Below are 131274 nucleotides of genomic sequence, written 5' to 3' on the forward strand. Positions count from 1 at the left end.
GTCCAAAAACATGCTTCATATATTATTTAGTGACTATAAATTGTCCTTTAGGTATTAAAGTTAGTGTGTGTGATTGTTTGTCTCTGTTCAGCCTGGATAGGCTCCAGCATCTCTTTGAATGATTAAAGTGGGTTCAGAAAATAGACAGATGTGGACGGACAGACAAAAACACACACTTAACATGTTTTGGGATCTTTAAGCTTTTAAACTGCTCTTCCTTCGTGGTGTACAAGAACATTTGAAACACATCTTGACAGAAAAAGCCCTATAGAACTTTTTTTTTTACCTTCATTAATACCCAAAATGTTGAACAATTCCTACATTTACACACTGATGGTAGCAGAGCTGCCATGCAAGGTGCAAGCCAGACCACCAGGAGAGTGAGGTTTAGTGTCTTCCCAAGGACACTTCAGCACATGGGTGTGCGAGCGGGTGGGAACTAAACCTGCAACTTTCTAATCAGAGGTTGACTGCTCTATCTCCATATGCCCAAACAAACATAATTAAGCTAAGTGGTTTTAACAAAAGTTAGAAAAATTCTATTAATTCACAAGTACGTCAACAGATGTTGGTCTTTTCAGCGACGTGGCAACCAAATTAACCACAGATGCTGATAACTCCTAATGCAGAGTAAATAAGAGTCTTGTCATTCTTCTTATACACAAAGGCTCATTACAATACTTGTTTACCCATTTGTGGGATTTTCTCTATGCGTTCCCTATCCGGCCTGCTATCTGCTTTTCATTGAGCTACACAAATGGGTTTGGTTTTCTTATAAAACATTCAAAACTATTCATTATTAAACTATATTTGAACTTATCTGCAAGAGACATTTCCACAAAGACACAGTCTTTGCATAAGAAAGACAAGGTTAAACATTTAGTTATTTTTCTAGGAAGTTTGCATTTACAACACAGCTGCAATCGCTCAGATGCTGTCTGATCCGAGGAAGCTTGATCCTCCTGCTCCCAAGAGTCTAAAATCACAGGGAGCCTGAAATATTTGAATAAACTTTGATGCTGGTTCACAAAGCAAATGCTGAGATTTTTTTCAAAAGATAGCTAGACTAACACAATTAGACTAAAAAAGTTTTCAGAAATTGCTCAAAATAATAGAGATGTTTTTTGATGATTATGCATACAAGAAAAAGTCTATTTGACCCCTAAATAAACAGAAAGACTGAGACAGAATGGGGTCTTTAAAATACCATAGACTGAAATGAACACACACAGTCATTAGTTACCGCTAATGGGCCATAATTTTATTACGTCACAGTAGTGGATACCACACAGCTTCCTCTCAACGCAGACATGCACGCACACACACAAACACACACCAGCACACAGGCAGCTCTAAGTGCCCCCTTTGGCGAAGGACAATGTTTGTGGAAAGGCCACTTTAAGGGCACTAACTGAAATGTTTAACATACTGGTGAATTTATTGAGGTCAGCAAAAGGCTACGTTTTGTACCACAAAAAGAGGAGGGAGTGTGTTTGGATTGATTTTCATGAATGATTTTATGCCGAGAGCAAATAAAAAATAGAAGAAGAAAAGGAGAAACAAAAGACAATCATGGCACATCAAATCACGCCACAAAAGAAATGCGAGAAGACAAGATAAAAAATGAAGGGCAAGGCCAGAGCAGTGTCACTGAGTGTTAAACTAATAGATATCACAGAAATGTGAAGACAAAGAGCACGGAGGATTCTTGCTGGATAAGCTGTTACGTTGATCTGATCAAAGCCTGCACTCTGTGACATTAACACATTAATTATTGATATTGTCCTGTTTGTGATTTATTATACAACAATAAAACTACAAAATGATGGCTGAACACACTTTTAGGAAAACAAATATGGAGGTCAAGTTAGGCTTAAATGTAGGTGTTCATGTGAAAAAAAAATTGTAATTAAAAAAAGAGAAACAAATTGCTGATGAAACACTGTTCATTGCATGTACAGTGTTGTGTGCTGGCGCAGCCATCCCTACTCGTGAAACCGATGAGGAGGACATGAAAACTGAGCATACCTTCTGCTATGCATTATGTATGAGCACCTTGAAGGCTTCTGCTGAAACCTGTTCAGGTAGCATCAGAGGGAGCAGCCAAGTGGAAATGCTGGGTGGTCACTTGAAAGCCAACTCTCTGTGGTGATCGTTCCACTTGAAAGTGGCCCGACATGGCTTTGTCTGCACAGGTTAAAACACTACAAACCCCTTGGTTTCTGCAGTCACCACAGAGGATGCTTGCTGGAACAGATTAATACCTACAGGCTGCCTCCTGGCTGAACGACTGTAAACCAATATTTGCAATGTAACTTAATCTCTACATTCTGTTTACAATCTAGCACTTCACTTACTAATCACATTATGCACGGTCGCCGTCTTTGTCAGCGGCACTGGAGCCTCGCTGTGCAAGTATAATCTGTGTATCAGCAAGTATGACATAATTCCGAAATCAGACCGTACCACTGCGATGCTCTGTTGTAGTGAGATAGCATCTAATTTCCCATCTCTTGAGTCATCTTGGGAAGACACTGTTTGCTCATTAGGAAAGTCATTTACAGTAAAGCATGAGCGACATGCATACACTAGCATTTAGAGATGCATAAGCCAGTAAATTGATAATTATGATAATTTTCAACAATTCCTTTGAAGTAGTATTTACAAATAAATTATTGATATGATTGCCTGTCACACCAACTCAGTGGATTGCTTAAGTCTCCTCGCTGAACTTTGAACCAGGAGAAGTCACTGGTTTTTCTACTGCAATAACTGATCTTTTTTTTTTAATAAAGAGTAAAAAATGTCCAAAACCGTCTTTAAAACTTTATTTTTAAATTGTTCACCTTTAATTACGGCATTTTTTGCTGGACAAATTTGACCTTTTTTTTGCAATTTATGCAAAAATAGGAAAAGAAAAAGGATCATGCAATTCAATGGCATACGTCAAAGCACATAGATGTATTTGTCTGCAAGTGGATGAATCAGAATGGAGCAGAGCAGGGAGCTTGTGACTTGCCGTAGCATCTTCTTCATCACACCTACAAGCTGTTTCCATCTGCCTTTTTTCGTCTGCTCCTGACTCTCAAAGATTTGAATAAAGAAATACTCAAAAATGGTATTTTGTGCTTAATTTTCTTTACATATGTCCTCCATCATCAGCAAAATGCCACAAATAGATGTTAAAAACATCACAAACATGATTTTCATTGGAGTGGTAGATTACATATTAATCAAGGTGAAGCTCTTGAGAAGTGAGTGTTTTATGCAATAATTTGACCGTGAGACAAACAGAAGGAAAGCAGATCTAGACTGAGCACTTAAAACAAGAACAACAAGGTGACAGTCTAGGAGGAGTTAGACCTGTAGACAATCTCTGATTTAAAGTCTCTCTTTTTCCCTCTCCCCCCTAGCACTGCTATAATTTTCCTGGGTGGAATGATGGATGAGGCAATGTCAGCCCATGTTCATTATAATGCACACCATCTATTCTTCTCAGCCAGACTCTCTGCGCTCTAGGAAATGCCAGAGCAGTATTGGACCCACAAAGAGAGGCGAGACTCCCGTATGATTTTAGGGAGAGAATTTGCTTCTAGGGGTGTGTTAAGTCAGCACGCAGTAATCCATCAATCAGTAATGAAGATACTGAGAGGCTACCAATTGTTCTGAGAAGAAATCTGGGTGTGAGCAGTTTACACCCATAGATGCTCATCATCCTTCACAAAATGTTCATTTGGAATTGATAGTAGTGTTTTTTTTGTTTTTTTTTTGCTTCTATTTCCCTAATATAAGTGTCAGATATGTATGTAAAGAAATTATTTTTTTTCCAAAGAACTTTTCAAAATAAACCTAATTCAATATTAAATTTTAACTGGTAAAAAATGTAATTTAGAAATTTTATTTGAAACATCTGACAGAACCGAACAAAAACCCATCAACTTCCAGATTGAAGCTTATTTAAAAATGAAAACGATGTAAATCGGTTTATTTCACCACATAATCTAATCTAATACAATTATGCTTGATATGTGTACATTTTTGTTATAAAATCACATATTTTCATATAAGGAAAAACAAGAAATGCAGGATTAACAAATTATCTAGTGGTCATTTGGTGAACTCACATGATTCCAGTAACTTTTGTCTTAAAGAGGCTTCAACCCAGAAATCAAAGGCATGATATACACCTGGTTACTTGACCACATTTGTTGCCTAACTCCTATTGGATAGAGCTTAAGTAAATTGTACCAAACACAAGTGTTAATTTTGTTCAACCATTATTGGTATTACTTATGCAAGTTACTTACCCTTAGAATCAGGAAAGTCAGTTAAGTTGTTGTCTAACTAACAAATAAACCAAACCATTAAGATGTAGAACACACAATAACTTGGAGTATTTGCAACATACAACATTTTTCCATGAAAACTGTAAACTGTCAACCCCAGTAAAGGGCTTTTTCCATTTAATTTTGCTCGTTCAGGCACTCTACTCTACAGCTAAATGTCTCTTTTAACATGTCCTGATTTCATAATGTAGTGACACATCCATTGACTGTGAAAAAAACAAGCTACTGCAAATGTAAACATTTTTGTACATTGTATTATTAAAATGGAAAAAACCTTTCCCAACAAATGTGACGGATGGCAGAATTTACTCTAGCACCACTTGTGTTTAACATTAATGTGGCTTTCAAAAGCAAAGTAGTAAGGCTATGTGCACTTGTACATCGCAGATCCTTTCAAGTGTACACTGATAACAGTAGAATAATCCTTCTACTCTTTAGGCTTGGGGGGAGGTGTCCGAGCATTAGCTATTTTCAGAAAGAATGGTAAATATTGATTTGTCAGACCACAGAGCAGTTTTCCACTTTGCCTCAGTCCATCTAAAAATGAGCCCAGACACTCAACAGCACTGCTGGGTTTTGTTGATATGTCTCTGTTCCTATGGAGGTGGAAGCTACTTCTGTTGGAAAGTGTTCTGATGTTGCTTTGGAGAACCACGGATTTGTATGACAGAATCTTGTTGCTTGATGGTGATGACTGCTCAGTATTGGCACGGATTCCTCCCCATAGTAAACCTATTCTTTAAATTCAGAAATTTGTATTACTATTATGCTTTGGTTGTTGTCTTTCACCTTTCTGTATATCCCGTCAGGGGTCGCCACAGCGAATGAGCTTCTACTGAGTCACACAACTGGTTTGGCAGAGATTTATAATTATGCCAGATGCCCTTCCTGACACAATACTATATTTTATCCAGGCTGGGGAGACCCACACTTGGGCCCCCTTGTGCCTACATAGGCAGTTTGCCATATTAAATGATTTCTCAGACTTTAACACAGCAACAAACAGGAACAAGTTCTAGCTTAAAAAATTCTAACTTATATGACTTGTGTAAATCTGTTAAACCTTTATAGAATATATAATTCATAAAAAAATAAAATAAAATGTTTATTTGAAAATATAAAGTATAGATAACATTTATTGTACAATGATGGGAAGTACCAGAAACAAGAATGTAAAAAAAAGATGGATGGTAAGAACAAAATAAAAAAAGGAAATTAGAGGTATAAAAAAAACAAAATTGTATATATATATATATATCCCTCTTTAACAAACACCTGGTGCTTAAAATTGTGCTGCTTTTCATTCTGCAACAATGACACAATGAAAAACTTGAATGTTTCAAACACTGCCAACTTCTGCAGTAAATCAATCCATCAATCAAATGTTTTATTTATATAGCATTTCTCATGCTAACATTGACAGTACAAAATGATTTACATGTCTCTAGGGAGATACATTACAAATGCAGACACTATATGAATAGAACATCAAAATATTAACGTGAAAAAAAACCCCAAAACAGTTATGATCAAACCCAAAAAATAAAAAGCTGTCATTCAGTTTTAATTCACATGAAGTCTTTTTCTGTCTGTTACTTACACATTTATAGTTGAGATTAAAGGGCCTATATCATGCTTTTCTTAAGATTTGACAAGAGTAAACTATATCCGTAAATATGATCATTTATACTACCTTTGGTACACTAAAGAACGTTTTTTTTAATATCGCATATGAGTTGTATTTGCAAGCTCATTTCCCTACCCGGAAGTAAGACGACTCAATCTCTGAGGCAACGGCTTCTGGTCCATGTGGGTGCCGCCCATTTCATTATTCATCCTAGAGCCAGTGGCTGCATCTTGGAATTTTGCAAAACAAAATCTGAACTTTTGCAAAGATAAATGTTATGCATTTGTTTGTATAAAATGAAAGTGTTGGTGATCACCGCTTTGGACGGTGATCACCAACACACTGATCACCGTACAGCGTAGTGCTGATCATAACTGTAACCTATACGTGCAACAATGACTTAAACACAGAGTGGGTTTTTAGTAGACACACAGGCACCGGGCTAGATCAGAAGACCTCTGGTTCGACTCTAGAAATGAAGAAAGAGACTGAAACAGGAATGCATTTGATGGTACCATATATTGGAAAACAAAGAAAAAAATACATCTACACACATAGAATGGCCATACAATAATTATTTACAACAAAAGATGATTCACATCTTTTTATGCTCAAGATAATTCAGTTCATCAAGGCTCAACACAACAGTTCACTCTCAAGACTTCATAGTCAATCGTAACGGCCAAGGTGTCCAACAGAGGGTAATCCGGAGTGTAGGAGGGGAATTGTGTGAGTGGATGTGTGAAAGGGCGAGTGACTGAGTAGTGAGGGAACTGGAGAAGAGAAAAGTGGGTTGCTGCAAGAAGCCCCCTTCCAGCCCGACCAGAGCAGGTGGAATTCACAGATAGAACGGCTGCAGACTAGTTGTCCAGAGTTCAGGCTTTGGTTCTGGGTCCTGGGCTCACCATCCAAAACACCTGACCTAAATAGAAATAATAGGTCCAAGTTCTATGTGCACATAAGGATAATCCATACCTAATATCACTAATAAAGCTAATCGCGTTATAATTAACAGTGTAAACTTCCATATTGTACAATAATGAATAAGCAAAATTGGTTCATGATCAAAATGAGTAATAATATAAAGTTATTCATTAATCAGTTCAACTATCCATTAAAGTACATAATGCTGATACACATTGACATGATCTATCAATTTATCAATAGTTCCAAACATCATGAGGACCATAAAAGTGCATCAAAATGTAAAAACATGACAGTCATGACTGCAAGTTACATTTTCAATAAGTTAGTAACATGGAGCGGTCCGCTTAAAACACAATGCTGATCGCTCCATGCAAAGTAATGGGACAGCTAAACTAAACTAATCTAGGGTTCTATGAATCCTAAACTAAAACTAAGCGCTAGCTCACTCGACCAGTTCTGTGGTCTTTATCTTTACTTCACGCTTGTCTCCGGACAAGTCGGCACCAGGAGTCAGCTCTTATATTCCGACACTAGTTGCGTTAGTTTCAGAAATATTTATTGTGCAATGACGACAGAAATAACTAACGGACCTCCAGAAAAAACACCCGAGAATTCCCCACTCGCTACTTCCGGCAACCTTCCCACAGCTGTCTTTAATGGTTTCTGATTGTACGTGCCAAGTCACATGACCGTGTGACGCACCAACGCACGCAGTGTAGGGACGTCATCACGCAGCAGACGCGAGAGAAAAACTAACTTGTATTTATCCCACCCGGGTCACAATTACGTTTTAAGAAAATTGTAACCAACCTCTTCAAGAAATCAAATCATTTGACACATATGAAAGATGTGAAGTTCTGCTCAGGGGGAAGAAGCTGTTCTAAGTCAACATAGAGTCACCATTAACATTTTCCTCTCCTAAAATAGATTTTTCCTCTATCATATAATATTTATAAACATGTTTTAAGGTTATATTTTGCTGTGTTGGTCAGCAGCTTCACCTCAATGCTAGGAAGACCTGAACTCTGCTGTTTTTGTAACTTTTTTGTGTGGTATTTAACCATTTATGTGTATTTTGTCAGTGTAAAAAGTTTTCCTCCCACAGTTGACAATAATCTATTGTTGGTGCAGTGGTTCCACAATTCCCTCATGACTGAGTTCGTGTTGTTTACTATCTGTGTGACACTTCAGTAGGTGAGTTGTCCAGGATGTACACCGGCTCCAAACTGATGACGAGTCAGAAAGCCAATCCTGCTAACAAGGAAAATAGATAAATAGATGATCTCTCATGAGCTAGTGGAGATATATTGATTCATTATTTTTATAATATCAATAATAAATTATTGCAACACTCCTTTTCTATCCTTTATAACACATGTATCAAACTCAAGGCCCGCCATAACATTTTATGTGGCCCGCGAGAGCATAAAAGTTAAAAAAAAAACCTGGCTAAAAATTGGTGTGTATTTATTCAGAACTAGGGGGAATTGGACTTGAAATATCAGAGTGGGCAACTATAAATTATTCCTAAACACTGTCCATATAACCTAACCTGACAGAATCAAATTTAAAAGGATTTATGCTAGAGTAACAAGAAAACATGTGTTTTCTATGCAACTGTAATTGTCACTTTAAAAAGTTATAATAAATAAATAAATGAGTTTATTTAACATTAAGGAGTAGTTACATATATTTTTCATTACATTTAATTATATGTATAAGTTATATCTGGCCCTTTGAGGACAACCACTATGCTGATGTGGCCCTCAGTGAAAATGAGTTTGACACCCCTGCTTTATAAAATGTAGAAATCCACTTCAATTTGATGACAAATTCAGCAGCCAGGACAGAGCACACTACATCCTGTTTTGGGTCTGCACTGGCTCCCAGTGAACTTTAAGATCAATTTGCTTTGGTTGATGTTCTTGAATGTTATAACAATCTGGGCTTCTTATTTTTATTGAATTGAATTTACTTTATAATGATGTTCCCAGAGCCCTCATATGTTCAGGCGCAGGTCTGCTTAAAAGTTAGGAGTCAGATGAATAATCCAAATCAAAGACGGGTTTTAGTGCTGTACGCTCACAATACAGACAACAGATTGCAGAAGTCTTAAGGTGTGTACATTTTCCTGACTTCTCAGGTGTAATTAGGGGCCCTTCCCATGTCACTTTAAAAAGAAGTTTAGAGAAATTCTCCAGGCTTCATTTCAAACTATTTCAGAACACGAGTTTCAGATTTACAATGATTCTATTCAAATATGTTTTAATGTAAAAAAAAAACGTGGAAGAGATTGAATTATTGTTTTATGTGTTAAATTGGGGTTTCAAGTCATAAAAATTGTTATTATAAATAAAATATATTCTTATATGATAATTAAACATTTAAGTTTGTGCTTCTGTTTGTTGACATTCACACGTTTTTATCCTTTTTAATTTCTTTCCTTAACTATTTTCTTAAATTCTTAACTATATGTACTTCAAATGCATTTTAAAATGGATTTTTAATTTCTTGATTAATGGATGGATTGATTTGTGTGCTTATCTAATTTTTAAAATATGCTATTTTTTTTCGTATTTTAAACTCCAGTGTCCTTGTCAGAATAACTGCATTCCTGTGTCTTTCTTCCTTAAAATTAGGTATTTTGCTTCTTTTTAACTGTTGTGTAGTGATGATTGTGTGTGATTGAGGCTGTTAAACTTTCTGTGTACACACACATTTTTGTCCTTGTCAACCACTTTAAGAAAGTTTATTTAGTTAAAAAAAAAAACAGAGTCCAGCTAATATTCACTCCACGCCAAGAATACCTGCTGGATAAACATTAAGGGTGCATTCAGACTGGATACATTTGGTTTGCTTTAAATTACCTAGAGTTCGTTTTCTCAGATAATCCGGAACAACCTTTTAGTCTGAATCCACTCAAGCAGACCCTGGTCCGGGACAGGAATCCTTCTTGAACGCTTCTTTGGAGGTGCTCTTGTTTCTTCAGTTTCTTCAGTCTGAATGCAATCTCTCCTCGGAGCAGAACAACTGAACCAAAACGGCCACCGTAGCCGGCCCTTTTAATCTTTAGGCAAAATGCTAAATCTGTTGTGTCCATTTGTTTTTGTTCTTTTTCAAATCAAATGAATGCTTACATTTCTATAAATAAATTAATATTGACTTTCAGAGAAAATTCCTAGCTTTCAGGTGGAATCAAATGCATCAATCTTTTTTTTTGTTTACTGGCAACATTACATTTAGATTTTTTTGTTACAACATTTTTCTTTTATTGCTAAACAAACAGTTATGAAAAAAAGGGGAAAACAGATTCCTCCAATAAACAGTTTTTAATAATAAAGTAAATATTGGAAGTCATCTTAAAAAAAAGTAAATCTGAAGTGGAGGCTGTTACATCTTAAGATCAAGTGATTGATGTAATTTGTATTATATATGTATTTAACATCATAACATGAGTATATAAAAAAATAACGCATGCAACAAGATGCCTGTCATTCTGAGAAAAGCTGCAGATGTCCCACCCATACAACAGAGATTTTCTTTAGACGCACAGGATGTCCCCTTCAATTTACAGTAAGGCTTAAAGAGCTTTCATAAAAGGTATTTGATTATGAGGTCTCAAACTGGTGTCCCCTACAACGAACACAAATGAATTGTCGTGTCTCAAGATAAAGGAGACTAAATTAAGGAACTATAAATAATGCACGCTCATTGAAATACACACACATGCTTATCCACTCCAAGCTGAACACGCCTGAGCAAACTGTCTGGAGAAATATGTTATCTTTATTCAGAACAGTAATGCATCTTTTCTCCTCACCCCACATCAGGTCAGTGGGGGCCTGATGAGTGGAAGCGCTCTGTATATTGAAATAGATTTATTCAAACTGATAGCATCTCAGCTCCACACCAAGTGTGTCAAACTGTGCACAAGTCTTTTCAAAGGCCTCTAAGGATGTATTGAACAAAAGGAGGGGGACAAAAGTCTCCAAATGAGCTCTGGATCATTCCTGGAGCAAAGGGATCAATAACCACAAGGCTAAGCCATTGCTCATCCATCTGATTCATATCTTTCACACATCGCTTGCCATACCATTCATTCCCATCTGATGCTTTTTCTCAGCTATAACAAGAATCAGCATCTAAGGTTGACTCTGTGAGCCTGTTTGTAATAGCCACAATCCTTTTATTTATCTGTACAGAGGCATTTTTGAATCTTGACCTTAGAAGGTCTTGAAAAGAAATAAAATCAACCTAGATGAACAAAAAATAGCAGTTTCTTGTTCTTTAGTCACAGGGTGAAAAAAAAAACCAACAGTATGAAACAACACAACCCTCCCATACCTTTTCCATTAGAATTAAGTGAGTAAGTAGGAGCCAGGTGCTGCTAATCAAATGCACATGATAATTATTGATCATCTGTGCCTTTGAGCACTGCGATAAAAGCACTAGTTTTGGCAGTTTGCCCACCAGAGGAATCCAGGTGTGAGAAAGTGGTGCCAAGAAGGGAATACATCAAGAATTAGCTTAGAGAAGCAATTACTGCTGCCCATCAATCCAGGAGCAATTATGGAGCCATTTCATAATAATAAAGACTCCATCATTCTACGCTGACAATTTTTGCAAAGCAGAAAACATCAAAGACAATTGTCATTTTAGTCATAGGTGAGGTTCCCTTAAATGTTCTAATGTTGTTGTTACATTGTGAAAAGACCAAGGTTATTGCTATTATTCACTGAGGAACACGTAGTAAAAGCACAAAAGCACAGCATTTGAGATCAAACACTTATACTGACAAGCATGGTGGTGGGAGGTTACCAATTTGGACTTATTTTGCAGTTATATAACCTAGGCTCTCCAAATAATTGTGAACCTGTTTTGTTATTTGGTGGTCTTCAAAACTTAAGTGATCTTTTGCACAATTCATGGGAGTAGTTGGATTTAAACAAATAAAAAAAGATTTCTCAAAAGTGCATCACATAGGTCAAATGGGAGCTCCAGCTTGTTTGACACTGTGATAAAAAATATTTCATGCAATGACACAATAATCTCAAGTGCAATAATTTATAACAAACTGACAGTGGTGGTATCTCAAATTTTTGATCAAAATGCATCTCTCAGTCTCACAGAACTTTAACTGTTCATAACTCAAAAGGGAAGTAATGCTGCAAAAAATAGAGTGGTTCCATCCATAATGATGGAAGCAAGTGATGAGCTCCTACCCAAAACTAGGAGTTCAATGTATTGTTTTGGCACATGTAATATTTTTTATATTGATTACACTGATTAAATACTAATTAAAAAAAAGTATAAATCAAATGCGATGACTGAAATGCTTACACATGTTTAAATGTCTGCTATTTTTCGAGTAATAAGCATGAAAATGCACACATCTCAAAGCCAGAACCTTTGTGGTTGTTTACAACCAAACTAGATGAAAGCCCAGACAAATTGTTTAAAATACTGCGAATCCTAATAGTACATGCAGTATATTATTTTAGAATGAAAAGCTCTCTTGAATTATTAAAAATGACACAAATATTTGATGCACTGACTTCTGAATGACCCTTTCTGTCTATTATAGAAAAGAGGGGAGAACATTTCTTTGTTCCCCAACTGTAGAAAGATGTTACTAGAGTCTTGGTTATTAAAAATAAAAGTTAAGAGCAAGAATTTCTACTTCTAATGTAGGGGAGCACAAGAATTTCTACTTCTAATGTAGGGGAGCACACAGCAAGACGCATCACAGTGAAATCTTTGTAACAAGTTATAGATAAGCCAGGTTTAATAAAAATGTAAACCTGGTCAGTTGCCTTCATTAATGAACACTTGAATCATGTTATGAGTATATCTGTAGCAGAAGTGTTGTGTGTTTTGTCAAACAAAATAAAGTAAAAAAAAAAAGTTCTGCCGCTGCATAAGAAAAAGGATTTTACTCTTAGACAGACTACCAGACCTCTACCTGAGACCTGGGAGCTTGAGGGTCCTGTGTGGTATTTTGCTGTTCTTAGCACTGCACTTTTCAGGACTGAGATGTCCATATTTTTTCCTGCTGTAGCAACTCTTCCAGTTTGGGGGTTACCATCCTGTGCGCTCTGATCACCAGGGGGACCACTATCATTTCAACTACAAAGCCTTCTCCAGTTTTTCCCTGAGTCCCTGCATGTCTCCAGTTTCCCTTGTGCCTTCTTCCTGATGTTATCAGCATTTGATATTACCTCATCACCACAATGGCTTTCTTCTGTTCTTCATCCATCACCATTATGGTTGGTTGGTTCACCATTACTGTTTTATCACACTGTATCTATAAGCTCCACAGGAGCTTTGCTCTCTCACTCTCTATTACTATTCTCTAATACTACTCTCATTCTGTAATCCTACCCAGAGAGGGTACATGTATGTTGGCAGTCTCCCCACAGGCATGGTCGCCCTGTAAAGATGACTACAAGAGCACATGGTTGAATGCTCAAAGAGGTGAGGAAGAATCCTAGAGTGTCAACTAAAAACTTTAAGAAATCCCTGCTAAAAACCTAACCCCACTTTGCTGCCTCGGGGCCTGGACGAATTGCTGTCTTTGATTGAAAAACGAATTCCAAAGTTTATCCAGACATTTTACAGGAAAACATAAAACCAGCTGTCTGCCAACTAAAGCTCAGTAGAGGATTTGTTGCAACAGAACAAAGACCCAAAGCATAGATATAAGTCAACAACAGAATAGCTTTAGTAGCAAAAAAAGAAGTTTTCTAGAGTGGAGTCCTGATCTCAGGCCTCTTGAGTCTCTGTGACCTGAATAGGTTTTGGACAGAGTGAGGATTTACAATTCCTTCTAACAATTAAGCAGGTCTGGTGTGCAACTACAGGAAATGTTTGTTTGAAGTTATTACTCCCAAAGTAGGATCAACTAGTTATAAACCTGAAGGTTCACTTATTTTTTCCACCCTTCACTGTTATTTTTTTTTTTTTTACATCTTGTGTTCAATGTACACGTGAAAACATGTGCTTATGTGGCATTAGTTTAAGCAATGTTTTTCTATTGTTGTTACAAAGATAAACATTTCAACACATTTTCTGTTTAAGTCATGCATAAATCCAAATAATTCCAAAAGGTTTACATACTTTTTCTTGCTACTGTGCATAGCAAATATACAGCTCAGTTGATAAGGTACAGGACCGTAAGAACAAGGATGTATTAGAATGAGACGACTCAAGTAATCCTACTCAGAGAGGTTACATACATGTGGAGTGAATGGATGCTGCACCCACAGTCAAGACTTACTGCAAAGCAAACACTTGCACAGTGTTCCAACATTCACAATGTCAATGAGAAGTATATATTTTAACGCTCTTAAAGCATATTAAGATATGTATTTGGGTCATTTTCGAATTGGAGGGCATTTTATGTCGCAACCATCACATTATGAAATGTTCTGCATACAAAATACAAAAAAAAACAAAAACAAAAAAAAAACCCTGCAGTTAATAAAAAGGACTTATACTGGAACAAAATCTACAAAAACTACAAGAAAAGAATTCCTACAATTGTTTAAAAAATACCAAATAAGCATTGAGTGCCCCTAAAAAAATGCGATTTTATTCCTTGTCCCACCCCCTCTATGTCCAAATTTAAATCTTCAACAAAACAGTTATCAAAGGAACAAGTGTCCCACAATGTACATGCAACCCTTTACCATAACCTTTTTAACATGGTAGAAGAAGAATTACTTATTTACAAGAGTAAGTTCGTCCTCTTGGTGATCAATAACAGCTAGTTAAACAACTGGCTTGCACTCCTGAGAGATAGCTAAAATAACATTTTCGACCCTGTTACCTGCAAAAACATTTGGAAAATGTTGTAAACAACAAATATATAATTTAATAAAAAAATGTACAATTGATCAGTAAGTTTAGCTATTCAAGCATTTGACAGTTTAATACTTATTGATAGATATGCAGCAGAAGATCAGAAAAGTGAAGGTTTACTTTTCAGGAATTTTGAAGCCCAAATGTCCTCCAATTCTGGAAGGACCCATATATGTATACCTTTATAATAGGCCTTTATGTAATAGTAAATAGTAATGTAATAGTATTAAAAAAAGAATCAATCGTCTTAACAAAATAAGCAGTAACAACACAGGCCTTAATTATTGGTATTTTCCATAAAAAAACAACTTCACATGTTTTTGTTTTTCTTAAAGCTGCATCAAAGAAACCTGAATTGTAAAAGCCAGATTCAGGTCACGTGATGACAAAGTTGGCCAACTGGGAAAAGCGATTCTGAGCTTCAGACCTCCATTACATCACAATGCGCGATGGTTTTGCGGCAGAAAACAAGACGCTTTGGAGCTTCGAGTAAAAACAAGCCCACTCTCTCTCTCTCTCTCTCTCTCTCTCTCTCTCTCTCTCTCTCTCTCTCTCTCTCTCTCTCTCTCTCTCTCTCTCTCTCTCTCACACACACACACACACACATGTGCGCACACGCACGCACGCACAGGGTGACACATTCGGGCTGCGCACGCCCATCTCAGTGTAATAACGCCGCTGCGAGACATAAACAATGAGGAAGGAGCAGTCGCGGTGGAGGAAATCATGCACATGTCTGAGGATTTAAATCAACAATCAATTCATTTCTCTTGAAGAAAGCGGATTCATTGGGGGGAATCGAACGCACGCCACATATTCTTTCCTGTCAATAAATTCGGCGCCAGACGAGGAGGGCCACTTTTTTTGTGTGTGCTGCTTCGAGTGTACATTTTTTTGTAGAAATAGTACTGGATGTTTTTGAGCAAGACTGAGGCTTTTGTGGCCGCGCGAGGACGTTTCGTAATGATAGAAAACTGAAAGGAAGGAAGGATTTTTTTCTCTAACCTCCGTCTACAGTCGCCTGCCGTTTTCCTGCTGTTGGAGTGTTTTACTTTTTTCTTGCCTGAGCGGTTTGACTCATGGTTCTGAGCTCGACTTTGTCCCCCCCCCCCCCTCCCCTCTCTCATTCTACAGCCTGCCCGATCGTTTGATTGAAAAGCAACAGAGGGATTAAAACCTTCGTTCGTGCTCGCAGCGCCTGTTTTGTGTGAGCCTGGCTGGGTTACATTGTGAGAGGAACGGTTGTGGCAAGAAAGAAGGCTATAAATAGCGCATGCAATTCTCGAAAACTATCACAAGTGGTGCATCAGCTTGTTGGAGCAGACGGAATCAGATATCCTGCATGTGATATCTGCGCGTTTATTATTTCTCCGCGCCGTCGATCATGCGCATGCGGTTCGTCTAAAGAACAAAGTTGATGCGTAATTTTGCATTTTTCTGTTCCTGGGCGCAGAAGACGGCACTCGATCTCTGATGGATTATGGTGATTTAATTACGAAACTATCCGCGGACAGACTGCTCTGGAAAGGGTCTGGTCTTTTGTGTGTGGATTGAAGAAATGGAGCTGCTCTCCGTCAGCGATCAGATGTGGAATCGCCCGGACCGGATTGTAATGTTGTGATCCCCGCACATGCTTGGATTTATTGCGTTCAGGCTACAAGAAAGCTCGGGCTTCATTGGATGCATTCTGCACTTCTTTCTGAATACGCCCATTCCTCCACCGACCATCCCGTACAGCCTGTTATCCGGGACCTCCTTGTGAGGGTTTAAGCCTGCTGGTTTCGGCAGACTCACAAGGGGAACCGATTCGTCACCCCCTGCTCGGTGCTAGCAACCGATGTAGGATTTCGACATGCCATGCGCTGACGACCCCAAAGGCGGACGATTATGACTGCATCGGCGAATTGGGTGGCTAACGGGGCAAGCCTTGAGGACTGCCACTCCAACATCTTCTCTCTGGTACGATAAATCCTGTTCATCACACACACACACAGGCAGGCAGGCAGTTGTGATCGACAAAGTCATAAGACCGTGGGAGGCACGCTTCAGTGTGTCTGTGCGCAAAAGTGAACCAAACGCTGATGTTATTTGACAATCATTAACAAAAGATCTCCAGTAAGGCTGTTATGATGGCACACTCCACATACCTAACCAGCAGGAACTCTTCTTATGGTATTATTTTACGCATTTATTGCCAACAATTGGAAAAACGAAGCTGTCTTTCTCAAATATATTTCTATTGAAATATTTCCTAATAATAGTTTTATGTGTGAAAAGAATTCCATGACCTCAGGAACACTGAGGAAACAAACATGTCACACAACAAAGATGGCTTTTGGCAATCAAGCATATCACTTTCATTTAATATATATGTAAAAAATGGGTTGGTTTTTTTTTTTGACTGAGTGCAGTGTCATGCTTTCTTGTGCACAACTCTGGTTTTTGAGGGCGGAGGAGAAAAGAGCAGAGTGTTTTCACAGTTTTCATCCTGTAGTCAGCGAGTTAACTGTCTTACCACAACAGGCAGTCAAGTGGAAAGGCATGCAGTGGACTGGGCTCAGGCTGCTGAGAACCACAACAACATAGGGGTCCTGGGGGCTTTTCAGGTGAGGTGCAGGTTGAGGAGCAATAACAGTCCCTATTACATTAAACAAATCACTGCAAGGGTACACAAAACATGTTACTAAAGGAGGTTTGAACGAATGATCACAAAGAGAGTGAGGAAATATTTCCTTTTTTTACAGCACTGTGTAAAAAGCAGGGAGTGTGTGGGACTTAAAGCTACCCCATTAACTTTTTAAAAGCATCTTGTGTGACTTTCTACGCATTCATGGGGAGATGCATCCCAATATAAGCAGTCTTAAATCTTCTCAGCTTGACACAATAGAAAACAACGATTGCATTTCTGTCACCGTCTCATTCGTGGCTATTCCCTTGTGGGGAAAAAAAAAGCTCTCATTCACTCACTGTGGCTTTATTGGCCATCGTGAACATCCCTTTCAAACTGAGGGTGAACGAAACCATCCATCAGCCGGCTTGTTGAGAATATTTATGACTGGCGAGTGCCTCAGCAGTTACTCACTGGCAGGGTTCCTGCAGGGGAGTCCTGGATGGGACAAAACACTAATGACACACCAAGTGTCCTGGTTAGAGGCTACAGTGACAAATGTAGGGATGGAAAAATGTATCGTTGGGTTTACAGTGAAGGAATGTGCAGGGAAAGGTTAGAGGTGCAAGTTAGGATTCTGCAACACAGCAACAGATTTTTAGCAAAGTTGCAGTTGTTGGGTATATATTTGTAAGTTGTCCATGTGTTGCATTCATCCCTTAACCCTGTTTTCACTTATTAGACTAACAAATGGGTTGCGTGTCCAGATATGGGAAATTCTAAGACTTGAATTACAGGTTTTTACGTTTATCCTGTTTAAAACTTGCAGTTTTAAATTCATCTAGCTGCACAAAGCTACTTTCTAGGGATACCACAATTGTCACTCAAAAACCGAACCACATGTTACACCATTAAACCGATTAGGGAATCCCTACTGTATACCAGTATGTTTACATTGAATGTGTCCAAAAGTTGTGCTAAATTAAAGAAGGTTTTAGCAATTATTGTTTTATTACATTAACCCAGGCTTATTATGAGCCAAGTAGAGGGATTTTCTTCATCGTTTCTTGCTTTCTAGCAAATTAAAAAAAAAGGATTTTTCTGAATTTTTAGGTTTTTGTGTATTTGTAATAGACAAATCATATATCGAACCGAAACTAAACCGTGACCCAAAAATTGAGGTTTTAATTATGGGGGAAAGGGGAATCGTTGCAACTCTACTACTTACCACAAGTAAAAGAGATGGCATGGCTGATTAACATTATTATCCCCTTCTCCAAGTCTGCTCTTGCCTGACTTGTTTGACTCTCTTGTCTTGTTTCAGTCTCCAGAAAGATGTTGCTCAAACTACATGCGGCTTGCACAGGTCACACACACTTAAGCAGGAAGCTCCATTCATTGTTTTGTAGTAACCTGAACGGTTTCCTTCATCATCCTGGAAGCTTTTCGTTAGCAGATGTCATCTTTTTTCTTTTCAAAGGATAACAGCTGTCAAACGGCAGCTAAGCCATGCTGCACAAAGTTTACCCTGCATTGCATGTTGTAGCGCTAAAATGGAAACAATTAGCTTGTCAACACTGCAGCATGGAAAGCAGACTTTTATTAAAGAGTCCTTAAGATAAGATTGTTTTTTTTCTTTTTTCTCACTGTGGCTTTGTTCTTACACAAGCATGTGGTGATCAACTGTTGAGTATTGTAGACTATAGCCGGTTTTACAGCATTCCAGCTTTGAACTGTCTTGTAACAGAAAAAAAGATGCCTTATTAGATAGCAAAAGTGCCCATATTGTGGAACTTTACAGGGGACAGATTACTGTCAAATGCTCTGTGTGGTCAGTGTCAGTTACTTGGTATTGCTACAATCACACAACCCACAAAACAACTGTCTTGCGTGTTGGTGATCAGCCATCTGTGACCAAAAGCAAACTAGACTCTTGTAAGTGGGAGAAAATCACCAAGCTGGTGAGCTGAAGTGGCAGGGAAGGAGGGAAAAGGGTGGAAGAGGAAAGGAGAGGCAGTGAGAGGTTTTTTGAAGGACTGCAGCAGAATCTGTTTTCATTTTAGGAAAGTATTATGACTGATGAGCATTTCCTGACTGCGAGCCTCGACCTATTTGAGACAGGAGCCGACAGTGAAAGGGTGAAACAGAGCGAGGCATAACATTAAAGAGGGAGGAGGTAATGAAATAGATGAGGAGAAGACAGACGTCTTTCTGTGGACTGTGCAGATTCCTTTTAACAAAGAGTCCCAGTTTGTAAAGCAAAGATGAGACATTCAAGGACCTCACAACGTGGGAAGCTATTGTGCGAGTGTGTCTGTTTGTAGTGGGCACATTATAAACCAAGCAGGCTCAGGAGACTCTCTTCAAAGGGCCATCATTTTACACACACAGACATATATATATATATATATATATATATACATATACACACATACATATACACACACACACCCACACACACACACACACACACACACACACACACACACACAAAGATGCATTCATCTGTGCCTTCGTTCAGAACACAAACACACAGTGAGGGAAACACCTTGTTTCCCTCATAAACACACATACCACAGATACAAAGCACACTCCCCCCCCCTCCCATGTCATGCACATACACACCACAGTGTTTAATCACCTATATTTGGACTGTGAATACATCCTGCATCCCAATGATGCGGGCTTGTGCAACCAGAGGTGGGATCCAGAGGCCTTAATTAAAGGACTTCTCCCTGTCCCCTCGACACAGGCCCACAAGTCTAACACTGGTAATTAAGTGTCCTCAAGTAGAGACCTAATGTGATCACCTAAGATGTGCTCATTAGCCAAACTGTATTCCAATGTAGATCTTGCTTGTGTAACGATGATGCTAGTATTTGGTGTGGAGATAAAATGCTGCAAGATGAGGCCGAGGGAGATAGCAGAGTCATGATTTATGGCAGGTGAGTGGCCATGGCTTGTAAGAAGAAGCAGGTAATCAGGAGTGGTGCCTTTTTAATATAGCCTGTTTGCATTTCCTTGTTATTAATGGCAGCGGATAGTGAAAGGATGTTTAGGGATGAGGGGAAAAAATAAGAAGGCAGCAGTTGGGCAGAGTGTGTGCTGTGGTGTGCTGGAACGATGAATCATTTGGACTTAATGCAGAACTGGGAGACATTAGAAATGTTGTTATGTTAGTGTTGACACAGAGTTGGAGAAGCGAAATAGATGCAACATTATTCTTTACACCTTATGCTGAGAAGTGCAAAAACAGTTCACTGCTTAATTTTTAAATGTCTCTTTCATGAATATCTTATTGGGTTAGCATTGAATGGAGACATTACAGGTGATGAGATTTTTATTTACGTAACTTCAGAAGAAAATTGGAAGGTAATTTTGAGTTGAGGTGATGTTTAACTGGACTATTGTGAAGAGTTATCAGTACTTATATAAGCAACAGAGAAAGGTTGGATCTCTCAGCTTCATCAAGTAGGATTTTTAGGGAAGGCAAGTCAAAGTAAGGGGAAATTCTTTGACTTCCTGTATGAAGCTTGCTGGAAAATGAAAAAAAAAAGCACTTGTTACTACACAGGAAAGCCATTCTTCATTCATAGCAGCGTAAAACAGTCAAACTTTACAACAAACTGTAAATATATAAACCGTAATTTTGGTTTGCTTTTATCTATCTACCCCTGTACATATTTATGAAAGCTACTTTCTGGGTGATTTTTATTCATTTAAATATTTTGTTTTTGTATTTGATTTTAAAATTGCATATAGATGGGCATGACACTTGGTCAATAAACTTTGTTCCAACAACTGTTGGACTTGTTATTCACATTTATTCACCAGGATGCAGTAATGAATATCTGATCAAAATGGTGGCCAGAAAATATTGAGGAGAAACTTTGGAGGCTTCAATCACTTCCGGATTGAATCCTGTTTAAAAACAAAAGTGTTAGAAACAGAATTTTGAAAATTGGGTTTCTTTAGAAGGGTGAATCTGAATTAATTCCCTTGCAGCTTCTCCCTATCCGTACATTTAGCCCTCCAAGCGGAGAGTTATGGAAGAATTGTGCCTTCAAATGTTAAAACCACTAGATGACGTAATGAATAGCTGTCGGTCATTTACGTTAGCGCGTAGTTACCAGTGTTCAGAAGATAAATAACAACATTGGTTTAATGACTTTATAAAGTCATGTAAAAGCAAGAAGTCGTTACTAACATTTCAGTGGAAACTTCTGTGCTTCAGGCCACACCCACGTAAAGGAATGCGTTTCTCCTCCGCATCACAAACGTGACATGGATCACCCTACCGGCGGAGGGATATCCTGTCCAAAGTCACTACGGCTCTTCCATAACTAAACAAGTTTGGATACCACTAAAGTGTCAATTACCTCTGCAAATGGAGCAATAGGGTATGAATTCGGAATCAAACTAAGTATTTAAAAGAGCACATAAAATACATTTTAAATCAAAAATGCAAAATATAAGAAAAACTGTAAAATATTTTTTTAAAAATGGTAAGCAACCCTGCAACTGTGTACTGTACAGCAAAAATCTTTATATTATTGAAAGCTTTCTACAGAAGCTATGTAACCGTTTGCTCTTGAAGGAAATGTAGAACAAAAGTTTGTGAGACCCCCAGCTTAAAACTTTGCCACTTGTTGTGGACAAGTTTCAGTATGAGACATAGTGTCATAGATGGAGAGGAAACAAGTTTAAAAAAAAACAACAACAATAAGATTTGCCTGTATATCAAAATGGGCACGGGATTGGAAATAAAAAAATAAAAGTAATACATGCTCACAAAAATGGAATTCTACAGACTGATGAGGGAAGCCAATTTGTTCATTTAATATCAGTGTCAGCAGAGCCTCCCATGAAATCATTCTCATTTATTATATACTTGTGCTCAGGGTGTAGGCCACCTGAGACCTAAAGACAACTGTCTCTGTCCCATGGTGAGAAGGGCCAGGCGGGTGTATTCATCCTCTGTCTGTATGACAGTCTCCTGCTCTCCTACTGACAGTCCACTGCCTAGAATAGTTGCATTTCTGCAACCTTCTAAGTCTCTAATTGGACAGGACGCTGAGAAGCAGTTACAATTCCTCATGGAGAGGAGCAGTAATGATGGTCTCTCAGTCAGAGGAACAGAGGGGCTTCCTCTCCTGTCTGTGTTTGGTGAGGTAAGAGCAGCTTCATGGCCTTTGAAATCATAACATGAAGGGTCCCCTGTAGAAAATGTAAAAAAAAAACAAGTTCATGATTGTTAGTTCCTGCAAAGGCAACCTCTCCTTTAAACCCACCCCATCCAACTTTCAATTTTGCTAAATTCAAATAAAGCAAAATAAAAGCTAAATTGTCTGTATATTCTGTCAAACAAACAATTAAAATAGTATTTTTTTTATCTTCTGGAGACATTTTCTAAAAGGTTAGAGAAAGCATCTGAAGAACAACAGTGTTTTTTCTTTTATTTGCTTGTACATGTATTTTTCTGTGGACTATATTAGGAATGACATTGAAAAAGCAACTGCATCAAGGAGAACATCATTGCACGTTTCCAAGGCAGCATCTCTGTTTTCTGCTGCATGCCCCATGGAGCATCTCCATCTGGCCAGTTTTCACTAAACAGTCCGCCCCCTACGCTCAACCTGTGCTTTTGGCTCTGCTTGCTTGCCGTTCAGACAGCTAGAGCTGGCTTCACCTTGAGTCTATGTGAGGCAGCTCCCACTAATCCGCCCATGTCACTGCTGTGGGAATTCCTTGTCATGGCAGTGCCACACATCCTGACAGTGGCCCACCTGTGTGACCACTCTGCATGTCAAGAGCACAGATACGGAGGCTTGATGCCACGACAAAGTGAGGATTTAAGTGGGTTACAGCGGCCCGAGTGGAGCGTTCACTGGAAACAGGAAGATCGGGATCTTCTCACTTTTTGTTTTCATTGCATGTCTGTTTTGTTGTAAATTCTCTGGAGTGTAGTCATGGATCTTATCTGAGCTGCAGGCCTGTCGGAGACCTGCCAGGGGGGTGAAGAACAGTTCAAAGACGGACTGGGAGGGGAGGGGACGGGATGGCGGGAGGGGAAGAAGAGGGAACCACCTCTGGTCCCAGAGCTGAAAATGGGACAGGATGGGCAGAAGTGTTCAGGAGCATGTTGGCTTGAGTGTGAAATATGTAAGCCCTGCAGTGCCAGCTGTGTTCTATTCTTAGCCCTGCTGGTGTTCTCGCATGTGTGCGGGGCGACACAAGGCTGAGGAGGATTGGGAGGAATGGGCGGTGAAGCCCGCGCCTTCAAGTGCCTGCAATAGCTGGAAAATGAGCCAATTATCTGACTTTTACAGAGATGCATTATGACTGCATCTCTATCACGAAGCTTTATGTTACTTTAAAAAAAAAAAAACTAATTACTCATGGATGGTACAGCATCACAAAAATAATTAATTAGGCATGTCTTTAAATAACTATATGTAAATCTGTGTGGATCTGTTTTACAATTTCCGACATAATAGTGTTATAACTTGATCAAATATTTAGGCTTTTTATACCTTTTTACAAAAAACATTTTTACCAACACAATAGTTTTTCAGGATAACAATTAACAGTTAAAAATTATTAAAATAATAATAATTATTATAATATTTTACAATTTTTAGCTTTTGTAAAAAAGAAATCAAACCTTGATATGTCAAAATATTTCAAATTACTCTTTAAAGACCCATTCCAATCATCTTTTGATCTGTTTTGTAAGTGTTCCCAGTGGTCTTTTAATTATGATAATGCTGTTTTCAGCCAAAAAAAAAAAAAAACTATGTTTTTTTTTCTGACAGTTTCTTCAGAGCTGCAGGATTTCATTAGAAATTTGCTTCTGAGTTGTGGGCAGGACTGCTGGTTCGGAGCAACCCCACTCCCCCTTCTGCTGGAAGCTTGCGGCCTGCCCAACATATTTTCTACATCACAAATAACCCCTTTTTCAAACTGCATTTTTTTCATCTGCTCCTGATTCACAATGATTTCAATAAAGAAATACTCGTAAATATACAGTATGTACTCCATCATGAAAAAAATGCCACAAGAACACGGAAAAAACTCCAAAAACACAATTTTCATCGGAGTGGGTGTTTAAAAAAGTTTTTTGTTAGTCAAAGTAAATAATTTAACCCTGCTGCTAGGATTTGTGCAACAGGAAGTTTACTACTGGAAGTTTTGCAGAGTTAAACAGACAAGACAGGAAAGTTAAAAACAAAAAACAATGCTCCACAGATAATAAGGTGTAGAAAACCTAATGAAACTTTAAGCAAACAAGTTTAAACAAGTATAATTACTCCCCATTTGTTGTCTAATTACAAGATTAAACCACACAGTGTAATAATGTTGGTTTGACACATGTTGCATAATATCTGAAAAGTAGGTAAATCACGGCTAAACAAGCTTTTAAGATGTTTTAAGTTGGAACACGTGGCACATGTTTCATCGATGTGCAGCATCTGCTTTGTTTCTATATTTGACAGGATCAACATCCACAAAGACCAAGAAAGTAAATGAAGAGATAATACATTTTCAGTCTCATGCCTGCAATAAAAATTAAAAAAGAGCATTTAGTCCTTATTATAATTCGCCTTTTTTTGCTTCTTTATGCTAATTAATAATGAATCATATTTAATCAGAATGAAATAATAAAGTAAACACACATTTTTGATTTGACCACCATTTTCAAAGTCCAATAGATGCTGACAAAACACATGTGACTGACTGACTAACTAATCGAAATAATCCAAAAAAAATTAGTTGGCAACTGAAATACAGTAGTTGTTAGTTGTAGCCCTACCTGCATTGCTACACAGGCTTGAGCCCAATTTCTTGCAGCCTGTTGCATTATTTGTCTCAAAATTTGAGCAACCTACACGTTTGAACATTTTGAGGCTGGGTGACTCTGTGCCACCACAGGGGGAGGAGCACAAGGCTTATTGTCTTGAGGAGATCAGGTTGCAGTCTCTCCACCTGACTGCAAGCATTTGACCAGGAGCATTTCTCCGAAGGAGATATTGCCATCCTTGTAGCTGGGCAAATGTTTTCAACAAGCTAGACAGCTTTGCCTTTATCATGGCTGGCTGGAATTCAGCTGCAGTTACAGAACACTTTGAGTTAAAGGATGTCTTTTAGCTCAGAAAAAAAAGCAACAGAGAAACAGAAAGATAAATATTGTCCGAGGGTCTGCCGTAAAGTCTAATTATCATGCCTCCATCTTCCATTGGGAGATTATCTGCGACCAATCAGACGGACACTTGAAGAGAACAAACACATTCTCCTCAGACTGTTGATTCCCAGCCGTTTGGGCTGCATTGATTCTCATTGCTTGGCCAAGCAGCTCTTTCTCTAATTCTGAAACAGGCAGATGCTCATGATTTTTCAGATGCTAATGAAAATTTGTACAGCTCATTTTCAGTTTTGGCTTGCTTCGCTGAATAAATGGACACTGCAGCAGAGGAGAGAGGGACAAAGGATTCCATCACCTTTTTACCTGCCTGAGCCTGGGGCTGTGGGGTTAAAGGAGCAGGCGCACAAAAGATATCCACACAAATACAACAGGGGGGCTTTAGCTGGATTACATTAAATTATGTGGGAGTGCACATGCATTTTATGGTGCTTGTGGTTTTGGATACCACGCCTTCTCAGTTAGCACACAACAGATACAGGACAGAGCACGGATAGGTTGCAAGTCGAGACCTGTTGTAGTGTGACCCACAGCAAAAGTTTTAAGACCCCCCTCCATCCCCTAGCATCCAGATAATAATTGAGTTATTATTTTGCCTCATATTTAATACATCTTATAATCAAACAAGTAAATGTACTTGCTGACTTATGCTGGTGCTGTCATTCTACTTTAAAAAGTATCTCTGTAGAACAATTTAGTTCAGAAAATTACGAACCAAATGAGGTATTTTTCAAGCAGCTTATGCTCCATTTTCCCCGTTTCAAGAACAATCAGGCCAATAACTACTTGTGGCTATTACTGATGCTGCCATGCAGTGCTAACTGTTCAATTACCGCTCTGAAATTTTTATTATTAGCTAAATATGACTTTTTAGAGCTTTGCAGGGACTAATCATCTTAACTCATGCTGCACAAACACACGTGCACTCATACAAGTTCAGCCAGCTTCTCCTCAATAAACATTGTGCCCGACTCATTTGAACTCACTGCTTGATGGAAGCATATTATATCCCTTAAAGTTCCACTCCGATCATCTTCTGATCTATTCTAAAAGCGTTCCCAGTGGTATTTTAATTATGATTATGCCGTTTTATTATGCCTTAAGTCCTAACAGGTTAACAAAAACACACAATTACTGTGAAAACTGTGTAGATTTATTGCTGTACAGTGAAGACCATATAAGTACATGAAATGTTATTTTCTCTGTAACCCAGGAGACGGAAATTTCCAAACTTGAATATGTTTCTGAATTCCTACAGATGTTAAATGTTGCCTAGCAACTGTTTTTTTACCTCTGCCTTGTTATTCTTCTTTGTGTTTCTCAGTATTTTTTTTTTTCATAGTTTGTGTCTTAGACTTTGTGAAGTCACACCACAATAAGAAATAAAAAAAATAAAGAAAATAGCAGGACCTGTTTTATTTATTTATTTTTCGTGTAAATAATTTATTGGAAGCAGGACAACTGGTTGTGCCCTTAACACCACAGAAGCATCCTGATGCAGCACCTTTTTGTGTTGTTTTATTTGCCACTGCACACAGTGTCTTGCCCTTCTTTTGTGGTCGCTTGCTGGTGCTCCTCTTGTCTATTTCTTCTTGTTGTGTCAGGTGAGAAGTTGAGGCGTGATTGGCAGGTCTATCCGTCACTCAGCCCCCGGGACTCTCGCTGCTCTAATTAGGTCGCTTGGCTTGCTCACCTCCCAGGGCTGGATGCTGCGGCAGAACACAGATCAAATGACAGTCTCTTGTTTTGTTGGGACTTGTAAAGGTGGTGGCAGAAGGTGGAGGAGAGGCATCTGTTCAGTGTCTGCCGCGCGTGAGAGCCTCTCTCGCTACACCTGTTTCGGCACTTTTTGTGTCACTTTTGCTCCCTCGCAAGTGTGAAATTGTGCGCCGCTCTTCATTTGTGGCGCTAAATGCCAGAGGGGGAGTTTGACTCCTTGTGGGTTAATTTGATTTCAGAGGGTTAATTGATGATGGGGCAGTTATTGCCTTCTCTGATTTCCACCATTGAGTCCCCTAAACGCTGGCTTCATGGATCTTTGAAATGCTTTGCTTTTTTTCTTATTGTCATATTGCAAACAGTTACATAGTAATTACTAGAAGGAAAAAAAACAAAGGAAAAGCTACTTCTGTTTACATTGCAATCAAATAAAATCAAGCTTTTAAACACTGTATCTGACCACAAAAACAGATACATTTTCCTGCAGGAAACCTTTTTGTGCTTCTTACTAATCTGCCATCAAAAGACGTCCTTTTGTTCTGTAGTTTGGTGTAGATGGGCTTTTTTTCTTTCCCTCCTGTCTCTTTCACAAAAGAATGAACAAAGTGTTATGGCAGTTGAGTGCTTTAATGTGAACTCCCTCTGATATAGCAGAGAGAGCGGCAAACGGTGAGGAGATAAACTCACGACTAGACAATAAGAACAGGAACAGTGCTGGAACAGTAAACAAACGGCTGAGCAGAATAAAATCTAATCTGGTTACTGGTAAAAAACAACAACTCTTAGTTGATATCTGGTATGATTTCCTCAACTTCAAAACAAATAAATTCCAGCTATTGTTGGAAATCCACCTTAAAAGTCACACTTTTCTGTAGGTTTGAGGGAAACAAAGACGACATGTCTTATCTAAAGGCTCAAACAAACCGAATACGCTCCAAATATTGGCAGTCTCCCAAGTCTCTAAACAGATTTTGACGTTTATGAGAAAGTAGTGGCACTCTGACGGAGTCAATGTTTTGCATGTGCCAGAGAAGGTGAAACTGCTGATACAAGCTTGTCTTTCAATAGCTTAAAGTGCCTTCTTTGTCAGACTGTGAGGCTCTTATGCTCTTTGTGAGATATCTAAAGAACCGGCACGTCTCTTAGACAAGCATTCTCATAGGCTTTCTGTGCGCTGTGATACTGCATTAGCCACACACACTTCAATGCAATCTGAAATGATCGCATCAGCTGAAACTCCTGATTTAAAAGGGGCTTTAAGAAAGCTCACGTGATCGTATGTAACCAGAGCAAATCATATTTCGTTTTCATGCATGTTTTTTATTATTATTTTTTCTATGCATTCCAGTTTTTTACATTAGAAAAGATATATTGAAAGAGACTTGAAGCCTCCTGCAGTCAGAAGAGTAAAGGGTGTCTCTCTCTGTTTTCTTTTACAGAAACAGAGATGTATGCCAACATACATTCATACATTCCTTCCAAAAGGTTACAATTCCAGACTTTTGAAAGAGTTCAAAACGATTCATATCAACCTTTTGACTTATGCTGTTTTAGTAACGAAAAGGTTTTAGATAAACAATCTTTGAACTTGGATTCAAGTTGCATTCGCTTTAAGTCTCCTGCCTCCTTTTTTGAGTAATGTCTGCTTGAGATAACGGTTCTGACTTCTATATTTCACCATTAGTACCTCATGCATTGAGGTTGACCTTTGGTTAAGATGTAGATTTTGTTTTTTCAAGGATGAACTTGACTCATCTATAACTCAACACTTTAAGATACAGGCTAAAAATCTTTTTTTGAAACATAGAAAGAAAGAATTAAAGCACTATTTTCTAATTTAAGGGGCTTTAACTCAATACTTTACACAGAATGCAACGTTTAATCCCCGTTTATTTATGTAAATAATGATTTAAACATATAAAAAAAAGCACAAGTCAGTTATAAAAGCCAAAAAGAGAGCATGAAATACTCCTGGGTGCATTCAATAGGCATCCGTGACAGCAAGTGAGTGCCGAAAGATGAGAGGGAGAGTGAAGACGAGATAGATAATAGAGGTGAGGATGGGGTCAAAGCCTCGGTCCGTCTTGGCAATTGAAGGAAAAGCTCTTGTTTTCGTTTCAGCACTCAATCAGAGATTGAACCAGCGAACCAACGGAACACGGGGTCCTGGACGAATGCAGGCTTTATTCATAGTGAAACAAAATCCAGCAGCTTTTCTCTTGATGCCTTCGCCTTTTTACCCTCTTGAAGTTTTTAGTTTTTTTCTTCTTCTCTGCTTTCTTTTCTGGACAGCAATACATTTTCAACTTTTGGACATCGCTAATAAAAAAATATCTTTAGGTTTTTTTATGTTTTATTCAAAGTCCCACTCCAATCATCTTTTGATGTATTGTAAAAGCATTCTGAGTGGTATTTTAATTATGATTACCCATAATCAGTGTGATGTTTTCTATTACATAGTTTCTACAGAGCGGCAGGAGTGCTGAAATTTGCCTCTGAGCTGTGGGTGTGACAGTTGCCACTGAACAACCCCGCGCCCCACTTCCCTTACCCATTGCTGATTGCCCCTTTTTTTTTTCAAATGGCATGTTTCCGTCTGCTTTTGATTCACAATGATTTGAATAAAGAAACTCAGAAATGCAATTTTGAGCATTACTTTCTTTATAAATGTCCTCCGTCATCAGAAATGTTTAAAACACCAAAAACACCATTTTTAATCAGAGTGGGTCTTTGAAGTAGCTTTAAAAGGTTTTTGTTCCCAAATTGTCAAGGTGAAATTGACTTATCATCCAAAGAAAGATTTTTATCATTTAAAATGATTGAATACATAATACATACTTACTCTAATTATTCACCAATGGCTCAGATGACTCTACTAATAGCTTGCACTTCCTTAACAATAATAGATCAACTGAAAGGCTTCTGTTTGTCTAATTCACTGGTGTGATTTCCCACAGAAAATAAATCAGCACATTCAGTTTTAATATCTGTTGATTTCACATTCCTTACAGTTTTCTCTCAGGTGTTGCAGGTGTTATATATTTGTTTGTCGGCACTTTAGTTAAGGATTTTAAAAGTGTCATTGTATCCTCAGTTGTTCTTGTGCCAACCACTGAAATCTAGAAGACAGACCGACAGACAGGCAGGTTGTGAAATGTAAGTGGACATCAGCAGGAATTTATATCTGCCCTTTGATGCTTGTCACTCTTTTCGAGCGCTTCTGGTGTGCAGCATGCAGCTGCTCTGCGTGATGTTGGCATGCATCAGTGTTTGTGTGTGCAGGCATGTGTTGGGATCTGCCTGCGAGCATGTAGCTGCAGTTTCCTGCAACTGTGCCACAGCTAATCCCCTTCACAGGAGTGCAGCAGATAGTGCCTTCCACATGTGAGATAAATGCCCAACACCTGTGTTTGCGCAGCATCTCCCTGCTAATTTAATACACAAATAACGCAAGAAACGACAGACTTTTAAGCCTTATTTGTGCGCTTTATTACTAAACAGATGCTGCTCCTGTCAGTGTCTGGTGGCAGGAGGAAGGGCAAAGTGTTTGTGCGGAGTTTCTTGCGATCAGAGTGAAACATCAACCACAGGCTTTAGTTCAGAAGGCTGCTTCTCTCGGCTTGTTGTTTCTTTGAAAGACGAAAATTTAAAGCAGTTTCCAAGCTGAGCATTTTTCTGTCTTAAACATGTCTGGAGGGGCCTATTTATCATTCCGTTCACGAGAGACAGAGCATGTTTTACTTCATAACACTACTGGAAGCCTTCACTGTGAATATATTTTCTGACATCTTGCTTCTCCTCTTCGTCGCTCCATATTCAGCAGCGGCAGACAGCTGTGGCAAACACTGAAGGAACTTTTGACATTGACTGGGAGTGACGAGGCAGTGCAAGCAGATGTCTTCCTCTTTGCTTTGGGACAAACAGCATCCTTGACCTTGTCACGGCTAATTTTAGGGCTTGGCTTATCACAGCGCCAATGTTTATATCTCCCATTACACACGCTGTCATTACGGGAGGGACATGCTTGTAATTATGGGTGCATTCTGCAGTTTGGATGCTCGTGGGTGTCGTCTGCATACCTCAGTGTGCGCTCACTTTTAAGATGCTGCTTTCCATGCTGTGAAGTCTTGGGAAAAAGGGCAATGTGGATCTGTTGATTAGAACATAAGCTTTGACTGCGTACGCAGATCCACTCCTACATATGTCTTTTTTAAGGTAATCTCTTAAAAATAGCAAGCTAAGAATTTACACAAGCAGCTTTGGCCGTCAAACCTGTGGAACTGCTTTTTTAAAAATCCTTTTAAAGAAAAGACATCCTATATATATATATATATATATATATATATATATATATATATATATATATTTTTTTTTTTTTACCTGTCTCTGTGTTAAAATGGGTCAGTGTTCGCAGTCTCGGATGCCCAACGCGACCCTCACAGCTGGCTAAACACAGCGGAGTGGAGGAGGAGGGCAGTTCAGCGCGCTGACCCCCACCCCCCTCCCTCCCCATCCTCCTCTTCTTTCTCCTCCTCCTTCTGCCAAATCTCTTTCCTGCTCAACAATGCCTTTGTGCACCCGGCTCATCTATGCACAAATGCAAATATAAAGAAACAAATAAACACAATTAGAAAAGTTTCCAAAGCATGAGCATCACAGGGATGTTTTTTTGATTTATCTGATGACTGTTTCTAAAAAAAAAAAAAAAAAAAAGGCTGCAAAAAGCAACATAAATACTTCTTCATCTAAACATCATTTCATGAGACTAAGTGGATACTAGGATGTCTGCTGCTGGGCCGCCGTCCAAACATTGACCCCAGCACTTTTCCCCTCACTCGTTTTCAAGGCTGCTGTTGTATTTCATTCATGCATTTCTTCCAAGGTTGCCTTTAATGTCTTGCTGTCGCTCTTTAGCAGATTTCTCAAATGACGCTCCATTGGAGCAGTGTCGTGTCGAGACGTTTGTGACAGCACAACGGGGAGACATTAAACAATCATAGCCTGCGCTAAACAGGAAGAGGACCAAAATATAGCGCCGTCATTGATTAAATCGGCATTGTCCGACAGGCTCTTTCATGTGAAACACAATATGTAAGTGCCTTGTGAAAGCCATACTTCACACCACAATCTCATAATAGATTAATGCACAGCGGCTGTTTCATTTAAGTTCCTCTGGCTACGACGTGTAAAAAGGATCATTGCAGTTGTTGCACCTTATCAGGTGAACATCTGCTAAACTGCAAGAGTTTCACATTCATTTTAAATTCTAATGTCTGCTGACATCTTACATCGCATATAGGATTCTTCCTTGCAATCTCATAATAATGATTAAGCTCATTTGTTTTCCCACTCAATTACTGTTAGTCAATTTAGTTTCCTGGGGAAAGTCACATTGATGTTGAGAATTTTTACTGATTTAACAGCTACTGAAATATGTATGGAGTGATCAAGCTGCAAGATTATATTTGTGACATTTGCACATTTAACCAGAAAGTGCTTTTCTGTCTTTCAGTCTTAAAGTTTTGCCTGTTAGTCGTTTTCTGCTGCTTCCTGTTCCTTTGGCCTCACTGTTGCCCACTCGCACCGGCACATTTTGTGGTGACAATTGCAAAATGTCCTCAAACCCTCTCTTAAGGCGCCACCGCTGCCCCCAGCCCCTCCCTGAAGTGGGGCCCCCCTTTAGCTGCCATGTCGCAGAGCACCTAAAAGAGGCCCCACTTTGGTGTGTGAAGACCAGCTGTGTCCTGAGACTTAAAGCTGTGTCCAAATCTAGAACGAATAAAAGATTAAATGCTAGCTTTGACTCTTTTATCTAGTTTTTCTGAGAGTTCACTGCTCATTTTAATGGTGAAGCAAGTTTAGCAAGTTTTTCTACAAGTGATCCTGAACAGCATTTGTCTTTGTAGCTAAAAGCTTTTTTTGAATGCAGATTCAGAGGAAACTGTTTGAAACACGCTGGATAAGTTTCCATGTTTTTACAAAAGCTCACTTATTCTTCTTAAAGCATGGACTTTTTTTCTCCCTTTGTGTATGCGTGTGTTTTCTCCTCAGGCTCACTTGGGGAATTTTCTGTTCATTGCAGTAACACAAACACACACACTATACACACAACAGTGATCACCCTGTTCTGCACAGGCTTTACACTTGTCTGACAACATTACAAAATGATTCCTTTTAAGTTGTTTATTGGTTAAAATATTCACTGCCTCCATACATTAACCATAACGCCTCTCTTGCAGGCGGAGTTGACTGGCATTAAATGGCGTTGCTACAGCTTCCGCAGTGGGGGGGAATTCGGTCCTTTGATCTCGGCCCCGGCCCAGGACGACCCGGTCCTGCGCAGCTTCATGCGCTGCGTGCATGCCAACCTGCTGTGCGTGTGGCGACGCAAAATCAAGCCTGACGCCAAGGAGTTGTGGATCTTCTGGTGGGGAGAAGAGCCCAACCTCTCTGATGTCATTCATCATGAGCTGGAAGGTAAGCCAGATTAAGGATTATGTTCGCCTCGCCCCTGGATCTTTCTGAATCTTTGCTTTTTTATCCCATTGATCCTTACCTCTGCCTCCATTGTACTTTTGAACTTTGGTTCTACATACTACATGATTTTAATGGCATTTCTATATTATGATTTAGTAGATCATAACAGAACTATTACATGGCACAGAGCCACAGAGGATTTTCGTGAGGAAAAAATTTCAGAAATATGTATTAAATATAATCTGCACGTGCCAAATGGATTTGAGATTTTGCAGAAATTGTGCATTTATTCTAAAATGCAGTGGTGAACATGCAGTCGAATTCAATATTCAGGCCATTTAGAGGAGTTAAACTCATTGGAGGCATGTAAGTTTCCATCTGGAATATGTTTGTTTTGCATCTCAAGCAATTTGTACGCCTTTTCAGAAGTTATGATGAAGCACAGAGAAATCAAGTCGATTTTTCTTGCTTATATTTAGTGGCTGTGTGCGCTGAAAATTTCACGGGATATCTCACTTGAGAGAGTGCCACTGTCAGCAATATTGTCCCTATTTATAGAGACATTTGCATTATCTCCCTGCGCACGTGTGTGAAGGTCCAACATATTGACTAAGCCTCAGGAAGACAGGGGAGAGGAGGAAACAGGAGAGGGATGTTAATGGGTTTGGTTTTGCAGAACAACAGTCAGGGGGGAAAAAAACAAAGAAAAAAAACAATTGGTTTGAGAGTTTCAGTCTTCAGTCACCTACTTAAGCTGATGTGAAAAGGCCTCTACGGTGCTGCAGTAAGTGTTTGTCAAATGTTCCTAGAGACTTTTGAGCTGCATAGATGTGAATCCTGAAGTTATATTTGCATTAAATTCGAGCGTTTGCCCTTCTTTGTCGCACTCACTGATTTTAGAAAATCCCCACAGGTTCATGAGAGCCATGGCAACAATTAGGCTATTAGATCTAAAATTTTAATCTTTGGAGCCACAAAGCGAGAATGTAATATTTGACCACTTAAAATGCAGCTAAGAGCAGCCAAAAATATTGAACACAACTGTTTTTGCAGTTATGGTCTGATGTGAAGTAAACCAGATCAGATCAATTTGGCTCCATTTTTATGGATATCGATTCCTAGCTGCTTCTTCTCTGTCGCTATTTTCAGACCCGTGTCTTTGTTTGTGTATTTAACAGCTCGGATCATGAAGATGTAATCAGTGAATCAATATTTATCTCTCGGTTTAACACATGCACTGAGAAAAACACACAAAACAAGCAAATCTACTGCTCATTCATGTTTCCTATCAGCTCTTTCAACACGTAAAGCACTAATTCAAATCTCCATGACAGTTTCCTTTTTGAGTGTGTGGCCAATAAATTGAACACCAAAGTATTTGCTTCTATCTGATCAATGAAAGTCAGAAAATGTCAGTATTTAAAGACCCACTCCACTGTCAATCATGTTTTAGTTCTTTTTAACATGTTCTTGTGGCATTTTTCTCTTGATGGCAGAAATGTATGTAGAAAATTAACTTTTAAATTGCATTTTTTGAGTATTTCTTTCTTCAAATTGATGTGAATCAGGAGCACATGCAAAAAGGTAATCATAAAAAGTCTGTAGCAGAGACGTAGGTGCTACATTCAGCAGGCTAAAAGCTCCTTGCTCCACTACCATTCTACTTGCAGATGACTAGATCTATGTATGTCTTTGATTTCCTCGTCTGAGCTGGCATCTGGCTCAAAGCAATACGGCTGGATACCTCCAATATTGCTCACCATTTTAATTGCACTGGTAATGTTAAGTTAGGGTTGTGAGGGGCTTCGCACCAACTGTCCCACCCACAACTCAGAGTCGAATTTTTGATGAAACCATTTAGAAGACAACAGGTTTTTAGATTTTGCCAAAAAAAGGCATAGTTATAATTGAAAACAACAACAACTAGAAACAAATTTTATTTTTGCATGCATTTTTTATTTGAAATACTCAGATTTTCTTTCTCCATCTTTTCTTTGTGGTTTAAATTCAGATTTGCATTCAAAAAATGCCACAATGCCAGCAAATTGCAGACAAGGTTAACTTCAGTCTGATTGATCCTGATTTCCTTTATTCGGATCACCATGTCTGTTGCAAATTTAAATGAAAAAACGAATGGATTTCTTTTATTTAATATCAAAGAAGCACATTTTTAGCAGACTGTTTTAATCCAATCAGCATCAGATTTTATTGTGTTGTATACTTGTTTTGTAAATGTTGATTAACACAAATGAATCAAAGAGGCTGGTGTCATCTATTAATGGCCTCTAATACACAAAGGATTTAAAAATAATAATAATAATGTGGTTTTTGCAACAGCAGATTAGAAAATTAGACTTTTAACCCCGTAAATTGTGTTTGTAGCTAAGGGCCTCAAATGTTACTTCATAGCTCCCATCCTCATTTATGAAGAGCATGTGTTTGCATGGAGGGGCTCTTGAGGAGGATTTCTCTGCAACATAACAGATGGCTGCACACATGTGTGCACAAAGCCAAGCCGCATTGCTGTGCAATGACAAGACTTACTAACTTGTAAAATCTCCAAACTCTCATGTATTCACTGCTGTTTCCTGTGGCGAATAGGTCTGTGATTGACGAGGATTTTGATAGTGCTAATTAGAAAGCTAGTTTTGTAATCAGACGTGACGCAGGCGATACAAAAAAATATACACCTTCGTGTTTATTGCCATGTTAGCATTCTCTGTCCTGCAGTTCCATTTATCTCTGTCTCCCTCGTGGCTTTTTTTTCTCCTCTCACGTGTGATCATTTGTTCTCCCTGGGATTTCTCCATCATTCGTCTCTTTGCTCCTTGCTGTTCTCATCCCTGCTGCAATTGACCTTGCCATTGTTTGCACTATATATTGACTTGATGCATGAGGTGATGCGCATTTTTTTTAAAGGCAAACCACGAGCTGCTGTCTCTGTTGTTCATACAAAGGCAGACATGCACTGCAACATTTTTCTTGGTTTTACAGGCTTTTGGACAGATGGTTTTGAACTGTACTGGCACGTAGAAATTCTCTCCGAAATTTCACCCTCGCAGCTTTAACAGTCAGTTTAAATCCAAATAACTACCCTAGAGATTTGAGGAAAAATATGAACTGATGGGGATTTTGGCCTAGAATTGTTCTGTATTTCATCAGTTAAAGGAAAAACATTTCCAAAATGCTAGACATGCAGCAGCAAAAACAGTTTGCTTTGACAGTATTATCTGTAGTTTTGAAGTCTTTTTGAATCTGCGTGCCATCTTTGCGAAGGTCTCAATTAAACACAAGGGTGCTTTCATCTAAACCAACACAGCCAATTTGAAATGATAGTTCAGCTACTTAAAAGCCTGCATTTATGAGATAGCTCCATGCTCCATTGTGTATTACCCTCAATAAATTACATTTAGGACTCATATAATTTGGAGAAGCTGGCAAGAGTACAAGTTTCCATAGTTTATTGCTTTAAAGCTGTTTGCACAAACAGTCTTCTATTTTTCTAGAAGAAATGCACACAAGACTGGATTAGAAACTAAGATTAGGATTTTTTAGTCTGGGTCCCCCACAATAAATGAGATTCGTGTTTTAAAATGTGTTTTTATAGACATTTGCTCCTGTATGTAAAACAGGGGGAGAGCAGCAAGGCCCGAAATAAACAGCATGCCAAAAGAAGCTGCTGGAAACAAATAATGTACTACATCCAGATTTGACATGAATTGTATTAAAACAGAATTTATGTCTTACATTTTCTTGCTAATCCACATCTTGGAAGCAATTCTCTAAGGGTATTGCATTGGACGTCTTTGTTCTCGCAGAGCTGTCTGTTTAAAAGAACAATTATAGTTATCAGATTGTTGACAAGACAGCTTAATTGTGTTGGTTTGACTCCTGTCACACAGTTTTTGCAGTGCAAAAACCGGCAGATTTAAAATTGTGTCATTGAAGAAAAACCACTATCTTTAGCATTGATCTAATTCACTTCACCTCTGGAGTTGCAAGCATTTATTACGGCTGGTCTTAGTATTTATGAGTTTGAGTGTATATAAAATGATATCATCTTAAAATAAAGTGTTCTGGTCATAATAAAAACTGTTTGGAAATACTGAAGAACCCTGTGACAGCAGACGTGAATATCCAGCCAGAAATAGGTTTTTAAATATTTTTATGTCAAATTTGTGCCAGAAAGTTTCACAAAAGAAAGCTTTGAATATGATTTTGCCAAAGGTTTTAGCAAAGAAAAAATTGCAACAGTCTGTTTTTTTTTGTAGTTCATAAATATAAAGCTGATTTAATGACAAGATGAATAAGAGATCTTTGACTTTGTCTAAAGTTTAATGAAATCATGGGTCATTTTTATATTTTTTTGTATTTTTCAGATATGAAGTGTAAATAAGTTAAATTTAGAGGATTGCAATCGAGGTACAAATGCTTAAAAGGGTGCCTGATTCTGAATGAGGGAGCTTTTAAAAAAAATAAAAATATTATCATTAAAATTTTGATTTAAAATTCCTTATGAGAAAAAAAAAAACACGGGAAAAGTTTGTCATTTTTTGGCAACGTGCCTGCTAAAGAATGTCAAATTATCTTAGCGCACTAGAAAAGGTCACCTTGTTTGTTTTTAAGAAGCTGATGGATTATGATAAACACATACACAGCCCAATGAAATGAGGTGAAAGATGGATCGATACAATTTAACTACTAAACTTCATGAAAATGTATTTTCTTCAGAGAACCATAACAATCTTCTGAGATGTGTGCCAAATTGCTGTTTCGTTGTCTGTGTTCTGCACTGCACTGGTGAGTGGGATTTATGGGATGCTGCATCAATGACTTTTTTATTGTTTTCTGTAAAGAAGAGAAAAAAAACTTCTTTTGGAGTGGCTATGCTGAGAAATTACTTAGAACAAATAGCTGACTTGCTGCTAATAGATGACGAATGATGTGCGTCGATTTCAACAGTGGAGATACTCTGTGCTTCAGAAAGAGCCCTGTAAGTTAAACACATTTGATAAACCAGAAAACAGCTGTCGCTTTGTGAGTAAAGACAGGTTTTGAAACATGCAGTCATAATTAAAGCACTATAATGGTTTTCAGTGGGAATATCTGCCGACTGCCTTCTGCCTGTTGATTTTTTAAAGGTGTTTGTGCTTAGTGCCATAATGATCTGAAAAAAAAAATGGTTTACTGTAAAGAACAAGAAACATGAGGACAAAGTCATTAGTCAGAAGAAGGTGGATTGTCCTCTTTAGGTTGATGATGAATTAGTTTCAGAGGAGAAAGAATAAGTATCCCAGTTTCTTGTTCACGATTTGGAAATAGTGAGTTTTGAAAAAGAGATTAATTTATTTACCAATTAGTTTAAAAAAAGTACAAACTTGTTTGTGTTTGTACTATTATTAAGCTAATTTGTTTTCTTTTAAAGTTCCACCCCAATCATCCTTTTGTCTATTTTTAAAGCGTTCCCAGTGGTCTTTTACTGGTAATTATGATTATGCCGTTTTTAGCTAAAATCTAAAAACCTGTGTCATTTTCTTGGACATAGTTTCTACAGAGCAGCATTAGATCATTGCCCTGGGCTTAATGCTGGATCCAGTCCGGTACCAGAGTCTTTACGTAACTTGAAAACTGCGAAAGCACTCACACGACATCCAGTCTGGGCCGGCCTCTCCGGCGCTTCAAATCTTTTTGGTTGGCTTCAAACTTTCCGGAGCGAGCTGGAACACTTTTCTGTGAAGCTGATGCAAATAAAACGACTTAAACCGGAAATCATGTGAGCGAGTGCAAAGTGCATCTGGTACTTTTTCAAAAGAAAACATATTTTCCGCTGTACTCGCTATGTTTTCACCATGGTGTAAACTTTAAGTCATTTCCGCGTCCCTAGTGTGTGAAGATAAGCCACACAGAAAAATAAGTTTTGTGATTATGATCCAAAATCACGGAGGAATAAGGGTTTGTTTACTAGTACTTCCTATAGAAAATAACGGGTTGTCGCGTGAACCTACCTAGTTTCGGAGTCTCGGGATCTCGGCAGCTTAGCCTGTGGCTGCAGCAGGACTGCATGTAATGCATAACAATGTATTTGTCTGCAAGTGGATGCATCAGAATGGAGCGGAGATTGAGGCTTGCTGATGTTAGTCCTACGTCACCCCTACAAGCTTTTTCAAACTGCTTTTTTTCTCTTCATTTATAACCATTTGAATAAAGAAATACTCAGAAATCCAACTTCAAGTTTAATTTTATTTATTTATTTTCTCCATACTGAGAAAAATTCCACAAGAACATGTTAAAAACACCAAAAACACAATTTTCATGGGAGTGGGTCTTTAAGAGGTTTAGGAATGCCCTAAATTAAGTGGCAGGCTCTCACAAATCATTCGCTCCTCTGCTGCATCAGGAGGAGACTGCTCCCAACGTGAGTGACATTTCCCACTGAGCGGTCCAGTAACTCACTAAGGAGTCTATTTTTCTTGGCTAGATTGCCTCAGTCTGTTGGCCTATGATCCTGCAGCAAAACAAAAAATAGTGAGCGATACTACAAATCTAACTCTAAAATGATTACAGAACACACATTATATGACCTGAATCTGTACAGGGGGGGGGTTCATAAAGCAGAGGAAAGACTCAAGCAACCAGATGATGACTAACCAAAGATTTTTGGGCTTTGTTTAATTATGGCTTTGAGATGATGAGCCAATAGCATTTACAGTTGTGATCCCTGCAGCCTCTTAAGATTGACAGCACGGCAAGATAAAGAATATAAGAAAAGACAGGCAACAAGTGAAGTCTCAAACCAAGAACCACAGATTTAAGTCTACAGAAGAAAAAAGGAGCTGTCACTTACAATTGTTCGTTATTTTAAAACAAAAAAAATGTGTACTAACTAATGTGCTTTCTTTTGTAATAGATATTTAAACGTATTTAAATGTTTTTTTACTAAAGCAGTAGTGGCTTGTAGTCTGAACCATTAGTTTTATCTTGTCTTGTCACTGCAGCATTTTTTACATTTTCTTATTTGGTCTTGTGATGAGCTTTGATTGAGCCTGTATAAAAAGCAGGTGTTACTGGCCAGTAATGTATGCATGCGGCATATTAAAGCATCCGTGTGGAGCTGAGGAGAGTCTGAGTAGAAACGGGACAGTAATTGTGCTGAATGGGCTGAGTCATCAGCGGGTCGCCAGCACAGCCGGAGAGAAAGTGACATATTTTGGACAAGGAGTCATAAATATGAATGCACGTTCGCAAGCACATACGCAGTCTGTCATAAGGATACACACGCATGCAAATGCAAACACAGACGGTGGTTAACGTGATGATGAAGCACACAATCTGGACCATATGAGTATTTCACAGAGGCGTCACCTACACTGGCAGTTTAGTGCAGTGTCACTGCCATGTCAACACAAATCTCAAAAGCCATAAAAATTGTACACACTTCAATTTATAGTATCGGTTAGTAGAAAAAATAAACAGAGGGACGTAATCATTATTTTATAATCAAACAAGAATTGTGACAAGATTATTCAGCATTGTTGGACCTATGAACATTAGATTTTTATAACTATACTTTTATGTAATTATAGACTCAGCAGAAACAAATTGCATTAGTGGCTTTGTTAATTAAAATATGTATAACAGTTAGTTCTGATTAAGTAATTTGATTGAACAAAAGGCATTTCATGAGTGCACTGCTCCACCATATCATTCCAGCTAAACCTCGTTGAAATTTGGCCAATCAGGGGCTCATATTTGGTGGTGATGTGGTTAAAACTCACCCACTCAGTGTTGCTTGTTTATTTGGTAAACCAGACACTGCGACGAGCCTGACAACATTTTTCAAGTAAAGATAAATCCATATCCACCATTGCAACAAGGATGCTAGCAATGAAATGAGCTATTTCAGTTTCCTCCCCAAATCTCGAGATTTTTGCACTGCTTTGAGAAGCTACGTTCACATAGTCCTCGGCAACACATGTTTAAGCGGCCACATGTATGAAAAGCCAGTGTAAAGGCGTCTATGTGGGTTTGGGGCTCCCGTGTTCTTGTGTATCAATGCAAGTTTCTACCACCATTTTCAGGCACTACGTACAAAACGCGTGGCCATTGAACGCACGTTGCAAGTTCAACCAGGTCAAACTTTGACCAATCAGGGACTCGGATTTGGTAGCGACATGTGGATGACGTCTCCTTTAAATCATGGAAGTGACAACCGTTTGAAAGTTTGGCGCTTCAACATTTCGCACCAACTCTCCCTCAAATGTACATGGTGGACATGAGCTAGTAAACGGTAGAAAACGAAAAAGAACTGGAAGGTCTCTGCTTGTCTAGTTTGAACACCATGGAATAAATGTAGGTTCCAGAATACACGTCAAATGCCTAGTGGTTATGTGGCCTTAGATTGATAGTTAGCCTAGTTGTTGGTTGCGATGTCATAGCTCACAAACTGCTTTGAATAGATATGGTTTTATTTAAACAAAGTTAAAAAAGAGGGGGGGAGGGGGGGGGCAAGGATACAATTGTCAAAACCTCCCCCTCTGCTCAGTTGACCTTGAAAAATTCAAATGGAGCCAAAAATTGAAACCAACAGAATAAGGAAAAACAACACAAGGGTTTCATTTAAAAAGCAACCGCAATAGATGGCCACTGCTTGATGAGTTCTAAAGCTAACTTTACAGTGATCTGTCCAAGTTTATACTGCTTGGCGACAACAACTTTTGGTGCATTTTTTGACCTATTTCCCGCATAAAAGTTGATTAACTGTGTAAATCGTAAACCTTTGTCAGTGTTCATTGCAGTGCAACATTTGATTTTCAGCAAGATATCTTGTGCGTCATGAATTTTGTACAAAAAATTCCCACTGATGTAATATTCCCTAAATATTAACCCTTGTGCTATCTTAGATGACCCCACCCTTACTTTGACGTGTTCTCCCTACCATGACAAAGGTGGATAAAGGTGGAAAGATTTCATGTAATCCATGGACACCAGTGAGAATCACAAATCATTGAAGAAAAAAGGTTCAGAGCACTGTCTAGTGGGTCTAGATGACCCAACTCCCAACGTTAAAGTGCCTAGGATAGCACAAGGGTTACAACAAGGATGACTGATAAAACAACTTTTACAATAACTGAACGCCCCGGTAACACTTAAAAGGATTTGACACACCTAAATGGAATGCAGCCATCATTAATGTGATTACTAACACCTTTTCCTGCTTTGACACGTCAACTGAACTGAAGTGAGAACAGACTCACTAGAAAAATATTAAAGCTGTAATGAAGAGAGTTAAGGCAAAGCTTTAGTTCACTGTAATGTCTATGTTGATGGTTGATGGCTGCAAAATAGCAGGAATGAACGCAACATGTAGTTAATATCAAGGTGTTTCTTTCCTTTAAAACGAACGGCGAAAAGATTGTGTCTGAGTCGTGTCCAGTATAAACAAGGCTTCAGTCATAGCTGGCTGCAGTCACCCACGCAGGCAGCAGCCACATCACAGCGACCAAAAACATCCACAGTGAGACCAAATAACAACCCAGTCAGCCTTCAAAGGAAACATGCAAATGGTTGCTTTTCAAACTAAATTTTTTGGAACAAAAAAATAAAATAGACACGTGCATCTCAGGGCAAGTGTTGTTTATAGCTTTTCAAATTTTGTTGATTTACTAAAAGACTTTTGGCATTATAACAAAAAACAAATACATAAATCGCTGTATTAAATAAGTTAAAAACAATTATGGTATCAATTGGGAGTACATTTATTTTTATTTAGCTTCTCTTGCTAAACATTTTTAAATCAGAAGCAATGATTTACATATCTATCACTTTGTAGGGCTTCAAATTATTAAATGCTACACAATATATTTGTTTATTGAAGCTTGACTTGTGCTTTATTTTTGTTTTGAGAAAATATGCATCAGTTGTGTTGCAAATTGTGGTTTTACTTGACAAGAATGTGGCTAAGTTGCAAAAATATTGTTAAAAAATGAAAAGTTGTACTATAAGTACTTTAAAAAATATGTTCAAGCAACATTTAGGAAGAAAAAAAAATCCCAACTCCACTAATATAAAAGCTTGTAGTCTCCTTTAACCTGTGATTCACCAAAATATTTATATAAAGTGGGTCTCTTCCGTTAGAAAAAAAAGAGTCAGCAAATGTTAGATTTTTAATGCTGTTAAAGGGTTGGTCTTTAGCTTACATAACTTACAACTGACTGCCTTCCTTCATCTGACAGCAGGAAAAACGAGATAGAATCTGGTAAAGCTTCATCTCTGCTGAGCTGTCTGTGAGACTGACATCACATCCACCAATGCATTCTGCCAACGTTCTTCATCCTTTCATCCAAATATTTGACCGTGCGAGTCCTTGTGTGGACACATTTGACTTTTGAGACAAGTCTAACACTTTCAGGTCATTGAACAGAAACCTTTATTTAATCTGCAGGTACCGTTATCTGCAGCTGTTTAACCCTTTTCAGTGTGGTGACCTCAGTGTTTCCTGTTACTTGCAGTGGAATGATTTTCACACGGATGTTTTGTAAAAGTCACACGTAGATTTGGATCTATGACATGGTAGAGGAAAAAGACACATTAAAATTGGGGTTGCAACAGAAACCGATTTGGGTTGTTGACTTTAGAATTTTCTTAAAAAACGAGATGTTTCTGTGTTTTTGCAATAGGCTAATTGTTCTAGACTTTTAGCCAGTCACACATCATAGTTAAATATTATGTCTTTAACTGATAGAACTCATGAGTTCTTGCTGAAAAAATATAAATTTTTCTGTTCATTTGTACAGTAACATCTTTACAGAGATGAAGAATTTTTCAGCAGATACCTTGAAGCTGGAACCTTTGAACACTACAGGGGGTGCTCCTTTGTGCCACCAAACAATTTGTGGCCTGGGTGAATCACAGAGCAACAGGAAGTATTAGTGATTTAATCTGTTTGCTTTGAAAAAAATAATCATTCAAAATGAAGCAGCTGAGGTTTTTATTATGTTCCAATCAGATTATTTTTTTGTACTTTAAGTAAAGCTTCAACTAAGGGTTGTTCTGTTTATCTTTTCAAATTGCTTTAAAGCAGTGAAATTCCACAAAAATCATCTTTTTCATGACGTAAATGTTGCACCAACAAAAGGTTTGATACCAAGTACATGTTTGGTTTAAAAGTGAATTGAATTTCAATGAAGGGAATAGGTAAACACAGCTAAAGAACTGAACGTCTGCAAAGCTTTTAACCTTTTATGCTTTGAAATGTCACCTCCATAAAGCTGCTGTCATTCATAGTCACTAGTATAAAGAAATACTTAAATATAAACCATGCACATCCATTATCAGCACAATGGCACACAGAAATGTGACCAATAAATGGATTAGAGCAGTTCTTTTGCAAAAACAACCACAAACTAATGAGCTAGTTGAGCAGAAAGCAAGAGTGTTCACTGGGCATTGCTTCAGTCGCTACGTTTTACAAGGTGACTCCAAAAATATTAGGTGTGTCGGAATCTGACTGTCTTTTGTGCTTGAAAGCTGCACCTGGGAGCTGTGCCCTCCAGAAACTGAGCTGCCAGCCATATTTTATTCTCCTGCAGGCTTGTCTATGCACACAGGTTTTATGAGAAGCTCAACGGTGACTGTTATCATACCTTCAGTGTGATAGTAATTGGTCAAGTATGTGCGTGTTCATGTGTGCGGGCTGCCAGAGGTCGTCAGGTAATTGCCCAGTGAAAAAGGAGTTGCCAAATGCATGTTTGTGCAGCACAGGAGGGAGGGCTAACCTCTGCCTCCATCTGTCCACGTCCGGCTGAGAACTCATAATCTGGCCTGTGGAGACAAACTCTCCTCACCACTTGCCACCTGCTTCAGAAATACAGGTTAGATTCAGGTTATTACTGTGGATCTGCTGGCAAGAAACCTCAGATATTAAAGTGTCAGCCATAATTTCCTGTTTACTTTTGCAGCTTTGCTTTTCCCTGCTGGATTTACATTTTACTCAAAACAGCCTAAAGTTTTTATTTAATAATTTTCTCAGTAATTGATGATTGAAGAAGTATTGTCTCGTGTGTATGCATGTACTGCATGTAATGCATGTAATGCAAACAGTAGATAGGTGTTGATTAGTTTGAAGTGACTGCACCTGGCATACTTGGCAAGACGAAACAGATGCTGTGACATCATAGAAGTTTTTAGTGTCACCAAAAAAAATAAAGAGGGGATCAACTGGCACAAAACAGTTTATTTATTTTATTTTTAATCCTAAATTATTGAAAACAATGATACATATTTGCTGTCCCAGTTGATTCTGTCCTTATTGATGATAAAACAAACATTTTCTTTTTTTCTGGTATTATATTTGTATATACAATTGAATTTTTTTTATGTGCAATTTTTTTCTATTTGTAATATGTTTATTAATCAATAGCGTATACATAATATCTTTATTATTATTTGGTTATTATTATAACATTATTATTAGCTCACATTTTTCTTGGAATAAGAATGAAATTAATTTATTTTTTTTGTAAAATGTCCCTAAAACACAAGGAAGTTTCAGTTTACCATTTATTTTATGCATTTAGCAGATTTGTCTTATGAGTTTTTATCAGCTTGCAAAACACTGAATAACAAATGCTAATTCCAACTGCTCTCAAAGTTCTCAAAATGACATAAAAAAACAATGTAATTAATTTTCATCTAATATTCATTAAAAACGTTGATAACAAAGGATTACAGTCAGACAGATCCTGCTTATGCCACTGTGAAAGAGCATCTGTGTTCACTACACAATGATTACCATGTTTTCTAACGAGAGAGGCCAACTGTTTGATCCGCTGGTGGCACATATGATGCTCGTACCTCGTCAAATGTCTTTTTGGAGAAAAAATTAAGCAACAGTAAATGCAATATGTTTTTATTACATTTTTAAAAACCACAAAACCACCTCCCTGGTGCATCCTGTGGGGCAGCTTTTGCTTGCGGCTTTCTTAAACAGTGGCGGATCAAGTGTTTTGCTGAAGTGCATCTCAGCGTCTGTTATTAAACGACTGGTGACCACTTTGCTTTGCGGATTATCACCGCCAGAATTCAAAAGGGGTGATCCCCAAGTGCTGCCTCTTTTAGCTGTGACTAGACGATCTGTTAAATGATGGTTGAGAAAAACACAGCCCACTCAGGTTCACAACGGTTTGTAGACTTTCATGGCAGAGCAGGTGTAATGATCGTTCCGTCTCCTCCTCCCTTCAGTTGCTTTGTATTCTCTGATTCTTTACTGAACTAGATAATTATAATAATCAAAATGTTACCAGAGAGTGGAAAATGATCTGCTAAAGAGAAGAGTCATCCACGATGCTGCTCTGTGTAAAATCCCTGAATGGTACACATTGTGGAAATGCCATCAATCCCTAAGGAAGCTTGTAGCTGTACAGTAGAAGCTACAGTCGGCAGACCACTAGCTCTCTGTTCTGCTCCATTCTGATACATCCACTTGTAGATGACTAGATCCATGTGTGTCTTTGTTTTCCTCGTCTGAGCTGGTATCTGGCTCAAAACTGTGGGCTGGATATCTCCAATATTTCTCGCCTTTTTTGTTGCACCTGTAATGTTAGGTTGGGTTTGTGAAGGACTGTGAGCTGGCAGGAGAGTGTGCAAATAGATGGATTATGCTTTTACTAAGCGCCAACATTCCCTTCCACAACTCAGAGGCAGATGTCTAACCACTGCTGCTCTGCAGAAACTATGTTTTAGTAACAATTAGTAATGACTAAAAGACCTCTGGGAAGGCTTTTAAAATATATCAAAAGATGAGCAGGGTTAAGGGTTAAGGGTTTGACTTGTCAGAAATAAGTAGAAATGCAGAATACAGCAACAGATCAACAGCAAAGTGTCAACATGAATCAATTAGAGCAAACTAATGGATGCAGAAAGTTAGTAAAGGCTGTCGGTGGAAGTGAGAGATGTCTTTGAGTGTGTTGTGGTTTTAAAAGTACAGTGATAAATGCTGCCAATGTACATAATAGACTAGCTGCAAAGATTTCCCATTCTGTAATATGATACAAGAGAAAGAAGCAGATCTTGTCTCATAATATATCTAGTCTGGATAATATTAAGAAAAGGCTAAAAATTTCTCCATAATTTATAACTATAGCTCCTTTTCTGTGTCAACAAGTTTGACTGGGCATTTATCCTTCCTCTGATGCCCCCCTTTCCCAAGACTCTCTTCATCATACCCCCCCCCCACCCACCCACCCACCCCCGTCTTGCTAGTTCTCCTCCTTTCATCCTTTGTTGTGCTTTTTTCTCCCCCTTCCTCCTTGTTTTTTGGGGGTCGCTCTCTGTAACGTTAGGGTGGTGAATGTCTGCAAGCACTTTCAGTTCCCTGGAAAATAAAAGGTGTGGGTGTACGGTTGCCAATCATGGCCTACCCCTTCTCTTTAATCCTTCAGGGTTTGGCTTATAGGAGCGGCGGAAACACAAACGTGCAGAATGAATAATTAGCCTCCCAAAATTTGCTTGAACCCAAAATTAGGTCACCGTCTAACATATGTCTCAGTTGGGACTGACTTTGTTTTAAGAAGGGGACCTATGGATATTATAGGAACCTCCTTAAGGTATTCTGTTTTACCAAAAGAGACTGGGAGGCTGAGAGAAGACCTATGCATCTAACTACATTTTTCTGGCACAGGCTGTCAAAAAAGTGAGTCGTGTGCAGAGAGCAAAAATGGAATGATATTCCAAAGTTTGGATATTACACGAAAATTCATTACTTTAAAAGTGTTCCCAATGGTCTTTTAACTACAATTATGCTGTTTTTAGCCAAATAAAAAAAAAACGGTCATTTTCTAGGACATAGTTTCTGCAGAGTGACAGCGGTTCATTAAAAATTCGCTTCTGACTTGTGGACGGAACTGTTGCTGTGGAGTAAGCCCTCATTTCCCATCATCCCTATGTTTATACTCTCTCCTACTAGCCCCTAACAAACTTTACCTAATACATCCAGTTCAACAAAAATGGTGAGCAATTTTAGAGTTATCCAGCTGTACATTTTTGAGCCACATGTCAGCTCAGAAGAAGAAAAGGAGAACGTACATAGTCTGCAAATGGATGCATCAGAATGGAGAGGAGCAAGGAGCTTGCGGCCTGCCAATTGTAGCTACTGCTTCACAGCGACAGGCTTTTTCCAACAGCATTTTTTTCATCTGCTCATGATTCACAATGATTTGAAAAAAAGAAATATTCAGAATTTTTTACTCAATTATAATCTTAATTTTCTTGATTTATGTCCTCTATCATGAGAAAAATGTCACACGAACATGTTAAAACACCAAAAACAAGATTTTCATTGGAGTAGTTTTTTAAGGGAGGAGGGAGACAAAAAAGTAGGAAAAAGCAAAGGGAGGGGAAGGACACGGCAGAGATACATGTAATGAGAAAGAGGAAGAAAGGGAGTGTGTGTTTGTATTTGAGGGGAATTCATGCTTCAAAAAGAAGAAAAGAGGTGGTTTGTTATTGAAGGAGGGACGAACATCTGCGATTTCTCTTTAGGCAGTCAGATATGCTGTTGGTGTGGTGTGCTGCACATGTTTCTTTTTCTTGGTTTGTTGAATTTTTGCTGTATTGCCAGCAAAAACAACAAGTCCTGCTAAATTGATCATTTGGCACCTTCTGTTCACATCTCTCATCTCTCATCTGTGTGAAAGGATCAGTCAGCCGGGACTCTTTGGATCTGGACGGACAGTTGCAAGGATGGAAATCGTGCTCCTTTTGAGGAAGAAAAAAGCGTGCAGATTTCTCCTTGACAGACAGGGCAGTTACTTAGAAGGGGAGAGGGGAAAATGAGCTTGGAAACGAGGACTGGGGGGAAAAATTGCCTCAGCCATGTTTGCTTGCCTGCAAATTTGTGGGGCAGGATGAAGAATCTCTGATTTCCCTCCTCTTCTCTTGCTCTCCTCCCCTTGTGGGCTGTCAGGGTGTGGACCGTGACCTCCTGAACCTCTGCCGCGTTTGTGTGTCTACACACATGCACGTGTGTGTGAGAGGAAGAATTGGTGGTAGGGCTGAAGTCTCCCAGCTGCAGGGAGTGAAGGGGTGGGAGTGGACTCCTTTCCCCCTGCAAGCTTTCAGTTTTGAAATAAAAGTCACAAACCGAAAGAATGAGAGCTTTGTGTGTCATTTGTGTGTGTGTTTGTGGGGGAAAAAAAGAACCTAAATGAGGAATAGAGAGGATCTGGGTTTTTTGTGAGATACCAGTATCAACAGTTGTTATATATAGCCTTTTTGTGCAAGTTTAAACCACATTTGATTGCTTTTGTTAGAAAGTTGAGGTTATTTTTTTCAAGTATCAATGAAATATCCAGCAAGGACAGAATTATGACTACAAGTTCACTTCTCTCTTTTATAGCAGCTAACTTTACATGCTTGAAACTTCTTTTTAAGTTCACTGGATTTATTGATAAGTAGGTGTAATTTTTTTATTTCTACAATTCACCAATGAAAGAATGATGTAATGTGGGATGGAAAAAGCATAAAGGAGGCTGGAAATGTGCTACTAAAAGTGATCCGATTATGTGTTGTTCCAGGATTCGTGTTCTCTTTACATTTGATTTGTAGGATAAAGCGTCTGTCTACATCTTCATCATCGGTATTACATATGTGAAATACATAACAATAAAATCAATGTCAGATACAGGGTCAATATTTATGAAAATACCCAGTACTAATTTGTCATACCTTCTTTGCTAATTGTACAAAAGCCAAACCATGTTCAGGCTGCAGACTTAAATGTTTCTGAAAAGTCTCATAATTTTAAAGTAGAACCCTTATTTTCAATTAACTGTTTAGTCGTTCTCATTGAAAAAGTTTTTAAAATTAAGTCTTTACAAATTTTGCAACTCATGATTGGATAAAGCCATCAAACTATAAATGATGTGACTCCATTACTGCGTGTAAACTGATGTGGTGCAACAGGAGATGATCATTTAGTTCGAACCTATGTTGTTTTTTTTTTAAACAAAAGGATTGGTTTAGGGGTCCAGAAATATACCTGCTCTTAAGCCAGGGGCGGAGTAGGGCAGTCGACCTCTGATTGGAAGATTCCAGGTCCAGTTCCCGCCTTGCCTGCCCATATGTCGAAGTGTCCTTGGGTAAGACACTGAACCCCACCTTGCCGTTGGTGGAAGGTTGGCGCCAGTGTTCAGCAGGGGAGCTGCCATCAGAGTGTGAATGTGTGTGTGAATGGGACTATTACTGTTAAGCGCTTTGGGCCTTCGAGGAAGATAGAAAAGCGCTATAAAAGTATACACCATTTACCATTTGCCATCATTTTGACTTAATTATCTTGCAGTAAATATAAAAAATATACATATTATTATATATATCAACTTTTTTGTGAGAATGGAGAGGCCAAATGGATTTTTTTCCTTGGCATTTTTAAAGGTAGCACAAAAAAGTAGATTTTAAAGAAACAGACTCTTTTTCTCCAGGAGGAACTTCTGCTGTTTGTTGGAACAAATGAAAGACATTCAAAATATCATTAAGGTAAAATAAAAGGCTCACAGTACACATAATATATTGCACTTTTAAATGTCTCATGCAACCTCCAATTTTACTAAAAGAAACACTATTAAAAGGAGATAAATTGCTTGCGGCAATATACCATTTTGCTCTTTTACACAAATATAAAGCAAATAGGGGACATTACCCCCTGATTATCTGAAATAGTAGAACACATTTACAGTATGTTTAACTTGTCTGATTGCTACATGCCGTGGTGGCACACATATTAACCAGCTGCTGCTTTGGGGTGAATACAAATTGGCAATTTAACCTGTTGTACTTAACACAGTTGGTTGATAACTATCAACTGAACTAACTAACTACAAGGGAGCATGATGGGTAGTGATGCAATGATGTCTGAGGAGATATATTTTCTGTGTTGACTATTTAAGTATTGATCTAAGCCTTACCAAAGAGAACTTGATTAAAATGAGTCCTCTAAATGCAGAAGGGCCCCCGGGGCCAGGCAGGGACTAACAGAGACACCACAGGTGCTGCCATTAATGAACTGCCACTGGGTCCGCCTTGGAGGAGAGTAAAGATATTGGTCTCTCCATATCTTTGAGAGAGGGGCTCTGCTGACACTGGCTCCGTCTCCCTCACTTCTCCCTATAGTGGCGGTTAGGAAGCCCTGTGGAGTCCTGCTAAGCCTCTCAATAGCTGCCATGCCTCCCACCTCGAGGCCCATTCACTTCTAATGAGGTGCTCAAGTGTCTTTGGCTTAATGTGAGGGTCAACACACAGGAATGGTTCTGTTTTACGCTGGTAGCTTTTTCACTCTATAAAAAAAACACTTAAGAGATTAATGATAACCTGCTCTTTTAGTTTAATTCGAGAGTAATGTAGTATCATAGGTGTGAGTGTGAGAGTGAATGGATGTGTGATTGAGGATATTCCACCCTGCGACAGACTGGCGACCAGTCCAGGTTATCCCTTGCCTACGCCCAAGTGGCCGGGATAGGCTCCGGCAACCCCGTGACCCCGAAAGGGAATAAACGGTCAAGAAGATGAATGAATGAATGAATGTAGTATCATATGCAAAAATTACAGTGCATGCATATGTATTCCCTGTACACAACACATATTCATTGCTATAAAATTTAAGGAAGTGAAATTATTCTTGATGTTAATTAAGATCGTCAAGGACAAGCGTCTCAACCATAGGTTCCCTAAGTAAATATACATCAAACGGGTCATCGCATAACACAAACTAAACATTAGGATTTTCAGGGGGCTCTAAACTGTCGTTTTCAGATAAAGAACAGCTAGTGAAGTTTCAGTTCTTTAGAACTTCTCACTTCACAAACCCCCACAGAGTTTTGTGCTGTCTCTCAGAAGTGACTTTCAGTGTCATCCAGGAATACTAAGATATTTTGGAGGGTCTTTCCTCATCTCCTTTCCTCCTCTCCTGCAAAAGCAAGAGGAAATATTATTAATTAAATAACTATTACTAGTTATTTAAGATCTTTAAAGTTGAAACACTGATGTACTCAGTCAGATTTGTTTGTTGGATCAGTGTTCCTTATATCTGTGGGTTTGTGGGATTTAATCATTCTTTTTTAGTTGGAAGTTAACATTCCAATTTTTTGCAGCACTATTGAAGCCGGTCACACAAATAGCAACTTGTTATAGCAAAAATAGCAACCGTGTTGAGATATGACTTTTTTTTTTCACCAATGTGTGTATTTGTTGTATGTCTGATCTTGTTCGGGTTGTACTGGAACAAATTTCGTATGTCAGTGTAAAAGCTGTATATTACAATAAAAGGATTCTGATTCTGATTCTGATGTGAAAATAAGTTGTTCTCACTTTCTTTTGAGAGTGAAATACAGTTTCCCCCTGTGAATTCAGATTCAAATGAAATACAGCATCTGACAGTGACTGTATCAGCCATTGATAAATACATTTCAACTGTGTTAAAGGTTTAGTTAGGTGACATGTTTGAAAGGATTTCAGTGTTGAATTGCTCTTTTCAAAAGTGACTGTTTGTTGTATGTCATGTGTAAATCCCAGATGACAATTCATGGGCAAAATTGTCACTTTTGCTGCTGAGGTTTAGAAGAGAATTTGATGCTTACGTTGGATTCATTAAAATTCAGCTTTTCTTTTAAGTTCTGCTGCCAAAGAAACGGTCGTTTATAGAACACAGCGACAAATGTGTTTTTATGGTGGTTTGTGCAAAACTGTTCAGACACCACCGCTCATTTATTTACTTTCCTGTGACCCCTGGGAAAGCACTTAGCATTCAGCATCTATCCATCCGCAGCATCCCAGACATCAAAAGATGTGTGTGTCGAGTTGCTTTGTGAGCATGAGCACGTGTGGGTTTCAAGCAACTAGGGGCTGTCAAATTACGTAAGGATGTCGGATAATTCTTTTGGTTTTTGTGTGCACAGTTGGTTCCTCTGTTTTTCTGTGTTTTGTGATTGGCAGGGTCGGCAAGAGGCCAGTACATGCACTCTTAGCAACACATAAACACAATGTTTTTTATTTCCTCCAGCCTCAGAAAAAAGCAATTTTGAATTTCCTGCTATCCCTGTAAATGCATTTTTCTCTTACATCATCTTTTCTTTTTGCTTTCCACAAGGAAGCATTTTCTTAATTGCCTCTTTGTTTGATATCCATCTTTAACCGATGCACCAAAATATGTTGAAACATTTTGTAGCAGGTTTTCATACTGGCATAATAGCTAATGATCCTAAATGATACTAAATTATTATGCAGTCTAAATGTTTAAGTTGCACATGTCTGCTGATTGGGAAACACAGGAATCACACTCAATATCTGACCCAATTAGAGTAACAAATTAATGACATTTCATTGACAGAAAAAGAAAAATAAAATTAATAATTGCTGAGACAGTAGTGTAACAAGTAGAAAAAATTATGCTAACTACATGCTGGCATCCAAAAATTGTTTTGGTAAATAAAAAATGACAGTTTTTTTTAAAGGAACAGATAAGGAATTAGATCTTATGTGTTTTCCAAAAGTTGGGTGAATTTTCTGCCCTTTTAAAAGTAAACAATTTTTTTTCTTTTGGCCTCAACTTTTGGGTCACTGTGACATTTTGCCAAAAAGGTACTTTTTGGGAATCACATACGGTGGAACAGGTGCAAAGCTAATATGCATTGCATGTGTGCACTTTCATCATCTATACATGTTTTTTTATCAGTTTTTTTTTTTTTTTTTGCATACTTGTCTCTGCCTTTCTAGCGTTATCTCTTGTAAGGCATTATCAACAGGGCAAATCAGTTTTTTCTATTACTGATTTGCATGTTGTGTGTCATTGCGTGCACAGTTCCTGCAGGAGTTAGTATATATTTACAAATGACATGAACTGGGAATGAAACACACGACAATAGTTATTAGTAACAATAACACGAATTTAAATATGTATAGTAAAGGAAATGCCAGAAGTATAAATTGCATTCTTCTCTAAGCTGACTCTTTGCATGTTAAGAGTGTGTCTATAAATGTCTGTTGAGTAAACCGACCACAGACACATTGATTTCAAGATAGGAGCCATCAGAAAGTTCCCGTTTTTGCTTCATTCACTTTTCCAAGGCAAATAACCCCCAGTGGCGAAACACAACAGAGAGCAGTGGATGTGGAGCAGAGAAGAAACAAGGGGAAAAGTTGTGAAAGGGATCAGTGAGAGCTGCTGTGTTGACATTGGCTGGATCTCTGCCAGCCATTCGTTCTTACCCTCCACTTTGACCTCAGCTGAGGAGAGGGGGTGCTTTTCTGGCTGCAACTTGACTCCACCACTTCAAGCTGCGTCATTTTTTTAGGAGTAAGAAATACTAAAATTAATAGAACAAACAAACAAAAAATCTCAAACAATTTTAGTCTCTTTTGAGTTTTTGCGTATATGAGAACATTTATGGCACAACATGCAAAACCTGGTCCATTTCCTTGCCTCCTTGCCTGACTCACCCCCACAAGTATGCAAGCAGCTTTGGCTCAGTCACCTAATTGATTCCAGATTTCCCCTTCATCTGTACACTCTTTCTGAGACTCTAGTTTCTCCTCCTCACTGTCACCGCTGCCCTTCATTCCCTTCATTCCCTTCATCACTGGGAGCCTTCTGGATCTTGGAGAGAATCATTAACTTACATTAACAAGCGCAATATAATTCAAAAAATATATTAAGGTATGAAGTACAAAGAAGTCATCCACCAGAAGTTGTTAATTTGACCTTTTACAGACAGAACTAGAAGAGATGGAGATTGTGCCAACAGTTTAGAGGTTGTAAAAATTTGCAATCTGTTAAATTCAAAAGTCCACAGTGTTTCGTCTTAACTACCCTATGAAGTCTGCAGTGCCAGTGGTGTGTTTAGCGACATGGTTTCCACTCTGCTGAGTAAATGTGTGGCTTGCTGTCACAAGGAGGAAGCCGACCGAGAAGGTAATTTGCCCTTCTCTTTATTCTGATGTAAAATCATGTACTGGCTCAAACATGATGTCTAAGTAAATGCACTTACATTTGTGTGGCTATTTGAAGCATCCTGGCTGAAAAACGATATCTAAGGTAACAGACGAGGATGTAAAGCTGCAGCAAAAATACAAATCAGTATTTGATTTATGTTGTTCCTCAAGCTCTAGGGGCAATAAGTATGTCCCCTATAACTATTTCAGCAACAATTTTTTTTACCTATTTTTCTGTTTATGTGTTCACACACCTAAAGGGTCTTTGTCAGTTTAGCCTGCTTGAGTTTGAAAACAGAAAAATCCTGAATGACAGAAATAGTTCTCCGCTACTGTTCCTGCAAATCCAGACACACACAGGCCTTTTTCTTTCATTTGTTCCTTCAGGTCTGAACTGCTGGAGCCAGAAGTGGGCAAAAGCAAAGCGTGAGAACTCAAAACTCACTGCAGTTATGCAACACTCCTTCACTGTATCAGATTAGTCTTAAAGGAAACAAAAATGTCGATTGTAAAAAAGTGACAACCATGTTATCCTTTTCTTGTGCAAACACTAATAGGCAATTTCTAAATTAGAGATCATGTTTGACAAAAAAGATGGGTTAGAACATTCAATTTTTGGGTCTTTTATTTTTTAAAGTGTCTTGGTGAACTGATATAATATTAAGAAAGGTAAAACATTTAATAAAGTTTATAGGATAGTAAAGAAATGTGGACAACAAAGGCATATAACAAAAATCAGTGTGAACATAAACAGTGTTATAATCAAAAATGTTATTCAACTACAAGGGAACATTTTATTTCTTTGACATATAAGATAATCGACGATGTCATCTATTTTACAATTACTGTGTATTTATAACTGGTTTCTTCCATGTTAAATATGGAGACTCTGTCTCAATCTGAGCTGCAGGCTGACATAAAAACTGAAATAGTTTGCTTGGTAGCATTGCACATGCTGCTTGTATTTCAAAATGCTTTTCTCTCTTTCTGAGCATTGGTTGATTATTTGCCTATTCCTTCCTTGCTTTATCTGGCGGAAAAACTACACAGTTAAACAAACAAAGTGTTGTCAATTCTCTATGGCAAAAGCTGAGTTGTTTCCAAGCCATGCAAATAATTATGCAGAAATGCAACAAGGTCAGATTATAAGGGGCTTTATGCCAGCTCAACACAACATCCAGGTCTTACTGCTCATTTGCTGCACGTCTCTAGTGCCCAGTTACATCCCCTCTTGACCTACAGCTAATTTAGGGAGGAAAGACACCAGGTAAAATCTCTTTGTCCAGCACAATAATGCACAAACTGTGGCTTGACATCTGGACTAAAAAACGGACTATATTGGAGAGCTGCTTAAGCAGCTTTCCAAGCAAGATTAAAAGATTATTAGTTTATTAGTAATTTAAGAAAGGAGAATAAGATCTCTTTATATTTTAAACATTAGATATGTTCTTAACTAAGATTCTTTTTTTAAGAAAACTTTTATCTTTAGTGGTAAAAAAAAAAAAAAGATTTACCAAGAAATCGATTTATTTTCTAGAATGAAAGTTTTACTCCAAGTTAAATTTCTAGAGTTAAAACCACAGACTTATACCAACAGCAGCAACTGTTATTTTACGTCACCTATAGGGTTCCAAAGAGAAAAAATTGATTTAATGTTGGACTTTTGATCATGTGTTTAAATTGGAAAATGCACAAAATAAAAAGGGTAAATTGAACATTTTTAAGATTTCATATACATCCTACAACTAATTTATAATTGAAAATAAAAGAAGTTTTAAATAATTTAAAAAAAATGGAACAAGCAGTTTTACTTTATATGGTAGGTTTGAAAGCAATTTTGAAAACGTAACCAAAGTTAGATAAACTTCTGGGCTTTTGCAAAATATTCCATCTAGCTATTTTCCACTGCTTATTTCAAGTGGGATGGGGGGAAACATTCAGAGTAGATAATTCCCTTTCTAAAGAACACTTCTTCCAATTTTCCTGGGGGGACCTCAAGTTGCTCCCAGGCCAGCCAAGAGACATAGTCCCTCCAGTACATCTTGGGCCTTCCTCAGAGCCTCCTCCCAATGGGACAGTCCCAGAATGGTAGCCTAAGGAGGCGACCAGGTAAATCTTTTTTTTGTTGAAAGATTTGATCAAATACTAAGACAAGAACAACAGAACATATATGCATACATTCACACCCTACCAGGAAAGATACACCAGCTCAGATAGGGCAGGTCATTACTTCTGTTGCAGTAGGGATTGCATGAAATCTCATACGCATCTTAACCCCTACAATAAGGACGACAAAGCTGATGGCGTGCACTCAGCAACAACACAACTGGACATCACAGCTGCCCGAGTTATTGATCCAAGTCAAATGAACAAATGAGACTGAGGGAGAGAGGGGAGGAAGGAAACGAGCTGATCGAGGTCATCTTGTGCGAGATAGAGTGTTGTCACAGCTCAACTCCTGCCTTCTCTCCCTTGAAAATCAATACTATCCTTTTTTTTTTCACATATAGTGCTGAAATGGTGAACGGTCTGTCCCTCTAGTGGTCTGACATCAACACAGTCTAGAGAAGTGAAAGAATGAAGCACAGATAGAAAGACAGAGAGGTGGAAAAGGTAGGGAAATGAAGGAAAAGAGAGAAAGAGAGGCGACCCAGTTCCATCACTGCTTGTTTGTGTTTGGAGTGGAGTGGAAGTTAAAAGCATGGTGGCACAAGCAGCAGAGTGGGAGGGGGGGCTTGTGTAAAGGAAACATGCGTGTGTGAGAGTGTGACCTCACTGTAAACACCATGCAAAGTTGGGTGTGCAAGGTCATTTTGGAAGTTGGAACCTATTTTTTTTTCCGTATTTCACAACAAATTTGTCACATTTTTGACACATTTTCATTTATTGTTTTGTAGTTTATTTACTGTTGTTGGTTTAGAAAACTTGAAAGTAATCAGAAGTCAAATTGACAGTATTTTCTTAAGAGTTTCTTACTGTTTCCCATTTAAGTACAAGTGCAGTAAAACTAAGAAAACACAACAACTGAAGTTTCATGCTTGTGGTTATCAGCGCGGCGTGTAGGAGCATGTGGCTACTTCCTTTTCTTTTCTACAGTCAGTAGTTTCCTGTCATTTTTTAAAATTCTTTTGAGAAAGTTTTTGAGTCACATGCTTTTGGGGATTCCCATAGTTCTCCACACATTGAGTTCACATCTGCTGTAGAACACGTGAAAATGATGCAGGCCTGCTGTTGTTTAACTATTAAGTGTGAAAGAGAGGTTAATCGTTTCCAGTTTATTTATTTTTTATTATTTCAGCCTTGTTCCACTTTCTTGTTGGGTGGGATGATAAGATTGATGCTATAAAGCCATCTTGCACTTTTAGCAGCCGTAGACATGCAGCAATGTTTATGGCATGTTTTTGTCTTTTAATTAACTGGCAACGCAAAAAAAAAAAGAAATCATGGTAACTGGATGACTGTTGGTGAAATGTCAGTTTCATGGTGTGTCTCACACCCCTTTGGGATATTACTACTCTAAAATATCAGATAAATGTTTTATTTCACACTCTATTTTCGTGGATGCCTGACCTTGATTTCTTGTTACAGCGATGTGTCACACCTTGTGTTGATATGGTGCAGTGAGCTGGCTCTTTGACAAATCCACTACAGTGTAAACATGAGCTTCTGATGAGGATTGCATGTTTTCGGCCTCTAAAGAAATGCCCCAGTCGCTGTTCTAGACCGCTGACCCTCAAAAGTCAAAAGTAGAAGAACCAAAAAGACCAAAACGTTTCTATAAGTCAGCGCTGGATAGTTATAGTTTGTTAGTCTTAATGTTGGCAATGTGAAGCTACCTTCACACCTGCTTATAAGCAGCCACTTTCAATGAAAATTCTGTAAAGAAACTGATATATACATATTGGATTCATGTGTAGCAATGCAAGTTTCTATGACCATTTTCGGGCTCAACATACAAAATGCCTTGAATGCGCATTGAAAATTAAACCAGGTTAAACTTTGATCAATCAGGGACTCGGATTTGATAATGACGTATGGACGACGTCTCCTTTATATCACGGAATTGCCAACCATTTGAGAGCTATGAAAGACAAAGCCTGGAGCAAGATTTGTGGGATTGACGTTTCGCACCAAACCTCATCCAACTGGTGGTGGACAAGCAGTGGTAAACTGCATTTTAAAAAAAACAAGGCCCCTTTCTTCCCTGTACAGTGTGAACACACATTCAAGAACCCTCATTTAGCAGGTTCTTGAACGCGCGTCACATGCCTGGTGTGTCCCTAGTTTTAGGAGTCAGTCTCATAGTTTTGGAGTCAGCATCAGCAGCTGATCAGATCTGGCTATGACAGATATCACTGTGGATGGCTTTTTAAATTCTGGGAAAGTTTTTAAAAGAAAAAAGTTTTAGAAACGAGAAAAAGGAAGATATTTAGGCAGTGAGAGCTAATGAGAAGGATTTTTCTGGAGACTTGGCGTTCTGCTCATGGTGCCTGCTGTATCTCTCTCCGCTGTCGAAGAGCTGGCTAGAGCGAGCTTCCTGTCTGAGCCCTGAAGCAGGAGTAAATGAGGGGTGGGCGGGAGGAGGGAAGGGGTGAGGGTGGGGTGGCGGAGGGGTGTTGGAAGAAATAGAACAGAAGACGGAGGAGAAGGAGGAGGGTGAAGGGCGGGAGGGACCAGTGCTGAAATTGAATCCCAGGGCGCCATGTTCTCACAGCCAGCGTTTCCATGGTTACAGGGTAATTCTGGCGAGTAAGGAAATTTCATTCACTCTGGTATTAAGAATAAGAAGAGGGAAAAAATAAATAATGGAGGGAAATATCAACAAAACAAGTGGAAAAAATACATAAATGACTCCAGAAAAAAAAAGAACAAAAAAAGGAAAGTGTTGAAGATAAAAGAGGAAGAAAGAGGAAACATCTACAGGGTTTATGCCACCCATCCCCCAGGCGAATTGCCTCTGTCTGTCTGCCATTCTTTTTTTTTTTTTTCCTTCTCATGTGTATTTCTGTGATGCTGGGTTTGTTTGCCACCACCCTATAAGCAAACACTACTCCCACCCACAATCCTCTACTTCTTCCAGTAGCCCTGCAGGTATATGGCAGAGAACAAAGAGAAACACTGCTAACTGGCCATTTTCTATGCATTTGTCAGTGTGTATCTCCTCACTGGGAAGAAAGCTCTGGGAGTTTGTGCCAGTGCAGTTTCAGGGAGGGGTTCAAGAAATCAGGAAACAGCAGGATTGTTCACGACATATTTGGCACATTTGCGAAACGGCTGACAATATCTCTGGAGCCTGGGAAAAGTGGATTTCAACACATTTGTCTGTAATTTCAAGGAAAATAAACAGTGTTGACCTAAAACTGCTTGTGCATGTGAAAACCTGAGCGCACAGCCATGTGTGTCAGCCTGTAAAGATAGAGGCACACTCTCACTCTCCAGCTAACAAGGACTGACAACTGCATGGGGTTTGACAGGGTTGTTGCTGGAGCCAATGTGACATCTGTACAGCCAAGCAACCTCTACACACACATTTCTGTGCACGAGCATCATCTTGATTTTTGAAATGATGTGTTATCATCAGCCCATGAGGGAATTGTCTGTCTGCCATCCACAGACACATGCAGCTGACAATCTATCAAGGTTATGTGTTCATATATTCCATTATTACAGAACATTTATTTAAAACTATAACCTCTTTTTTTTTCTTGTTTGCCCTTTTAGTGGCTGAAGAGGGGCTTTGGGAGTGTGGACTATCCTACGAGTGCAGGACCCTCCTGTTCAAGGCGATACACAACCTGCTTGAAAGGTAAACCTCTTTCCAAAAGCTTCCTGAACAAGAAAGAAACACTCAATATATATGTTTTGGAGATTTAAAGATTTGTCATCTAAAGTAAGTTATCCTCAAAGTTTCAAAACCAGAACTTAGATATAAAGGAACATATTTCCTGAAGCAACAGTTTATATATTTCTTAAAATACTTTGGTCAAAAGGTAACAGGTATGGGCAACTTTAAACTAAAAGATGCAAGTTAAAATAATTTCTTGCAAAAATTACGTGGAAAGGTGCTTCAGAATTATGAAGTATAGAATAAATAATGTTTCAAATGAAGCATTATGTTGTTAAAATTAGTATATTGGGCATAGAACAGGCTCTTATTACTCTTTTACCAACTAAACTTGAAAAATATAAAATCAAGCCGTCAAAAGAGTTTTTTTTTAGGAACAGTTAACCCTTTAATGTAATGTAATGAAAGAAATTCTTGCAAATAAAACAGAAGAATATAATAAAAATAGCTAAAAGTGAAACTGATTTCCACCTTTGGCTTTCTTTTATACATTTCAACCTTAATGAAAATATAATCTGAGATCAGAATCACTTGCTAAGCTTTACTTTCTGAGTCGAAGCCATCTGTTAAATGAAGCAGCACATATTTCCTCTCTATTAAGTTAGGCATCAGTAATCATCAGAGGGGGCAGGCTGAATTAACCTTCCTATTACCTTGAAGCTGGCTCCTTTTATAGCGCACTGTTTCAACACTAGAGAGATTGCTTTCACTTCCTCTTTCATATCATACAGATAAAAGTGATCCCTGGCTCGAGTCAGGATCATGATACAAACAAAGTATTGTACATTTTTCACAATGTCAGCAATGCAAGCTTGTAAAGGTGTGATAATAGATTTTAAAACTGTTTTGGATAAAAAAAAATTCTCCTTTTGTAATTATTGAGTTGTATGTCAGACAACGTGTGTAATGGAAAATAAAGAATAAAAAACTACAGATATTTAGTCAAAAAGTTAAGGTAAAATTATAAAAAAGCAAAAAAAAAAAATTCACAAGAAGTAGTTTAATAAACAAACACTATGGAAATGAAAGTTATTATTGATATTCCTATTGTCAATGATTTTTTAATCAAAGTATTTAAAAGCATACAATTAACAGATTTTAGTAAAAAGTATGGATTTACTGTGTTTTGAGTGTTTTTTTTTTGTGCATTTGAGTAATAACATTTGTTCAAAAGAAAGCACAGGTGGAAAAGAACACAAACTTATCAGTTATTTTGTAGGTGAAGTCCCACTGTCACAAAACGGGGAGACAGCTGGTTCCAATTGCAGCAGGTTTATTTGGTCAGCTAAAGGGTCAGGCAGGCAGGGGTCAATGAGGAGTATGGGAGCATCAGAGAAGGAACAGGAGTAGTCAGGATCCAGGTGAGATTTGGGGAAGGCGGCAGGCAAACAGAGTCAGAGACAAAACACGGTCAGGAAATCAGAAGATCTGGTCCGAATATTACACTCGGTAATGGAGGCAGAGTGGCACCAACAATTCTTTGCACTGAGTGAGGCTCAGTGTAGTGCTTAAGTGTACTGTGAGTGATTGCAAATGAAAGTCAGGTGTGTGGCATCCAGAAACTGCGCCTGGGTTGCTGGGAGATGAAGTGCACTCGAAACTCTGGAGACGGTTTCCTCCTATGACCAGGGGCGGAGACAGAGCTCTGACTCCCACAAACTTATTAAAGAAATTCAAAATCATTTGCTTGAAGCACATTTATTTTGAAAAGACTTTACATAATAGAAGGAGTTAACAGCTTTTCCTCCTCACCTATTTGTGTAGTATTTTAAGCCAATCACAACAGAGCCTATTGAGTAGAGTGAAGGGTTTGTAACCAGCTTGTAACCATATTAATAATAACTATATACATTTGAGTATTTAGTTTTTAAGATGAATAATATATTTTTAACATGCCATTCATCAAAAATGTTTTTAAGATTGTGATTATTTTGTTGTTCTCCTTCATGCTACAGGTGTTTGATGGATAAAGGCTTTGTAAGGATTGGGAAATGGTTCTTCAAGCCACATGACCTAGAAGAAAAGTCTTTGGGCAACAGGTAAGATATGTTCTCCTTTTTTTTTGTTATGATGCGACTTCCCCAGCACCATTACCTCATTTTGTTATATACAGTACAGCAGCATATATGGCCATGAGTTCAAACACTGAGACAATGTCTGGTTTTCATGGAACTTGGCATATGTTCTGACGTTGCCACGGTGGCTTGATGGTATTGGACTGTTAAAAGTCAGAGCAGTGAATGACATCCAGAGAAGGTGAGAGCATAGCAGAGTTCATACAGCTCTCTGTCTCTGGATATGGGTCTGTTAAATGTGTGTGTCGTGGGGGTGTGTATGTGTCACGCTGTGTAACTGTGTTGTCAGCGTGGCAGACACGCAGAGACAGGCAGAAAAGGAGTAAAAAAAAAAAAGAGGGGTGGGTGTTGTGATCGTTCAACTTGTTGCTTCAGCGATGATAGTTTTCTCTCACAGCTCAGTCTGCCCACTTCAGCTTTTTATCTGCTGGTGATGAGGCAACATTCTTCACATCTGTAATATAGCGCAGTTCAAAAGTAGGCTCTGAGGAAATCACTTAGCTCTTAAATGTCGTTCTTTAAAATATCTTGCGTGTCTTTAAAGCCAATGACGGAAAGAAAAAAAAAAGAGATTTATAGGGAAATGTTTTGGCTGATTGCTTTGTCATCGAAATGTGGTGCAAATTCAATGTTGTACAGGAAACTCACTAGAAAGTTGCTGACAGAAGTGCTGGTTGTTTTGTAGCAAACCGAAGTTTCGCTGAGAGCAGGTGGAAGTCCCACTGTAACGCACACAGTGTGTGTTAGCTACTTGCACTGATAATATCTGAGGAATATGGTGAAGAGTGCAGACGTGATTGTGACATCGTTGTATTTGAAAGCACCTTCATAGGGAAATATGCTGCAGGCTGAGGTGATGACATCAACAGAAAAAGGACACGAAAGGAAATAATGAGTCATTCATGATTAAGAAGTGTTAAAAAAAGCAAAGCAAAACTTTGTATTGTAATTTATTTATTTTAGTAAAAGCTCATATTTGTTAGCCTTAGAAACTATGATGCAATGGTTCAACCTGTGTTTTGCTTTTTAAATAATTATTTTAAAGTAATTAGGATCTTTGTCTTAGTTGTCAAATATTTAGAAGAATCCGTATTTAGAAATGAATAAGTAATCTTAATCCTCTAAAGAAATATATCATTACATCCTTGATGAATGTTGGATACAATCATGTTTACATTAAGCTCCCTGTAAACACAAAAAACTGTAATGGCCCTGAAGTTCAAATCACACCAACAAATCACTCAAGGCAAAAACATATTAAAGATCACAACAATAATTAAAAAAGCAAAACAAAAAACAAAAAAAACAAAATAAGAAACCGGAAATGGTAGGTGCTATGGGAAATCACTGATTGGATGATGACGATTTTCACCTATTTAACCGAAGTTATTTGGGATGGCAAAATCTTCTGATAAAAGATGTTTCTTTAAGCATCTGGTCACAGCCACTGCAAAAGTTTGGTGATTGCTCAATCAATATAGTACGTACCTTTTCCAGTTAAATATCTTTTTTTTAATTGTTTTTTTTATGTTTTGTTTTCTGGAAATGTTCTTTGATTTTTAAAATGTAATAAAAAAAATATTTAGCAATTTTATTGCCATTGTGATCTTTAATATGTTTTTGGTTTAGTGATATATCGATGTAATTTTGACTTCAGGACCACCGTACAAAACTATATATATATATATATTACCGACGAGACTCAAGTCGTATATTGAAAACAGAGAGTAAGCCAGAATCTCCATACAAACAAAAAGATGAAGTTTGGGAAGTTCTGAGGTGCAAACACGCCAAGCTGTGAGTGTCTATATCTGCACAGATTCTCCTTTGAAAGTTACACTCAGTGTGCAACTGTGTGCCAGAGAGACTTCTATACATGTTAATTCCCCTTCATTTCAAAAGCTCCTCTAGAATATGTTGTACGCCCCCTGCTGGGTCAAGCTAGTCTGGTTCTTTCTTTGAATTATTGAATATCCCAGAGGCGAATAGTAAGAGGGAGATGGATAGACACAGAGAGATGTTCTGGAATACTGACGTACAAATAATGCAAATTTTTGAGGCCTTTGTGCCTGTTATCCATTGCTTATATCTGGACAGCATTACATCAGTGATGCACAGTAGTTTAAATGTTTAGACACCTGTGCGGCATCTTCCAGCATGTACGTAAATGGTTCTGAATGCCTCCTTCCACCTTTTCACACATGCATTCCTTTTTTCTCGCCTTTATATTGTTAGAAGAACCCTTGCAAATAGCTGTCCATCAGTATTTTAAAAGCAGTGAACACTCAGGACCCACTCTGAACGCCTTCTTTGTCTTTTGTTTGCTTTAACTGCATCCCCAACAGGGGGCGCTTTAGTGCTAACATCTCTGCCACAATTTTATGCCAACTCCTTGCCTTGGCACTGCTGTCTTTGTTTTTATCTTGTATGTGTCCCTGGGGAGCAGCAGGGATTGGTACATCCAGGAGATGAATCCCTAACTACCCCCCCTTTCTGCCCACCCGTCTTTTTAGCCCAGCCCTCCTGCTCTCTTTGTGTCTGAATGGCAGGAAAGCACTCTGGGTTGGTAACGCATTGCATCAGACGCTGAGGGGAATGAAAGCGAGAGTTACAGGGATACACAGCGAGACGAGGAGAGACGGCTTCAGAGAGAGGAAGAGCAGGGAGGAGGCTCAGTATGGGTGGTGGTGTGGAGGGGATCAGGGAAGGCGGGGGGTCATAAATTAATCATTACTATAGACAGCTGAATGGATGTATTAGAGTCTGTCGCTCTCATTAGTTCAGTCAATTCTTTGCATGCCAAGTGGAGTGCACAGTATGTGTTTTTTTATATAGCTGCTTTCATTTCACTAATGGCCATAAAGTCATGCATAAATAATATTCACAGTTTAGTCCCACAGACCTGTTCTGTTTTATAGAAACAAAAACAAACCATGTTTAAGGAATTCTTATAAAAAAAAAAAAATCTGAAAATTCCTTACCGAACAAACCAGACTGAACAAGTTTCCAGATTCTTCCCCCTCTTCTTCTCTCCTCTCATATTGTCTCTATGTCAACTGACAATAAGACATTAACTATCTCCTAGGCAACAGACTGAGACTTATGGTGTTGGGGCACAATGCCATGGCAGGTCAGAGAGGAAAAGTGCATGCATGTTTCAAGCGTACTATATCAGAAGTTAATACAACTTTGTGGTCAAAGGGTTAAAGTCCTACTCCAATCATCTATTTCTCTATTTAATGCGTTCCCAGTGTTTTTTTTAAATTATAATTATGCAGTTTTTGTTCGAATTAAAAATAAAGAAACTGTTTTCTAGTACATGGTTTTTGCAGGAGAGCAATAGTTCAAATTTGCCTCTGAGTTGTGGGTGAGACTGTTGCCACGGAGTAAGCCCCACCCCCCTTACCATCATCCGTTCGTTTACGTGCTCTCCGGCTATCTTATAGCCCATCACACCCCCCCCCCCCCCTGTGCTTTAGAAATTCTTTGTTTTTTTTGGAGGTTTTTCTTACAGGTATTCCTTAATCATTGGTAATCCATAAGGTCTTTGAATGTTTCATTTTACTTCTGTATAACTGAATTGGACAGTTTTTTTTTCATATAATAGTTTAATTTTTTTTAAATTCATCATATAATTTATCCACATCTTTTTCTTTGTAGATAAAATCCCAGTCATACTCCATTAAATCATTTTTGGATGCATTCAAAGTCTCAGTTATAATCCTCCTAGATTGTAGCTTGTAATCATTATTAAAATTTTTATATTTGATTTCATAGGTTGGAAAGATAGGTAAATGATCACTGATATCTTTAATAACAACCCACTCACAATATAATTATCAACGACATTGTTAAATAGATTCTCTATTAATGTTGCACTGCTCACAGTAATTCTTGTGGGTCTGTTAATCAAAGAATGTAGGCCGTTACTGTACATGATGTTAATGAATTCCTCAGATGGTTTATGTTTATTTAAATTCAGTAAGTCTATGTTAAAGTCTCTCCACTGGAACATAGATTTGTGACTAATATTAGTAAAGTTTTCTTCTATCCAGGTATTACAAGTATTCATGTCAGACTCAGGTGCTCCATATAAGCAATCTACTGTAATATTTTTCTTTTTTTCCATTATAATGTCAATAGCAAGGCAGTCAAACACATTGCTTACAACAACTGATACATTTTGTACCACCTTATAATTCAAATGTGTGTCAACTTATAGAGCAACACCACCTCCATTTTTAACTCCCTATGACCTCGTATGTCAAAGTCCACTCCCCTGTCATTGTTAAACCCTGTTTCTGAGAATGCAATTGAGCTAAAGCTTTGTGAAAACTGTTTCAAGAAGACCTTGATTTTATAGAAATTGGCATACAGACTTCTATTAAAATGGATTATGGAGAACTTATTATTATTGTTTGCAATATTAAATTGATCGTCTGTATAGTACTGGCAGTTATGATTATCATTATGGGAAAAAAAACACTTTCAGGATCAATTCTACATCTTTCAGATCTTCATCAATGTTTCGATAAGCTGGAAGTTGTAGTTCATCATAATGTGCAAACTTGTCTAACAGATAGTTGCATTCAACTTTTCTAAGGGAAGTATTTTATACCATGATGGAAAGTCCATATCTCACTCATAGTTGTATAGTTCAAGGTTTTGGTGTGCTGATACGAGGGTAGATTATCAATATGTCATGCCTTAGATCTCTCTGCCTTGGTGCTTTAAATTTTGGAATAAGTTTGTTCCTTTTTCGTCTTACTAAGTCTGTGTAGTCTTCATTTATACAGTATAAATCTTAGTATCGTTAAGGTACTTGGTATGTTGCACGATTGAGTCTCTGTCTTTATATCTTAGAAACTTCACTACGATGGATTATGGTCTTCCTCCTTCAGGTTTTTCAGATTTGTTTGCTCTTTCAATTTCTATATTCTGTTGTAAGTGCATTTTTCCCCTGAAAAGTTCCTTTACTTTTTCTTCTGTCGCGGACCAGGATTCCTGTTGTGATTCCTCGATTCCATCTATCACAAGATTATTTCTTCTGGATTGACCCTCCAAGTAACCCATCTCGTCAGTGTCAGCTAGCAGACTGTCACACATTTTATAAAAATCCGACTGAAGTGTACTGCATCGGCTAGTTTAACAGTTTTGTTTTTAATTTCATCCTCATCTTTCTGAGTATACTCCAAGCTTGTTTTTATTTCCTGCATTTCTCCTGTTAACATGTCTAATCTGGCATTTGTTAGTCCATTATCACTTTGACAAAACCTTTGAAGCTGTTTTGTTGTTGATGTAACAATGCAGTGAATAGTTAATTTTGTTGGAGAGTATGGACACATACTCTTCCTCCATCTTCGCTTCTGCCTTTGACCCTTTGGGTGGCATTGTGTTTGTATCTGGTGGTAAAGTCTGAGCCTGGTGGTTGATTTTGAAGCTTAGGCCTGGTTTCCGCTGGTGAAACCTGGGCTTGGTGGCTGTGGCAGTGGCAATTTCTCCTCAGGACTTGATTCAATTGAAACCAATAAAATCCAAAATGTTTACATCTACGTAAATATTTACCTGGTAGATGTGATTAAGGTCTTAAGAAAGAAAGGTGTAAGTTCCTAAGTATAGCATAATTACAGGCCAGGAGACATCTGACTTGCTTTCAGTGGAAAATATTACCCAGTGTATCAAAGTGTTGAATGAACAGCCAAATTAGAGGTGTAAGTGTATTAGCCGGTTGTCTGAACGGTGGAGTAGTGATTGGCAGAATAAAACTAGACCTCATAACTCCACTTTAGCAGTCACTTATCAATTTGGCTTTTGTGCTAAAGGTTTATACAGCAGCTCATTGACTGACTACACATTCTGTGAGCCATAAAATTGGAAATGCACCTCGGGGGACTAATAAGTGTTGTCAGACCAAGACACAGGAGAATGCATCTCCACATGTTTTCTGAACCGCAAAGAATGTCCAGACTCAACAAATACACAAACTACTTATCTTAAGTTAGGTTATCAGCAAAGATTAATCCAGTGTTAGTTAAAACATTTTAGTGTATGGAGCTTTTCCAATGCAAGTTTAGCATAGTTGTCAAAGTGTCAAACAAATTTTAGAAGTCCCAAAGTACAGAAATAACAGTAGTTGTTTTTTGGTGCAACCATTGATTGTGTAAGAAAACTAGACCGAGTGAGTGTGAAATTACCCAAAGAAAATGGCTCCAACATAATTACGTTTACACTGGACTGTCGCTTCCCGATACTAGCACATGTTCTCACACTTGGAAGAGGCTAGGTAAAAAATGTCATAGCGTTGCAAATCTCACAAAACTCGCAGCAGGCTTTTTCTTTCACAGCTCTATTCCAATAGCTGACTTACTTGGAGTTATATAATTCCAGCCGGGAAAAACCGCATTTATTAACTTCTCCATGATCCATTTTCACATGGGATTGTACTTCCGTGAATTAAAAATGAACGCCATCCATACCATCCATACGTCACTACCAAATCCGAGTCTCTCATTGGTCAAAGTTCAACTGGTTGACTTTCAACGCACGTTCAATGGATATGCATTCTGTACGTAGAGCCTGAAAATTGACTTAAAAACGTGCATAGCAACCCACGACTATGAGAGTTTTCATCGATTTTTCATTGAAAGCGGTCGCTTGAATATGCTTTTTTGAACCCAATGTGAACACAGCATGAGTCATCGCTTCTATAGCAACCACTCTTACCAATCAAGTGTGAGCTTGTTGGAAGGAAGTCCACACCCCTTCCACTTGAAAGTGAGCTCAACAGGAAATGACAAACATTTAAACGTGCCACATGGAGGCCATCAAGCAACACATACTTATATCGAGGCATCTGATTGGCCAGTTTATAACTTGAATAACTTCTAATAATTTCCAAAAAAAAAGAGATTTGCAAGAACAAGTTAAAAAAGGTATACAGTCAGTGAGTGCAATTGGTTTACAAGAGGTTTACAGGGGAGAAAGAGGAGATAGCAAAAAAATTATACAGTGAAAGCTTGGACAATTCATTTGAACTTTTTAACACAGAATTAATGAGAGAAATATTAGATGTAAAAAGTTCCAAAGTTTTAAGCCCCCAAGTCTTAAATTTCCTAACTACGCCCCTAAGGGCAATTAGGCTGATAGTAACAAAGCCATTTAATCTTTAGCTGTAATTACCAGACGGATGAAAGTTTGAGACAATAGCTCAACAACTCTTGGAAAGCTTGCATCATATTCATTTGCACTTTCTCCGTTGAAAACATGCTCTATAATTGTAAGAATAAAGGGAGAATTAAGGTGATGCGCTCGCTCCTCCAGATTTCTCCTGTTACCTGATGAGAAACCACTGCAAGTCCGTGAGAGCCATAGAGAAAGGGGAGAGAAAAACACACGGATCAATAGGCGGGGTGGTGATACATCAAGGAGCAACCTGCGATCGGATCTTCTTCCTGATTTTTTAATTAGGCAAACAGATATGAGGTAAGCGCTGCAGCTTTCATCGATGTGCTTGAGGAGGTTAACAATGTTGGCAACATTTTAGTGGGGATTGGCTCGATTTAAAAGTTCAGTTATTCTTTCTGCAAAACTTTATTGACTCTAATCTAAATTTCAATAGACTTTTTTCATTGTTTTGTTTTTCCATGCAGTTTTTGTCCTTAAGCTTTTTATTGTGAAGCCAATGTTAGAGCTCAAACATTGTGATTGCAACACGGCTTAAAGCCACCCACTAGGGGCCACTGAATAATACATCAAACTTAGAGCTTCCGCATTATGTTACTTTTAATAGTGTTGTGTACCAAAGATTGTGTACACACAGCCCAAATTGACAGCGCCCGGCATAAGCCTGAGCATCATTATGCGTGTTCGGTAGATATTTGTTTATACGGACTAAACTCAACACTTGTGTTAGGAATTTTGGAGGATGTGTGTACATGATGCTCACAAGAGCTTACAAAAGGGTAAACATCCTCCACGATGGTGTGCATGCACCAGAAGAGTGTCTGCTCGTGTGCGATTGTGTGGGAAGGAAGGAGCTCGCATCGGTGCCGCTCTGGTGGCAAACAGAACATTTAAGGTGGAGATTACCAGATAAATCCCCCAGATTTGAGCTAATCTTAAGAAAATGCCTTCATACCAACTTAGCAGCTACAACTGTATTTACAATCTAAACACTCTTATCACTCCAAAGGATTTAGATGCTTTTTATAGTGGAGATAAAACCCTGTGGATCATCCATGTCTGTTGATAATTTTTTTAATATTTTTTTTATATTTTTTCTTAAAGAGAACCCAATAAACAAGTGTGGCTGTCTGTAAAGCATGTCAGACAGGAACCAGCTCCCCTGCTGGCTGTCTGGCTGGTTGTTAGTGCTGTGATGAGGTGAGAAGAGTTGTTACATAAACCCAACGCAGTGGCTTTTTTTTCTTAATGTCACTGACATTTAAACACAACTCCCGTCTGCTCTGCAAGTGCTCAGATGTTGTCATTGTAGGTTAATGTTGTGTCATCTAGGAGCTCCTCTGCACAAGCTCCACGTTAGGCATTTATCCTAGTAAATTTAGACACATCTCTGGACCCCATTTAAGGCCCATCATGTGAGGCCAAAGGAAAATGAAGCACTTCTACAGACAGTCTGTAATGTGTCTGTGTTCTCTGCATTACCTGATTGATTTCACCATAAAATCATGCTCAGTAGCTGACCATTAAAACTCTGATCTCATCGATATGTGTGAAGCAATTGCAGCGTGGCACTGAATTATTCACCTCTTCCTCTCTCTCAGTCTTTCTTTCCTCTTCTACCCCATTTCCCCCCTCGATCCTCACACTCGGTCCTTCTCCCGCTCTTGCATCTCCCTAATTTCCAACGTATCCATCTACTTCTGTTGCTGGCTGTGCTTTCTTCCTCCTCACAGTCGGTTATTTCTCTTTCTCCTGTACTGTCAGCCCTCGGGCACGTCTCAGCCATCACTTCTCTTCATTTATTAATACCTGTACTCGTACAGCCAAGCTCACACAACCACTTCACATCTCTGCTTGCCATCCTCAGACACACGCGTGCTTACATCTGTCGACTGCACAGAAGCCCCAGAGGATGCGAGTAGCCCGATGTATCCACATACTCACACCCGCTTACTGTGCAGGAAAATGCCCTTTGTAAAAGGACAGGAAGCATCAATCTCCTCGGTTGGGTCAGGCTGCAGTGTGATGCTCTTTTGCTCTGCTGTCCTCTGGCTTGCATGTGGTTGCAATTTATGCCACTTAGGGTAAAGCTCTTATTACATTTGGCATGCTTTAGTTATTGGTTTAACTGCGCAATAATAATAATAGCTCATCAGGTGTGATCGTATCCGCAGCTTACAACACAGCCTCAAACAAATATGTTCATGTAAGTATATTTGTGTATATGTGAGTGCATGGGACTTTATTGATAAATAAGTGTATTAAGATTAAATCAAATTAAAAACTGATCGAAATGTTGACTGTGTGCAGAACATACTGTTACCCTTGACTTGCAGCTGTTTCAGTCAGCTTCCTTGTGCAGCTATATATAGGTCTTCATATGGTGGAATGATGCACTGAGGACAAGGTTGGAGGGCAGTGACATTGAAAGCGTTTTGACTCATGTGTTGTGGAGATGCAAACCACAAAGATGGACCGCTGCTGTGTTTATGTTTGTGTGTGTGTGGATTGCGCCTGAAGAGCAGGGAGGCATCCTGTGCCTGAGTGTTGCAGGATTGCATATGCACGCACTTTAGCGGCGCTCTTCTTCCTCCGATTGAAGAGGCCGGCGTTCAAACCACCTGCTGTCAGCTGTGTATGTTTTTTATCCACCACCATCAGGGAAGTTTATGAAGCAGAGAAATTTGCTTCCTTTTTTCCTCTGGGTGCTTTCAACGCCATCTGGAGGCTTTCCTGGTCAACACCAGCGCAGAAAGATGCCGTATGGTTGTGGCCATGAGCATGGAACTGGCCATTTTATTGAATTTGATGATCCATTACAGCTCAAATGGAGGTCCAACTCCCTCAGGGCAAAGGGGATATTGCATAGGCAGCAAGGTAATCACAAAGCGATTACAGTACCTGCTCACTTTATTGTCATTCTGATATATATAAACCAAGGTAGCGAAAAGGTTTATAGATTAAAAATATACATCAGAGAAGCTGTCGAGGTGGTTAATGACATCCAGCCCGCCCACTGCTGTATGGATTGCAATAAAGCTCCAACAATTACTCCTCTGCGATTAAACAAAGAGCATGCACGATGAGCTATGCCCATGCTGTGTAATACCGAGATTGTTGCATATGTAAACATGTAACCACCCCAATCAATCACAAACAAACAAGGATTTATACCTGCAATAAGGAGCATATGCAGAATCTGGTGTGTAAGATCACTCAGCTTAGTAAGGCTTTAGCCGTACAAAAATGATCTCTCAATCGCTGTTAATATGAAATGCTTTTATTTACCATGCAGAGTATTGCCTCATATAATATAGCTAATGTATTGGTGGGAAAGGTATGCATTGCAGATGTGTTTACATTGAAATAAAACTGACAGCATCGCAGCACAAACTCATGTTGACATCATTTTTGTTGGTTATTTGGGGTTCAAAAAGTTGCCCACATGTTTGCATAATCAGCTCAGACCGGCTGGCAGGGTTCTCAGCACCACCACATTTTTGTACTTTCATGTGTGCCTGTGGTTTGGTTGTCTTAATCTCAACTCCCTTTTGTGTCTGCAGCGAGCACCTCTCATGCTGCTTCTCCTTCTTCCTTCACGGGGAGAGCAATGTGTGCACGAGCGTGGAGATTGTCCAGCACCAAGCTGCATACCACATCACAGATCACCACATCCGCCTTGCACAGACCTCTACCACCCCAGTTCAGGGTAATACCACAAACCAGTTGCTTTTCAAGTACTTTGACATTTGAACCTGATGTTTGACTCATAGAAAATATGTTTTCTATTTTTTTTTCTCATAATAATTATAAAGTTTAGTAAAGAGTTGACGTATTTTTTCTGAAGTCCTAGTTTTGTGGGTTTTAGGAGCTGGAACCTTATTTTATGTAAAAATAAACAAACAAACATTTGAAAATAATTAAACAGTGGGCCCCTTAATCTATAAATCTATAAAACAAAATCCGCCTTACAATCTGGTGCACCTTAATACTGACGTCCAATTGCATACAAAAATCTGTCAAAATGTTTGAGTTAAATGAAGTTTCAATTAGTTTACTTTTTTTTACTATACTATACTTTTTACTAGAAATTTTTATTTTTTAATTTTTCTTTAAGCAAAGAGGGGTAAAACTACAACATGTGGCTCCGGAGCCGCAGGTTGCAGACGCCTGATTTGATGCAGGCAGGAAAAAGCTGTCCATTTTAGGGTTTACAAATTAATTAGCACTTTTTTTTTACTAAGTTTGCACACATTCTGATGCAGCATGATGGTTTATATTTATGTCTGTGATAACATTCAGAGTATGAAAAGACTAAAACACATATATATTCAAACAGGTCAATATCAGGTCATGCTCACATACGCATTTTTGTACTAAAAATCTTTTTTTTAAAATAAAAATAGATTATGGCTGCATAGAAATACTTAAATTTTAAATTGTTATAATTTGTCAGTTTGTTTTGTGATGATTACTTTTTACTTTTACTTTGAGTCTTTAAACTATCTTTTTTCATTACAGTTGTGCTGAGTCCATACAGTCTGAGTGGCACTCTGACTGGTCAAGCCTACAAGATGAGTGACCCGGCAGTACGAAAGCTCATAGAAGAGTGGAGCTACTTTTATCCAATGGTTTATCCACAAAAGGAGGGAAGTGGTGAGAAGGAGAAAGGAGAGGCTGGCCAGGCTTGTGATCGCTGCAGTCATGTGGCAGTGGAGGTCATCGTAGGTATGGTCAACAAAATAATAAAACCAATTTTATAGACTGAAGGTACTTTATTCTATTGAATCCACAATTAAGGAATGGAGATTCTTCTTTTACAAACATCAGTGAATATTTACAATATTCCACATTTGGTGTTCTCTGTTAAACTAAATAGTGAAGGAACTGCACCTCACTTATAACCCTGGTGTAGACTCAGACATTTTGAGCTGTGGTTTTACTGAATAGAGAAGCTTTGACTGCAAAGATCCTCTCAATCTTTGTAATACACCTGAGAGTGGAAAAGGGGAAATAGCTGGAAGGCAGGAGAGGAGCAGTCGGGAAGCTGAGGTATGAACTCCAGGGAGTTTCTCTAACAGCCTAATCAGTCTGATCCCACAGCGCCGACTTGACCTGATTACAATTAAAACTCCTCTGGATACCAGTGGTGCTACATGTAAAGAGCAATGATAGTAACAAAGAAAATGTTGAGCTTTTGTTTTTTTACTTATCTAAGTGCCGTGTGATAAAACGGATTGCAAAATTCAAGTGCATCAGCAGAGATCAACATTTTGTCAAAACACAATAAAAACAACTGTTTTTGTTTATTCTTAGGGGGAGTAAGGATGACCTACCCAGCTGCTTTTGTGCTGATTACCCAAGGAGACCTACCAGTGGAGCAGCCTCCTGTTTCTGTGGCCCAGGGCCTCACCAAGGAGCCAAACAACTGCAGTGTGCCGCTGACTCCACCAACATCCCCTGAGCAGCCATGCTCTGGTAAAAAAAAGAAAAAAGAAAACCCAGACATGAACATTAGTCCAAGAAAAAAACAATTTTCTGCTTTAAGCATATTTTTTCAGTTCAGGCAAATGTAACAGAACTATGAATCAAACTTAAGCACATATTTTTCATTACATAAACAATTTTTTTATATAAAAAACAATAATTTTACAGTCAAAATTAAAAGCACCTTAATGCTTATGCTATTCCCAGCTTCATATAAACATAACTGTGAAAGAAGGGCAGTAACCACAGCACGTCATTTGCACTTTACTGTTTGTTGATTTAAAACTTTTTTACAAATTCTTTGAGAAATCCCTCCAAAAAATGTATTTATATGCCTTATGGAGGAAACCGTCTTTTCTGAAAATAGAAACACACGCCTCAAATCTTTCTGTCCCATCACGCCATATTTTCCATTTTTTAGCGGACAGTGGCTTTGTGACCTCCGTCTCCAGTGTCCCCACACCAGACAGCAGCACGGGCATCAACAGCATCAGCCCGAAACATTCTGGGAAGAAGCTTACGTGTCATGTGGTCCATCAGGCCTGGAAGGAGTGCTATCTCAACCAGCCTCAGCATCTGTATGCGAAACATTATTGCCTTGTTTCTGAAGCAATTGCCACTATTAGCCAGTTAAAGCAATTTAGCCCCCCCCCCCCCTCATGGATTTGTTTGTGTTCTGCAGAGCAACTGAGTTAACGCAGAGGAAGGAAGCGCCAAACGGAGTAACAACATGGAATTTTAATGATCTGGGATCTAGAACGCCCTGCAGCTGTTCCAGGTATCTTTAGGTCACAATTAAGCTGTTCTGTAAAATAGTTATAAGATATTGTTTTTTCAATAAGTTTTGAATATCTTACTTTCCCTTTTTTGCAGGTTAAAGCAGCAAAAGTTTAATATGGCCATCACCTCTGCAACAAACACTCAGACTATTAGCAGCTCCACACAGTCCTCTGGTCCGTCGTTGTATCCTCCTTCGCTCCCTAAACACAAGACAAGTGACAAGACAGAAAAAACCGACAAACAATCCAAAAAACCCTCAGTGATCCCTTTTCACCATCGTCTAACTGTCACGCAGGACGGCCCCTTGGAACAGGACTCACCTGGAGGGCCTCAAATGGGTGGCATTGTTGCACTCGATCCACCCATGGAGACCCTGGCCTCTCTGCCAACCTGCAAATATTCCAAACCCATGTCAAATGGCAGGAAACCCCCAGAGTCCCTTCTTCATTCACCAATGTCTCCCCTTCCACCCACGCTGAGTCCGCACCCCCGGATGCAGGATCCAGAGGGTTTAGATGTGCCTCTGGATGCTACCGTGTGTCCAGATGGGGGTTCGGGAGTGGGAGCAATCACCAGCGAGACAGCTGTGTACACGGATCTTCTGAGGCAGCGGGAGAACGGGGTCAGCTGGTGGAGAGGCTTCAGGACTCCCAGAACTGATAAGACAGAATTCAGTCCACCTGAACTTCCCTTAGACAACCTGGAGGAAATGAACTTAGAGGTGGCTGCAGATGCAGTTCCACTCAAAAGGTAGGATATGTAAAAAAAAATAGGTTTTGCGTTACGTGTTATTGGAATCACAGAAAAGTATCCATGAGTAAAAGAAAACCCAGATAGTTGTGAGGATGTGTGTTTTGGTTTTACACATGTTTCTTTGCCTCCTCCAGACTCTATACACAGACCCACAAGAGATTTAAAATCTCTGAAGAGAGAGTGAGGGACCACATTAAAGCACTTGGCTTGTTTGAGCAGCCGGGTGTGGAGGTACTGAGGGAGAATGGTGAAGATCCCTACGACTTCAAGGAAGGAGACATCGAATACACCTTCTCCTCCTCCAAAAGGTTAAAGGGTCCAGGGCGAGAGCCAAGCAAGAAGGCTAAGGTATTATAGTACACACTCAGAGCTTGTTTGTTGGTTTGTTTGTTTGTTAGGGACCATGTACTAAACATTATCACTAGAGAGGGGATCTTTTGTACATGATTTAGCTATAAGATACTTATCATCTGCCGTCCTCCAGCATGGAAGCACAATAGAATATGTTAAAAACAATAAAAATAATTGGTAATAGAACTATTAAAATGTATTTCCTTTAATACATTGCACAAAAAGTAGCTGTTCTGAGATCTGGACCATGATGTTCCGATCATCTGTTCAAAGCAGAGCTGAGCTATTTCTTTAGGGGAGGTGGTGCAATCCGGATTACAATTTATAAAGTTTTGCATTTTTAATGCTTGGTGAGGTTATCAAACGTACACCAACTGCATTTGCTAATAAAAACAGTTTCTCATCCAAGTAAGGAGATAATAAATACAAAATGAGTTCACATCCAGTTTGGACTTCAATTGTTAAGATCATTCAAAATGTTCAGTGATATTTATTTTTTCATTACCATTGCTTGGTTTTGAATTCCAGTTTGTTTTCTTCTTTAATGAGAGAATAAGTGGTTATCTTTTCTTAGATAATAAACTGCACACAGTCCAAATTAAACTCAATCATTGTTCAACTTTGGAGTACATAAAATGTTTTTACAGGTACACTGCAGATAAAAGAATATTATTTAAAAGTTGTCTAAACAATCTCCACTTTAATTCAAAGGGGGAAGAGATCACAAATGATGCATCAGCTGTTCCTGATGGAAAAGATGCTATGTCCATTTTTAACTCTGCTCCAAAATCAGGTAAAGATGTCAGCACCAACACTCCACACTTTACAGTTTTCCCATTAGCCAGAAGGCTGCTGCTTCTCTGCAATGTTTTTTATTTTGTTCCTCTGTTTTTTTTGTCTATTGCAGAGGAATCGGGTCAAGATGATGCTGCTGCAAAAGCCAACCCTTCTCTGACCAGAGAAAAAGATCTGGTGGTCAACATTTCTGATCTGGATAACATATTTGATGAAGACGAAGAAGAGTTGGGCGTAAGACACAATCTTTTATTCCTTACAATTGTAGATTTAACCATCATTGGAAGACCTACTAATAATTCAGTAAAACACATTTATTCTTAGCAGTATCAGGACTTTATATGGGATGTCCTTGCCTTTAGACGGACTCATTTTTCTTTGTAATAATCCGTAGACTGTTTACCCGAATCAGACCAAGCTACTCGTGCCAACAGAAGATCGTCCTGCTGGCAAAGAAGGGAGAGTTAATGTCCCTTATCCATCAAGTGAGTAATAAGTATTTTGTTTTCAAAAGCTCAGTAAATATGCTTTTTTACTATCTACATCAAATTATGTGTAGATCAAAACTTTTTACTTTTACAATCACTTTGAAATATGTTTTTACATTATACCCCATTTTCCTTTGTCATGTCTTTGTGTCTGCCTCATTTTAGCAGTTGCAGATCTCCAGCGGATGTTTCCAACCCCACCTTCGCTAGAACAACACCCGGCTTTCTCTCCCATCACACCGCATCGTGACACCCCAAGTCTGGAGCCCCCAGTACCCAGTGGAGTGGCGGACCACCTACCACCCTTGGCTTCTTTCCAGCTTGCTGAATGTAGGATGGAGATGGAGGAGAGTGTGGCCAGTCCAGGGCAAGATGATATCAAAGTGAGCGGAAATTCATCCGAAGCTGTTTGAGCAATGAGAGACGTGTGCCAAACTGCAGTTAACAGGCATATGTTTTCCTCTCTTTCCAGCCACAGATATGTTCCTCCATGTTTGCTCCTTTATCCTGCCTTCCCAGCCAGAATCTGCCACCGTCAAAGATTCCTGATCAGTGTTATTACCGTCCATCCTGGGCTGTTTTACCTAAAATGGAACATTTCACCACCATCATGCATCCTCGGAATGTTTTCTCCAAGGATGGATACACGTGAGTATTTATAGACACTTGAAACATTTTTTGAGTGTAATTCTTGGTCTGACTCCCTATTTTAATTATCCAGAAACATTCCTAGTGTCAACGCCCTCACTGACCAAGAATATGGCCAGATGAGCGGTACGACTGCCTCTGTGAACACCACCATCCTTCCTTCTCCTGCCATGCCCCAATTTTCCGTGCCCACCCCACGGACTCCCCGTACGCCCAGAGGGATTAACGCTGCAAGCTCAGGGCAGGGCTCAGTGAAGCAGGACGGCACTGAGCTTAGCTCACCAGTTTCTACCCCGTCCACCAGCCTGCCCCTTAGTTCTGTAGAGCCCTTAGGACGGCCTGGGCCCTCTCTGCCTGAGGCCCACAGCCTGTATGTTGTCCTTTTGCTCTCAGACTCTGTCCTTAGCGTATTTAAGGATCGCAACTTTGACAGCTGCTGCATCTGTGCCTGCAATATGAATGTCAAAGGGGCAGATGTGGGGGTGTACATCCCAGATTCCACCTGTGAAGATCAGTACCGCTGTATGTGTGGCTTCAGCGCGATCATCAACAGGCGGCTGGCTCATGGTACGGGCCTTTTCTTGGAAGACGAGCTGGATATATTTGGTCGGACGTCTGAAGTGGGTCAAGCAGCCCAGAGGAGGCTGGCTTTATGTCGTCGGGACCCAATCATGGGGGACTCCAGAGCCAAGCAGCCTCAGGAGGCTACCCCTGCCTCTCCATCAGTCATGATCGTTTTGCAGGAGCAGTGCTCCCATCCCATTTCCTCTCTGGCATCACTTCACCTCCCTCTCAGCTGCTCTTGTCATGGACGCAAGGGGGCACTCCTCCAAAGTTGGATGTCTGAAAAGCAGTGGGCGGATGAGAGTGACGCCTGTGTGGAGTGTTACAATGCTTTGATGCAGGGGCTGCAGTATGTGGACAACCCCACTGGGGGAAAAGTGGATCTAGCTGTTGTCAGAAGTAGTGCCCTTCATTCCTGGCCACACACAAACGGTAAGAAACATTCTTTAACTGCAAAAGTAGAGAATATAGATTTGATCTATTATGACAAAAGTTTTTTATTAGTTCAAATGATTTTATGTTTTTACATGTTCTGTGATTGTTTTGTTTCTTTGGTGTGCAGAACCATTTGTACATTTTTAATGTAACCTTCTCTGTGTATGTATGTGTGTGTGTGTCTGGCTATTTCCAAAGTGGTGGATATGAGCATGTTGTCGTCACAGGATATGGTTCGTATGCTGCTATCTTTGCAGCCTTTCCTGCAGGATGCCATCCAGAAGAAGCGAACAGGTCGGACCTGGGAAAACATCCAGCACGTTCAGGGGCCGCTGACCTGGCAGCAGTTTCACAAGATGGCTGGAAGAGGCTCTTATGGTGAAAATGCTCATGTTTTTCTGTGATAAAATTATAATTGCATGCCACTTGCAATGTAATATAATATTTTAAAAATGATCTCCAGATTAAACATGACAACTTGTATAACCTCAGGTTCAGAGGAGTCTCCGGAGCCCCTGCCCATTCCTACAGTGTTAGTAGGCTATGACCGTGAGCGGGACTTCTTGGCTTTGTCTCCTTTGGCATTACCTTTTTGGGAGAAACTTCTGCTGGAGCCATACGGAGGCCAGCGAGATGTTGCCTACATTGTGCTTTGCCCTAACAGTCCCTCCCTTCTGACTGCTGCACGGTCCTTCTTCCTGGAACTCAGTGCCGTTTACGAGGTAGGATCAGAATTAGAAATGTTATTCAAATGCGTCGAATATAAAGGTTCTATGACAGTAATGGGAGGTATCAGATATTAACGAGGACAAATTCCTTCTTTAGACATGCCGGCTTGGGAAGCACCGTCCTCTGGCGAAGGTGTCCAGAGATGGTCTTCTTCAGGTTGGGGAGGACGTAGAGCCAGAAAAGCTTGAGGACTTGGATGTTGATCGGTGGTTGACCGGACCCTGGGCTGGACAGCAGCACACTGACAACCTCCTCAAACTAAAACTCTATGCTTATACCTGCAAAAAACAACTTGGTAAAAAAAATCCTGATACATTTCTTTTTTGTTTGTTTTTTTGCTTTTATAGATTAAGGACTGATATTTTTCTTCTTTGCTTCAGGTCCCCAGCTGTCAACCCTGACTTTGGACAGCAGCCTTCTGTTGCCTCCCAAAGCCCAGCCTCACATTAACAACTCGTCCCTGGCTCAGTCTGCATCTTCAGGGCAGCCTCAAAGTTGGCCGGCTGATGGAGAGCAGGTTTCAGGTGCTGTGAATGCATCAAATGCTTCCACCCCAACAGGAGCCACAGGCCTGACCGGGGAGGCAACCCAAGCTGCATCCAGCAGCTCTAAAGGGCTCCCTTCTGCCACACCATCAGCCAACAGCACAGCAGAACATCCTGAAATGTAAAACTCAATTCCCCTGAAAATAATTAAATTTGAAATGTCATTTAGGTTAACTTCAAATTTATTTTTTTTCAGCTCCTGTGATCAGTCAAGAATTGGCATTCCTACACTGGCGGACTCAGTAGACAGCCATATTAACCCCCCAGCTGTCGTCATCTACATCGTGGATGCCTTTCTCAGCTCAGCTATGACAAGAAATGATGGAGGAGAAGAAGAAGAAGGTGAAGAGGTGGAGTTGACTAGTATCTGGCTGCTGGGGCTTCTTCGCTGCTACACAGAGATGCTACGGACTCTGCCTGAGAAGATTAGACCAGCAGTGGTCCTTCAGGTAAAAATCCACAAGGATTTAGAGTACACCTGGGAGAATTAAACGATGTTCAGCTGCTCAAATGTGTTTGTATCTGCTCCCCTTTGCTTCAGGTTGTACCCTGTCAGTATCTTCTGCAGCCAGCCAGTGGAGAAAGCCATTTGTACATGCAGCACCTGCGCTCCCTGGCCTTCTCGTGTTATTCTCAGAGCAGACGACTTCTCCGTCAGCAAACACATATTAAGTCCCTCACAGGTTTTGGCCCAGTGTCCTCTGTTGGTTCAGTGCTCAAGAGTCCAGAAGTAAGCTTTTTTTTTTACTTCAAGCACCTCCAGCTCATAAATATTTGCAAACTAAAAAACATATTTGACTAACTTACTTGCTTTTTTTTTATTTAGCACCCCAGCCCATTACAACTTTACTCTCCACCGTTTATTCTTGGCCCAAATCGGCCTAAGCAGCCAGAGCCAGGGGAGGTGTGGGCAGAACTCTCTCCCAAATACAACGTGCTCTTTGTTGGATATTGCCTATCACACGACCAGCGCTGGATACTGGTCTCCTGCACTGATCAGCAGGGGGAGCTTTTGGAGACCTGCATCATAAACATTGATGTTCCCAACAGGTTGGTTTAGCCCCTAGTCCTGACTGTGCGTATCTTATCTGACCTTAACTTATATAATCCGTCTTTATTTATTATATTTTCAGAACAAGGCGTCCAAAAGTATCACCTCGAAAGATGGGACTGCAAAAGCTGTGGGACTGGTGTATTGGTATCATTCAGATGACCTCTCAACCTTGGAGAATCGTTATCGGCCGCCTAGGCAGACTTGGTCACGGGGAGCTGAAAGGTGAGAACGCTTTCAAGAGAAATTTACCTTCTCTTTGTCACTCAGACAATTTTGTTTTATGATTTTCGACAAGTTTGGCATACTCGAGTTTGGCATCTCCATATTAATTAGCAACGTGGAAATGTGGAAATATCAAAGGAAAGTATTTTATGTTCTTTATTCTATCTCAAACAGACTGGAGTTCTCTCCTTGGAGAACATTCGTTGCATTCGATAGGACGTCAGCTGAGGGAAGCTTGCCGAATGTGTGGGATCTCAGCTGCCGACTCCCCATCTATCCTCAGTGCATGTCTGGTAGCCATGGAGCCACAAGGCTCTTTTGTAATCATGCCTGGTATGAAATATATTCCTTTTAATTGAGCTATTTTTTACAATCCCCACATATAACTTTTTTAGGGTAGTAAAATAGCAAAATATTTGCAGATAGTGTATTCCTCAAGGGATTAAATGAAAACAGAATAAGACGTATTTACGTATTCCAGGTGTAAATTCTCTGTGTTTTCTTTTTGTATGTGCAGATGCTGTGACCATGGGCTCTGTGTTTGGACGCAGTACTGCTTTGAATCTGCAGACATCGCAGCTAAACACTCCCCAAGATGCTTCCTGTACCCACATTTTAGTGTTCCCTACTTCTGCCACTACCCAGCTGGCAGCCAGCTCCTACCCAACAGAGGACAATAATGGTAGCAAACACCTCATACAAGATTTTATATCATGATTAAATGAAGAAATTAAACGAAGACCATTTGTGTAATTAGATTTGCAGGAATAGATGGTTTTCTTTTTAATGAAGATGGCTTGACCAATTTCATTTATACCCTGTGTTGTTTTTGTTAAAGTCAGTGTCTGAAGTCTTTTCACTGTCTTTTCTTTCCTCAGACGACATGTTTGACCTCCCCTTCCCTGATGAGCTGGAGAACGACATTGGCCATGACATGATGCTGATCACAGGCAATCTTCACTCTTCCCCCAACCCGTCCCCGGTGCCGTCCCCTGGTTCGCTGGAGATGGGATCACATTTCCAGCACACTAGGGTGAGAGGGGAAAAAAATGAATCATTCAGTGACTTTAGACAAACAAGACAAAATGCAAAACCAGCGAAAAGAAACGACTGAAGAAATGATTTTACAATGGATAAACTAAAAAGTAGTAAACATTGACTGAGGCGAAATCACACAATTATCTTTCTTCGGAGAGCTATTAAATAGACAGATCAATCATTTAAACTCACACAAAAGCAATACAATAAGAGATGCAGAGCCAGCAGTACACAAAATTAAATCATAGAAAGCATGATGAAAAAAGGCAGAGTAAAAGTATACAAAAATTAAAAATGACAATAAAAAATAAATAAAATGACATAAAAAGCACAGAATATGTGAGCTAGAAGGACAGATAAGAAGGCATTGTCAGGGACTTCTTCAAAGTCAGAAGACTGCAATCCTGTACGGTTTTGATGTAGCAGTTTGAAACTCAAGTATCTTATCTGAAGGCTTAAGTGACCCTTTATACTTCCCATCATCAAATGAGAATCAGAACTATAAAGGTTGATAACAGAACTGTTCTGAAGGGCATAGAGTTGAGATGACAGCTTTTGCTCCACCATTTTTCATGGAACACAGATTAACTGCAGCAAAACCAAAAAAAAAGAAAAGTTTGAAAGAAAAACAAAGCAAATACTACATTTGTACAGAATTATTGACTCCTGAGTCAATAAAAAAATAAATTTAATGATTTGTTCTGCAGAAACTTGTAAATGACAGCTTGCCTCCCAATTTTTAAAATATGTTTTTTAAAACTGTGTTCTTCACCTTTGTATTGCATAATGTTGATTAAGGCCAAAATGTACAGAAAAACAAAGGTAACAAACACTACGTTGTTAAGAGCTCAGGTCAGGTGTACATTTTTGTATTTTGTCAAAAGGAAAAGAAACACATTTGGAAAGGTATCCCATGAGGAAATCAATCTGGTTTCCAAGTAATATTGTTTGAAACAATATTACTTGGTTTAAAAAAATTTTAATACATATTTTGATATAAATATGTCTTCTTAAAATTCCTCTCCTATCATCTTTTGATCTATTTAAAAAGCATTCTCAGTGGTCTTTTAATTATTATCATTTAGCCAAAATGAAAAAAAAAAACTGTGTTGTTTTCTAGGACATTTTTTGAGCCAGATGCCAGCTCGGACGAGGAAAATTAAGATGTACATGGATCTAGTCATTCACAAGTGGATGCACCAGAATGGATCAGAGCAAGGAGCTTGTGCCCTGCCAATTGTAGCATCTGCATTACGACTACACACTTTTTCAAGCTGCGTTTTTTTTGATTCACCACAATTTGAATAAAGACATTTTCTTTAAATTTGTCCTCCATCATGAGGAAAATCCTACAAGAACATGTTAAAGAAAAACAAGATTTTTATCAAAGTAATTGTAGTCATTTTTCAATCACTGACCTCTAATGATTTATTGGGATAAGTAAGTTACATTCTTAGCAATTTTTTAAAGTAGGTGTTTTTTCTTATGACTCAGTCAGAACTGCTGTTGACTGGAAAATGCATAAAAATATGGTTGTGGATAAGCGAATCCTTTAAATTCCCTGGATGAAATTAAGGTAATTATCTGCTGTCCGGTGTTTGCAGAGCCAAGGGGAGCGCCTCCTGTCCAGGGACAATCCTCCAGAGGAGCTTAAGCAGCAGCCGCTGGCTCTGGGTTACTATGTCTCCACTGCACAGGCAAATGGAATTCCTCATTGGTTCTGGGCCTCCTGCCCACAAGCTGAAAGCCAGTGCCCACTTTTCCTTAAGGTACTCTAAGATGCTTGTGAAGTGCTTGTGAAGTTTGGAATGAAAATGATTAGTTTCATAATTGATTGCTTCAATTACTAGGTTGATTGAGAAGGCTTGCAAGCATCTTTTCATCTGCAAACTTCATGATTTGACTAATGCCATGTGTTCCTCCACTTCAGGCCTCTCTCCACCACCACATTTCCATAGCGCAGTCAGAAGAGATAGTGTCTGATAAAACTAAAAGGGCTCCTCACCCCTTAGACTCAAAGACCACCTCTGATGTGCTCAGGTAAACCAATTATGTCAAATTACAATCAAAAATCAAAAAGTCATGTTTAATTTCACTAAATTGGGTTACATTTGATCAAATTGATAGAATCTTTTGATGGATGACAGCTGGATATTTTTTTATGGATTTTTTTTCCACACAGGTTTGTGTTGGAGCAGTATAACGCTCTCTCTTGGCTGACATGTACTCCTGCAACCCAAGACCGCCAGTCCTGCCTGCCTGTGCACTTGGCTGTGCTGATCCAGATGTACAATGCCATACTGAACATGCTTTAGCTGTGTGGATCGACTGGAACCTGCCTGTGCCTCTTTCAGCCACCAGAGAGCAGCAGAGCTCTTCTCCTGTTGTCCAGTAGACATTGATGTAATGGTCAAAAACAGGATAATGCTCTACAGAATTTTTCAAAGACTGCAATACGATGAATTCAAATGGGGAAACAGACTTTTTTTTTACATCAGGAGGAACTTGGAGCAGCCTGTACATTTTGAAAGAGTGGAGAAGCATCCATCGATTCCCGACGCAAAATCATCAAGACCGGCTCCTCTAAGCATCTGTGAATGAAATCAATGGAGAAGATACTTTTTTGTGACACCTGTGAAAGGGCGCATCCCTACAAGTCTGCATGACTCCATGTTGCGCAACCAGCAAACTGGCATGAAAACACAAACACAGGAGTTTTTGTATAGAACTGCACTGTAGAGCTTCTTTGAACATTAAGCTGGACGCTGAACCCTTTGTGTCTTTTTAAGAGGGATACATTTGATAATGGCACTTTTTACTGAACTTCCAAAGTGTTGTAGAGAAATGAACACAATGGAAGCTTTTTGACCAGAGATGTGTTGTTTATAATGTAATGCATTCATTTGCAAAGAATTAAGACTTATTTTTAATATTTAAAACCATAAAAGGAGAAACACAGCCTTTATTCCCAACTGACTGGTAAATGTCTTGGGATCTTGGGAAATAAAATTTGTCAATTTATTGCAATTGTAAAAAATGCCATATTTATACAAATTATATCACATCATAGAATTTGATATATATGAATATAAATATATGTAAATGTATATACTTAAATTAGTCTTACCTCTTCCAAGCAGGCACTTATGTGGGGATGGGCACAGTTGTCTTTTTAGAAGTGGGTGCAGTATGAACATTTATCAAAGAGGATTCACTTTTGTTTTGTTTTCTACCCATACCGAACATTTTACATTTTTTATTTAATGACTAACTTAAAATAATGCAGGAAATACAGTATAATGTATATTTATAATGTATTCCTATACTGAAAAAAAACTTGAAAGAGACAATTTAAAACCACGCTGTTTCAAGATGGTTATATATTTAAGAATGACGCTTTATTTCATTGGTTTTCCTAAGTGATGTCAAGAAAAGCATTAGAAAGGCCTGTTTCTTGAACCACCCTCTAACTGCTCTTTGTTAAAGTTCTGGCATGTTTGTACATAAAATTTTGCAATGTCTTTCTTTTTTGTTATTCTTTGGTAGAGCTGTACATTTCACGCTGGTTGGTTTATTTTAAATTATACAATTTTAAGTTTTGCTTTGAATTGTTTGCTTAAGCTTTTTTATGTATGAGAAACATTATAAAGTGCAAACACATTTATTTCCAGCTAAGAGATTCTGTTGTGAAGTAAACACAAATGTACAGACAAGTGCAAAAATTTGTTACATCTTTCATCACTTTGAATATTAAGCAGATCCACTTTAGTGGGAGTGATCTGATACTTTTACACTCTTTTTTTAGTAAATTATTAAAACTCTTTAAAATCATGTGGTGTTCTGTGCTGACATTTAATATTCAGTAGAAGATAGCCTACCTTTAATCTTTTTTCTGGGAATTATTTTTGAAATGACAAGGAAAACTGTTTCTCCAAATCCAGATATTTTTTTACACTAAACAGCCCGTACACTAAAAATTGCTATATCTAGATTATAAAATATTATAGAGCAAGGGTCTGCTACCTGAGGCTCCGGAGCCATGAGGCTCCCTGGTTAAAGGAAAATAAAATTTGTTATTTTAAAAAGTAACTTTAAAGTTAAAAGTGATTTAGTATTAACGTAAAAAATAGGGTAAGAAAACCAACTCAAACTTTATTCAATAAATTCACAAACACTTAAAAAAACAGTACGTATCACTCCATAAGGCTCTTGACTACAGTATCCATGGTAGTTTGGCTTTCTATCGAACTAAAATAGTTTTGACAGATTTCTGAATGCTGTGCACTACAGAAAAATAATTTAAGGTCAGTAAGAAAAATCAGAATGTATACCTAACATGCACTGCATTACGAGACAGATTTTCTTTTTTTTAACAATTTCTAGTATTTTAAGTTTGCCATATAGTACAAAAAATACATCAATGGCCACTGTATTAGCTCTGATTTAATTTTGGTTTGTTAGATTTATACATTTAGGGTAGAGACGCACCACAAACAGTAACTTATTTACTGCATTGAGATGATGCTATGTGAGGCAGGGGTCTTTTATTTTGAAAGGAAGTCATGGCATAGTTCATAATATGAGCTATTTCATATTTCAATAAATATCTATTTTCTCTTTATGTTTTATGTATGCTAAATAAACCACAGTAGTAACAATCACATAAACATAAATCAGTAGTTTATTTTCACAAAGGGTGAAGTAAGACTTTGTGGCTCCTATTGGGTTAAGCTCTCTAAATGTTAAAGGCTGCAGACTCCTGATCTAGATCTACCAGTACATTTACTTTTAATGTAGATTATTTTAATAAATAAATAGAAAATGTTATTAAAATCAACTTTAATAAAACATATACTTTAATCTGGATACATGCATTTTCTTGGGTGGCATCGATAATTTCCTAAATGTTTTTATTCTGAGATTTAAATGTACGTACATAATTTGGTATACCGTACACACTTTAACAGAGGTGTGGTACATTTGCTGTCTGACCATTTAAAAAAAGATGCAATCGAAGCCCACAGCAGGAGATTATTTTTAAGGTAAATCCAATAATGTCATTTTAAAACCTAATGGAAAATATCTGAAAAAATCTTAAAAGATTCCAGTAGACTTGGGTCAGAATAGTATTTAAGATTTCAGCACCCTGTGAAAAAAATAGTTGTTTTTAAGGCTTAGCTTGAGAGTGTGAAGAGTAGGAACATCCAGTAAAACAACCTAAAAAAAAATCTGCCGAGAGGTGTAAATCATAGTTTTTTTTAACAACCATATATTTTAATTTGAGGCTTTGCTGTATCAACAAGCCTGACAGCTTTCTTTGTGAAAATGAAAAACTGTGGCTCCAACTATGTCAAAGTGGGATCAACTTTTGCTGTTGCCTTCATTGGAGCCAATAAAAACAACTCTTGTATACTAAGTAACTGTTCACACTATCAGGACAGTTTTATTTTGAAGGCTACAAATAAACCATCTATCCATTTTCATAGTCCCTTTCAGAGTCAAAGGGCTTCTGGAGCCTATCCCAGCTACTGTTGGGTGAAGGTGGGGTATACTCTGAACAGATTGCCAATCTGTTATAGGGCCACGCACTCACACACTTTCACACTCACACACTTTCACACCCAGGGTCAATTTAGAGACAATTGACCTATTTAGGAAACTCATGCATACATGGGGAGAACATGGAGCCCACAAATATACCAGCAGATGGAAAATTTTCAATAAGGGGGGAAATATCACTTTTCTTTAATTATTAAGGAACAGCGGATGACAGAAGGTGTTTGAGCATGAAATGAGGGGTCTGTCCAGCATGTTTCAGTGAAACCAACAGGGAATGTTTGAAGCAGGACAGGATTTTGAGAAAAGTTTAGACTAAACAATTAAAATAAAGTCGAAAGAGAATCAGTATGATTTAATCCGTAGGTTGGTCAATACTGTGGACAGGATGATGATCTTCAGGTTGTGAAGGACGACATAAAGTGCCTTTTTCTAATGAACGGTAAATGTTTTTCACATTTTTTTTATTGTAAACATGTAATGGTTCGAGAGGATGTCTTCTCAAATGGCTTGGGTTCTTTTATGTGCTGCAGACAGGGAGAATATTGGAGAGAATAAAAGGTGGGTTGTGGCTTTTGGCAGAGTTCGCATTTGACCTTCTAGGGCACATACAATCGTTTAGTGGAAAACTGCGTCACTGGAGCTTCAGGAGAAGCCTAGTGGACTTCCAAACCAGAAAAAAAAAGTACTTCAGTAAGGGATTGGGCAGCTCGAGGACGCCATGAATGACACAGACTGAAGAGTAAAAGCCACTGAAGAGTCAATTGTCGTGGTAGGCCTGTCTAATGGCCATCACAGCTGGAGGAAGTGGACTCTTAATTGACTCCAACGTTTTCCACAGATGGCCTATTAGACCGTGGCCATTCACCTGTTATATGGCTTGCCAAGTGCTCTTTCGCAGCCAAATAGCCTGCAGACTGGACAATTTAAAACAGGGTCTGCCTTGACATAGCATTAGTGTGAACACGGTCGATTGCATTTTATGCCACTCAGGGCAGCAAACAAAACAGCAAGGTTGTTCAAAAAAGCTCTGAAATCTGAATGTGGATAAACTGCATCATCTAGTGTAATATTTAGACAATCCAAGCTGAATAGATTAACTCTGTTCATAATGCAACACGGTAGAGGGGAAGAGCTAAATCCATGGTTTTTATAAACAACCTTGGCAGAGACTTGAGCAGTTCTATTAGAGCGTGGCTTATTTTTATTACATGACTGATTTGAATCATTGTGCATAATCATGAAGGTACATTTTTGTCAATGTAGGCTATAACAGTTGATGGTGTGTCACTAAATTGTGGGGTGATGAGAAATCTCCATCTTATCCTATGAAAAGCCAATGATTTCAGGCACGAATTTAGAACATTTCTGCAGAATCTCTACTTCAACATCAACTATACAATGTATAAAAAAACAAAACAAATAACAACAGGTTTAGAGTTCTGTCTGCTCAAACACAGAAAGACTGAAGGGCAGTGGTCAGACAGGAAGCAAAGCAGACACTTGCCGATTTGTTTTGTGGAGAAATGCAAATCCAGAAGGTCAGGCGTCCACCAATCAGAGTTGCAGAGTGGTCAGACACAAACCATTCATCATTCATGGTGTCGACCTGCAGTGAGCTCGACCTTCAGTGAGATGACAGAAACATGAAACACAAGTTTTATTTCCAGAGATTTTGGTGCACAGTTTTGGTGGTGCACTTTGGGTTGTTTACTGGTTGGTGCTTCCTGCAAGCAACCAGAGAAAATACACTTTATTAAATAAGATTTTGTCAGGAGCCAGCAGTATAAATTTAAACATGACAAAACCAAGGGACCCACAAAGGGTGTCAAAGCAGATGACCTGTCAATAACAAAACTTTATAGGCTAAAGGCAATTAACAGAAGTTAAAACAGTTATGGATAATTATTAACATGAACCTGCCTGACACGGCTCAAAACAAAACATCCCTGAAAAACCAAACTATACTGCAGATTTGAAAGAGAGAAGCCAACAATAAATAGGTTGTGTCCTAATTCCTTCACTCCTTAGTGCACCATGCAGTATGTTTGCTATGGTTGTTTGAATCCATAATTCTAAATCCAGTGCCCTAGAGGATTTGGTGAAAAACCAGTGTGCATGGACAATATAGACCATAATCCATTGCTTTTGAACAATTTTTTATGTGAAAAAAAGGCATTTATTTTTTTTTATAAACCATCCAAGTTTTCATCATCAGAACAGCGTGGATTCATAAATAATCTTCATAAAAAGTTTATATTTCTTAAGTTTAAATCTGTGACGTCATATTTCCATGATAAAAAAAGGGGGAAAAATAAAGTAGTGATCTAGTGTCTGAATTGCTTTAAAAATCCATGGCACTGTATAACCCTGCACGAGTTTTGTAGTTGTTAGGGAGCAAGGAGGAAATTTGGACATAGTAAAAGTCTAAACTGCATATTCATAGGGAAAAGGACTCTTTTCCCTATATTTGTCATGACAGAAATATATTTTAAAATTTGTTTAAAAGGAAAAAAAAACAAAAACTGAATGAAAAAAAATGTGAATGAATAAATGCACAACAGCATTTCATTAAAAGCTTCCATTTCCTCAGTTCGACAGGCAAAACTGCCACCAGCATGACTGCAAGTCTCTTTATTCTTTAAAAACTTCTTTAACTACTTTTTCTCTACAACAGAGGGGATTTTGAATTTTTCTCTGTATTTTTAATGGATTTGAGAACAAAAGAAAAAAGGAAACAAAGGTAACAAAAAGATAGCCCTTACTAGCTTACAAACGTGTATAAAAAGTCCTAATAAATAAAATACCACTTTGCTCCTGAGTAAAGTCAAATTTTTGATATTGCTCTATTTAAGTTGTACTTTTTTTCACAACGAATTAACTATAAATATGAAAATAAATAAATTAACACATTGTTTTTTTAGAAAAAAAAACATGTCCAGGAGTTAAGGATATTTGACATTTGAAGATTTAACTCCAGTAAATCTACCTACCTGGATAATACATGAATGTCAGATCTTTATTCTTTACCAAGAAAACTTGCACAAAAGCTTCTTAATTCTATGGCTAAGATGTGCAGACATCATATATTTATAATATACCGGTATGTGCATTTTTTGTCTTGTTAGAAGAAAATTACTGTAAAAATAAAGAGATAAATATGTTTATTATGTCAAAAGAAAAGGGTTTGACTAAAATGAAACAGTCTAAAACCTCGGACTGAGCGCCACACACACACAACTTTAATAGCATCATCAATTTAATGGTGTATCCATTGAGATGCACACAAATAACCAACCTTTATTCCAACCCACATAATAGGGAATCACAATAAAAACATTCAAAAGCTGGATGTCGCTGCCTCACTCAACCAGAAATAATTTTTAAAATAATTCTCTCAAAGTAGGAAAATGGATGCATTTTAAGCTTTGCCAAAACAGCATGTTATTAAGTTATTTCACAAAATACTCTTAGCATACTTTTTTGCAATTGAAGCGTCCTTGTAAATGTGTATTTTGAAAGATTTGACTAGTTTGTTTGCCAGCACTGACAAAGAGGAGGGGGAATGAAGTGGCAGTGCTGTGTCGCACGTCTCCACTCTGTGACATAACTCTGGCAGAGCGGAGCTGCTTTGACATGCCCACGCTGTCTAAAGTGGAGGCAGCTGTGGGCTGCAGCTTAACACCGCTTTGTAGATTGTTAGAATGCAGCTAAACATCCAAGGGTTAAAGCTGGAGGTAAAGAGAGACCCTTCTTGAATTACTTTCTGTCTGTCATGGGAGCCTTTAGCCAGTGGTCATTGGGGAGGAGGGACTGGTGGTTCTACCAACGTGGTAGGTCCTGCATCAGCATGACCCCTGATATGCCTGCAAGGTCAAGGAGGGTTCAGACTTCACTAGACTTGTGGGTGGTACAGCTCAGCCAGCCTACCATCCAGAAAGGTCGCCAAATAACTCAAATCCCTACAAAGTTATTTTTTGTATGCTAAATATTAGTTAGTAGAACTTCATCAGCTCCTTCTAGAACTACTTTTATGACCTAAAATATGTCAGTTTGTTGCAGTCCTCTGGAAATTGTGTTCATCATCACCACTCATATAATGTTGTTGCTATCCTATTTAAGATCTGGTCTATAAGTTCCTTCTCCTTAAAAAGTGCATACAAATACATATAGGCTAAAGCACATTGAACAAAGCAACACTTTTTAGAACTCTAAAAACTATAAAAATAACAAACCTCTGCAGTTGATTGATTGTGACAACTAACAAAATTTTTGAAGCCGTTTCCATTTATTCTTCAATGTTATGTACCTGTTTCATCTTTTTCAGGTCTCTGGAGAGCTGCAGTCCAGTTTCAATTCAATTCAATTTTATTTATATAGCTCAAATTCACAACAACAGTCATCTCGATGGGCTTTGTATAGGTAATTGTAAAAGTTAAACATAAAATCAAAAGGATCATGAATACCTAGAATTCAATAGGAAAATACTAAATTGAACTAACAAACTGACTACCGGTAAAAAAACGAGGAAACCTCAGGGGTGCCCACATGAAGGAGGAATCCTCCCCCAGGACGGACAGGCGATTAACCAGAACTCATAGAGAACAACTAACTAATCTAACTCTACAACTACATATTTAAAGTCCAGCAGACGAGCTACATCCAGCCGGAGTTGGGGGGACAGTCGGGGGCGCGAGCCGAGCCAGAGACAGGATCCACAGCCAGGTGTAGGAGCAGGAGCAGAGACGAGGTACACGGCCAGGTACAGAGCAGAGACGAGCCAGAGGCAGGATCCAAAGCCAGGTGTAGGAGCAGTAGTAGAGGTGAGCCAGAGATGAGGTACACGGTCAGGGACAGGAGCACGGATGAGCCAACTGGAATCTGGAAGCACTCCCACTCCCCAGGAGGGGAGTGGGAAAGGGGTACATACAGTACATGAATCGCACTGCACCAAACAGAGGCACGGAGAACCAAATGATGAATAATAATCAAGAATAGAGAAGAGAGTGAGGGTAGAAGTAGATGAGAAAAGAGGACAGAACCCCAGTGCACCATAGTTACCCCAGCTTCAACTTCTAGCAGCCTACTAACAACTAATTGTTATTGTTATTAAGTTTAATTTAAACACATTAAGATTAAGTTAAGTAATCTCAGAATACTAGCTAGTCTAGTATAGTCTAGCTCGTACATGAGCTGGGAGTTTATTCCATAAAACAGGGGCTTGTTGGCCAAACGCTCTACCTCCAACTGTACTTTTACTAGGAACCACAAGCAGTCCTGCATTTTGAGAGCAAAGTGTTCTGTTTGGGTGGTAAGGGAATATGAGGTCTTTGATATAGGATGGGGCCATACCATGTTAGGCCTTTTAGGTAAGCAGGAGGATCTTGAACTTGATTCTAGAATCAACTGGGAGCCAGTGAAGTGAAACTAACACAGGAGTGATGTGATCTCTTCTGCTAGTTCCTGCTAACAATCTAGCTGCTGCGTTCTGAACAAGCTGGAGACTTCTTAAGGAACTCTTAGGACACACTGCTAACAAAGAGTCATAGTAATCCAGTCTAAACGCATGGATGAGTTTTTCAGCATCACTCTTAGAAAGTACAGTATATTTCTGATCTTAGCAATATTCCGCAGGTGAAAAAAGGCAGGTCTACACGCCTGAGATGTGTGAGCTTTAAATGACAAATCCTGGTCAAATAAAACCCCAAGGTTTCTAACTGTGGAATTGGGGGCTATACCTATGCCATCCAGGGAGACTATCTGATCAGACAGAGCATCTCTGAGGATTTTAGGACAAAGTATAATGACCTCTGTTTTTTCTGGGTCCAAGAGGAGGTAGTTAATTGTCATCCAGGTCTTGATGTCTCTGATGTAGGCATTCAGTTTCTCTATATTGTCATTCTGGTCAGGTTTCATGGATAACTACAACTGCGTATCGTCGGCATAACAATGAAAATTAATGCTGTGTTTCCTGATTATGTTTCCTAGGGGTAGCATATAAAGCATAAACAATATGGGTCCTAAAACTGAGCCCTGTGGGACTCCGTAGTTAACTCGAGTGCACTGAAACACACAGGAGGTTTGTCATCAGTGTGTGGAAGCACACAGGAAAACTCAACGTTCAGGTTCACATACATGACTAACTGTCACATCTGCATGTTTTGGGTCACCCAGGACCTTACTTCTTGAAAGAAATGGAGTGTTCATTCATGGAGTCTAATTTTTAAAGGACAAATTCTAAATATTTGTGACCAGCTTTGGTCAAATTAACCCAGAGATACAAAACAACCGCTCGCCTTTCAACTATCCTTTTCTGGTCTGCTCATTGCAGATGGATAATCGGAGTGCATTGAGCTTTTTTCTACTATAATTAAACTCAACTCTTAAGGCATGAATGGATCCAGCCATGAATTGATACAGTTTAAGGGCACAAGCTGTATGGCTTGCTGATTTTGGTGTTAAATTAATTTTATCCTAAAGACAAAAACAACAGAATAGGTATAAACTGACCTTTTCTCTTACGGTATATACCGGTAAGTAACAGATTTCATTTCAGTAGCAACATGATGACACAACAACTGTTCTATGGCAATTTTCTAAAAGCAAAAGCAAGCTTTTTACCCCTGAGGCTTGTTTTGAATTTGATAAATCAGGGCTAAGCCCTGCCCAACAGTTTACAGGGTTTACACAAGTACATTTTGTGCACATTTACATTTTGAAACAGGGATGTTTTTTTTAATATGCATAGAAATGCTTCGTTGTTAGTCCTGGGATAGGAAACATCTTCCTTTAAAAAAAAAAAAAAAAACACAAATCTGTCCCGCTTTTTTTGATGGGAGTATCACCACAAAACTGTAACTTAGTGACCAACAGATTGCATTGAAGGGGTTTCGGTTTTCAGACATACGCAAAAAATGTTTTAGGCAAAAAGAAGAGACATGTTAGTAACTTCAAATCTGAGAACAAGAGAAAGACTGAACAACTTAAAATCCCTTCGATATCTGCTATGAAGCACCCTATTATTTTCAGTATCTTCCTCACATATAGAAAAAAATTTGGATGGAAACTGTACTACGGTAATCTTACACTTATTAAAATGATGGTTTAATTCTTAGTCAGATGAGCTTCTTACACTTTACGGACAAAGTAAATTTTCTCTGAGGAAACATATGTAACAAATCTTGAATGTTGCGCATTTTTACCAGTTCTACTGCAGGAAATATGTATTGTCTGGAATCTTTTTCATCTCATATTGTTGGCTTTGCTTGTTACAATGTGTATGCTACATTTTCTAGAAAATATGTTTAATCTTAGTATAATGCTAACTGTTAAACAATCCCTATGTCATATGAACTTTATTAGAAATTATACAAATATACTTAGTAGTGCTTTTGAAATGTATATTTAGTTTCTGTGAGTAGATCTATCTAAATCTTTCCAGCTGTGCGTACAGTTAGACTTTAGGGTTATAGGTTTAGAGTTATCCTTAGATTGAGATAACTCGTTTTTCAAACGCTCTCCTGCAGTAGATCATCACTGGAGAAGTAAATCCTTAATCATCTCTTTGACCTTTTGGAGGAAAAACAGCTCTTGTTGCAACCTAGACACGATGCAGGGAATGACTGATTTTGGGTCTTTGTTAAAGTGACAAAATGTTTCAGAGCAGACCTCTTTTCACCTCTAACCTGGTCATTTGGGGAAAATTGCTTTTGCTTGAAGCCTCCCAGTTGTGCACTTTGGGGATAAAGGTATTACACATTTCAGGCCTAAGGACAACTCCACTTAACACCTAATAACCTGAGTAAATTGAGGGACATAAAAGCTTTGCAGACTCCAAAACAACAATCTTTAATTCCTCTGAGTTAGACACCGAAATGGCTTTGAGAAAATCATTGGTCGCTTCTTTCTAATGTGAATCTTTGCTAAACGTGAATTCTTTTAATGACCGAAAATCTAAAGTTTGCAGTTTTTTCGGATAAAGCAAATACATGTAGATTTTTTTTTAACTGAATTAAATTTGAAACAGCTAGGTAATAGTGACATATCAGGAGTTTCAAATGACAAAAGAAAATACAAAAAAAGAAAATGGAATCCTGGAAATGTTTCATTCATAGAGTGAAATATCAGTAACTCGTTCAAATTAGTTGGCAAAGAGGAAATAAAAAAAAAACAATTGTAAAAAAAACTCACATGGACAGGAGATTTGACATCTAAACATCTAACAACCATTTAATGTCATTTTAGTGTTGTTGCAATTCATTCAACAGTACAGCATTTCTGAACCCAAAGGGGACCAACCTCTAAAGCAAACTGATCTTTAATACAATTCAAAACTCTCTCTTTAAAGTAAAGATAGATGGTGGAATGATAAAACTTCTAATGTTATAACTGAACCTTACATGCTTCTTTTTGTTTTTATTACTAAACTATAGAAAATGTCTGATTGTATTTTAATAAACCACTTTAAAGGGAATTCTTAGCAGGTTCCCATTTACTGACCTTGATTCTAAATCTCAATCGATCCTCTGACATCTGACAAACCCAAAGAATACAGATAGACAGAACTACAGCAATCTCAGTATTTAGTGAGATTATCTGATTGAGGTTTTCCCTTATCCTTCAATCAGACTGTTGTTCTTTTTTTCCAGAATTCTAATCTGCTCTGCAGATGGAACAATACCCAAAGGGTTCTTTTTCTTAATCTGGAGCTGCAGAGATGACAAATCAAAATGCACTTCTGTTAAAATTATGAATGAAATGATTGTTTTTATTGAATTTTACTAAGCAGGAAATAGGTTTTTGCAGGAAATTGTGCATGCAAACCCTATATGTTTGTTTTCTTAATCAACATCTTTTAGCAGCTGGCTTGAAAAAGTTGAAACGCCATCGGGGTTAAGTGTAATACTTTAGCATGGATGACCACTTGACACATTCTCCAAAATCTACATGCTCATAACTTAATTTGAAAACTGATTTTCTCATCCAGGATATTTTAAAGGCCAGCTCCCACTCTACTCATAATTAAAATTATTCTGAGCAAGAAGCACACAAATTAAGCACACTTTATACTTTTTTTCTTTGATACAAAGACTTTTTTGATGACTCTTAAAACCAAAAAGCCATCGGACACTTCAGTCCCCCCCACTCGGCATCCAGATGAGGCCTATCAACGCCTCCGAGATGTAAAACACAGCCTCTTGAGGCTCATTGTTTCATTAATCATTTGACCCAGTTATAAAAAAGAGCCCCTGCTCGGCAGCAATGATTGGTTGATGCATGTTTGAAGCTGTTGTCAAAAAAAAGAAAAGAAAAACAAAACCAGCAACAACAGCACACCTGTGACTGAATAACTATGAATTTCAATGTTTCGTACCCTGATGGAGAACTGCTACTAACACTGGTAATTATGCACTCTGGCTCTGTTGCCTGGCAACTGCAGTGTTTTCTCTAACAACAGCCCTTTTTGATTGTATGTTTTGTACACTTTTTAATGATAATTTGTTAAAATACAACGGGAAAGCAGCTCCTTTTACCTTACTGTTTTCAGAAAGTAGTTTTTCAGAAAGTACATTGCATGATTTTTAATAGGCAACATTTCTTAATTTATTACAGGATACCCAAATACCTAATATTTTGATTAAGGTATTAATGTTTTAAAATGTGTGTGAACAAAAACCTAAATAAATGGGAAAGCTTGCACACAAAAAAAAAAAAAAAAACAAGAATTGTAATCTATCCCTAAGATTATATTTGCAAGCTATGGACAGCACTGTAAACACTTCACTTTTTTGCAGTGCAATGTCTCAAATGCCCACAAGGGAGAGTTCTAAGTCAAGACATGTCATGCATTTGTTTGTAGACAAATCAAGGCTGGTCCAAAACAAGGAATTCATTCCAGAAATGTCCTTGGTTTGAAGAAAAACTATCCCAATCCCCTGGATTACAACAATCCACTGAGGCCATTATAGGGAGAAAGAGCATCCTCTGGCTCTTGGAGGAGAAAAAGAAAACACATTGTGGGACAAACTCAAGAGCAGGGTGAGTCTTTAACAACAAACAGTCATATACGGTGCCATTTAATGTCACATTGAATATTTTTATAAAATATGTAATGCTGGTTTCCTTTAATCCCATGAGATCATGAAAGCACAATAATTGTTCCACATGTTCATTGTTGGATGGGAGTAAAATACAGTCTGCTTTTATCTTTGATTATTGTCAAACTGAAATTGATTGACATGTGTTCTTTTAAAACAAATTTAAAAAAAATTAAAATTCTCATTGTTGTATATTTGTTCCCAAACTAAAAAGATGAAAAAAGTCAAGTGCTGCATAAAATATGAAAGGTTTGCCAGAGGCCTTTACTGTGCAATCTTCTGGAGAGTGGGTTTTTGCTCGGCTACTCAAGTAACGGTGTAGAAATTGCTCCAAATCAAAGCCAGAACTGCAAAGGCCTGCAGTCATTAAACAGACAGCGAGTGAGGAACACATAATAATGATCCATTAGCCTTCATTTCTTGCATATTGTCATGATCTGGCTCTTTTGGTGGGGATAAATCAGCTTACTGTGAGTAAAACACACCCCTCCTATACTGCTTTTTATAGTTGCCTTTTGTTGTTCACATGCATGACTCACAATTGCATGTAAATCAACACTATTATGTGGGGAAATTTGATAAAACATTGTTGGACTGAATGTTGAGCCTTTTTGTCATCTGGTTCAACTGATGTGCCATGAAGGGATGCAGAGCTGCTTCCGTGAGCTCCCAAAAAAAGTGATTATCATAACAACAACAAAAACAACAGATACTGCCTTTTTGAAACAAAGGCTTTGTGTGTCAGAAATGGTAAAGCATGGAGGCAGAGGTGATCCTCACCTGGCTGCTGCAGCGTTTTCTCTCTTTCTCAGTTTGTCTCGTCTTTCGCCTTCTCTGGTTCCAATTTAGCTGGCCTAATCATAAAAGCATCAACGAGCTGCTGTTGCAGAGTAAACCACGAGGTGAAATGCGCTCCTAAAAATTCCATTTTCACTCAAGTGGACCAACACAACAAGGAACATGCAGTCGACGCAGGCAGACTTCTCAGCTGCCAGATCAAATGCATGAGAGGTTCATTATCAGAGACCGACAACAAACAGCTCTGCTTATGTGGGTTTTGTTGCGGTTGACCCAGCCAGCACGCAAGGTGAGCTGCACTTTGACATAATGTGGATCCACTTTGGGTCAACACATACCAGCTTATTCTTTGAAGTTTCATCCTCACGCACAGATTCATTTTGTCCACTTTACAGTGTCTTTAGGAAGAAGGTGGCATTTGAAGGCTTTGAGCTTTTTTCCTCTGTGCTGTTTCACTGGCAGCCCCTCATATAACTGAGTCATCTGTCTTTATTTCCATGCAGCACATGTTTCCCCATGTCAGCAGGCCTCCTGACAAAGCAAGATGGAGAACCCCGTCTTTTTTAAAGTGTTAGTCGTGAGATCCTTCCTTTCCATCCTTTCTTCCTTCTCCAACCTTCTTGGTCTATCGATAATGAAGAAACATATCAATGCTTGGTTCTGCACCTACACCAGAGGAGCATGACGGAACAAAAGGCAGGTGGTTATTGTATTTTTGATGACCAATTAACCCTGATACGTGGACTGGGATGTGGAATCCCACTGAAAGCTCGATAAAAGACCCTAATGGAAAGTGATTAATAGCCGATGGGATAAATGACTGCTGCGATTCTGGTGTTATCACTGATGGTTGAACAGCCTGTGATGTAGAAACACAGTCTTCCTATAGTCTTCACACATTAATAGAACACATTAATTAGATGTGGAAAAACAGCAGTTTTTTATTTTCAAAGAAAAGAAAAAAAGGAAAAAATTTAAACAAATTAACTTTAAAGCATGCTTAGGAAATGTTTCAAGAATGTAATATTGATATGTCTAATGTTCATTTATTTATAATTAAAGATTAATTTCTACTTTTTATTTAACAAAATAAATGTCCTCATAAACTATGAATTGCTAAAAACAACTAACATTTTAGCTATTATTTTGGCTTCGAATCCACATTAACGCCAATAAAAATAACTCATTCATTTACTTATGGGTCATATGATGTTTGTGACCCCTTTAAATGTAAGTAAAAATATTTAAGCTTAAATAAACTGTCTGACGATACACTCTAAAATAGGTAAAAAAAAAAAAAAAAAACCAAGGGGGGTTGTTTTAACCTAACGCTGAGGTTAAAAAGGGGATAGTTTTTTTTCTGCGTTATTTTAATTCAGGAAAAGAAACTACGAAAACACTAATTAAAAAGCAAACAAACAAACGTAAATTTGGTTAAAATTACACTATTATAAAAAAAATCAAGATGAATAACCCAATATATGGGTTTAAGTGTTTTTAAGAGTGTATTTAGAAAATAATAATTTCAAATACCAAAAATTTTGAAGCTTTGCGCACCTTTCAAAGAAACAAAATAAGCCTGTTTTTAAAAAAATAATTTCTTTCATTTTTTTTATTTATTATTTTATTTGCCATCAATAAAAAACAGAAAAAAAGAAAGCCCCTTTGGTTCTTGCGCGATGTTTGAAGCGCTAATTGGGCTTGACATGTTTTCAAACTTCCCCCCCAGGAGCGAGCTGAAGAAAGTGTTTCAAAGAAAAACCTCCTCAGATGGTTCCATGTAATATTTCCTCCTCTTGCGCCGTAAATGGATCAGGGTGGACAAAAATTGCAGGGGTCATTTGAGGAGGAGATTTGAGAAGAAAAGAAAAAAAAACGTTGGGTTTTCTTTGGGAATTCTTTGAACCGAGCGGATGGATGTTATTGTATCAATTTTTCTGGATAATCCCAATTAAGTATTCTTCCCCCCGAAGCACATTTAGTGCTAAAACGCTTTTGACTGTTGGACATCAAAGTGGTCTATTTCAGTTTTGTTAAGCGTCTGATTGCTTGATTCAGACACAGTTAAACTGTTAAAAAGAAGAGAAAAAAGAATAATTAGACATCAACTCACAGCCTTCAGCCTTCTTGAATATATATATATATATATATATATATATATATATATATATATATATATATAATATATATATATATATATATATATATATATATATATATATATAATATATATATATATATATATATATATATATATATATATATATATATATATATATATATATATATATATATATACATACATACATACATACATATATATATATATATATATATATATATATATATATATATATATATATATATATATATATATATATATATTTTATTTTTTTCAAACACATAAGTTAACTGAGCCTCAATTATAAACAAACTGTCTTAAAGTAAATAAATAGAGATGACGTTGGGAATGAAAAGGCACTGAAACTCTTACTACCACTGCATGGCGCTCAGGGACTGCGCGTCTGAAAAGTTTCAGTCACAACAATAACAATAATAATAATTTTAATAATAATAATAATTATTTTTTTTCCTTTAATCTTGTTCTTAACTTAACATTAGGAATTGTGTGTGGCTGAACATTTAAGTATTAAATTTAGGTTAAAAACGACAAAAATTAAATTTTTACCTTTTGGAATTTGTGTGTCAGAAATCAGTCTCTCTCCAGCGGCGTTTATTAAATAGCCCACATTTAAAGTTTCAGAAATTTTAAAGACGTAAAAGCAAGAGCTGCTAACAGTATCACCGAATTAATAAAAATCTGTATTTACAATAAATAATTAGTCACAAAAAGTAGATTTACGCGCATGTTGTGCGCCTTTGCTTTTGGTTGCTGACGCTTGCTGATGCGTGCGCTCCGCTGAGGCTCAGCGCGCACTGTGCGCCGGCTGTTACCTGCAGAAGCTTCAGCCTGCACACAGCCCGACGGTAAACACTCCCAAACACACACACAGACAGACACACACCGACACACAGGCATAGCTGTGCGCGCCATTATAACGCCAAACATCAACGTGCGACTGCATTTTTCTGTACAAGAAACTCTTATCTCAAACTGTCGTGTGTCTCATAGCTTTGTGAAGCCGCTGTCAGCTTCATCCTCACTGTCCGGCAGGTCATGCGATTTAAATGCATCAAGTTTTTTTGCAGCAATCACGCCACTTAAACTCAAATTAAAAGTAGATACATGCATATTTATATTATTTCAAAAACATTCCTCCTAAAGGTATTCATCACAAAACTATTTAGCTGAATTCTGTTTACGGTGCACTTTATTTTAAAAACAAAGTAGTTCCCCTATTGTTCTGTCTTGCAAAAACAAAACCGTCTTGCCAAATCCCACAAATACTAACATGTTTGAAAAAAGTTACGGAGCCTTAAAGTTTAAGCTAAATATATGTACATCAAAGGGTTGTCGGCAAACTGCTTTTTAACTAAAATATCATAATTGGTGTTGCAGACTCTTGTCCAAACATGCTCTGTCTTAGTTGGATGAATCACACACTCCAGTGACTCATGCCTCATCCACCATAGATCTCATGTTTCATTAAACCATTGCAGATGTCATTGGAAAATGTGTGCAAACAGTCCGCAGCAGACCAAGTGACAGTAAGTGTGTGATAAGAAGCTGAGGTGTGCTTGTTAAGTGGGGAGGTGGTCAAGCTTCTGTTTTTGTTTTTTGGGTACATTTTGCAAGTTCAAGAATCAGAAATAAACTTCACATGCTTGTTTGCAGGCACAGCAAGACAAGAAGTGCTGCAGAAAACGAAGAAGCACACATAAAGTCACCTTTATGCGCACCAAGGAAACACAACCATGTGAAAATATGATACAACTAATTTATCTGTCAGCCCTTCGGTTTCTGTGCCCTTATCAGACCCACAAATCATGCAACTCATCCTTGAAGCCTCCACAAAGAACTTCATTTTTTCCCCCTCCTCTGTGCCTTTTCACCAAGCTGCTCCAGGGATCGTGTCAGGGGAAAAGACCCTTAACTCCCCTCCCCTCACAGAGGTGCCTTGTTGGGAGCTGTCCATCATTCAGAGAAAAAGTGTTCCTTGTCCCGCCTGTTCAGCTCATGTCATCACCAGGCGCTCCCCCCTTTTCTCTCTGAGTTTGCACTCCTGAAAAACGTCTGCAAATCTGATTACGCTTATGTTTCACCAGGTTGAGAGCTTTGGCCGATGGCGTTTTGGCATTTGAATTCTGATTTATCTTCTACTGACTCCAACACACAAGTGCTGCAGTTGGCTGCAGCTGAATAAGTTCACTTTTATTAAATGCCAAATGAAATAATAGCAGGATTTTTTTCTCTCTCCACTTTATCGCCTTGTTTAAGCCCCCAAAATGCTTTCCCTCCATGCATGCATTGATTGTTCAGTTATTATGCAAACTAACTCTAGCAAATCTATAAATGCAGTAAAACCCTAAAATCATTAAGAAAAAATAACACAGCATGACTAAAACTTCATGGTTGAGATTAATTTAAGCACCACACTGAAATATTTAAATATGTCATCGGGTTAATACCACATTACACATCTGAGTGCCACACCTCCACTGCTTATCCAGGATCCTCCAAAGGGGACCATGTGGTGTTTTGTGTGGATCTGCAGCAACAGCCAAGGGGAACATTTTGCGAATTGAAAAAAAAGAGAGAAAAAAAGTAATTTACCATTCTTTGTGTGCTTTAATTAACAAAAAAACCCAAAAACAAATGTATGAGTACTCCTTGTTTTTTAATCCTCAGTGATTGGCACAATCATTTATGTTGTGGAACAATGGACCACAACTGTGCCCAGATCTGAATACAGGCCATTATGAGTATATTGCATTTATTTTCTGTAACATCTGCCACTGGAATCTTAAGTGAGATTAATGCTTCTGTGCTCAGTTGATGCTGTCGTTTATGGTCAGGGATAGCCAGTGATCCCTAATGTTCAAGTGACAAAATCCTCCAGCAGCTGCAAGAATTATGATCTCTCTGCACTGACAAGCCAAGAAGGAAAGGTGATGTTGGGCCGGTCGGTGAATCAGTTTACTTTCTTGGTAGATTGCTGTTTTCCTTTTGAAATCCCCACAGCTGACTAAAATAAGCTCTTCTATTGAGTCAGTATCTATAATCTTCCCTAGTTGGCCAAATATGCTGATGTCTGAATACATTTTTTATTTAAAATGTCAAATAAAACACAATACTTCACCGCTGTTCTCAGCCATGTCACTCCTAACAGCCACTTTTGCAAAAACAAGGAAATTGATTTAATCAAAATTAAAAAAATTCATTGCAAAATATTTTTTATTATACAAAAGGAGTTTGAGATTGTAGTTTGTTATTATTGTATCAATTATCAAATGAGCTTAACTGTCTTTTATCTGTGTGCAGACATTAATCCTTTCACTTAAAAAGTATCTAAGATGACCCAAATTTTCTTCATCTTTAACCTGAATGAAAAAAAACCCCACCACCCTGCCCCTTTCTTCACACCTCTTCATCCTTTGCCTCAAGCTCCATTCTACTCTCCAAACAAAGCATCAGCTTTTACGCCACACTGTCTGCCTGCTCTTCCCGTCTCCGAAAACACACGTTGACCCTAGAGATCCTGCATCAGCAGACTCGCTGATCAAAGACACTACTGTTACATTAACATTTAGAGCAAGCGCCTGCCAGCACTGAGCTGTGCATTGTTTAAGTGCATGCATTAACATTTTTTTAACATGTGTGTGTACATTGTGATACCTGGTTTGTTTGTGGATATGTTTATAGTCCATTTATTTCTATATTTCAATACGCAACCCCAACACCACAAGCTGCTCTGTGCTGGACAAGTCATGTGTTTGCATAGTCACAGAAGATGGAAAAAAAGAAAGATCATAGTGGCAGTAAATCAAAATTAAACCTAAACTATTATTTAGTCACTTATATTTTGCTTCAGTGGTTGACACTAACTTGGTTGTGGGTTGTCAGATGAAACAGTCATGTCAATTTTTTGGGTTGCTGGGGCAGCCAAGTGCAACCAAATCATGACACAATCTCATATTGCTTTCTCCACATTCACTACAGTGCAATCACAAATGCGTTCTCTGGATTGAAGGTCCCCTCTTATCATGACCACATTTTAAAATAAAGTGGTTGCACTCTTCATGTCGGTGGATTTGTTTGGCTGAACCCTCTCCAGGGGGATGGAGGTCTACTGTCATACCTCTTTCTTTGATGGCCATCCCATAAACATCCAAGACCAATGAAGCAAAGTTGAGGACAAAACATTGAGCAGGTAGGTTGTTGTAATGAACATTCCTTGTAAATAATCAATTTTCTATTAGATTTCATACTCAACTCAAGAACTTTTAGCCAGCTGGGACCCTCAAAGTGGGACCAAATGTTCTCAAATTAATGAGGACAACAGAAACATTTCCCCCAAAAAATGTCTGGAAATGTTTTTATTGTCCTTATTTGCTTCTTTTTTTTCAATAGGTCAGCAGAAATAAAGTTGAGGCAATTAAACAACTGCACAAAGACAAACAGAGCTGCACACCAAACACAACGAGGAACATGTCGTGGCTGCTCAGACCACTGTCCAAACATGAGGGAAACGTAAAAAATATTCACAAACTACTGACAAGAACAAAAATAAAGTTCGATTGATCATTTGAAAGAAAAAAAAACACAAAAAACCCCAAATCAAACCATAATCCAAATAAGCAAGTATTTTTTTTTAATGTTTCTTCCCGAGAAGACTTGGGTAGATGGCGTCTGCCCAATTGCCTGGCTTGTGTATATAATGGCTGGGCTTCATGGATTGCCTCTCTTGGCCTCGCAGAACCCAGTCAAACCCACAGCAGCCAGTATCTCACCCATCCAGCACTGGAACTCAAAACAGGCGGCAATAATTAAACTGAGCAAACTGTAAAAAGGTGTCTACATGTGCGTGCTTCAAATAAACACAAATGAACAGAGAAAATGCAACATAAATGAGCAGATTTTAACTTAAAGGAATGAGCATGTTTTATTTGAGAACTTAAATAAATAAAGTCTGAAAATTTAAACTTACGGTACTAAACATTTTACTTAACTGTGGAAGTGTGCAAAGCACTCCATTGTGCCATGACTACCCTGTGGCAGTCAATATGACTAAAAAAAGCAGATTTTTATTACAGTTTTCTCTCTTTGTGAATGTAAAAAAACGTTCCCACAGTTGATTTCACCAGTAGAAGATTGCTTTTTTTTTTGCTTTCATAATGCAGAGCATGTATTGAACTGTTAAATGAAAACAGAGGAAAAAGCCCTGAAGATTAAAGACCGAAGAACAGACTTAAATTCATTCTTTGTTTCCAGCACATTGAAAGCAGCAAGTGGAGTGAATCTCCATTACTTGTGATACCATTAGTAAGGTAATAGTAAGATTCCAACTTGCTCTGCCTCTACTCTTCTTGAATTCAAGAGGGGCTGGCATGAGGAAATGAGAGTGAGGAAGAGCAGAGCGAAAGTGGGGATACAGGAGGCTAAAAGCATGTTTCCTTTTTTCTTCCACTCCTTGTCTTCCTACTTTAAGTCTTCAAGAGATAATGAGAGCTTTGGCTTTGTAAACATTATTTCTGGCATATTGAGGCAGCAATCAGCTATTATTTATGGCCTGAATTTTAATAACGTGAGAGCTGATACTCTTCAGAAAGAAGGGAAGCTGAAGCACAACAAACAAATATTGCTTTTCCACACTCAGTAAGGAGGCCACTCCAAAGCAACATCAAAGCTGGCTCTCCAGTGCCTGGTTTACGTTAATTCTGCATCTATTGTTCCTACGTAGGTATCCGGGAAACCGGTCTGGGCACAGGCAGAGGGAGCTGATGATACTAAAGCTGGATTAAAAAAACAACATCATGTTGAAAACTACAAAACGAGTAAACACTTGTTACAGAACATCTAGTCTGTAAAGCAACAACAAGTAAATACAAAGAAAAAAAACAGAAGATGCCAAGTTTAATGAAGTTTTATCAAACTTTGGATTGTTAAAATTGGATTGTTAATCACAAGACCCTCTGAGATCAAATAACAGTTTGAAAAACCTGCCTTATTGAGGTCTACATGTTCTATCACGAGTCTTATTTCCTCATTAAAGAAAAAATTAAATGTTTGGCCCCAGGAAACACGCTTCCAGACCTTTAAAAAATCTTATTACAACATCATGTACTAATAAAATATTTTTATTGCCTTCGCACATTAAAAATCGACGGAGCGGCATTTTTTGTGTTAAAATATTACAACCTGTCTAATAAAACCATTTGTATGTCTTAAAACATATATAAAACCTAATTTCAAAAAGCTAGACCCAGACTTAAACGTGGTTTAAACCATCATCACCTATGCTAAGAGGCTCTTACAAAACAAGAACAGGTGCATCATGCAAAAAATATTCTTTTCCTGAGAAAATGAAATACAACAAGAACAATATTAATAATAAGACAATATTTTTCGCCGATAAAAAAGTAGAAAATATGGGAAAAAAATATTTAAAGCAAAATCATCTATGAAAAATGCAGATCGTAATCTAAATATAATTGACTGGTTGTTTTAAAACATCTCGGCTTCCTGCCACAGTCTAAAAAAATGCTTCTCAGTTACTTTAATATAAATAAATGCCCCCCTAGGTGTGAGTGTATTTACCCTGCCATCACTCAACAGTAGCTGGGACAAGCTCCAGCAACCTAGTGACCCAAAAGGGATTCCGCGGGCTCGAAGATGAATGGAAAGATGGATGTTGTAAAAAATGTCTTCAACTGTCCAGCAAAACAGTTTAAAGTTTTACTTTTGGTAAATTGTTCAAGTTTGAATAAAATAATATAAATGTCATGACTCTAGCGAGGCTAACAGACCCAGACGCTGGAACCTGGAAGGAGGACAGGAGATGATTGAAGGTAAGTAATGGATTTAATGTTACAGGGAAATGAGCAGTCCTGTTGTGGCAGGGGATGGTGAGACCGACGACCCATCGGCGATCCGGGAGACGAGTCTAGGGATCCTGTGACGGCTCCGGGTGGACCTTGGACGAGGCGGATGATTCGGCTGTGGCCTGTGGCGTGGCTGGAGGTTGGGCAGTGGCTTGAGCTGAGGACTGTAGTTCAGACGGAGCGCTGGAAGGAGGTAGGTTCCCAGGGGGTATCCTCCACTTGGGTGGAAGTAGATTCGAGCGTCCACTCGTGGGTTTAGATGATCCTGAAGACAAGGCAAAGGTTCGTGAGGCAAGAGCAAAAACATAGAGCGAGAAACTATGATGACCAGACTAAGCACCATCAGGGGCAACGAACTGGCGTTGAATCCTGGTCCTGGCGCTCCTTAAGAAAGACTGGCGGGTGATGAGATGAGTGGACGCAGCTGGGAGCAATCAGAGGCCAAGCAGAGAGGAGAGGGGGAGGAGTCTACCAGAGGCACCATGACAATAAAAAACTGAAGATCTACTATGTGCTCCATTTTTGAGATGACACTCCCCAATTATGGACAACCAAGAGACCTGTTCTTTTGATTCTTGAATAGTTGTACTTTTATTCAGAGAAAAACATAATCAGACTCAAGACATGACACGTTAAACTTTAACAGCATACGACAGTTCTGTCGTAAAAAAATGTCCTTTTTTAATGAGATAATTTTTTAGATGTTTTTTATTTTTTCATTTATAATTTTTTAAATGTTTTAGATATAATCAGTTGGGTGATTTGGTAATTTCTTGCTCACTTCAATATTAGTTGAAAATGCAAACATTGAAATAAGTGTTCAGTCAACATGGCACCTTATTAACCCACTGTCTCAAATTTAAACCACACATTTTTAACAAGGAGTAGCCTAACTGTATTATAAAGAATGAATTATAAACATAATTTGCATTCTTTCAATCCATCAAGTAGTAATTGAAACAATAATTATAATAGAGGAGTTATTCTCACAAAGTTTTGAGAATTAGTTAACTTTTTCCCACCCAAGGCTGAAAAATGGGATTTTAAGGAATGTTTGAACCATGCTAATGGGATAGGGGTCTCGGAAGTGTGTGAATTAAATCAGTGTTTTTTAACCAGTATGCCACGGCACACTAGATGGTCAGGGAAATTACCCATTTTCACTGATCTAAAAACATTTTCCATCTCCAGGATATCAGCTCTGTGTTCATCCAAACAGGCCCTGATAAAACACTGAGTACTTAGGAATATGAAAGATCGTAAAATACATTTTTCTTTGTGTTTATTTAATTCTACTATAATACATTTTGATAAGAATGGCGGTACCGCGATTTAGCTCTGTTTCCAGAAAAGTCCCGCCCCTTCAGCTGTCTCCACCAATCATTCTTAGAGGCTTAATCACATGTCATCAGTCTGACCAATCAGAAGTGGTCAAAGTCTTCATTTCCTTGTTCCGACTCGGCTCGTAAAGTCTCTCAGTTCCAACAAAAATACCAGTTAAAGCTCGTCTTTAGTGGTGTATCTTTCCGCGGGATCCGGTGTGAGACCGTGGAACAAGTGAACAAAGCAATGAAGCTTGGAGAGTGTCTGCGATCGGCGGCAATTTTCGAACATCTCCCATGATGCATTGTGTTAATGTGACAGCATCTCTGCGCTACAATAAGTCTTCCTTGTTAAACGTCTTGAAACCACAACAAACACACAAACATTTTTTAAATCTTCTTGATGAAATCAGAGGTCAACAGTTTAGTTCTCCTTCAAGGTTTGTGTTTATTATTAACAGCCAAACATCCCAGAGTTTGGTCCAAGTCATCTTTATAACTGAAACACTTTTCTAATAACGTCTGGATTATTTTATATGTTAAACTTCAGAGGAAGTAATAACATCATTTAAGAAACAGGATTAAGGTGAAGTGGCCAACAAAAACAAATAAACTAATTTGAAACAATTTAATCATCTAAAAAGAAATAAAACATTTTTGTTAAAATTTTCAAAGACTTCATCTTTGATTAAGACAGGAGATAAACTAATAAAACTTTAACATGTTCACTTTTTTGTGCAGCTACAGTAAACATAAATATAATGTTAGTCTTTATGTGTAAAATTTAGCAAACATATTGTGATCACATAATTGTTCCAAAATTACAGTTGCTTTTGCACCAACATTGAAAAAAACATTAAAAAAATAAATCATAATTTAGAGAGAATATATTTGCTTTTTTTGTGAGGTTAGAGAAAATTGCATTTTAATAAAATGCAGGGTAAAACAACTACTAAGGTAAAATGTCAAACAATTTAGTTGAAAATTATTACTGAAAACTAACTTAACTTTTATTACATCTTTTAGAAAAAACATTGTGGAGGGATTGTACATCAATACAGACCATAGAGTTTCTCCTTTTTTTTGAATTTTTGGATGCCGCGGGATTTTTGTCAAGGATAAAGTTTTCTTGGCTCAAAAAAGGTTGAAAAACACTGCATTAAATATGATACGAATGGTTATATTGACGTTCAGCTCATTTGGTAGAGCAATCTGTTATATTTATCTGAGACCATGTTTCACGTAGTGAAAAATCTATGTAAAAATGATAAAATGTAAATGTCTTTAATGTGTCATAAGTGACCAGATGACACTGGAAGATGAATAAACAGAATAACAAGTTTTTATGTTCCACTGGAAAAATTGACTAGTGCACAGATGTTTGTTTCCCAAACTGCCACTCAGGCTCTGAGTGAACAAGCTAACAGGCAGTCAGCACCACAGCTAAGGTGACTGCAAGTTCAAAGAGCAAGGTTCAGGAAAGTATCCTTCCTTGCGCTGCCTCACACACTCTCTCTTGTCTATATTTACGAGGTGTAACTTTTATGTAAGCGCCGGGCAACAACAGGTTTAAGAGGGCTAGTGTAACCTTCAAGGGGCCCTGTGTGACCTGCATCCTGGCTACAATAGTCTCTCTGGGCCACAATTAGGACCCAAGCTTCACTTAGTCACTCCGACGTCATGTCCTGTGAAGAGGAATTTTATTCCAAATCCCCCCGCCCCCAATTCACTAGCTGGCTTGGAACAGTAGCACGTTGTTTGTGTCTCTGGGCGGTAGATCCTTTTATGCAAAGAATAAGATAGCTGCACATCACTTTGAAGTAAAAAAAAAGGAGGAGAAAACATGCACTGGACCTTCTTAGCTCTAGTTTTATCTTTTGCTCCGTAGTGGCCTTTTGACTGTTTCTGTCAGTGAGAGTTTCAACAAAAAGCAGGGGCTCACTGGGTAAAGACACAGCAGCTTGTCATCACCACTCACCATCAAACCCCAAACTACCAATTAACTCCCGAGCCCTCCCCTACCTGCCTAAAGGCACAATGACCCCCCCCCCCCCCCCCCCCCCCAAGCCAGCTCTGTTCCATACAGATCTAACCTCCACATACTCTCTTCTCACCCGTGTTCTATATTCTCCAAACACAACTTTGAAGGATATGCTGAAATCCTTCCCCATCTGTGTATGACTGTGTATGTCTGGTTAACTCTTACATTGCTCATTGGAACAGTTTAAACCATCTCGTCGTTACGTTTTTAAAGCTGCAGCTTGCTTGTGGGTTGTATTGCCCAAAATGAGCACTGATCAGGAGGATAAAAAGTATAAGAAGTGGCTCGCACATAAAATGATCCGATCAAATATCAATAATTTCCTGCAACTCCTTACTTACCGTCTACCCATAAAAATGTCCACATTATTTTGAAGTTGTGCATCTTTGGGTGACTTCAGTCCTTAACCCTTGTGCTATCTTAGATGACCCCACCCTTGCATTGACATGTTCTCCCTACCATGACAAAGGTGGATAAAGGTGGAAAGATTTCATGTAATCCATGAAGAAAAAAGGTTCAGTGCACTGTCTAGTGGGTCAAGATGACCCAACTCCCAATGTTAAAGTGCCTAGGATGGCACAAGGGTTACCTGCGAATACCATGCATGACACTTATGTTGCTCTTTTCTGTTGATACATTTTCAGTTAACCCCTTTAACATCAGAGCTTAGGCTCCAGTGTTTACATTCTTAGAATTACTTTTTTAGAATAACTCTTTAACTGTTTATGCAATTAAAGCTATTCCACTGGATTCTGAAGCTAAGAAAAGCAGCTTTCTGCTGACATGTAACACTTTAGTAATGACGTGTTTACATAATCAATGTAAACCAGCTGATTCTGTTGCAGAGAAAACCGGCTCAGAATCTGTTGGAATTATATTAACTGAATAAATAGTTGAGTAGTTCAAAGAACTTGTGTTATAATTCTTTTGCTGTCATTGGTGACAGCTCCAGTGCTGAAGGGTTAATTTGCTTGATGGTTGACCAGTGTTCACACTGTAGATAAATTGCACCAGGGTTAACTTGCAAGTGAATAATATTCTACATTCTAAGGTGCATCCATGTTTGTTTGGTGCTCCATAAATGCATTTCACGTCTGGGAGGAATTATCCAAATAAATTAACTCCAAGTTTGGCCAGACAGCTACTGCCGCATTATGGTTACCCTTATTTTTTGCATGGATTGTTTGTGTTATTTACTTAACTATAACTCACAAAGGAGCCACTGATTCCAGATCTTGGTGGTCTCCAGGGTCCAGTGTCTTTCCTGTCCCTCAGGGAGCATTTTAGTTTAACATGGTCATGTTACATGGGAGAGGAGGAAGTCCCACTGCTGCCGTTCTGGCATCAGCCTGCATCACCCAAGAGGTCATCCCCCTTTGCAATCAACAATCACTTTCACTCTCTGAGTGCCCCTAATCACAGCATCCCTGGATTTAGAGAAAGACTTCCTTGGTAAAATCTGGAAAGACTAACCAAAATGACTGTAATTAATCTAATTTTTTGATATTTGTCTGACAGAAAGTTGAAAAAAAAATAGACTGAGTCATACATTATGTTGGCTGAACATGTTTTACAACATTATTGCAGATTCTTGTAGGTCTGTGAACACATCCACATTTTCAATTCAGTAGAGCGGAGCTGCTTGAAGACCATTTCTATTGATGAGTCTCAAGTGGTGAGGGCCCCTCTCAACACCATCCATTAGCTTACAGTGCCTGATTCCCTGATGGCACAAAAAAGTGGGGCAAAAGAGGCATGCCGTACAAAGATCACGAGAAACCTTGGCTCATTAAGACAAATTAATTCACTTCTGCCACGAGGATTCAGTTTTGAGATGGCAAACACAAGAAGCTTTGTTTGGTTCAGATTGATGGTCACAGCATAGAAGCAAATGACTCATGACATGGTAAGTAAATATTTAGCCAGCTTTCAGTTCTTCATTAAATTATTTGTTGTTAAAGTTTTTTTTTTTGTAAAAGAAAATGTAAAGTATGAGGTGACATATAGGATTTTGAAATATTTTATAAGCTTCACTCCAATCTCAAAGTGGGGTATTTCACCCTTTTCTACAACAAACTACCAGTTTTAGCTCTAACTGGGCCTTCTAGTCCACGTTGGGAGAGGGAGAGAAAACAATACAGTAGATAAAATTGGAAACAGGAAGTCAGATACAATAGTGAGGACCTTTGATCCATGATCAGGGGGAAGACTTCCCCTCTGGGTGCAAACTATTAATGTGAAAGTGACTCTGCCCATTGCACATTTGTTACAGCAAATAATGGGGCTAAAATTAGCACACAATGGCAGGCAGATGGGCTACACTTGTATCCAGCCATGTGCAGGAAGGGAGCGGGAGGTAATTGTATAAAAATGAGTGATTTGTTGAGGTCCTGGATAGTTTGGAGCGCCGGCTAGTCGGTATGAAAGGGCAAAGGAGGAGAGGTGAGATGGACGTTGAGATCAGAGAGCCTGATCTTAAAGGTCTTAAGATCTTAAAAGATTCTAAAAGAAATGAACAGAACACGTGCCAGCTTTTTTCTTATTTGTGGTCCAGCTTTTTTAGAGCTAGGTTTTGGTAAGATGAATGAGGTGGGCAGGTTGGGTCACATGACGGAGCACCTTCTAGATCCCCTTTCCTCTTGCCTTTTCATATCTTGGAGATTTGTGTTGGGACATTGTCTCTCTGAAAGTCAGATGATGTTCTCAGTAAGATACACCAGATGTATATTGGTGTCTTGAAGAAGTTTGCAGCCGCTAAACGTATTCAAGTGTTTTTGGATTGATGGGAAAGGATACTGGATCACCCACAAACCATCACAGTACCCATCGGCCTTGAGGCAGGCAGCACGCATGCAACCACTCATCCCAGATCCGACCCTCAAAGACTCAGCTGTGAGACCAAGACTGAGAAAATTCAGGGGAATATCCAGGCTGCTGAGTGAACCCAATGCGTTATCAAATCTAACCATCTGGCTGTCCGGTGATTCCAGTTGTGATTTCCTTGCAGCACTTTTGACCACAAAGACTTAATTCACAGCCTCTTCTGGCCACTTCTTGAACTTTGGGAAAAAATGGCATGGCCTGAAAATCTGAAATGCTCTTACTTAACAATTTTTAAACCAATGAGATTTTCTTCCTTACAGCATTTTTGCCTCTGTAAGCATAATTTTTCCACAATTTGTGATCTTTTTGGAGAATCAAGATTGTTTAAAATTGAATGACTCTCTGGCTTACTGTAATGAAGGACCTACAAGAAAGGAGTAGATGTAAATAAATGGAAATATTGGTTTACTGACTAAACAAGTGGATATGTGCGAACATGATTTGTGATCTTGCCAAACAAACATTATTTAACTGGACATTAAATATTTTCACTAATAACCTGTGCTCGTGTCCTTTGGCTGCTCGATCCTTCATACCATTATGAGTTTGATTATTTTCCTCCCCATTTACAGGACAAGTGCTAAACGTTTTAATCTCAGAAGCCCTAAATGAAGTTTAAAATAATATTTAGGGTGACCTACTTTAAATTCCTACTGGGAGAGCTTTGGAAAGCTTCCAGTCTTCATGTCGATGAAAGCCACTCACCACAACACAGCCTGTGCTCAACACTGGAGCACAGCTTACAATAATAATCACACAGGAGCAGACATTTTATCTAGCTGAAAGTCAAGCTATTAAAGCACTCAGAGCTGTGTTCTCTTAACAAAAAACAACAATTACAAATCCACGGTGGAAAACGGATCTGAGTTACAGTTTTATGGTGAGAAAGAGGGTGGAAGTGAGAGTGATCTGTTGTGCATTAAGTTTTTGGACGGCGGGACATTTTCTCCCAGGTGCTGAGCGATTCCAGAGAGGTTGACGGGAGACGATGTTTGTTTGCTCGTGTGTGTTTCTTAATGATTTATCGCCACAGCTCGGAGGATTCTTTGAGAGGGGTCATCTTATTGTTCAGTCTCATAAAATCCATGTGCATACCAGTTTCTCCAAGCACTCACCCCTGACTATTTGTCCTGAATTTTTTTTTAGACATTTTCCAGCTGCAGCTCTTTGCAAGATCTTATTCCCACTTAACAGCAGCCACAGAAAATGTCTTCATAATGAGGCGAGCAGGAATGCATGGACACATACCTACTATAATACTGAGCTGTAAATTGTTTATTTATAGTGGTGGATGTAAAACTGTTAAATGCTGTTGTGCATGAAGCTGAGAAGCTACAGTTACATTTATGTTCAGGAAAAGAGCCTTAAGGTACACAAGTTGCTACTGAGGATACTTTCCATGACCTTCTGTAATGAGAGCTACAAAGTATGTCCTGCAATTTGGTTTTGGAAGCAGACAATGGGTTTTTGGAACCATAAAATACCTGTAACAAACAGCCTGATGAGGAAAAAAGCAAGTACTCACTCATGGGTGCGTTATCTATCAAAGTGCTACAATTTACCAGCAACAGTGCAATAAATAGCACTTGGTTAGCATTAATTTCCTCTGACCTTTCTTCTTGCTTAGGTCAGTGTTATCCATTAGGATTTAAGTGAGTATCAGATGTTCTCTAACTACACTCTGCTAATGAAGACATTTTTTTCTTGAGTGTTTGAAGCATCCGAATTTATGACAGAGGGAGAAGTAGGGAAGGAGGAAAGAAAAGAAAGCAGAGGCAGGTGGGCGGGCCGATGAACAGAAAGATGAACACACAAAAAACTCAATGGATTATTTTTTCCAGAGTTGTCCCTGATTTTAACAGTAAATTTAAGACTGAGAAAGAGGTATAGCTGGGAATCTGTGTCCCCAGCTGGTTTTGGCTATCTAATAAACATGTAAACACTCTGCGTTCTCTACCTCATTAGGTGATTGCAGAGGCTGCTTGCTCTCCATAAATCAGGGCCCAGGTTATCAAGGCCTCTGATCTTAACTGTAGCGGGCGCCCAGCTGTCTACAGGAGCACAGACTAGGAACAGCAGGCTCGGAGGAATCCAATTCCTCCTACCCCTCTCACCTTTTTCATTTTGCTAATAAAAGAGGAGATACGCTCGTAAGTCCACAAAAATCTACCATGAGTGGTCATCAAACTTTAAAGAAACGAACAATATTATGTGTCGTCCTTAAACGTTAACTAACGTTTGCTTTTCATTTTGTTTTGTTTTTTATTCCCATCATATCCCAAAGGTGGTGCTGGGCCATCAAGGAACAGCTCTGTTCATCGCAATCGTGAGAAAAGCATGAACTCCATAGGGGAAGCTTGCCTGAAAGATGAATAGTTAAAATAATGAAAAACGGCTGTGTGCGTTTGACTTTAAGCACCTCTCATACCACCATAAAGGTTACTACATGCCAGGTTCAAGCAAAGTGTCACTCTCTTATTCTCTAATGTAAAACACACTCAGCGGGTTTTGACAGTGTACCAAACATAACAGCCCTGACAGACCTGTTGGGGTATTTGCAAAACTGTTGGTAGATTTTTGCCTCGGCTTGGCTAAAATGAGAAATATTCATTCAAAATAGGTCAATTGATGGACACCATGAAAAAGCTGAATGACAGGACTGCTGTTACAAAGGAACAGAAACTGAGAAATACACAAAAGAAAGAGAAAATTTCAAACTTTTACAAAGCTAATAGATGTGTAGGCATGATTAAAAGGTTTGGTGTTAATCAACAGCACAAAGTCCTATGGGTATGTTTAACCTAAACCACTAATCAAGATGCACTTTATGCCATTACACTGAAAACAGAGAACTAAATAAGTTCCCAGATTTTTCTGCAAATTGCTTCCAGTTGCAGGTAAAGGTGTGATGCATAAACTTCTCCTAATTACTGGTTAATGGAGTTGGAATGTGAAGCAGCATTTCAGTGACCTGTGCTTTATTATAGGCATTTTGGTTATTATTAAACACCCTGGTTTGTTGAATGTAAGACAGAAGTGGAAGTCTAAATGGCTTGGTGAGGGTATCATGGGCCCCTCAGAGCTTAAAAAAAACTTACAGTATTAAAGTCTTTAAATACCTTTTAGAGAGCTGTTGAGGTGAAAGCATTCCTCTGTGGACTTAAAATTCAGGGTTCAAGTTTCCAAGCGAGAAGTGTGAAATGAACCTTTCCCTAAGCCGAGCTTCAGGAGAGCCTGCCAAATGCAGAAACAGGTGTATGGAAATATTAACTGCTTGGAGTTATTAAACCATTTTGCTGAACATATAGAGGATCACTTTATTTTTGTGAAGTCACCTTTGTAGCTGCAGCCGCAGATTATCTGCTTAAACTTAAAATATTAAGTTAACTGTAAGAGTGACGCTTTGCTACCTCCTTTCTCTTACCAAGGTTTGCCATGTCATGGCCAATCCCTGTTTCATATCTTGTTTCCAAAGATGGATTTCTTTGTTTCCAAAGATGGATTTATGTAAAATCTTTAAAAAAATGCATTAAGACAATAAGAGGGTGTGACTCAATTCGCCACTTTTATAGTTGCTGCACAGATGAGACAAGTCCGATTCATTTGAGGATTTAAAGTGATTCGGGTTTCTTAGGTAGTCCACTTTATTAAACAGGTGTGAAGCCTCACCAACTAAAAAAATTAACTTGGGTGAACTAAAAAGCATTTAGCTTGGAAGTGAACCATGATGTGTTTTAACATGTATTCAGACTGGGAAAATCCTTTGTTTCGGATCGAGTCTGCTTGATTTTCTTTGAGTCCTGAACCTTGTGTTTGTATTGAGACTGGCATCAAGCAAAAATTATTAAAAATCAGTTGATCTAAAGAAGCTGTAGACTACAAATGATTCAATAGCTTTAACAATTTTTCTTAAACAAATTTAATTGAAAGAAAAAGAAGAAAAGAAAACATTATCAAACTGGTTTGAATTACTCTCTGAGCACATGAGAGCAGATTGATTATACACAGGTTTACATGACTGCTTCATAAAATAATATTTAAAAAAAAGATGAAAAAACAAACGAAACAAAAAAAGCAGGGAAAAGAAAAATGGTAAATGGCGTATACTTGAATAGCACAGTACTACCTAAGGCCCAAAGCACTTTACAGTCACATACCCATTCACACACTAATGGCGGTTCTGCTGCCGCACACTAGCACCTATAACCACCAGCAGCAAGGTGGGGTTCAGTGTCTTGCCCAAGGACACTTCGGCACCGACACGCATGGCAGAAACCGAACCTGCAATCTTCCGATCAGACGTTGAATGTTTTGCCTCTGCACAACACTTGGACTTTAATTTTGCTTTTTGTTCAAACTGTTTCTGTTTTGATTTGTGGGTCAGTATCAGAAAAAGATCATGGGTGAAATATCCAAATATCTCCTGTTTGAAAAAAATCCTTTTAGGAAACAAGAAAAATGTATCAATACGTCAATGCTAACAGGAGGTTATAGTCTTGTGACCTTTATGTCACCAAAAAGGGCACGATTTCTTGCAAAATGTGCAGATATCATTGTTCTCGCCATTTCATGTAAAAACTCAAAATCTAAAAATTTGCAGATAGAAGGATTATCATTTTGTTTTTGGCCATTGAAAACAGCAAGTTAAATGTATGTACTAGGGGACTTGGTAAGAAGAGAAGGATTACAGTTTAAAAGTAGACTTTGATTTGCCAGTGGACTGAAAGTTAACTACTGACAGGCTCCACAGGTCTCAGCTACTCTTCACCTCTAATCAGCCCGAACCTTTAATCATGTCCGGGGCTGGACACCATCCTCAAACTACTAATGAATGGATTAAATATTAAATTACCACATGGCTTGACTGTAGCATAGCAATTTTAATCTTCTGCACACTAACAGATTAAAAAAAAGTAATATACAGAGTTTAACTCAGAGTTTTACCATGGTGGTTCAAGGTTTTGCTTCTTTTGTTAAATGCCTGCAGTCTGTCCGTGCAGCTTACAACATGTAATGCATATAATTTGATGGAGGGCTGCATAAGAAAGGAAGTAGGGACTATCCCGGCCACATCTTTAACCCATTCAGGCAAGATGATGTCATGATTAGTAGAGGAAATTGGGATCCCTCCAGAACCTAAACACCCCTAGGCTGTCAGGTCCAGCAAGCCAGACGGCTGGAGGGAGGGAGACAGAGAAAGTGTAAGAGAAGACAGTCTGGGGAGGGGAGAAAAAGATGAGAGAGATGGAGGGTTGCGTTGACCCACAGTGGGAAGATCAAAGCATAGCACCACTTGGCTGACAACAAGGGCATACTCTAGGGGTAAGTGTGCGCGTACATGTTTTGCTGGGTATATCTGCACAATGTATGTCTCATTCAGCCCACCTTTTCATTTGATCCTAAAATATGCCTCAAACAGCCCGTGGATTTAAATATACCTGCTGTTATCCAACGTGGACATATCTCACACACAAACCAACAGATTGGGCGGTGGCAGCTTCCTTCCCGAGCAGTTGTGAGACACCAGAGATGATGAGGTGATGGAGACAGAGAGCAGAGATGGGAGGGAAAGAAATTTAGAGAAAGAGACTCATGGTTAAAAGATTCCCTCGCTGAGCCCCTGAAAGTCACATACATACAGTTTACAATAAAATCACATGTGTGAACTCCATTTACGAGTCAGCCACAAGACACTCAGTTCAGGGCGCATAAGAAACAGCTTGTGGGTTTGCACAGAGCAGAGCTGTCTTAACTTCTGTTTGTTTTTAGTAACACTAAATCTCTCATACAGTCATCACTGGAGCAATTATCCCTTCCTTGTCCGAGAACTCAGCTGAGTTGAACTGGCTGAAGGCCAAAATGGGCACAAGGGATTGCACACACTATGCAGTTTCTGCTCTACACTTATCTATTTGCCCTTTCTTGTGTTACTTTGATTCCAGCAGTAGGAAAACCCCAACTGTGCTTTCCCAGACAAGCTGCTTCTTCGTTTTTTCTTTAGGATAGCTATGGTGTTTGGGAGTCAGAGGGTCGTGTCCCAAAAATGAACTTTTTATCAGCAGAAAAAGAAAGAGGTCTTTTCAGAAGCAGATTTTAGTTAATAAGAAGCATTCTGTACTAGCCCAAAGGATGAGGGTAGGTGCAGAACTCCCATCCAGCCATCAGGTGATTGGAAATGTGTGAGTCCTTGAAACTCCTGTTGCACAATGTGATCTCATTAAAAGCCCAACAACAATTTCATGCTCTCCTTCAGTCTCTGACCACATGTTGCCCTCAACAAACACTCACAAATTACTTCCATGTAGCTTCAGGCCTTTCTGGGCTTTGGTGTGTTGAAACAAGTCTGGTTTTGCCCCGAGGCTCAGATAGAGAGGGAATCGCTTAAACAGCTTTAAAGGCTCACATTTCCTCTCCTCATCACATAGAATTTGACTTGCCTTATGACCTCCAACACCGTGAAATATGTTCTCGCCCCCAACTAAAACAAACAAAGCATAATTCTTCATCAACATTTTCTCTGGCAACCTGAAGAAAAACGAGGAAAGGACAGGAAAACTGTTTGCAGGCTGAACAAGTCAAGTCTGCAATCACAGGGATATTTGGACGACTCGTTTCAGGTGTTAGCTGTGTGTCATTTTGGAGAAAACTTTACATCCTTGCATGCAGGTTCAAGACATGTTGGCAAATCTTTTTTGTAACATGCCATTCTTTATTGATACTGTACTGGAGTCAAATGATTTAGGACCAAATGCAAATATGTTATTAGTACTGACATTTTTTTTTCTTGCTGTTTGGGACATGAAAAATAGGGGAATATAATCATAGAATCATCATTTAATAAATGAGAATCATAATTTAGGTAAGTAATAAAACTACGGTTGCACTTTCTCTTTCTGGATTTGGAGTCACAATCAGGAAGTACCAAATGTTGCAACTCTTTAAATGACCACTGGAAGCAGGTTGCAAAAGGGAACACTTTTCCATTCACAACTTTTCCCTATATCCGGTGGTTGTATTTCACAACCATTTTAATCACTTCATTTAACATAAATGAAAGACTTGAAGAGAAACTTTGATTTCTAGGGCTGCATGGTGGTGTAGTGGTTAGCACTCTTGCCTCAAAGCAAGAAGGCCCTGGTTTGAATACTGGCTGGTACCTTTCTGTGTGGAGTTTGTATGTTCTCCATGCAGTCCTGTTTACTCCCTTAATCCAAAAACATGCTTCACAAGTTAAAACTGTCCCTTAGGTGTTAATGTGAGTGTCCTTGTTTGTCTGTGATGCCCTTAGACTGTCCATGGTAAAAAAACAAAACAAAACATACACTCCTTACGTTTCCAAGGAAGGGATAATACGTTTTTTCTAAAGGTAATGTTGACTTTAACATCGATACTGTAAGATAGCTTTAGGGTGTATGGTTGTATTTGTACTTCAAAGCACAAATTCCAGCAAAGGATTGGGTAAATCTCCATTCTGTTTGCTTAGTCAAGTTAGTTTCACCTGAATCTAACAAGTTAGGGGAAGGAGACAAGCAACTCGATCCAACTCTGGGAGCTATTTAACATCAGAGTAAAATGATTGGCCCATGTCAGGCGGGTGTAATGAAGGCTGAAAGAGGTTGCTGGTGGGGTTGAATAAATGAGGGGCATGAGGGAGCTCTGATTATGTGTCACGACTGATTAAAGAGATCCTGGGTCCACTGTGTGGTTAAAAAAGACAGTATATGTGTGTGACACAGCAGTAGCGCTAGGAATTTGGTATGACTTACCCCCAAAATTTTGAGTATATTTGTGATGATCACATTTATTCCAAAAAAGAGGAACAGGTTCTTGTTGCAAAAAAAAATTCTTTAAAATTTTTTTTAAATTAAATTCTTGCTAAATGGAATATCCCAACTGATTTGTGAGAGAAGAACAGATAAGTTTGCACCATCAGGACTCAGTTGATCTCATATATGTAACAATTACCAAACACCTGATTAAGATTCATCCTTATTTCTATCTTTCCCTATTCTCGTAAACCTTTTAAAGTAATCCAAGTAGCTAAAGCAAATGTTTGGGTTTCCCAAATCATTGCTTCACCAGGTTCAATTAGAAATAACAAATCTTACAATAGTGTTTAAATTAAAATCTGTCCACACAAGGCTCCATATAGTGCTAGTTTCTGAATTTTGCCATCTTATCTCGTATTCCTTGTTAACTATTGAAATGCTTTAAGCAGTTACATTTACATTTGTAAGAAATGAATAGTTCTTTGCAACTGCTGGACATGAAGGGTTTTTCAAATTTTTTTAGATAAAAAGGCAACAAAGTGGGATATAAAGTGGCAGAAGAGTCTTAAGATGTTCCACTCAATCAGGGTACATGAACTATTGAATTCATAACAGCGCCTCCACAACCAAAGTCAATTGTGCTTGGAAATGTCTAACATTCTAAGGTCTGCAGGAATGTCAAAACATGTCACAAAGCAAATTCTTTTTAAGAACAACAAAAAAACTAACAGAAGATGTTTTTTTTTTCAGATAAAAAAAAGCTGGGGCACTGTGATAAATGATTCTAATTTCAGTTGAACTCTGAAACTTTTGTGCTGGAAGTCAAAGTAAAAGTGCTCAAGAAATGTGTTGGAACTGCCAGCTGTAATATCAGTCTTGACACACAAGAGGAGCACATGTCCGACTGTTCGCCATGAAAGGCCGGGTGATTACACTCCTCACAATTATAGGAGACATTACTGTCGTTTCTGCTCAAGACATGAATCAAGTTTAAATGTTCTTTTTTCTTTCCTCAAGTACATGAAGAGGTAGCGGATGTTTCTGGAAGAAATTTAGAGGTAAAAAGTTCTGAGTTGATTTTAAGGAGACAATCTTGAAAAATGAGAAGCAATGGATATCAGGAGATGAGTGAAGATTGGAGGAGATGTAAAAAGTGTCATTCAGAGAAAGAAAAAGCCTTTAGACAAACAACCTATTGTATTTACCAACTGGCTACACTAACAAGCAATAAGAGCTCCTTAATTCTTATGCTGACGGAATCTTTGACTCTGTCTTTAGTTTAGTCAAAAGACCTGTGTTCAGAATAACAGCGTTATATTTCTCACAACACTGAATTTAAGTTTTTGCAGCTTGCTCTCGATCCCCTGGACATTTTTGATGGGTGTGGTTCACACAGAAAGCAGCTTACTGCGTGGCTGTGTATGGTAAACGGTGTGATTCAACTTGTCCACATTGGCTTGCTGTCTTCATTTCCTCTGCATTCATTTATTGTAACATTTTTTTCCGACTCTGACTTGAATCTGTGTTCATTTTCTGTTTATTTAACTCATAAATAGCCCTAACCCTTGTGCTATCTTAGGCTTCATCAGTGGGAGTTGGGTCATCTAGACCCACTAGACAGTGCGCTAAACCTTTTTTCTTAAATGATTTGTGATTCTCACTGGTGTCCATGTATTACATGAAATATTTCCACCTTTATCCACCTTTGTCATAGGGAGAACACGTCAATGTAAGGGTGGGGTCATCTAAGATAGCACAAGGGTTAAAAACCACACTGTGACAGTATTGTTTTTGCTGTTTAGATAATATGCTTAGTGCTTCAGTTATGGAGACAAGAACTTCTGAACCTCAAACACTTTTTTGCTGGAAAAAAAAAAACAAAATCCACAAAAAAAATTTATATTTTGGAAGCGACAAATCATTTTTCTCTTTTTTCAGACCAGGAATGAATCTTTGCAATGAACAAATCAACTTTTGCTTTAGGTTTAAACTTTAAAAAAAAGCAAGCAAAAGTTTGCTTTTATATGTTAGTGTTAGTTTAAATGTACAAAATAAAGCAGATTTGGAATTTTAAACACTACAGGGTACAACACTTGAGGTGTATTCAGACAGGACACATTTGGTTTGCTTAAAGTGAACCAGAGTTCGTTTCCCCCAATAATTCAGGAACAATTTTATAGTCTGCATACACCCAAGCAGACCCATGTGCGGGACCAGAAACCGCTTTCTGACCCATCTTTCTAGGTGGTCCCAGTTCGCTTCCAATCAGACTGAGCTTCGTCTCGCTCTGAGACGAAGCACCGTCGCCAGTGGTCATGTGATGAACAGAGTAGGACTGTAGCAACTGATGAGCCACGGACAAATATAAAGCAACGATTGTCATGTTATAAAACAGAATAAAGGGGTTCAACTGTTTATTTGTCAGAATGTTTATTTTAAGACAGCTGAACAAGTTTCTTAGATGCTTTTCTGTGTCTCGTTCTGCAGCAAGTGCTCTGCGCTAATGTGAAGTCCTAAACACCACTTTGTAGTTCCTTAACAGAATTCTCTTAAAAATAATCACCATAACACCACAGACCCTGTTATATAAATAAATGAACACCCATAGTTTTGTTCTATAAAAATAACAAAGAAGCTGTTAAATGCTTAATTGAAATCTTACCAACGTCATATCTCGTGAAATATTTTGTTCTTTGTTTTCACAAATTAATGTAAATTTGTATGTAAAAAATAATTTAGAATTGACAGAATAGAATTGATATTTTCTTTTCTTGAGGCTAAAATCAGGCAAGTGATGATGTGGAAGAAGAGCAGGTAGAAATCACCATAGAGACAGTAGATCATGCAGGTCTGGCAAACAGGAACTGAATTAACTTAAAGAGATCCTTTAATCTTTCTGCCCTTTAGCCTATAAACAGAGAAAACTAGATATCACCATCAACCAAGCCAAATGACTTAAACGAAAAGATCAGCATGTGGACACTTTAATGGTGGGTTTTCTTATGTTTATTTCAAACAGTAAAACTCCAACATTCAAATGCATTTAAAAAAAAGAACAACCATTAATTGTTTTTTGTATTTTTATTCTAAAATCTATTAAATCATTTAGTAAAAATATTAATATTAGAATCAGATATTTTTGCAGAAACAGAACAGGTCTTAAAGCCTGACGTCATTTCTTTTTATTGCAGTTTTCCTGGATTACTTCATTGTGTTCCCTGTATTTGGGACATCACTTACCCAAATTCAATTGTTTGAGTATTTTCTGGCTCGGTTTTCTGAGTAATATAAGACTTTTACAAGAGAAGTTGCTTAGATGGTGTCAATATTTGATTAGTCATCTGGAAAAAAACAAAAAAACAATAATAAATAAACACCGACACAAACTTGAAAGTTTTAAAACATATTTACATTCATATTGTCAGATACTAAGCTATTGTCTATTCTATTGAATTATTTCAGGGTGGATTTTGGCTTATTTTAATGCAATTTTTTTAAATTATAAAAAATACAAAATAGACAGTCCCTCCATCAGACGTGGCTCGTAGTTACTCAAGCCACAGACATGAAGCGGAAGGTTTTTACCTTCCGGCTATATCACCAGGCAACAAAGCAACACTATGAGACTTCTTACAAAAACGTCTTTTCAAACTATATCCCTTCCCACACTGATAAGAACATCTGAAACTCTTTTTGACTCAAGTTTTTGTTTTTTTCATTTACCTTTAAAATCTTTACCACATCTTATGACTGCAGGGTACAGGCAAGCAGGTTTATGCGTGGTTGTTTGTGTTCCACTTTATCTTTAGGATCCAAATTAAACAGCAGCCTAAGGTAAGCTAAAATGAAAACCCACTGCTTGCCTGATAATATTTTTGTGATATCTTTTTGTAAGTTGTGCTGTTTTTTAGTTTATTTGTACCTTTTAATGCAAGCTTTTCAAAAATAGCTTTTCATAAATGACGACTTGTCGTATTTCAGGCAGATACTCGCTGCAGTGTTTTACAGGTAAATACCCTAGGGCGGTTCAGTCAATTAACTCACCTGCTCAGTGTCCTATTTAAGCCCAGGTGCGGAGCTGTTGATTCTCTTTCTTACCTTCAGCGCTCATTCTTCGCCCCTCCCTCCTCCCCGGCTTCCACCTGTGGGCTCCGTAAAGGGGGGTTTTGTTACCCGAAAGTTTTATGGAAATTTCTCATGGAATTGAACGGAGCCTTATGCCAAACGAAAAGATGTGAATGTCAACTTAAAGAATGTGGAAAATTAAGTATGTCAAATAAATATTTCTTACTGCAAGAGTTGTCTGACTGAAATGTTTTTTTTAACATATTTAATCTTGGGTTCTGTTGACAAGTGGGTAATTGGTTTTATTTAAGCCCCCTTTGATATTGAGTAGCTCTGCTCTCATCGCCATCGATGACAGCTGTAGTGTCACGAAATAATGAGTTTTGAAAGCCTTTCAGTTGTTGAACTTTGCCATAAGAAAAAAAAAATGTTTTTGAGGCAATGGAATCAAGTTTATCTGTCAACAATGAACCTTTGACTCCATTTGTGGGCCACTACTGTATGATACATTAAACATTTCTTCCCCAACACAACTTTTATAAAAAATATATGCACACGTTTCAATCCAGAAGTACAAAGTCTTTCAATTGAACATTTTTTGTAGAGGTCTTTGTTTTTGCTTTTGGTTAAGTTGAAAAAAATTATTATATAGCTGTCAGGAACTCATGGTGTAGGACCAAAAAAGCAGTTGACTGGGTGTGGTGGCAGAAACTGGAAATTTAATAAAGAAACTTAAATCATGACTAAATCCATAGTGAAACAAAAAGGTGACCGAGCAAATGACCTTACATTAAAGAACTGGAAAGAAAAACAGACCCTTATGTGCACCTGGTATGATTGCCACAAATCAAAGCAGCTGTGGATGATTGACAACCTAAAACTGCTGTGACTGACAGGGAAAACTGAACAGGAGAAGAAAGTATCACACAAATAATCCAGATTTGAGTGCAAAATCCTCATGAAAGCACTTTCTGTTACGTTTGTATGAAAAGTGCATTATCTATAAAGTTAGATTTTTTACTAAATTCATTAATCCCAAAGCAATGTCTTGCACCTTCCAGCAAACATAAATGAAATCTGTGACAATTTTAAAAGATTTGTTGTGCAAATGATTTTTAATATTCTAGCAAGATGGATGTGAAACATTTCAAATGACACACGGAAACTTAACATTCCCAGAAATTTTCCAAGACATTTAGAAATTCCAAATGATTCAGAAAATTCACAGATATTTAGGATAATCTCTCATAAACGCCACTGGTATTTTTCTTAAACATTAACAACTCATTGAGATTTAACCCTTAACCCTAATGCATATCAGTTCAGTTACTTATGCAGTCAAACGCACCTCTTGGGATGTTTTGATTGAGTTTGCATTAGCTGTTTACAGCAAAAATTTATTTTTGAGAGCTCTTCAACATTCTTTAGTCAAGTAAAGAACTGCTAAAAAAATAACTGACGTGGCTATCATAGAGGATTTTTGTTGCTGGACTTCAAATGACAAGAGAAGGTATCTTATCCCTAGAGATTTAGCTAACCTGTTGCATTAGGAAAGATTCTTTAAAAAAAAAAAAAAACTGAAAACCTCTTTTTTTCTCTTTCCTACCATTTCAACCAGAGACTTTGATGGGACTGATATGACCTAATCAGTTATCCTGTGGTAATGGGCTATTGAGCTGGTATATGGTAAGCACTGAGCCCTAAAATCCAGTAAGGTTTGTGGATGGCGCCACAAATATCTAGTCCGTCTCCCCATCTGCCTTCCTCCCACCTCCTTTGTGAGGAGCACTCAGGGTTGAGGTCCAGGAATTATCCCCAGCACCCGGCCAGACAACAGATCAATGGCCTTGGTCCTGTATTGACAGGGCCACTTGGGCTCCAGAAGTGCTTACTAATCCTCGTAGTTTATCAGCCACACTGACTGCTAACTGTCTGGTACAGTCGTCTGCCGAGCAGACAGGCTAATGTTTTCTTACAGGCAAACACACTTTCCTATACACACATTTTTTTGGTCACTTTACCCGTAACCAGCCACTCACACACGTCCCCACCTCTCTCATCATCCTACGGTTTTTTCATTGGCCATGGCATCAGTTGCATTACCAAGAGTGTTAAGGCTGCAGCTAACTTACAGCTGCCTTGTTTGAGTTAGCTGTGGCTGAATGGCTGTAAGCATATCCAGTGTCCTGCTAGAAGGGCAGGACAGGCTGGCTGCTAGACAGAATGTCTCACTGGAGCGTGGACCATTGATTCTAATGGGGTTTTTAGAGAGCCTAATGATGGAAATCTGTTCACGCCTCGCTTCTCACACCTAATTAACCCAAAACAACAATGAGTTCTTTCACACTGGCTCAAGTTACCACCCTCGTCCATCCCTTAAGAGCTGGTTTAGGTCACTTTAGCCAGGATAACATAACTTGCTTCATACTTATGTCCATCAACAAAATGAAGGCAGGTTGTAGTGAAGCCATTCTACTTTTACCACCATTTTTTACAGCTGATCAGTTTTTGCAATTTTCACAATCCCTCTTTATTTTTAAATATAAAATGCAAATTTTGTATGATTTGCAATATAAGATTTATTTAAAAATGTCTATAGTGAAACTTTGTTGAGAGCTGTACCTGGTCATAAGTTTTAGTTTGAACAATGAATTGCACTAATACTGAAATACTGAATCTCTCAGCTGCATTCATACATATTGATTTAAAGTCAGACTAAGGGCAAATAAAGAAATTTTGTCTCTTGCTCCTGTAAAAATGTCACAAATAATTTGTTTACAGTGATTGTATCGATTACAAATGTCAGCTGAAAATGGAGTCAGTCTGTTTGCTTTCCATCTGTGTGCATGTAGGTGTGTGCGTATGCAAGCATGCACAATGCTTCTAGCCCAACTCACCTGTGAGGTCAGATAGTCGCTCCCTTTCAAGCTTTCCAATGGCCATCTATCATGTGTGTGACGGGTATGACAGATAAATGGCGTGCACAGCCTTTCTGTTTGTGCACTGTTTG

The 131274-nt window shown here is 38.5% G+C and overlaps 1 protein-coding gene and 1 long non-coding RNA gene across 4 annotated transcripts; one reads left to right on the forward strand and one right to left on the reverse strand.

The window, feature by feature from the left end:
- Nucleotides 1–6473: 6473 nt before the first annotated feature.
- LOC110016008 lies at nucleotides 6474–7577 on the reverse strand. The gene is made up of 2 exons (XR_002291263.1): nucleotides 7491–7577; nucleotides 6474–6895 (listed from the first exon to the last, which is right to left on the reverse strand). It is a non-coding gene; the product is annotated as an uncharacterized LOC110016008 (long non-coding RNA).
- A 7863-nt stretch (nucleotides 7578–15440) lies between these two features.
- On the forward strand, nucleotides 15441–88561 carry med13l (mediator complex subunit 13 like). 3 transcript variants are annotated; one of them, XM_023960551.1, is made up of 31 exons: nucleotides 15441–16719; nucleotides 33527–33764; nucleotides 61461–61545; nucleotides 63540–63623; nucleotides 74405–74550; nucleotides 75363–75569; nucleotides 76158–76319; nucleotides 76750–76906; nucleotides 77011–77106; nucleotides 77202–77858; nucleotides 77996–78209; nucleotides 78924–79005; nucleotides 79120–79241; nucleotides 79402–79492; nucleotides 79661–79878; nucleotides 79968–80143; nucleotides 80217–81139; nucleotides 81341–81520; nucleotides 81635–81864; nucleotides 81968–82166; nucleotides 82252–82537; nucleotides 82613–82865; nucleotides 82958–83146; nucleotides 83243–83466; nucleotides 83550–83692; nucleotides 83867–84025; nucleotides 84210–84374; nucleotides 84571–84725; nucleotides 86335–86499; nucleotides 86661–86770; nucleotides 86913–88561. In XM_023960551.1, exons 1-31 carry the CDS (start codon nucleotides 16648–16650, stop codon nucleotides 87043–87045), a joined length of 6321 nt encoding a protein of 2106 aa, XP_023816319.1. In that variant the 5' UTR covers nucleotides 15441–16647; the 3' UTR covers nucleotides 87046–88561. The 3 variants fall into 3 exon arrangements, with proteins under 3 accessions (XP_023816319.1, XP_023816320.1, XP_023816321.1); XM_023960552.1 differs by having other exon boundaries at nucleotides 79664–79878; XM_023960553.1 differs by having other exon boundaries at nucleotides 79420–79492.
- The last annotated feature ends 42713 nt before the right edge of the window (nucleotides 88562–131274 follow it).

This window comes from Oryzias latipes, chromosome 12, assembly GCF_002234675.1.
Source record: "Oryzias latipes chromosome 12, ASM223467v1".
In the NCBI taxonomy this organism is placed as follows: domain Eukaryota; kingdom Metazoa; phylum Chordata; class Actinopteri; order Beloniformes; family Adrianichthyidae; genus Oryzias; species Oryzias latipes.

Bases quoted from the DNA above. Each gene is read 5' to 3' on its own strand.
- med13l (XM_023960551.1), top strand. From the start codon at position 16,648: ATGACTGCATCGGCGAATTGGGTGGCTAACGGGGCAAGCCTTGAGGAC. The intron at 81,140-81,340 runs GTAAGAAACATT...CTATTTCCAAAG, and splicing joins TTCCTGGCCACACACAAACG to TGGTGGATATGAGCATGTTG. The intron at 84,026-84,209 runs GTATGAAATATA...TTGTATGTGCAG, and splicing joins CTCTTTTGTAATCATGCCTG to ATGCTGTGACCATGGGCTCT.